The sequence below is a fragment of the Sceloporus undulatus genome, chromosome 5 (assembly GCF_019175285.1).
Source record: "Sceloporus undulatus isolate JIND9_A2432 ecotype Alabama chromosome 5, SceUnd_v1.1, whole genome shotgun sequence".
Taxonomy (NCBI): domain Eukaryota; kingdom Metazoa; phylum Chordata; class Lepidosauria; order Squamata; family Phrynosomatidae; genus Sceloporus; species Sceloporus undulatus.
This window is the reverse complement of record NC_056526.1, coordinates 86,635,218-86,776,319: the sequence shown is the minus strand read 5'-3', so window position 1 is coordinate 86,776,319 and position 141,102 is coordinate 86,635,218. Positions and strand designations below refer to the sequence as shown.

General features: G+C 40.4%; 1 protein-coding gene and 1 long non-coding RNA gene across 7 annotated transcripts; one reads left to right on the top strand and one right to left on the bottom strand.

The window, feature by feature from the left end:
• Positions 1 to 25,071: 25,071 nt before the first annotated feature.
• Positions 25,072 to 128,474, bottom strand: CD36 (CD36 molecule). 5 transcript variants are annotated; one of them, XM_042467394.1, is made up of 14 exons: positions 128,458 to 128,474; positions 69,750 to 70,001; positions 50,961 to 51,121; positions 49,015 to 49,159; positions 45,719 to 45,901; positions 43,165 to 43,256; positions 41,799 to 41,845; positions 40,163 to 40,232; positions 36,639 to 36,826; positions 34,638 to 34,756; positions 33,253 to 33,326; positions 32,390 to 32,444; positions 28,713 to 28,877; positions 25,072 to 25,645 (listed from the first exon to the last, which is right to left on the bottom strand). In XM_042467394.1, the coding sequence occupies exons 2-13, from the start codon at positions 69,867 to 69,869 to the stop codon at positions 28,713 to 28,715; spliced, it is 1,419 nt and encodes a 472-aa protein (XP_042323328.1). In that variant the 5' UTR covers positions 69,870 to 70,001; positions 128,458 to 128,474; the 3' UTR covers positions 25,072 to 25,645. The 5 variants fall into 5 exon arrangements, with proteins under 5 accessions (XP_042323328.1, XP_042323327.1, XP_042323326.1 ...); XM_042467393.1 differs by lacking the exon at positions 128,458 to 128,474 and adding an exon at positions 90,782 to 90,804; XM_042467392.1 differs by lacking the exon at positions 128,458 to 128,474 and adding an exon at positions 79,530 to 79,659.
• Positions 67,513 to 115,292, top strand: LOC121930699. 2 transcript variants are annotated; one of them, XR_006103998.1, is made up of 3 exons: positions 67,513 to 67,979; positions 74,930 to 75,011; positions 115,085 to 115,292. It is a non-coding gene; the product is annotated as an uncharacterized LOC121930699 (long non-coding RNA). The 2 variants fall into 2 exon arrangements; XR_006103997.1 differs by lacking the exon at positions 74,930 to 75,011.
• Positions 128,475 to 141,102: the final 12,628 nt, after the last annotated feature.

Genomic DNA, 141,102 nt, shown 5'->3' with positions numbered 1-141,102 from the left:
AACCGTCTAAGCTTACGAGGAAAAGAAAAAATCAAATCCAAAAATATTTCATTCTGTGAAGTGCCCGCTGACACCAGATAGTCCTTACTAATAACTGTGTTAAAACGATTATTTGCCTTAACCCAGATTCTCATGCGTCGCACTGACTCTCCAGTTTGGAATTAGCAAGGTAGGGAAGTACAAGAAAGAGTTTGGTTGGAAGGAGTGTGAGTTGGAGCGACAATATACAGACTATCTTCTGTCCATTTATAATTATTCAGAGCTGCTTGCCTGTGGTCTGAGGATTAGAAGAAGCTCAGAGAATCTGTTGAAATGATGCCAAAACAACCATTTTTTTCCCCTTGGCCTTCTTTCTGTTACTTTGAATATTTTTATAATTGCATTCGGGAGGGGAAAGGTCTGCAGTTTTCTTAGATTCCCAAAGGGATCCATGAGCTCCAATGGTTTAAGAACCGCTGCTTATATGTCTCTCTGTTTACGGTACATTTATTTTTCAAAAAAAAATGCGTGGAAATAAGTCTTTAATGGCTAATTCCAAAATAGTATTAATGCTACAGGAACACACAAAGTGCTATTGGGAGAGGCAATCATGCACAATCAACCACACTTTCTGAGATCAAGCCCCAGTGCAACTCAGTGGGGCATACTTCTGAGTAGACAAGCATAGAATTCATCATAAATATAGTTAACCCCGTGCAGTTAATTGCATAAAACATAATGCCACCCCCTTTTGCCATCTAAAGTCATAGGCCAAGACATACTTCCGTGAGCACGTTGTTCATTCTTTGTTTCCCCATGTGCAGATCTGTGAACTTCAGCCACTGATTCACACTGAAGAAGTGTGTCCAGGCATAGTTGATTCCTTGTCACACTCAGGGAAGGAAAAGGAAACCTCTGTCACCAGTAAGCTGCTGTTCTTTGCAGTTCAAGGAGGGGAGAAGACACCTGGTACTTGCACAGCTGAGCAGTCACTGAGAGCCTCGGGTTGTGTTTGCCTATCTGGTTGAAGGTTGATAAAAGGAGATATGAATATCTCCTTCTTGTAAACACTCCCAAAATAATTGCTGGCATAAACAGCTATTATGCTAGTATAGCCACCACTAGAATTCTACATACAGTTTGCACAAAGAAAAAGAAAGGAAACTTTAATAAAAGCATTGGGCTAAAGATGAAGAAGTTGGTTCACAGCTGCAGATGTTCCTCTGCTCTTCCTGCATTTCTGATCATGTGCTGAAGAGGTCATGGGAGGAGGTCAGTAAAGTTTTCCCCCACCAACCCTTGTTACTTCTCTAACCAGAGGATAATGAGGCATGATATGCCATAGAAGTTTGTGGTCCTGCTTAGTTAACTGTGGGAATTGTCTCTATTGAATAGCTACATGGTCGTAACCTGTAAGATTCACTGAGTGTTTCCCAGTAGACATGGCACCCATCTTCTTTTTTATTGTTCCATCTTGGACCAGCTCTTGTGCCCTGTGTTTCCTTTAAGCAGAGAATATCAGTATATGACTTAGAGAAAAATACCATGTGTGTTTTGGTAATGTAGGCTATAATTTGACTTAGAACAAGATTTCAGCTCATGAGAAATCCACACCGTTATTTTCACCAGGTGCAGATATTTATGAAGCAAAAGCTTCTGTGCGGAAGTATTATTTATGACTTCTGCATCTTGACCAAATTTTAAGATGTATGTAAGGCATCCGCACAAACCCAAGGCATTGATTGCAACCCTCTGTTCTGCCCAAAATCTGCTTCAAAACGTTTCTGAGCCCACTGGATGAGGTTTTCTGGGCACATCAGAGAACCCTTAGAAAAAAGTGAGGTTGCTGTTTTGTACTTCTGTTGTATCCCAATGCTTCTGTAATAATCAGACTCTACCCTTCATATCTATCTACAAAGTCTGCAGGCTCCATCTGAGATTCTTCATCTCCATATGTACACATGTGCAGCTCCATATCCTCCTTGAGGAAGAAGGAAGGATTATCCATGAGGGGGACGTGAGGGCAAAACCGGTTCAGGACCATGGAAAGCAGCTTCTCGTGTTTGTCAGCAGGAGAAATGTGGTACTTTCAAATAGAGTGCATCCATCTTTTCCTCTCCTTGGAAGCCTAGAGCCGCTGAATCTTCATGGTCTGAATTTCTCCAATTTTCCTATCTCTCCACCAGTAAGTGACACTTCAAGTGTTCCTGCTGAACTAAAGACAGCTACCAGCAATTGGCGGTTTTGGTTGGAGCCACAAGAGCAGATATCACCCTCTATGCCCCTCCAAAAAGGTTTTACACATGCAAAGCCACACTGTGATGAACACATAACAGGATGCCAGCCTAGGTGTGGTAAATTCATTTATACAAGGATACCATGTTTCTGTGATTTCTTTTAACCCTTTATTTAATTCAGAGAGACTATGCTGTCCCACGTCTAAGCATCCCACTGGTAACAAAAGAAAGTTGCCATAGTGCCTAGCCATCTGCCTGATCTGGGTTTTTGTTTTTGTTGGCACTGCAGTCCTCAGAGACAGTCAGCATGTTCTGGTCTGAAGACATGACACAGAAATATCCATAATTACAAAGCACAGGGCTGCAACTGCACTGTGAATGCTTCCAAGGATGGCAAATTGTTTCCTCTCCCTTGCACATTTAAGGACATGGCATGATGGCCTCATATTATGGGTTTCCCTACACGTTGTGTTGTAACCGGGCAGTAGTACTCACAACTTGAAGGCATTCCAGACTAGTTCTCTCAAGCATTATGTGGAATGCAGGAAACATGTTTAAACATGTGTTTTAATGGATTTCCATTGTGTGCATCACAGATTGCTTGACCCATATAATGAAAGCTAATTTTTTCCTACACAGAAAATTTCTACTCATCTGAAAATATGTGTGTGTTTGCATTTTTCTCAGACTGACATTAATTATTTCTTTCCAGAATGAGTATGCAGCCCATTTAGGAAAGGGAGGAGGAGTGAGATGCCAGTCTAAGTCAATGAGAATACTGTTGTGACTTGCCACAAACAAATAGGCCTTGACAAGTGGAATGCTTGTGAAAAACTTCCAGACCAGCATACCTGTGATGTCAAAAAAACAAACAAAAACATCCAGTTTTAAAAAATACCAAAAATACTATTTTGGACTTCAAAGAATAAACCTACCTCCAGTGTCTGAATGTTAGTATTCCTATATAGGTCAGTGTTAGGATGGTTGTGATCCTCTTATTAGTGCTAAAAAAGCACATTTACGGTGCAGTTGATATAACATAATATCATTTATAAGGACTGTAATGCTTCCAGATTAGTGTAACAGTTGATAAACATTCAAAGGCACAATGTACTCTTTTAACAGCAAGTGTGGTTATATTTGACATGAGCGCCTTTAGGCCTGGGAACCAATACATTGTTTATTAAGAGCAAAATATCAGCAATACGTTTTTTAGGTCAGTTCACCACTTCAGTTGAGTCTCAAGTTCCAAAAATATATTTTTTAAAGCTGCTTTTATTAGTTACAATGGTATGACTGTTTAGGAATTAAACTTAAACTAACATTTTTCTTCCTCCTGCATGACAAAATTTTATGTAGCTAGGTAACGTCTTTTGTTGATTCTAATCACTCCAGCCCTCCAATGCTGTAGCAAAACTCCTATGAGTGACTCCTGTCTTTAATGTACTCATTATAGGTTAACTTGAAACCGTTTACACTAGATGATGACTAATGATGTAGATGGAATTTAGGTTTTGTTCATCCTTATTCTTACAACAGACGTGAGTAGAGGAACCACGGATCATGGAGTCCTTTTGGAGATGTGAAGACCATGAGACCATTAACACTACATAGATATAATAATGCTATTCCACTTTATCTGTCATGGTTCCATCTCTTACTGAGAATTCTAAAATCTCATCTCTAGACTGCAAAACCCAGGTTTCATAGGCTGGAACCATGGCAGTGAACATGGAAACACAGTATTGTAATTCTTTGGTGTGAATGATCTCCAGAATTGCTGGCAAGATTCTAAGTTGGTTGCACCATGTCTTTTAATAAAAATTTCCTTAACTTTTTGGCAGTATTAATCCATTCCTAATGATTTCCAGTATGGATTGCCTTTTCCACCGTGTTGTATGTTAAACTTTCATAGAGTCCTTTGTCCCAACAGTAAAGATGTAAATCTTCAATGCCTTCATTAACTATACAAGAAAGAATAATTTGTTTTTTGCAGAAGCCATACAACATCACCTCCTACTCTCTCACACACTAATGACTAATTTCCTAGATCAGCTTCTATGTTAAGTACACTTAGGCCTCTACAGACCAGTGTGGGTCGGCATCATGCCATATGCCCAAGCACACAGCGGGAGGCATCACTGTGCTCTGTTGGCATAGCGTTTAAACACACTACACCAAAGGAGCACCGAAAAAGCCACTGTTGCCACAAATAGGCCACCCTTTCTGCAGCATGAAAAGGAGCCAGTTTTTGTAGTTTTTTTACACTGCAGAAAGGCCAGATCAGAGCCCTGGGTGTGGTTGCTGCAGCCCCGATCTGGTGCGTTCCAGGGGCAATTTCCAGAAACATCACATCTGTAGTCACCAAGCAGATCCTTTGGGGATACCACTTATACTCTTCTCTTGTGAGAACTGTCCATTTATTCCTATTCTCAGTGCCTTGCTTCAACCAGTTACTGACCACCACTTGTTGCCATCAACACAACTCCCTTCAGAAAAAGAATAAGATTTTTGATTTAGTCTGAGGCAGATCTTGTCCTTCGCCTCATCAGCAAAAAATCCTTGGGCTGGTTGCACCTCTCTCTGACCTCCAAGGTTTTTTCTCAACAACAATGTTGCTAAATATGTTGAACAAAGCCAACTAAAAATGTACAGGGTAGTTTCCATTAGAGTTTTTAACCTGTTCAGAGTCTGTTTCCATGTCCGGTAACATAAACATTTAAGTTTATATAATGATTTATTGGTTGGTTTGTTGCTTTTAATATCCTCCTATTTGAGGGTACTGAATATGTATATATAATTGTTCTTCTTTTTAAGAAAATAAAAAAAAACCCTGCTAGACATAACTTTGCCAAATGTTAAGATGAATTCACTGCTAAAACTTTTTTCATCAGTTGTATACTAATATGTTCTGTGACTGCTGTTGATATCCTTTGTAAAGTTGTGCTTTGTGATTGTTGGTACTGTAGATACATCTATATTCTACTTGGAAAGCACCTCTTTGTCACCAGGTATGTTATATGTATGTTTTAGCATGATGAAACCCAATTAAGGTGAATTTAAAATTAAAATGGGCAACACAATCAATTTATTGGTTGTCCAAAATTATTTGCTTGAACAACAAAATAAAAGGTGCTGAAGCTATGTCATGATTTATGTTGTTGTTTTGTTGTGTAAATTTCACCTAGATTAAAGTTTGTGTGTGCCTTCAAGTCATTTTCAATTATGGCTACCCTAAGGTAACCTATCCTGAGGTTTTCTTGGGGTGGGTGGGTGGGTTCTGTCTCTTTCTCTGTAACAATGGTGGGTCCAGACCACCAAAAAGTACGTGCTTGGCACGTTACTAGGGTTAGAAAGGGGCTACGGAAAGGATGCCCTAACCTTAGTACGTGCCAAGGCACGTACAAAATGGCGGCGCCCAGAACAGACCATCACCCATTGGACTACTGGCTGTTATAGCAGATTTGAAAAAGGGGGGGGCATTTGTGATAGTGGCAATAGTGTCACCATTGTAAACATAACTACTGAATGCTTCTGATATGTAGGATTAGCTTACATGTTCATAAATGCTCAACAGGATTGCAATTATTTCACATTTACAGTCATGCATGATTGTAATAACCAAACGAATCCTCAAACATCTACCTTTGAAGTCTTGCAGCCTCCCAACCTCCATTTCCAAGCCAATGATGAAAGTGGTACAGTGAGTAATGGTCCACCTCTCCCAGTCACAGGGTGTGCTGAGACGGGCAACTGAGCCAGACCCCACAGACTCCTGACTGTCTTAGTGTGCCTACTAGTGTGATAATATCGAATAGAGCTGAAAACATAATTATTCACCTCTTGGAAATAGCTGTTGCAAGTGGGCATGGGAGGTGCAAGGCTTCAAAGGTATGATACAGGGACTAACATCCAGAAACCTCTAATTGAACCTGCATAGCCACACCATCTGATGCAAGATCCCTGCCATCAGAAATGTTTCTGTGCCAAAATGCCTTGTGAGATTGGGGGAGCAAAATGAATCGGTTAGAACTGCAGGACAGTCTTCAAAATTTGTTTAGTCATTCAAGAACTTCTCACTGTGAGAAGAAAATTGCTAGAATTTGTTTTAGAGAAGAAAATACATGAACAATTACATGCCTAGTCTGTACTTGTAGTTGCATCAACTACTGCCACAATGGGAAATCCACATCTTTTACGTGTTGTGTGATCTTGTGTCATGGTGTAAACCAGTAAGTTTACAGAGCTATATTGGTGCACACAGCAAAAGATTTCAGGTTCATTTGTGTCTCTTCCCTTGTTTTTAAAAAGGATGGCAAGCAGAAAGGGATAGTTATGAAAACATGGTTTTGTCATCTTAAGAGACATGGCAAGAGTTCCGCTCAAAGCTTATATTTGAGTTCCAAACACTTATGCCAATATTTATTTTCCCAAAGTTCTGGCAAGTTCTGATTCAAGCTGAATAAATTCCGGGGCAATAAAACATTATCAAAGCATGATACTGGGTCTTTTAATCAGCAGAGCTGAAGATGAACAAAGAAATGATGGTTAAAAAAAATCAGTGCTAGAGGAAATTTAAATGTTCTTTTAAAAAATCAGATTAACTTCTCGCAGCAAACTGTAAAAACAGAGGGTAAAAAGAATAATAACCTTTCTGGATTTACCTAAAGATACCAGAACCAGATTACACCACCAGATCCACAGCCTTTCATCCCTCACCATCATTTCTCACTATTGTCTATGCTAGAGATGCTGATGTGAGCAGTTGAATCCAACAACATCAGTAGCTTCTCTCCAGACCTGAGCTGGATTACTTGGGGTAGATTGCCATGACAATTAGTCATATCAGGAAGAGACATAACAAAATGTAGGCAATAAAACACCTACATGGGCGAACCTTGGAAAACTACCACCATGTGGGGTGGCAGTGGCACACTAGGGTTGCTGTCACATCGGTGCAGAGCTAACAATGGTATCTATTACCCCATGACACCATACAGAGTCTTTAAAACATTTATTAATGTGATCAATGTTACTCACAATAGATAGTTAATGTGAGTAGACAGAATACAGAAGATTGATACATTTTATTTCCCATTATAACAACATCAGGCATTTCCTGGTTTTCTTAGTTTTAACTATCCTTTAAAATCCTGTTTCCCCCTAGTGTGATAAAGCAGAGCGTTTCATGAACTCTTTGAACCCTGCCTTCCACATTAAATTTGATCTGAATTCAGACCTCATATATGAACCTAGGTATGTTCTGGGTCTTGCTTTAAAGAGATTATTGGCCTACAGTGTAAGGCCAAGAGCATTTGAAACAAAATTTTACTTCTAAGTACACTCAGCTCTACTCAAACAGTCCCCCTTTCAAAACCATGTGGACATCACCCCATTCACTCTGAGAAAAAGTGGACTCCAGACTCTTGCAGTTGTGTCTCCCCTCTTTAGAATAGTCCAATTTTGCTGCTGCTTGTGGGATTTTTTTTTAAGGCGTAGTGAGAGTATATTATTACTCTAGATCTCGTGTACAGGCTCAAGTAGTAGGTGCAGAATATTGTGAATGCAAGAGCCACAACTCAATCCAATAGTTCAGTTGGTTAAAAAAAGTGAATTCGTAACAATTCTCTTAAAAGATTCTGGAGAAATAGACAAAACTGTGCCAGTAGTGAGTACCTATTTAGTTTTTAGCGTTTTTAACCTAGTTCTGTCTTATTTTCACTTGAATGTTTCCAGTGCTTCTAGAATTACTTCCAGAATTCATGTTAGGTCAGTTTTTTTTTACACTCAGACAGCTGCAGGACGGTGATGGACAGGGAAAGAGAAAAAGAACATTCCCATAAGAATTATGTCACGTAGTTCCCATATTGAGGTCTGTTCAAAAGACAATCAGATTGTTCTGCACAGTTTCTCATCAGTGTATACACATATTTAGCCTATCACCCATCCTTTCTCGCCATTTGATCACGGACCACTACTAATCATCAGAGTTTCTCACAGATGCCCATCTGTTTTCCTCCTCATGCCAGTTAGCAGCTGCTCAGCCTGAGAAATGCTCCTGGTAAGTCCTGTATATTTCCCTTTAGGAACCATACCAGTTAGTCCACCGTTACCTGGACTGCTGCCACCATTTTGGATTCTTCATAAATAGATCTCAGGTTAAAAGGCACAGTTACAAATTAAGGACACAAAGTGGTCTCTCAGTCATTATGTAGTTGCAAACCAACAATGATCCTTGACCAAATTGGACATCCACACTCCAAGTTCACCGCGATAGCAGAGGTGGTGACGTAATCCTCCAGTAGTGCTACACTACAAACCCCATCATTCTGCACATTGGCCATGGTGGCTGGTGATGATGGGAATTAAAGATGGATATCAGCGTAGTGAGAGTTTAGGAATCACAGTTCACTGTTCATGCCATAAATTGATAAGCTTGGATTTAACTATTTTTTATTATACTACTCATTTGGTTGTCTGTGACATTATTCGCAAAGGACATGCATCTTGTTGGTTTCCTGTGATATGTACACCTAAAAAAGAAAATCTTTGAAAGATGTATACAAGTATGATGACCCAGGAGTACCTGTATTTTCCTATAGATTTTATAAATAAGCACATTTGGTGTACCCTATTTAATTTCCATGCACCTTTGGACACTAGCCCCCCTAGGCTAAAGTGTGCTCCTACATCTTTTGAATGTATACATTTTCTTTTCATATTGGAAATGTGCATGTTGTGAGTACCATTTCTCTCTGGTAGAAGACAAATATGGAAGATGAAGTGTAGGATTTCCCGTCTAAAATGCATAAGAGATCCATGCTCATTTCTGAAAATTGCAATTGGATCAATCTTCAAAAGGGGGTGGTGTGGTTGGGGTCCATCAAAGGAAAAGGAAAAGAAAAGCATTTGCTGGACAAATTAGTCACCGATCCTAAGGACTAGCTTCCATTATAGTGTTTTGAGTGCCTTCCAGCCATTTTTACTTATGGTGATTCTAAAATGAATCTATCATGGAGTTTTCTATCTAAGGTGAATCTAGCTGCCTTTTTGCAAATTTCAAAAAGGTTTTATTTTTTTAAAATAAAAACTAGACAAATTTCTCACCCATTTCTAGCTGCATGCCTTCATTGTTGGAACTTGTTGGAAATGAAAAACTTGGATCACCGCACTATATTGGTGGGTTTATTAACTCACAAATATTCTTTGATGCCTGATCCCAATTTTCACCAAAAAAGGGAAGAAAAATCCAATATTTCCAATGTGCTGTTAGTCAGAAGTACCAAGAAGGAGAACATCCATCTTGCTTGTTGTTGTTGTTGTTGTTGTATGCTTTCAAGTAATTTTTACTTATGACACCCTAAGGTTACTTTATCACAGAGATTTCTGGCAAGATTATTCAAAGTGGTTTGTCTTTGCCTTCCTCTGAGGCTAAGAGAACGTGACTTGCCCAAGGTCACCCCGTGGTTTCCTGGCTAAGCCAGGGATTTGAACCCTGGTCTCCATACATCAGAGTCACGTTAATCAATGAAATCACTACACCGAACTGATTTATTTATTGGTGTCAAACCCACCCAAAGTTAAATACATGATGGGAGGCAATGTTACAAAGCTATCCGAAACAGTTTTTCCTCCTGTTAGCTAACTCTAAAAGCCAGCCAAAATAACCTCTCGAAATATACAAAACATGTTGCAGGAGTTCTGAGTCTGTGCCAAGAGTTTGAGAAATCCCCACTCCGGGCAAAAAACTTTACCTTAATTTCTCCCAACCAAGCTGGTACTTGCTGCTGAATGCAGCTCTGCCTAAGGATTGTAGCATCACCCATAAATTATCATACTTCTAGGCAGAACTTGCCAAAAGAAATAACTGCTTGAAATCAGGATGAAAGTGTTGCCGGTCTCTTAAAAGCTACATTTAGACTGGAGACCTTGGACTGAGCCAATATACACCAACCTGTGCTTTCATGCTGCTTTAGTGGTGCAAAGCAGCCATAAATATGGTCAGCATGCATTCAATTTACAACTGCTTGTGCTACTTAAAAAAAAACAAAAACAAAACATAAGAGTCAGTTGGCCCATCAAAGGATATTGATCATTATTTGAGAATTTAACTACCATCAACTTAGACTACTACCACAGTACGATTAATGTAGTTTGACACATCTTTAACTATCATGGATCCATCCTATGGAATTCTGGGACTTTTAGTTTGTTGTTGTTAGTACACCTTGGATACACTATGGTGCATTTGAGGTCCTCCATATTTTTATTTCATATCTGGAGCCCGTATGTTTTCAGAGGTCATCATGGCTTTTGCACCAAGAGACAAAGGAGGTCTCATTGCATGAAGTAGTAAGCCCGTACTCCCAGTCTGCCTTGTGCCATGCTTCTAGCAACCCCCCTGTGCATTTACCCTGGTTTTGTCTTAATCCATAACTGGTTTCATCACCCTAAAGTTAAAGCCATCAACAGTTTGGAATCCCCCATGGGATTCCACAAGACAAGCACATTTCCAGAGACTATGTTTCAAGTATAAATATTTACCCCCAAAACCTAGCCATGTGCCGGCAGTATACTTACAATTGTCCAAGACTAGTAGACTTCAAACAGTAGTAGCCATGTAGCTGTAAAATCAGTATGTAGAGGATCTTGTAGCACCTTTGAGACTATAGAATCATAGAATCATCAGTTGGAAGGTTCCAGACCCTTCACCATTTTAGTCACCCTCCTTTGGACACGCTCCATTTTCTCATGTCCTTTTGAAGTGTGATGCCCAGAACTGGGCACAATATTCCAGGTGGGGCCTGACCAAAGCAGAATACAGTGGCACTATTACTTCTCTTGATCTAGACACTATACTTTTATTAACTGAAAGAAAAGAAGTTGATAGCATGGGCTTTTGTAAATTCTTTCTACTACTACTAATGGATCTGAGCAAGTTGACTGAGCTCATGTTGCCAATTCTTTCTTTCATTAGTCTCAAAGGTGCTACAGAGCGCTCTACATGCCTGTCCCAGGCTGTGTTCTGTGTATGTTTTGTGTCATCCTAGCCACATCTGAGCCACTCGTGCAGTCTGTGGTCTACTTTTTGTACAAGTAAATTCACCCTCTTTAAACCTCTCAAAATCCACTACAGTGCGCTCTTGGCTTACATGGGGATCCTTATGGACCCCCCCCCCCCCGCATAACCAAAAAATGTGTATGCTTAGCCCCATGCACGCACTCCTTGCACACCGCCTGCTCCCGCACGGCTCTACCTAGGTTTGACGTATGCTCAAATCTGCGTATGACGTGGACACACTGTATCAGTTTCCATATTTCCACTTGGTTAATTCTGAATGCGTGTCCGTGTGAATAGCTATTGTGTGTAACTGCACATCTACATTTTTCTAAATAAATAAAAATATATTTTACCCCACCTCTCCAATAAGATTGAACTAATTCACCCAACCTGGAGTCCCTCTCAGTTACTCTGGGTACACAGTTGCAGTGATCCTAAAGGTTACCCCGCTGGTTCAAAGCCAGTTTCCCCAGCATAAAAGCAAAGCTGACATATTGGTGGGATTCCTCAGACCCCCACTACCACTTTTCTTCTCTTTGAGGGAACAATTCTTCACACTACTTAATACCACACTCTTCTAGTTCACAACTGTACAAGCTGGGATTCCATGTCTGTCATGTGGAATGGCTCTTGCTCTGCATGTGTGGGACATGGCTTCCCCTAGGAACCCAGCAGATGTTTAATGATTATCATTACATCCATAGAAGAAATCACATGGAAATATTGAGCCATAAACTACGGCATTTACACCTGGCAATGGAGTGACTGAACTTAGACACTTTCCCAAAGTTTTTGTTTGTTTTGTTTTGTACCACCAAGCATGGCTTCAGTATTCAAAATTATGCCTATTCATTGTTTTTATGGCCTCCCCGTGTCTTCTGTAAAGGCTTTTGATTAGGTGAACAGGGAATTGGTCATGCTTTGGACAACTTTTGCCTTTAGACATGCTTACATATGATATTTGAAGCATTGTGGTTCTTGAAATAATCCCTAGATGGTGCTGGAGCCAAATGCTATCACTTGCCACAGTTCAAAATATGTATAAGCTGGACAGGCAGCTATCTAAAGGGAGGTTCTGTATATAGGAGTGGGAGAGAAACCAGCACACACACAAGAGAACCCATTTTAAGATGAGTGCTCAGTTCTGATTATTCATAAATGCATAGCAATGAAGACAAATCATAAGTATCAACATACTGTCTTACTTACTGCTGTTTATTTGTTCTGAGAGGGAGGGAGAAATGTGTGTTGTTCCTGTCATACTTGACATTGTTGGTCTCCAGTCTCTGTTTCAATCTGTCAGAACTATGTTTGGTTTTAGCTCTGCTCAGACAAGGTTCCCAATCCTGGGAGTTCAGTAATAAGATTCAGCATAACCTCAAACTCAGCGTCAGAACGCCTTGGATTCTGCTCATCCTTGGGTGTGTCCATGAAGACCCACATTGATGCTATCCATTTAGCTGTACAAATGAGCAAGTGGACACCTGACTAGGGCTTTTATGACACTTTTTATTCATTACCCCCAGCACGCCACTGGCAAAACAGGAATGGAGGCACTCCGAAGGTTGCTAGACTACAACTCCCATCAGTACTAGTCAGTATAGAAAATGTTGAGGGATGATGGAAGTCACTGTCCAACAAAAGGTGGAGGGCCACATGTTCCAAAACCTTAGGATAAACTGCTTAAAGACATCACTCCATACATCAGAAGAAGTAGACGTACTGAGGAAGTAGGTGTACAGTGTATCTGCACTGCAGAAATAATCCAGTTTGACACCATCCTAAGTGCCATGGCTCAATACTATGGAATTCTGGGAATTGTAGTTTTGTGACACATTTAGCCTTCTCTGGCAGAGAGCTCTGGTGCCACAATAAACTATATTTTCTAGAATTCCATAGGATGAAGCCAGAACACTTACAGTGATGTCAAACTGGATTATTTCTTCAGTGCAGATGCATCTGAAGTCTATGACAAAGTGTGCTACAACTTCCTTTACATAATTACTCTCAAAAGTGCTAAAACTCTCTTTGAAGACTAAAGAGCGTGCTTAGAATGTGCAAACCTTTAAATGTCATGGGCATTCTTCACAAAAGGGTCTTGCAGTGTCCTTACAGCTAATTGCCATAGTACAAAGAAGTACTTGCACATTTGAGGGTGAGGTTTGCCTGTAAATCACATAGATATTTCCAGCTCTTACCCCCACTCCCATGTATTTAAACACAGAAAAGACTGGGGGAAAGACCTTGTTTTCAGTTTGTTAAAACTACATTTTCAATGGGGATTGTTATTTCTGAGCTTGTTTCCTTGGCATTGCTAAAAGGGGACTATTCAAAGCATTGTCTGTCACCTTTACTCTGTTAATTCCAAGCAGAAAGTCCCAGCAGCTGCTCATGTAAATGGGAAAAAAAATTCCACTTGAAATACTAGGTGTTAAATAAGATGGAATCAGGATTTTATTTTCAGACAGCAGCCCAAAGTCTCATCAGAGGAGAACAATTCCCACATTTCTGCTCAGGTAGTAACATATTGATGTAACAACTCCAAGGAACAATATAGTTCTTTGAAAAAAGAACACCACTTCAGGAGGTTCAGCCAAAGTGTCAAGTGAATGATCCACTATAGGAAATTAACATCTCATGCATTTTCACATCATGTTATGCCTTTCTGAAGCCTAAACAACACTTTAAAGGCCAGTCTACTCTTTTTATTAGTATTATTATTACCATTAGGCAGGGTGACTCAAGCAAACTTTGGCAACATGGTTTTAGGAAGCCTAAAGAATGATCTCTGTTCTTGGGATGTTAAGGCCACCTTTTGAGGCCAAATGGATGAAGAACAGGGTGCGGATATGGAATTTATTCTATTATACAGAATGCAAACAACTATAGTCCTCCAGACCATCTCTCTCTCTCTCTCCTTCATGCACACTCACACCTCTTCCTCTCACTCTCTTCCACACAAGGAAACCTAAACTGCAATGACAACATCCTATCTAATTCTGACATTTACAGTTTTTAGAAAGGCATTTAGAAGTCTCAACCAGGATCTTCCTCTACTATCTTTCCAAAATTACAAACCCTGGATTTCCATAGGATGCAGCCATGTCATTACAAGAGAAATCATAGTGCTATAATTGTGTAGTATAAAAGAACCCTCTGGAGAGACACACTTTCTCCATCTTTCTGTAAAGTCGTCTATGGAGAATCTCCCTATTCTTTAGCATCCCAGATAATCAAAGTTTTAAACTGCACCAAGAAAGTCCATAGAGATGATGCAGCCAGGCCCTGCAATTCATGGAACATGACAAGAGAGTAAAATACTGCTAGCGTCTGCAGTGTGTAGAGCCGAACCATTCTGCTTGACCTTATGTTAATTACTTGAAAGTACTGCCTGAGCCATTCTGTCAAAACCAAACCCAGAAGTGAGACAGATTTAGTATCCATTTGGGACACAACTGATACACAACTGTGTGGAAGGGTGGCTCTGAGCCCAGTAATCCAATTGTGCTCGTCAGAAAACCAGTTTATGTTTGCCTGTTTTAAGACCCAAAGCTTCCAATTCCTGCAGGCCATTCTGGTCTGCATTTAAAAGGCATTCCTCTTACTAAGTGTGAATGCAGCTGTGAACACAGCAATTGAGTTTTCCTCCTTGTTTCATTGGCTTAACCCACCCTGCAGCTGGTGTTTGCTAGACAGCAGTTCTTAGGGGTTAAGAGTTTGTTCTGCAAATGCAGAATGTGTTCATTTCTCAGGAATCAAATGACCACACCAGAGCTAAACAATATGTGGAGTGTACAGTTTGTTTTGGACTCCTGCTACTCCAGATGCTAAAAGCTGGTGTTTAATAAATTCCCGGCTAAACAAAAGTATACACATTACACTCAGGAGAAATAGCTCCTAGAGTGGTGTTTTGAATTTTAGCAAATGCCAGCGAGTGATTATATTTAAGCCCCTTAGTCTTGGGCATTTAAATCGTTACAAGATAAAGCAGCATCAAAACACTATATGACTGTTTTCCCATGAAATCAACAGACATTAATTTCATTATTGTTATTAATATATTATTTCATAGAAACCTATTTTGGGGGATATTTAAAGAACATCTAACCATTATTTGCAGAGCACCAATGTCTATTTAGTACTTCTCTCCCTACCTAGGCACAACAAGAATGATATATGTTGATTTGGTTCAGTCCATTAAAAAATACTAAATTAATTTTACAAATTTCTTTACAAGGAACTTGAGACTGAAGCCATTTGAATGTGTGAGAAAGCAAAAAAGATGTGACCTACCATCAGACAGAAAGTGTTAGATTTTTGACTGCCATTTCTTTTTGTCTGAGAGAATGTTCAGAAAAATGCTCCAACAGATTGGCTGTTAAAAACTGGAACAGTTGTGTTTTTTGGACTAGAACTTCTAAAAAGCAAGGCCATACTGACGACTGGGAGATTCCAGGAGTTGTAGTCCAAAAAAGAACCTTTCCACCTCTGGCTACAATATGCTTCTATTCATGCTCAGCTGTACCAGTTGAATTTGGCTAGTACAGATTGATGAGGATATCGTTCCACTTGTGTTTGAGAACAATCTACTGAAATATACATGTTTCTAGATACATGAGATGGAAGGAGCTTCAGATTAAAAAAAAAAGTGGGAGAAACCAACATTCACAGATTTATCCATCTCCAGTGCCATGCATCCTAGTCTTCCCACGGTGATCTAATGATACATAGCAAATGCTTCCAAAGCATACAATGGTGCATTGCAGAGAGATACTTGCAGATTAGAGACAGAAAGAATATTCAAAAATATTTGGAAAGTGGTTAAAAAAACATGTTTTTTTTATTGTTAAGAAACCCTGACATGAATCATGGACTTAGGACAATCTTCATAGTTCAGGACTTTATTCTGCACAACATTTGCATATTGTTGTTTTGTGCAAAAAACTCAGCATTTTCTGTGCAGGAAATAACATTTTCTGTATGGAAAATAATATTTTAATGCAGAAATATTAATTCCTGCACAGAAAAAGGATATTTCCCTGCACAGAAAAAGTTGTAACTGGAGATTTGTTCTGTGTACAATTTGCACATGGTTGATTTGCATAGAAAACAGCATTTTCTGGGCTGAAGAAAGTATTTTCTGTGCAGGAATTAATATTTCTGAGCTACAATATTATTTTTCATGCAAAAAATGCTCCTTCCTGTGGAGAAAAGTGTATTATCTGCACAAAACAACCATGTTCAAATTTTGTGGTGAATAAATCCCAAATTGCGAATAGCCTCTGAAAATGGTGTGATTTGTAAAGATTTTCTCACAGTGGGGGAAAAACATTGAAATTACTAGTTGCTACCTTCAAGAAGAAACTTAGGTCCAAAACACACTGTAGAAAAATCCAGTTTGAGACTGCTTTAACTGCCCTAGCTCAGTGCTAGGGAATCCTGGGAATTGTAGTTTAGTGTGGCAAGACAGCTCTCTGACAGAAAAGGCTAAATTTCTCACAAAACTGTAGTTCACAAAATTCCCTAGCATTGAGCCAGGACAGTTAAAGTGTTCTCAAACTGGATTATTGTATTTCGGAAGTGTGTTTTGGACCATAGTGAAGAATTACATTCTTATTGCAGATCTAGGAGTTTGAGAAGCCCACACACACCTGGAAAAGCAAATAATTGTGAACAAACATTAAGTAGAAGCATACTGATTGCAGGGAATGAGTCTGAGATTTGAATAAAGTGTATGTTAATGGGCCAGAATAACTATTTAGTTACTTATTAGATTTATTGGTTTCTTTTTAAGACCAAGTCTTCCTAAGGCAGCTTTAATTAAAAAGCAATAGATTTCAATAACATCAAATAATCAGACATCCTTGAAAGTAAAGAATTTCAAAGTAAGCTAGTTAAATTCAAGTAGAATAAAAATTAATACGTTTAAATATGTAGCAGCAACAGTCACAAGAAAACATTTTCAATTAAAAGTCAGAGAAAGCAAGAATGTTTTAAAACCTCTTTTAAAGCTGCCACAAAGGGAAGCAGGGAGAAAATTTCCATAGAGGTGTGGATGTCATGGACAAGACCCTCTCTTTACTGCATCTTTAGTAATTCAGTAAGTAGGGCCTCTTAAAATGATCTTAAAGTAAAGGCAAGTTCAGAAAGGGCTATGTTGTCCATTACATAATGTTTGAGGGATTTAAAACAAGAAAGCAGCACTCTTATTGGGACCTAGAGTTACACTGACAGACAATGGAGCTTGGCTAATATTATCTGGGCTGCATCCGCACTGCAGAAATAATCCAGTTTGGTACCACTTTAACTGCCATGACTCAATGATATGGAATTCTGGGAACTGTAGCTTGTTTTGGGATCAGAGCTTTGTGACAGAGAAGGCTAAATGTCCATAAATGTACAATTCCCAGAATTCTATAGCATTGAACCATGGCAGTTAGAGTGGTGTCAAACTGGATTAATTCCATTGTGTTGATGCAGCCTTTATTGTCTATTTCAGGGGTGGGAATCATGCAGCACACTACACAGTAGACCCTTGTTATATGCTGGGGTTTGGTTCCAAGATTCCCCATGTATAACAAAATCCGTGTATGCTCAAGTCCCATTAAATATAATGACATAGCAAAATGGTGTCCCGTATAAAAATGGAAAATTAAGGTTTGATATTTGAAATGTATACTTTTTTTGAACATTTTCAAACCTTGGATGCTTGAATCCATGTATAAAAAATCTATGTATAAGAAGGGCCAACTGTATGTAGTTGTACTAAAATGCAAAAATGCGTCTCATTCTTTTTAAATTAAAGAAAATGACCATGGTCACTCTGACAGAGAATGATCACTGGTATATTTGGCCACAATACTTCTCACTACTTCTCTTTAATGCTAAGACCTGGGTGGGCAACTGTGTGGACAAGTTGACCACATTCTCTCCACATTGTACAGAAAGCTGCTCCATCACATTTTGTTGCACCTTTTTGGCTAACACTCTGCCTTTTCTATTTTCTCAGTTGCATTGAGGTGGGATTGGGAGGCTATAGATGTGTGGGAAGTAAACTGCCAGATTCACATAAATCACATAAATATTGGTGTGAAAATGTGTTTCAAATTGGGGATCCTGGAGATTATTTCTGGTTTTGAGGTCACAAGCTTTGCTTGCATCCCATGAGTCACACTTTGCCCACCACCAGTCTAAGACAATATGTAGAAACATAGGAACACTTTTAGTATGTGCTAGTACATGTTTTATTTCCTGCTTGCCTCTCAAAACTGAGGCTCAAGGTTCCTCATAACAAAATTAACTTGAAAAACATTATCAATAAAAACACAAAAATTATAACACTCAAACACAGTGTTAAAGTGTTAAAGCACAATGTGATCTGAATTTAGAAACATGTTTACCGAATTATGCCTCCAGATCAGCTCTTTATAAAGTTAGAATATGAAGCATACCAATTTACTTATATCCTGACATGCACCACAAGTAGAGGATAATATTCATTCTCATATTTCTTAATTACTGATTTATATGTCAGTCTCAGGAAGGATTTCTTGGATCTCTGTTTTAAGGAATGCCTGACAGAACTCCCACTGAGCAAATGTGTAAATTAATTGCAGATATGGACTCTTATGTGACCAATCCAATAGGTTTTCTCACCACGGCTGTCAAAAGGGACAGTTAAAAGCTGTTGCTGTGCAGATGGTGAAATGATTTGATTTGCATGTGGACTCTTCTCTCTTTCTGTCTCTGTCTCTGTCTCTCTCTCAGTCCTCTGATTTCTGCAATATAATTGACTTGCTGACCTGGCTTTGAGAGGCCACCAACCACTCCAGAACTTTACTCAGAAATGAAAGATTAGTAATAGTTATCAAAATCTACAATATCCAACTTTGCTTTCTCAGATGTGTCCTAACCACAGCATGTACCATTCCTTCCTTCAAAGAAAGATTTATTACTTCTGAAAGCCAAACTCCCCACCCTGACTTGGCAGATTTTAAAAGCTAGGATATTCAAGGATCCAGAATACACGTGGTAAGCCTCTTGGCCTCCAAAAAATCCTATCCACAACATCAGGTTAATGAACCACAAAAGTATCCATAACAATAGGACCAGATGTTCTTTCAGCTACATCTATCTCCAGCTGTGAAAAATATGGTGTCCAAGCCGATGCAGATGTTAAAAATGTTAAATTTAAATAGGCTTTTCATTTTCTGGTCCTCCAGATCCAGGGAGCCTTATTAGCTCATTATACTTATCATGTGGTGGACCAGCTTCCCCCACTAATTTCCCAAGCAGAATCATTTCTTTCAAAGTGGATTTAGAGACTGGTAACAGAAAGTGGGGTTTCCTTAGGTTCTTCACAGATCACCAGCAAATGTTTCTTGTGCACTTCTCAAGGAATGCTTTAGTTTATCATTTTTTCCAATCACCCCTTCCCTTCATGGGGCTCATGTGATTTTAAGAGCTTCAGGAGTTGAAGGTGTTGAACAAAGATAGTTTTCCAAGAACAAAAATTCCACTAAGTGTGGGATTCTGCTTGAAATATAAAAATGTTTATTTTCCAAACTTGTAAAAAAAAGCAAGAAAAGAAAAGTTGTATACAGTCATCTTTCAATCATGATAAGTTGTCAGACCAACTCATTTGAAACATGTCCAGGGAAAATAAAGACTGTTTAAGGCCTAAATGACCTAAAGGCACCAGATCCTGCCTGCTCTTGAAAGCTAAGCAGAGTCAGCCCTGGTAAGTACTTGGATGGGAGACCACCAACAGCTGCTGTAGGCTATATTTCAGTAATGGGAATGCTACACTATTTGCTTGTCCTGATGCTTAAATTCTAACCTGAACAAGAAGCTACTGTCAAGACACAATACAGAGAAATAATGCTTTTCTACTGGCAAAGGGGTCTGACAAGGCTGCATTTTATATCTTTCAGTTTAATTTATATGCAGAATGCATAATATAGAAAACAGACTCTGGGGAAGTAAGTCTGAAAACTGAAAGAAGGCCCACTGATAATTTTAGCTATGAAGATGATACTACACAGGAAAAAAAAAGACTTGAAATGGCTACTGATGAAAATTCAGGAAGAAAAAGCAAAAGCAGGGTTACAGGTGAATACTGAAAGAAAAAAATAACAATATGATTTACATAACTTCCAAGTGGGTAAGGAAGCCAAAGATTTCTTATAACTTGACTCCATTAATGAAATGGAGACTGTCATAAAGAAATAAGAAGACTAAGGGGCTATACAGATGAGTGGCATGCAATCGCCCCTTTTCACTGTGGATGGGTGCCATGGCAATTGCGCACAGTGGCACCGATCCACTTCCTGCAGTGAGCAAAATAATAATAATAATAATAATAATCTGTGAAAAGTAGCTCATTTTTTCCTCCCTGGAAGGGGTGGTATAGGCATGCCATGATGACACCCCTTCTGTTCTGTTCTGCTCCATTTGGGTGCTGGGCCACAGTGGCATCATCATGACACACACCATGTAAATGGACACATGCCAAAATGGCACCCTGGCAGTGGGGTCACGGCATTGAGTGTGTGGACGCTAAGTCGTGATTCCGCCCACAGGCCAGCGCTTTTTGCCAGTCTGTACAGGCCCTTTGACTTGGAAAGGCAGTCATGAAAGAAACAGACAGTGATGATAATGCTTGGTAAAGTGGAAGGCAGCAGGAAAAGAGGAAGACCACATTACAAGTAGATTGATTCAATCAAGGAAGCCATGCATGAGTTTGCAAGACCTGAGCAAGACAGCTTGATGTCTAAGGCTCTTAGGGGTCTCTCATATCAGGTCACCATAAATCAAAATTGACTTGATGGCATGCTGTTAGTCAATACCTGGTCTTGTCCTCTCCTTTTGCCTTGCCTCACCTCATCATATGACATTGCTGTACCTCTTATTTGCTTTTCCTCCTACCTGACTTCATATACACATGATTGTGCCATGCTCTCCCAACCCTCTCTTTCCCCTTGTCTTCTCTCACAAGCAATCAAGATCTCTGCAGGACCATGAATAAAAGAATTTGCTTCCCTAAACTTCTCTAAATACTGACTGGGAACACTGGGACTTTTAACCCAACAATCTGTGGATGCTGGGTTGGTGAAAGCTCTGTAATGTTTACCAGTATTATTTTACCATGGATGGATAGATGGAGATGCCTTCCTCAAGAACACATAAGTGAATTTGTTTGTACATTGGCATTTACTTTTAAAAAAAATATTTCAATCTCACCATTTAACAGAGGCAATAGGACAGCCCTGCTATTCAGCATCAAGGGATTTCAGTTCACTACAGCATAACTGGCTTTGAAAGGCAGCGCTGCCATCCTGTGGTCATTGCTTGAGTTACACACATGCTAACCTTTCATTTCTGGCAGATGGCACTCTAGTATGCATTAGTTCAGTTAAAATAATGCTTTGGTGGACTGAATGGAAACATTTGTCAATATTTTGCTGTGGCCAAGATTTAATTCACATTGAGGCAAATGGGAGCCACAGACCAGGACCTTCAAGAGTGCTGGACAATAGAAACGAACCCTGTATGTGCCACCCATGAGCAAATAAGAATTGAGCAAGCACAGGAATGAATGGAATTGTCCACGTTTTGTGCAAGTTAATGTCAGATTAATGCTCAGTGCCCCTGACGTCTTCTGAAATGATCCCGCTTTGGCAGGATTTGTCCACTTTCTGTTTGGAATGCCCCCGATGTCATATGAAAAAGATTCCCACTTTTGCAGGATTTTCCAGATTTAAATCCCATTTCTGCACAGAATAAACTCCATGTGATAAACATTATAGAGGGAGTTTAAAGCCTTTCTCTCAGTCTAATACTCTGATGTCTGTGCCCATGTTCTCATTAGTGACAGGAAGCAAATGTCTTTCCATCCAAGAGCACTAGATGGAATCACTGCCTCTACTTTTAATTTCCTGATCAATACTATCCTAGTACTTCTAGCATACTCTCCAACATTTCACATAGGAAAACCAGAACACGTGTGGCAAAGCAACATCGGGTTGTGGGGTCAAGGTGGTAGAAGTTATTAAAGAGGATGAACACACAAGCTAGGAGAAGATGGAGCAGTTTGCTTTTGCCTGAGTCCCACATTTCCCTCCCTTCCACCACCTTTCCACTTTGCACTCAGTTTGAAGCAATTAAAGTAAGCTGATGATAAAGGGGAAATGTGGGAGAAGGCCAAAGCCAGGGCATTTTAATAGCTTAAAAAGTAGGATGATACAGTATTACATACATACCAACTGCCAAATCAGGGCAGTTGGTATGTATGTTATAACAACACTAAAATACTGTCCTGCTGCCCACCACGCAGCTGATCAGTGAGTTGAAAGGAAAGGAGGGTGAAGCACCTCAGGTCATGGGGACAGCAGCCAATGGCTGTATCTGGTCAGTGATACAGACCTATACATGTTTTAGATTATTCATATTCTTAAAACACCATTTTTGGAATATGTATGAAAAAAATACTTTCAGAGTTAAAATATATTACAGGATACTCACCTACCTTATGTCTCATGGGATGCTTACCGACCTTAACTATGGGAGACTTGTAAGAGGAGCTGAGGTACAAGAGGACACAAATGGATGATATTTTGTGTTCACAAATTGACGAGAAAAGAGAGTCAAAGCTAAATTCAAACAAATGCCTACTTTGGAGTTTATTTTGATGTTTAATTGGACACGTGCAACACACATAGAATAAAAACACACACACACCAAAGAGCCAGGGTATTTTAAGAGCATTTATTGTGGGTATTAAAAATACTCAAGTGAGACCATTGCAGACAAGTAATAATTGTGTGTGTGTGTGTCTGTTCAAAATAAGAATTTTTCAAAATTCACAAATTTCTTCAGATACATGATTGGAAAACCTGTGTTGTTTGTTTTGTTGTTTTTGTTAAAGAAAGATATAGGTTTATGCATGTCTATGACTGTAAGACGGGAAGAAGAGCAAGGCTTGGAAAAGCTAATCTGAAAAAGTAGAACTCCACACCAGGCATGCTGGCTTTGAGATTCAGAAAGTTGCAGTCAAAAAAAAAATGTAACCTTTTTATAGTCTTTGATGGAGAGCAAGAAAAGAACAGTTGTTTCCTCCTTATTTGTACTACATCTATTGATTTTATGTGTGTTTATTTTACCTTTGTTTTTTGAATACATATCCGCCTACATTTTTTTGTCAGCTGCTCAAGTACATTTTGGTTTGAATGAGAGAGAAATCAAAACAGCAGGCACAGAATAATGAAAATAGCAGTAGCACCAACATGTGTAATTTGAGCAAATGTTCACTTTTGATTCTTTGGGAATTTGTCAGGAATGTGTCACCTTCCTTTGACAGGGACGATTAGTTGAAATATCTCATTTCATGAAGAGCCTAAAACTTCCTACCTGCCCCTGCAGGAATGAGATAAGGGAGAATTTTACACCACCACTCTTGGTGCACTAGAGAATGTAAAAACTTGGACATGGCTTGGGTGGGATTTATATTGCTTCATATAGTGCACAACTCCTATTTCTCTCAAATTAGCTTAATCCTCATGCACCTTCTATGTTTCATGTTTTCTTCCTACATTTCTGATAGCTTAAAGAAAAAGATCCACCCTATTCCACCACACAATAAAGAAATATCCTGAGCATGCCTTGTTTCACATTTTAAAAACACTGAAAGCATGGCTCCATTATTTTAGGAATGCCAACAGAGCTTTTTTCAGCTGTCCAATGCTATACCCATTTGAGATGAAGCATCATTTTGCTGTAGAAAAGGATAGTATCTTTTTAAAAGTAGAATAAAATGAAAATCTACAACTATGCATATGCAGAGAATGAATTTAAAAAACAAAACAAGAAAAGTTTCTGCAGCAAATAACATCTGCTGCAGTGGGCCTTGGTACTCACAAGTCAGCAGGAGCTAATGCCAGGTCTCCATGTGCTGTTCAGATCACCTACAGTTGGTTTGGCACACATGCATAGGAAAAATACCTGTGGTGGGATTTTGAACCCTGGTCTCCAGAGCTGTACTCCACCCAATCCTAAAAAGGTCTGCTCAAAAGTAAGGCAAACTCCAGAGGCTTTATTCTGAATAGGCCAGCATGCAGCTAGGTCTTTACCTTCCTCCTTGTGTTGCCTACTATCTCAGGTAGACTTCTCTGGCTGCTGGAAGCTCCACTCAGAGATCAGTGGGATGGAGGAACTTCTCGCCCCCTGGAAACCCCCTCGCCTTTCTCTCTCTTTTCTTTCTTCTTACCCTCCCTGTGTTGCCCACTATCCCAGGTAGTCTTCTCTGGCAGCTTGAGGCTCCAGTCAGAGTTCAGTAGGGTATACAATCCTCTTCCTCCCCCTCAAACCTCCCCCATCTTCTTTCCTTCACTCCTCCACCCCACCCCAATGCCTAGCTCCTACAGCATTGTGATATTCTATTAAATTATAACACACTAGATTATATGTTTCTTTACAGATCAGACCAGGAATTGTGACTTAAGGAAGAGCCAGCTGGGGAGCGAGGAGGCAGGCTTCCCACTAGTCCTCCTGTCCTCTTCTTATCTCAGCATCCACACATGTAACTTGAGCAGATGTTCCCTTTTGATCCTTTGGGGAATTTTTCGGGAATGTGTTACCTTTTCAACATGATCATCCATCGTGTTCTGAGAAGAGTTTTTTTTAAAAAATCCCACCTGCCCCTTTAGGAGTGAGATGAGTAATGGTCATTTTTACAACACTGGCACATATGTGTGTGCTCTTGCATTGGCATGGGCATAAAAACATGTAAAATCAGGAGGCATTTGATAACTCTTTTACTGACATTACAATGATTAGTCTTTACAAATTTGTTTTGAAATTCACATCTCTGGAAGACAGCAACAACAGCTTCATTTCAAAGGGTTCTTTCCTTCAATAGGCTGGATGAAGAAAAAGGATTACACATAACTTTCAAAAGCAAGATATTGCTTGGCCCAAACCTTGGGTCTCCTTAAGCAGTTCAGGCCAATGACCTCTGCTCCTATTCTTGAATTCCTGAGGAGAGATGAAACAGTGCAGAGGTGGCAGCAAGTTATATAAATGGCAGCACAGGCTCGATTTCCAGATTCTGATCTCCATTGGATCAAAGTCTAAGGTGACTAGGAGGCTCAGGGCCTTCAGAAGTTTCAATTTCATGCTAGTCTTTCTGGTGGTGTTTGAATGGCTCTGGCACAGTCATGGCCATCCAGTGGCCAAGAGGTTCACACTTCACTTGCCATGCTGAGGCAGAGATTCTTCCTCAGATTATTTGCACTTATAAAGTATAGTCCAGCAATGCTATTTGGAATTTCACCAAGAAAGTCCATTACGCTCCCTTTCTTGAGATCAGCAGCTGGAGAACAGAGAATAGAAACAACTGGTTAGTTGCATGAAAGTTACCTGAATTTGTAACCGAGACGCAGTTTGTCCTGGAAAAGAGACATTGCATACTAAGTTATGGATCCAGTCCTAGGAAGCTGGAATGTGTAAGCTGTCTCTAAATTGAAGAGTCTCAGCAGCTAAATCCTATACGTCTGATCTAGCTACCCTATTCCTAATCTAGAGCCAAGAGAGATTCAAAGAAAGCAGTACATTAACATAAAATCACTTGTACGGCCTTTGCAGGGGTAAATCAAGATACTAGTGCATTATCTCACATCCTTTGCCAAGCAGAATTAGCCACTGAGCCCAGGTTCCACATTAGCTTTCATAGTCATTTTTCAAAACAAATACTACAGTTTGCATTTTGACCATGCCAATGAATAAGTCAACAAGTGATCAAAACCCATTGAGTTGGGAAATACTCTTCAATCGTTTTTCAAATTTTAAATGTCTGACTATGTCTTAAAACTATATGCAGACATAAATAAATTCTTCTAGGAATGGTTTGATTTGTGAAGCATAAATGATTTTAAATATTACCATTTTTTGATGATGATGATGATAATAATAATAATAATAATAATAATAATAATAACATAGTTTATTTGTAACCCGCTTTTCCAAAATTTTGATCAAAGCGGCGAACAATTATTTATAAAAACATTCCAATAAAATCAATTAAAAACAGCATTAAAAGCAACATAGTAATACTAACGACAAAAGGGCCAGATTGAACTGAATTGGTACAGTAGGCCCTCCATATCCGCGGACTTGCCATCTGTTGATTCCAGCATCTGCGGATGGCAAGCTGAGGGGGGTGGGGAGGCAGCAGAGGAGGGAGAAGAAGAGGAGGAGGAGGAGGAAGGAAGATGAGGAAGAGGTGGTGGCAGTGGGGAAGATGAGGAGGAGGAGCAACCTCTTGGGGGACATCTGAGCCAGAGAAGGGGCTCTTCCCCAGCTACTCAAAGCCTACCTCTCCTCCTCCTCCTCCTCCTCCTCCTCTTCCAATTCCTGGTCCTCCTTCTGTGGTGCAGCGGGCAGAGCCAGGCCTGCAGGGGCAGGAAACAGAGCAGTGGAGCTTCAGTGGGTCCGGAGCCAAAAAGGACTGTGAGGTCATCCAGTTGGAACCTCCCCCCGGGAAGCAGCAGTCAGCACCACTACCCTCAGATGTTCCTTGCTCCCACATCTCCAGCCCCAAGGGACACCCAAGGTTCACAGTTCCTGCTGCCCCATCAAACCTGAATGAGCCCCACTGACCACCCTATTTGTCCCATGCCCCAGTAGGGACGGACAGAGGGGCTCATCCAGGCCTGACGGGGTGGCAAGAACTACAAGCCTTGGGTCTCCCTTGGGGTTGAAGTCCTGGTAGCAAGGAAGGTCTGAGGGTGGCAGTGCTGAGTGCCGCTTTCTGGTGGGGGGCTGAGGTTCTAGGGTCAGGCCGCATGACCTCACGGTCCCTTTCAGCTCTGATTGGGAGCAGTGTGGCCATGTGGCAACACCACCATTGAAGTCAATAGGACTTGAGCTCCATAAATTTTGGCATCTGTGGGGGGATCCTCAATGGATCCCCCATGGATACCAAGGACTGACTGTATTTGAAGTCTTGGGGATTATAGCCAGAACTAATAACATTGGTTATCACTATAAACTGTTATATAAAACAGGGAATGTGTGGACATGTACTGCTTCGTTAATTCATTAATCCATTCATATTTACTAAAATATTTATATTGCTTCATATATCATGGAATCTCAAGGTGGCACACAAGTAAAATCAATTCAATCAATTAAAATATATATTGCAAACAGATGAAAAACATATTGAACAATAACAAGTTAAAGAAATTTTAAGGATTAAAACATTTTAAAACTCATGGGCATAGATATTTTGCAATACATGAGTTAGGTGCTAAAGGCTTTATTTTTTTTTTTAAAAAAAAACATGTTTTTTCCTTGCACCAAAATGAAGCAAACATCAGTGCCTCCAGACAGAGGACGCTCCATAACCAGAATGGCACATCTGAAAGGGCTGTCTCCCATGCCAATGCACAGTGGATCACAGAGGTGGGCCCTTTTAGTAAAGTTCAGTTCTTAGGCAGTAATATAGAGTATACACTTAAAAATTCCAGATAAAAACAGGAACACATGTAGCCAAGCAACATCAGAGTGCGGTCAAGATGGTAATATTATGAATGTGGAAGTTCATGGAAATTCAAAGAGGCTGCAGTGCTTTCCTTTTGCCTGCACCTACTGGGAAGTGAGAAATCTTACTCCCTGATCCACTCTCTTCTCTTCCCTGATGAGTTAATTGGGTGCAAATTACTTTTGCACTTTGAATTCATTTTGCAGCAATTGAAGTAATCTGGGGACAAAGAGGGGGGAAGTGGGATTAGGAAAGAAAAACTGGGACAATGTAAAAGCAGCAGAAAATGTGGGATGACAGAGGATTAATCAGGATTGCCCTTATCAAATCAGTATAGTTGGAGGGTATGATGTAGATGCAGGTATTCCTTCAAATACTAAGGTCACAAGTCATTTCAGGGTTGGAATGACATCAGAAGGACCTTGAATTCAGACCAGAAGCGTATTGGCAGCTGTGATAATGCATGTCTGTTTACCTTCTTTCTCTCCTAGGAGATAATCACACAGATTTATAAAATGGAAGAAAAATGGAATTCTCTTGTCATTATAGCACAATCGCACAAAGATTTTCACACAACGTTGTGTTCATCCAGTATTTCTGTGAATTACCTGGAATTGTCCCATTACTTCTTATTAATGGAATCCCTGTGAATGGCTTGTTCTTATAAGGTCTATGGTCAGGTGGTTGGGAAAAGAGATAAACGCATTTAATGTTAATTATGGTACAGCTTCACTGGACAGAATCTATTTGTCTTTTCCTGACCTCAGTTGTCAGCACATGTGAAATAGGAAAGAGCTTTACCTCACAGATGTGTGATACAGCTACAAGAGTAACTACATACATTACAAGAAACATACAAGCAATTGTGTAGAATGGTCCTGAAGCAGCTGCTTACCTATTTTGACTTCTGTGCTCTGCATATTAAATATGAAGCCAGAAATCCAAGGAACATCACAGCACCAACAATGATCAGCACTGCTTCCACCAGGTGTAGCAATCTGATCTTATTTGTCACTTTTGATCGGAAGAACTCTGCTTTTTGATCATCAATAACAGCCGTCTGAAGAAAGGGGAAAAAAAACAAAGGCAAAGAGCAACATTTTCTCACCACATTCCTTTGATATGGCAATATTCCAGAAGGACAGTTTACATTGGGAACATAATGCACAGCATGGGAATATGCAGTACTCTAGATGTTGTTGGATTGAAAGTCTCACCAAGCCTTACCAGTGGCTGTGTTGGCTAGAGCAAATGTCCATATCTTTCTAGCATCACAGACCATACCACACCACATATGTAAAGAAAGCTGCATACATGTTTGTGACGGAACTGAGTGGAACCAAATAACAACATGGAATGGGGATTTGGATAGAGAAGCAGCAGAAATCAACAGTAAGGTGCTAAACTGATGGTGATGGGGGGATTTACTGCTGTTTGACAAATTCTGCACATAGTACATTGTGGGAAAAGTACGGGTGGGAAAGATTCAGTGACATTTACAGAAGGTATTCCACTAAATTAAATTGCCTGAACTAAACATTTCATGAGAGTGTTATCAGGTACAAGTCCTGACAGAGTCTTTTTTGAAGGCTTAGCTGCACTGTTGGCAGAGGAACGTTTATGAGAGTGTGGTGAGGTTTATAGTATAATATAAAAGCAAATTAATGACATAATTAGCAGGTTTGATATATGCAATCCAGTTGACTGAGACGGCAATCTGATGCTGACTTCCCTGGCAGTAGATACTATTGTACAACATGGAGCTTTCAATATCCAAATGAAAACTGTGCTACACATCTCTGATGCACTGTTTATAGGGGATGTAGTTCTTCACTAAGGAGATTACCGCACTAGGGTAAAAGCGTTCCCCAATGCGTTCTCACGGGCGCGAGCCTGGAGCGTGATGAGAACCAGAACGCTAGTTTACCACACAGCGGAACGCCGCCGTCACCGCTGGGTGTTCCAAATGTGTTCCAAATGTGTTCCCAATGTGTTCCCAATGTGTTCCCAATGTGTTCCAGGGACGCCATTTCTGGGAACGGCCGTTCCCAGAAATGGCGTCCCTGGAACACATTTGGAACGCCCGGCAGCAACGGCGGCGTTCCGCTGTGTGGTAAACTAGCGTTCTGGTCCTCATCACGCTCCAGGCTCGCGCCCGTGAGAACACATTGGGGAATGCTTTTACCCTAGTGCGGTAATCTCCTAAGTCAGGGGTAGGCAACCTTTTTGAGCCGGGGGCCGGGTTGCTGTCCCTCAGACAACTGGGGGGCCGAAGCCAAAAAATTAAAAATTTAATTTTTTAAAAAAAAATTAAATATATAAATAAACCAGGACAAATGTAGGACAAAATTTTCAAATGGAAGACACTTTTTTTTTTAAAAAAAATGAAGGACATGTGAAAAAAATTTCTGATTTTTTAAAAAATGTTAATATAAATGCATGTTTCTGAAGCTTCTATAGACAATTGCCCCCCAAAGGCCCTGGCGACAATCAGCGGCAGGACTGGGCTGGGGCCGGTCCCAAGGCCTTGCCGGGCCGCATCCGGCCCACGGGCCGCAGGTTGCCTACCTCTGTCCTAAGTTTTGTTTCAAAGGTAGTAATGAATGATTTCAACAGTTTTCTTCCCATTGTATGAAAGTCTTGAAAAACCACAGTTTTCAAAGGCTAATTTGGGACTTGTTCTGTGCTAAATGTGCATGTAGTTGTTTTGTACAGAAAAACATTTTCTGTGTAGAAAACAGCATTTTCAGTGTGGAAAATAATGTTTCAATGTAGAAATATTAATTCCTGTGCAGACAATGCTATTTTTTTGCCAGAAAATACTGCATTTATGCAAATCACATATAAATTTAACACAGAACAAATCCTCAATTACAGCATTTCATGTAAAGGAATTAATATTTTTATGCAAATCATGTATAAATTTAATACAGAACAAATCCCCAATTACAGCATTTAATGTAAAGGAATAAATGCAGAAAATAATGTTGTCTGTGCAGAACAACTAGGTGAGAATTTTGCACAGAGTAAATTTACAGCGCTTCATAAATAAAGGTTAATAATAATAATAATAATAATAATAAGTGTGAAGACTCTCATCAGTCCAGGATTCTTCTCATCAGCATTTCTCAACACTCCAAATACATGTTTTTTCAAACGTTTAAAAATATTTTCAAATATTCTTTCTATCCCCACTGTTTATTTATACAGAGAATTCAAAAATACAACTCTGGGTAGATATCATGTAACAGCCAGTGGCAAATTCTCTAGGCAAATGTAGGGAAGGTATGGGGAACATTATTGCCATGGTCTCTGATCACATTGGTATCATTGCATGTGGACATCCACATGCACCATACTTTCCACAAGTACTGGCCACACTGGGTAGGAAGATCACTTCTTCCATAATCCACTTCACAAGAGTGAATCGTCGCTGACTGCCCTCACATTGGATGATCATCCAATGTGAATGTGCATGCATTTACATGTGCAGTGTTTCACCTGGACAGGGCATCGGAGCAGAGGTGTGCCTGTGCAGATGCTGGCAATGCACAATCATGACCCCCCTTCACCCCTCGCCCCCTCCTTGACTGTTTTGTGTATGTTATACTTATCTCCATAAGAGGTGCCACACTTTCTTTTTTGGACATTGCCATACTCACCGCTTGGGTATGGCAGCTCTGCCTCTTTTAAATGTACTCACGTGATGGGGCATTTATATTCACAATTAGGGTTAGGGTTAGGATAGAGTGCTCCTTTAGAGCCACTCTGGCATCCATGCATTTATATGTGCATGTGAAGGTGCACACATTCTGGGAAGAAGCAGAAAAATCCAGCTCCTTTTTAGTCTGGTTTTTCTCCACATAGCACTGCTTGGGTGTGCTTTCTGGCTGGCTTCAAAGTGTGCATCATCTAAATGCCCTGCCTCAAATCTGGATGCAAACTTGCTTATTTTGAGCATCTGTTTCAACCCTTTCTGAGTTTTTTTAAAATCTGAATAGTATACTGTATGACATTGCGGTTGATGCTTTATATATCATGCTTAATAACATCGCAAGAGGCCACCTCCTATGGCATCACAAGGAGCTGGCCTTGGATTTTGACTGTGAAATCTCAGCACCTGGAATAGTTCTGACTTGGCAGGCTTATGGAGATGGCATTCTTCATGTTAGGTAAATTACAGATAAACGACACAAGGAGGTTGTTTTTGTGAAAGAAGATGGCTCATCTTTATTCTTTCAACCACTCCTTCTACCAGAGATTGGAGGCAAAATGTGAATGAGATAACAAGAAAAATATATTTGAAGAGGCTGTGTGGGGTTTGCTACTGCCTAGAGATCTGATATAGAGCAGGAACTTTCTGTGAGGTTATTAAGTTAGTAGATGTATCCATGAAGGCTCACCCTGCTCCTGTTGGTACCCCTACAAGTGTTCAATATTTTGTTTTATTTTGCTTTGCTTTGCTTTTTTCAATAAACAAAATTATGAAATACCAAAATCTAGCTATACCAAATATTAATATACCCAAAATGCTCAGAGAATAAAAATAGACAGATGAAAAGTAACACTAACCTCATTCAGCCACAGAATCGGAAAGATATAGGGTTGTTTGATCTTTTTCAAAGGGCTGCAATAAACACAGGAAAATAAAATTAGAACGATTCTGTTCTAGCCAGCTGAGGTTCTGGTGAATGACAGGAAATGTACAGTGTGGACAAATGTACAGTGTGGAATGACAGGAAATGTTCAATGTGTGCTTAAAAATACAGCAGCTACATATATATGTCACTGTTTTACCCAGGTCCATCAGGATATGGCCTATATGAAAACCACAAGCATAATTATATATCCGTTTCACATGCATGTGCATATAGTTAATGAGATTAATCTATATTCAGTACTATTATACTTCAGAAAGCAATGACATTATCCAGCGTCCAAGCCACCTATACATGTCAGATGCATACTGGCATGGATTCCTGAGCAAATGGTCAATGGGCTTGCATTGGTACATAAACATCTGTGACTTTTCTGAATGTCGAAATACTTAGACAGAAATGACCTTTCTGTCTAAACATTCCTCCACAAAACTCAGGGTAACTTACTCTGCTCCTTCCAACTCTCCCTCTGCCCTTAGGAAAATTGGGTTATAACTTAGAAAATGGTGTGTGTGTGTGTGTGTGTGTGTGTGTCTCAAGTGTCTCATAAACCTAGGATGAAACTGATCAGACTGAAGAAATTGCTGGTCTCTACTAGGTTAGTCACATCTAATCACTGTAACACATAAGTGTGGACTTACCTAGTTCCCATTGATTAAAGGAGACTTCTCTAGTTGGAACTAAAACTGAGTTTAGGCTGATGATTGGGGAAAAAATTACAATGCAAGATTGTTTTTAAAAACTGCAATATTAGAATACCAGTGATTCCAGACTTACGTAATTCTAGTAGAAGGCTTCACCAATAAATTCACTTGCAATCTTTTGGCAAATTGTAATGTAAATCCTGTTGTCTTAAAACAGAAAACAGATCACTTAGTTTTCAAGAGAAAATTGTTAGGTGGAATAGATGTGATTAAATGATCAAAAATGATATATACTGAGTTCCTAGCTTCAAAATCAGTTTCCCCAAAATTGGGCAGACGTAGAATATAAACAGCAAAGGGCCCACAGTTACATACTTTGTACAACTTCTTTGCAGCTACCTTCACTGCAGCACCTCAGATCACAGTTAATATGAATACAACATAAATAAGATCAGTGCATTCTCCTCTGACTGAGGGACTAACAGAATCACAAAGCAACCATCTCTTGGGGCTACCTGCCCATCGCTTTTTTTAGTCCGTTAAATCTGTTTTATGCTTTTTTGCGTGTATGGGCCTCCAAGTTGCCCATCAGCTTAATATATATGAAATTGTAAGAAACTAGAACTGTGGGCAAAAGAAATCTCAACACTTCCACTACTCTGGTAGGTAAGAAAATTGGAGGGAATTATTTCAGTGAATTTCTTCAAGAGGAGAAAATTTTTCCAACACTTTCTGAAAATGGGGCTAAGAATTAGCAGTAACACATCTTTCCTTTTTTCTAATCAATTTCTTTTCCTGCTGCCTTATGTAAACACTACCTTACATGGAAGCAGGAGCTCTGCTGTCAGACTGCTGACCACTTTGCATGGTCCAAAGTGATGTTATTCTGTCCCAGCTACCACTATAATGGTGAAGAATATTCAGAGATCATCTGGCAAGGGATTCTTTTTTTCTCTCTCTTGCCAGTGCTGTGCATGAGGATATGAAAGTGGAAAAAAATTAGCTCAGCTCTTGAAGAAGCCAATCTATCAATAGTAGGAAATAATGCTTCCTCACCTCTCATGATTTGCTGCTAATACCAGAGTTCCATTCTGAATTGTCCTCATTCAAAACAAAATATGTCCATCCTGATTATAAGGGGTCACTTGGAGTCTCTTTCCAGTCAAGAGTAACCCCACTTGGGTTATGACACCAATTTAGCCCCATGTCCCTATGTAGTGTGAAAAACTGCCACCACAGCAAAGATGTGTCCCCAAGATCCTGTGTAACATCGCAGAAGGTGATACATCTCTTGCTATAGACACAGTGCAAATATTTTTCTCAATTAAAAGGAAATTTTTAAGGCTCAGTTCTTGATATGGTTTTGATATTTGGAATAATCAAGTGTCTTGGATCAGTTGAGAAATCAAATATAGATGAGATACTATGGGCTTGTAAAGCAAAAAATTTCGCATGAGCTCTAATTCCATTTAATCTCAATTTTAGAAGTGAACCTTTGTACGATGTTTGATTGCTTACTGGTTCTATATCCAAATAGGTCATATGTTCTTGTGGATTTGGCTGCATTCCTTCAACACCTTCAAAAACATCTTCACTTGCATATAAGAAGTGGGGCAGTGTAATATACACAGGTTTTCCTAAGGGAAAGGAAAAACACAATACGGACAATTAGTGATGGAAAGAAATCTTTGAAAATCTTTGAAGATTTGTTGAAAAAATATAGTGCTTGTTTGTTTGTTTTTTAGCATCAAGAAACCCTGATGAGAAGAATCCTGGATTTATGAGAATCTGCACAGAACCACCAAAACATTTGATGGGTCTGAGAGCTTTCTAGGTACTTCCAAGGCTGCAGTTAGGCATCCCAAAGGCTGCATGTGGCCTATGGGCTACGTTTTACCCATCCCCAAGACAAATCCCAGAATAAATACTGAGGGAGGGAGAGGGAGGGAAGGAAGGAAGGAGAATGTAATTGACTAGAAAACATTTAGGAAAGTGTTACATTTCTCAGAGACCATTTATGTATGGTATGTAGTACAGCAGCTTGTCAAGTGTTGGAAGAAGAAATTAGCCTGCTGCCAGAATGCCAGTAATGGGCAGGTAAGTGAGGCAAATAGGATCGTGCACATGTTAAAATTATGGACATGTAGGCAATTATAGCAGGAATGGAAGGAGTGGAGTTGTTTTCACAATAACAATGTGACCTGAGGGAGAATTTAGGGCTCTTAATGCTAACCTCAGACTAGTGGCAAACAAATTCCAACGACACCACTTAAAATTGTGCAAGATGTTGCACTGAGCAACCGTGATTCACACCTACATTGATCTATGTTGTTTGTGATCATAAACAGGGAACATAAGATACATATGTTTAAAAACTGCCTCTGACCAACAACAGTGATTCAGATCTGTGGTGTGCAAACCACATACCAACTTTCCATGCCCTGAATACATATATTGAGTACTAGTGTGGGACAAGGACACATATCTTGACACAGCCTTGCCCAACCTGATCCCTCTCCAAATGTCTCATAATTTCAGAGCCAATGGAGGAGAGTTGGGTGTGGGATATGGGGGTAGTTAACACATTTGGAGGGCACCAGGTAAGGCAAGGCAGTGTTTCATGACCAAAAATGTTTTCTACGTCCCTCTTTGAAAAGGATTCTTACCTGTCAGGTAACATCCAGGTGAAGTGATACCCTGGTAAAAGTTATATCTCCTAGATTTTATTCTGATTTTTTAAAATTAAAATTTAAAACCTTTCATTAATTATTTTATGACAGCTTAACAACAAAAATAATTTTGTAAAGTACAGGAGCTAAGGGTGCAATTAAAAGAGGTAAAGGTTTAAAAATGCTGCAGATAACTAAAAGGCAGGGCTGTTAATAAAATAAAACAAGACATGGATGAATAGAAGTGCTTTGGCCTGACTTCTAAAGAGAGAGCAAAATTGACACCCTCACCTTGTGCCTTCTATTATTAAGCCTCATCACCTTCTTCTGAAGGTATGATTTGGAGATGGATATCAGCCCATTACCTGAACACATGGGTGGATTGGTATGGGTTGTTGTGTATGACATCAAGGGAATATGTTTATATTAGTCTTGATAATCATCATAATATTAGGAGCGGGAAACATTGTGATCCTCTAGATGTTGGCTTGCAGTTCCCAGCATTCCTCATGCTAGAGTCCCAAAGTGCAAATAGTATTTTTAAATGGCACAAATGTCAACTATTTTCTTCCAGTAAAGACAAAAAAGGAAAAATTATTTTTCTTGCCGTCAGGGCAATAATTATAAAACTTTGCATCTGCATTGCTCACCTGTTTAAAGCAACAAAACAACTTTGAAAAGTTAGGCTTTTGGGCTACAAATTCACCAGCCAAACTGGTTACTGGCTTGGCTTGCTGAAGGATTCTGGGAGTTCTAATTCAGCAAACCAATTTGCTGAGCAAAGGCTATCCAAATGGAACAATTTCATTTGTATAAAGCTTCTATATGCCTTTCCCTTCTATGTTGGTACCTTCTTTACAGGAGCTGATGTCCAGTGCTCCAGCTGATGTACAGTTCTTAGATATCACTTTTTCTGTGCAGAAACAGATGTTACCAGGAGTGACAAGTGGGGATGCAAAAGCGTCTGGAGGTACTATAAACCGATAAAGTGGAATGTCCTTCACAAGCTGATCACTGTCAAAGTTGCCATAGATGGACCTGGGTGTTAACAGGATAGGTAGAAAATGTCTTAATTTTGAGAGCCAGTGCTGTGTAGGTGATGTACTGTAAATGTTGGACCAGGACACTGGGAAACCAATATTTGAATTCCCACTCAGCTATGGAAACCCACTGAGGACTTTATCACATGGGGAAAATTGGAAGGTTAAACTGGTCACAATGAAGGGTTATCTAGGGCATTAGCAACAATTTCGCAATTGCTTTTCAGATGACACTACACACAAATCGGTTAGAATCCAAACTGAAAGTGAGGTGAATCAGGGAATAGACATTTTCACAAAAATACTGTGTTTTCATTTCCAGTTCATTCATGAATTTGCTTTCTTTGTGCAATTGTGTGTGTGTGTGTGTGGTTTGATGGGAGTTTACAAAGGGAAACCTCAGCCTTCCTTCCTCTGAAACAGCATCTGAGGCAAATAAGATTTTCCTCTCTGGCTTCCCTTCCCTCTCTGGAACATGTGTGTATATGCAGTTGTGGAAATTACAGTTTTGAGTATGAGCAAAAAAGTTATTTCCAAGATATCAATGGGATTTGTCCCCATCTGTCTGAAACCCGAATTCACTTACGACCCACTTTCTTGCATAAGTAATGTGCTTTTAACCTGTTGTTGTGCTCTGTGTGTGATAATCATTAGTGAATTTGCTTGCTTTTTCGGAATGGCACACTTTAACTATTTTCGGGATGGAAAAACTAGGTCCCTGTGTGATAAGTCCTCAGTGACCTTGGGCAAGTTACACTCTCTCAGATTCAGAGAAGAAGGCAAGGGCAACCGCTCTGACAAATTCTGCCAAGAAAACCCCTTGATAGATTCGCCTTAGGGTTGCCATAAGCCAGAAATTAGTTGAAGGCTCACAACACAAAAATCTTAATTCTAGAGACTGCACAAATGCTGCTATGATGTCATCGCTGTCTGAACCTAATTGCAATCCAGATACTTCCGACTACGGTGGGAATGTAAAAATTGTGACAAATTCCAGTTGTCTGGTGTAGATTTAAGATATATTTGACATAGATTTAAGAATAATATACGTTGATGCTTCTGCATCAGGCGCATCATGTTTGGTTATCTAACTTGCCTTTATTATTTTTAATAATTTTATGGTGGCCTTCCTTGAAGATTCCACTCAGTGTGCAAATCAAATATAAAACTCAATGCAATTCATACACTATCTATCAAGAAACAACTAAATAGGCAGCATGATGTTGAAATCCATATAACTAGTTAGAAAAGACTTATATCTAAACTACTAGAGAAAGGGTTTTTTTTTTTCATGGTGTGAAGAACAAGCAGGCACCAAGTACACACCGCTCTGATGAGAACATCCACAATGGTGGTGGCCACTTGGAAGGCCTCTTGCTTGGAGCTCTCTCAAGGGAGCAGCACATCTCAGATAAATAAATCCTTTCCTCAAAGGGAAAACATATCTTAGGCCGGTACAGACCGGCGTTTGAGTGCGTGGACGAGCACGCACTAGGGTTACAAAAGGGCGGTGCTTCTGCACCGCCCACCCTAGTGCGTGCTCGTCACGCACTAAATGGCGGCGGCCCTTCCATACGGCCGCCGCCAGAGGACGTGACAGCCACGCCGCCTCTAGACGGGGCGGTGCGGACATGCGCCCTCAATCCGCGGCAGGGCACCTGGGCGCCCCTTTCCGCAGACAGGAGGAGCTCCGTTTCGGAGCTCCTTCTGGTCCGCAGCGTCCGCTTTGCTTCGCTGGGCGCAGCCTTCAGATGGTGCGCCCAGCGAAGCAAGGGGAGAAAGGGGCCAAGCGGCCCCTTTCTCCCCCTCCCGCGCCACGGGGTGTCCTGGGGCTTGAAGCCCCAAGGGACATCCTTTTTAGGGCGGGGAAGCAGCATTTTGCTGCTTCCGCGCAGCCTGAAAAGCGGCGGACGGGGGCCTCAGCGGCTGCCGGTAGCCGCTGAAGCCCCGATACTCCGGGGAAAGGGGTGGGCCAGACCGCCCCAAATGGGCGGTCTAACCCACCTTAGTGTTATCACTACATTTTCTAAGCTCCTTCCTCCCAATATGGAACCCCGCTGAAGGGGGACTTCCTTCCCTTGTAACAAGAGAAATTAGAAGGTTGGCCTGATAAAGCAGATCATCTTTATTTTGGAAGGAAATGCATTTCTGTGTGTCTCACCTTGACAAATCTAAAGAGAATGGCAGCCGAGCTGTTACCCCAATAGGCCTGAGACACACGGCCAAAAGCGGTATGCTGGAGCCAAAACGGAGGGTTCCAGAGGCACGGCACCACATGCTCCGGAACCCTAGTCCATACGGGCGATGGCAACATGGCGGTGCCACAAAAAGAACATGTAAGTACATGGTTCTTTTTACTGCGGAGGGACGCCACGTGGTTTGGCAGCTGAGGCGTCCTTCCCATTAAAATGGGTGACTCCTGCCCACTGTTTCGGGGGCAGCTGTACTGCTCCATAGTTTGCAAAGGCTTCTGATTCCATTGCAAAGCTTAACATAATGGGGAAAATTCCACTGAGCCAACACATTCGAAGTTTTGACATAAACTGAGGTGTCTGTTGGACTATACCTACCTTTTAAGGCAGACTTCATCTGTCCTTATTACCTAACAAATTCTAGTCCCCTGAAAAGGATGGGGGGGGGGGTTTGACAGATTCCTACATAATATGAGAGTATTAGACTAAAGACACCTGTATCTTGGCCTATGATGAACAGCACTGGGAAACAGCATTATGATCATGAGTGGGGCAGGTTTCCTGGGACTGCTATTAAATTTTTGAATGCTGGGGATTCTGGTCCCTCTCACAATACACAATGTTAATATTCTACTTTAACAGCTACTGCAACAGCCTATGGAGTCCTGGGGTTTGCAGTTTAGGAGAAGGATTTGGAACTCTGATCCACATTGCTCTAGTGTAGTGGTTCCCAACCCTTGGTTCTTCAGGTGATATGGATTTCAGCAACTATAATTCCTGACTGTTGGCTATGTTCACTGGGGCTTCTAGGAGCTGAAGTCCAAAACAAACAGAGGGAGCCAAAGGTTTGGAAACATTGCTGCCTAGTGCTTTACCAGACTACAAACCCACAGGATGTAGCCAAGGTTGTTAAAGTGGAATAATGCTTTTGTAGTAGTGTGAAAGAAAGATCTGATTACTTATTGCGCTGCACCAGGTTTGGGCCCTGACAGTCAAGAGGCCCTGTCAGATCAGTATTAATTTCTGTATTTCTGTACCTATAGTGTTTCACCAAAGTGTCTGCAAGCCAGACATTTTTCTTTAAGCATTTCAAATACTTCCTCAATGATATACACAAAAACATTCCCCCTTATGTCCATTACCTGCAAATATCAGAAGAAAAGAAATACAGCACTTCATGCTTGCTAATAAAGGGAGGAAATGAAGCCCCATCTGAAATAAATATATAAATAAAAATAAAAAATACTGCTGTAGAAATTAGGTACTTTCAAACTCATATGCAGGATTTCATTTCATTATGCCAAATGCATTCATAAGAGCAAGGGTCAGACGATAACTGACTTGTTTCCATCTAGTACATTTCCTCTGTTTTAGTAATCAGATTAGCAGACAGACATTCCAGAGTGAAGCAAACATAAAGCCTTTTTTCTTCATTCTGTTGCAACATCTATCTGTTTAGACATTTTGAAATTAAGAGGGTGAGAAATGGGGTCACATTAATGCTTATAATTAAAAAAAAATATTCATTGCCATTTGCCAGACAGAGATCCATGAAAGGGAAGGCTCACACTTTGGAGTTTATCGCATGTCTTAATAATCTGTTTTACCCCTATCCAGTTTAAGTCTTAATTTGGGCTGCATCCTGATCTTATCAGAAGGTTTTGGCCACAAATCTGCCACCCAAATAAATCCCGGGTGCATTCCCACTTCCAGGAGTGCTCCAATGGCCATTTTCTTAAGCCGGAAGCCACAAAATACAGTGGGACTTTGTTATCTGCTGGGGTTTGGTTCCAAGATCCCCCATGGATAACAAAATCCATGGATGCTCAAGTCCCATTAAATATAATGGCAGAGCAAATGGTGTCTCTTATATAAAATGGAAAATCAAGGTTTGCTAGTTGGAATTTATACTTTTGTAAAAATTATTTTCAAGCTGTAGATGCTTGAATCCAAGGATAAAAATTCTGTGGCTAAGGAGAGCCGACTGTACATGAAGATATTCGGTTAAGGAGAAAGGTCACCAGCATCCCCAGTTGGTTAATAGGAATTTGCTACTTAGTCGAATTCAGCTTATGACCACTTGTTGAACTGGAGTGTTCACAACTAATGATGTGTCAAACACCAAGAACAATTAGGGACATCCAGGTCAGTTATTCTCCCTCCTGTCTCAATTCTAAGAAGGTAGCAGTAGTGATCTTTCTGTTGTTTAACCCACTCAAGGTAGTATAAGCTTTCTTGGGAATGCTGTTTCCTCTGCAGAAAATCTATATACAGTCAGTTCTTCTTATCCATGGATTTTTATACATGGATTCAAGCATCCATGGCTTGAAAATGTTCAAAAAAAGTATAAATTTCAAATATCATACCTTGATTTTCTATTTTTTATAAGCATCCATGGATTTTGTTATCCATGGGGGATCTTGGTACCAAACCCCAGTGTACAACAAGGGTCCACTGTGCAGTATTTTTGTATAGAAACAGGCATTTCTGATCAAAAAATAACATTCTCTGTGCAGAAAGTGCAACATATAAAGTTTGGAAAAAAAACAAGTTCTGAACTGAAAAAAATCTTTGAAAACCACATTTTTCAAAGACTTACTTGCAGTGACAAGAAAATTGCTAAAATAACTTGCTTCTTTCAAAAATAAAATTAGTGAAGAATTACATTTTTAATATTTATTATAGATAGTATACACACTGATACATGTGTATTTTCATATTCATGGATGTATGCATGTTGTAGACAGCATTTAAAAAATCAATTTTATATACACTTACCTGTGCCATTGATCATGTCACAATGACCACCCCAGTATGGAAGCATACTTTTAAAAAAAGAAAAGAAGAAGATCAAGTTGCAGAATCTCTCAACGAAAGATATGTTTAGGTGAACATTTTTCTACTAGCTTCATAGTAATGTCATTCATGCAAAGTATATTTGTTTTCCAATGAGGGTCCAAAACACAGTGCAGAAATAATCTAGTTTGAGAATGCTTTACCTGCCCTAGCTGAGTGCTAGAGAATCTTGGGAATTGTAGTTTATTATTGCCCTAGATTTCCACTCAGTTATGGAAACCCAGTAAGTGACCTTGGACAAATCACATACTAACATTCTTAGAAAAGCAATGACAAACCTTATCTGAAACAAACTTGCCAAGCGAACCCTAAGATAGAGTCACCATAAATCAGAGTTGGCTTAAAGGTTGCTGTTTAGCTTCTGCCTTGCCAGTGTGATTACTCTGATAGACTGAGCGGTTACTATGAGCTTTATCATACTAGCGGGCAAACGGGATTTAAACGAGAGTTAAACTAGAGAAAACCAGGAAATGCCTGAAGTTCACCACATGACATTTCTTGGTTATCTCTAGTTTAATTCTCATTTAAATCCTGTTTGCCCACTAGTGTGATAAAGCAATATGTCTTAAACCTCTCGACAAGTGGTGTAAATAAAGAGCCAGTATACTACCGGTTAGGAGCCTGAATGCTGTCTTTGAACTTCTCTTGAACAAATTAACTGGGCAGGTTCATAATGAGAGATGGGATCCCTTATATAACCAGGCCATAGACCATTTTCAGATTATTTAACTGAGTCACAAAATAGTCAGTTTCATCAACAATAGAGTAATATGGTCTTGCTTCTATGTACCTGCTGGAAGTCTAAATAAATGCAATGACAATGCCTGTGTAAATATTATGCCCCAATCTTTGAAACCCACTCAGTGTTTTTGGAGTTAGGGAATTTCTGAAAGGATTTTTTTGGCTGTTTTTTGTATAGCAGGTATAACCTAATATACACAGAGCATTCTGCAAAAGCAAGACAAGCTATTAGGAATCCACAGTGTGAAGCTTGATTGCTGGATCACTTGCTCTACACACATCAACATACAAAGTTATAGTTTAATGGTTTATATTGTTACACTAGTATAATTACATTTTAACTTTTGTTATCTGCTTGTGATGTGAAGTTTTATCTGTTATGATGTGCTTTGGACTTTTGTCCATATCCTAATTTTGATAAGCCACCTTGAATTCCAGGGCAGGAGAAGAGGTGAAAAACAATTATAGCAACAACAACAGCATCAACAACATAATTATGTAGCTATGAAATTACATAATATTATTATTCTATAACATTATATAGTACCTTTTGTTTTTATAACTGTGGATTATTGCTGTTTTACGCATGTCATCCCTCCCAGTATAGACTCTGTAGAGCCCATCAAGTGTTTCATTGAACTAGAGAGGGGAGGAGAGAGGGGGGCACACCATTAATTTTCAGCATAGGTTCAGTAATAAAAATTAACTGACAAAAATTGAACTCATCTGTTCAAATCACATTCAGAAACAATAGGTTAAATCCAATTGTAACCACTAACTAGAGACAATTATAGTGGATCAATATGTACTCGGACAGTCAAAACCTATGAAGTGCCTTTGATTCATGAGCTAAATCTACAATGACTAGCAATTGGATTTGTAGTGTGTGTGTGTGTGTGTGTGTGTGTGTGTGTGTATTCAAAGAAATGCACACCTTTCCTCTTTGAATGTTTCTTAGTGGCACTTTTATTTCTCATATAAGCATGAATCACTCACTATTTCAAATATGAGCCCCGCTAAAACTGAAGGGAAAGTGTCAGTTAAACTTGTATATAAAATGGCATTAATTGGTATGCGCTTATCCATTATATGGCTATAATCCATCAGGCTTCTTGTGATTTTGCGGGGTATGCTAGGCCGATATACAATGAATATTTCTATGGCTCCACCTCTGCCTGCAGGGGTCCCTGGCCAAGTCTGCCATGCAGCTCCATTGATAACAGGTATAGTCTTCAATGTACCACCAGGAATTGCAGTCACTCTTTATTGGTATATGTACATACATAGAACTTTCTCTAACATAAGAACGATCTTTTCTGTGAGTTAATCACTTAAACATAAAACAAAGGAAATGGTTGCTAGCTTGAATACCAAAAAGTACACCTGAGGGTTTCCCCCACTAGGCCTGGGCACATGCTTTTCCACTGAATACAACGTCTGCTGGGAACCTCTCTCTCCATGTCCTCCCATTCAAACTTTTCAGGGATTCTAACTCCTTTCCCACTGGGTGGTTCAGTCTCTCTTTTACCAGGAACTCCCCCCTTTGCTGTCATCCTAACCCTTGTGCTGAGCTCTCATATACTCAGTATGTGTTCTCCCTTGCAATTCTCCTACTGGTTTTGATGGCTCCCAAGCTCTCTCTCCCCAAGACTCTATCTCCCTTCTCACCCTTTGTCTGGCTGGTTGTACTAATCCATCTTCCCTGCTCTTACAGTCCTTACCACATCCTCTTGTCCCTGCTTTGTTTCTTCCCAGCTGGCTGTCGTCCCTACCTCTGTCTCCTATCTCTCCTCCACCTGTCCTTCCTCTCTCTTTCAGACTTCTCCCTTGTCCTATTCCAGTTTCCTTTAAACTCCCTGCTATCTGTCTGGGATCCACTCTTCCCCAAACTTGTTTCTGACATCTCTTCCAGCTATGGGCTTGCTCTTATCACTGCCTTGTCAGTGCCTCATCATCTTCAAGGCTTCCTGTCATTCATTGTAAGAATGGGTGTGTCTGTCATCAGCATGCACCCTGAAGCCCACATCTGCTGAATACAGTCTCCATTTGAAAGCAGCTATGAACCCTTGTTCCATTGTGGACCAGGTTTATTCTCAGCCAGGCCTATTCAGGGTGGGAGATTGCATAGTAAACATATGGTCCAGAAAGCTCAGGTTTGGATTGCCCTCAAGGCTAAGGTTTTTCACCCAAGGGAAAGCAGAAGAGGTTGATAAGGTGTAGACATCTGGCCTCAGCTGGACTCACATCATAATGCTTCCCCCTTTGCTTCATTTCCATGCCAACACATCTTAAATAGGTTAAGTCAAATAAGGTGGCCCTTGTTCAACCCATTTTTTGTCACGTCTCATTATTTCCATAGTTGGTAAGGTAGAAGGAAAAGAGGAAGACCACATTCCAGATAGATAGATTCAGTCAAGGAAGCCACGGCAGCCAGTCTGCAAGTCCTAAACAGGGCTGTTGATGAATTGGAGGTCTTTCATTCCAGTGGCATAACTAAGGTTGACATCACCTGGTGCCAGTGCCCAGAAAGGAGTGTGGGGGGTGTGTGCATGTGTGTGTGTGTGTGTGTGTGTGTGTGTGTGTGTGTGTGTGTAAGTGGTGGTGGCCTGCATGCACTAAGGCTTCTTTGTCCCTGGTGCCTCAGCTTTCTCAGCAGAGAGAGCCAGGACAGTGGAAGTGCTGGAAAGGGTGCAAACCATGTCCCTTCTTCTCCAGTGCCTTGTCTGGCAGAGAGAAGCAGGGCAGCAGAGAATCTGGAAGTAGTATCCATTCACACCCCTTCTGCTCCAGTGTCTTGGCTCCCTTGGTGGAGAGAGCCATGGCAACAAAGAAGAAGGGGTTAGCACTATCAGCAACACTGCACACTGCCACCATGCAGTAGGAGAGGGCCCAACCAGGTTTCACCCTGCTTATGAATATCATCCAGTACAGTTTGCACTCTTGCAATCCCTAATGGCGCCTTGTTTCATTCATAGGGCCACCACAAGTCAAAGCTGACATGACAGCAGTGAACAACAACAAAATCTAGACTTTTCTACTTTTTGAACTTCAATGGATAAGTATCTATAAATTATTCCTCTCTTCTTCAGAGGCATACGTACAGGATAGAATACTCCAACCTTCTTGACAACTGCTGGAAATGGAATTTTCTTCAAAAAAGGATCTTCATAGCCCCAGAGTATTTCTTTTACACTTCTGGTTTGAAGGAATTCTGATTTTGATGACTTTATGAAGACATCCATCAATGCTTGTATGAATCCAGCTTGATACAAAGCAGGTGCTGCCTATGACAAAAACATTTTTTCTTTATTTAAAGCACTTGTACATTGTCATTCAAAACACCAGGACTCCCAAGGGAATGGCACATATTGCCTTGATCCAACCACAGGTTGTTTAAAAGAAGCTTCCATACTAAATGAGTTAATGAATAAATAGACTACAGTTAATACTACCTTTGCAGACCATTATATGGTTCCTTCAATTCAACACAGTATGGAAACAGGGTAGATCCAGATGTAGGCCTACTTAGAATAACAAAACTGCACTTTGGTTATTCATGACAAATTCTAGTCCCACCAAAGTCAATGGATCTATTACTCCGTGTGGAATTAAACTGGGATCTCAATTCCCAGATGAGCACATTTGCATGGTATAGACTAGTGGTTCCCAAACTTTGATCCTCCAGATGTTTTGGACATCAGCTCCCAGAATTCCTGACTGCTGACCAAGCTGGCTAGGGTTTCTTGGAGTTGCAGTCCAAAACACCTGGAGGACCAAAGATTGGGAATCACTGGTATAGACTCTGGAAAACTGTACCACTTCAGGATATTTTTTTTGGTGGGGGGATCTTTAAAATAAGTAGAAATAGCTTATTTGTTTTTATTTTATTTATTGAAGTTTAACTTGATAGCCAGAGCTTTTCTTATCTGATAACCAGAGTTCACTGGACAGCGAGTAACACATTAAAGATAGAAATAAAACAAATGAAATGCAGTGCTGATATCCTAATTGCCTATATACAAAGAGAATTAAAAGAAGGTGGTGGAGGAGGAAGAGGAGACAGTAAATTTTGGAGGAACTTTCCAACGTGCAATTCCCCAGCTTGTAGCCTGACATTGTACAGTAGAGAAAAAGAGCAATGATAAGTGTGTTTGGACCTAAGAGATTTTGCTTATAAACCCATGGAATGAAAATGCTAATTACAACTTATGTAGCAAAATGTAATACGTGAGTAAGGTAAGGGGGGAAATATAGATGACTGGCTTTTCCCCCACCATTATTTTGCCTGCATGTCTTAAGGCTCAATAGCCTCCAAACAGCAGAACATTTCATGGTGGGAAATGGGAGATGTACTCTGGTGTTTTTGTGGAACAAAATATTGTTAAACCATGTTGTAGTAAAAGAAGGCTTTTGCTTCTGTAGCTGACACAGTTCTCTATGAGTTAATTCTTCTCTTTCTCTTTCTCTGTTCTTGTAGCTAGAATTTCTTGCATTTTGATGTTCCTGTAGTTGAGTGACCCCCAATTCAAACTCACCCTCTCCCTACGAAATGCATCCATACATCCGAGTTATTTTGGGGATGCAATCTTCTCCTCCCTACTAATGTGAAAATCAGGTGTATGGTTGGAGGGGGCACAAAATTAAACGTAGAGGGGCTTTAATGTAAAAACCTCAGTCTCTCCACAAGAAATAGAGATAGTAATGCACAGCTCATAGATATCAGGCTTAGACACAAAAGAAGAAGAAGTGAAAACTGGAGAAAGGAATATCAACAATTTAAGATAGGCAGATGACACCATAATACTAGCAGAAAACCTCCCAGACCTGGAAAAACTACTGAGAAAAATCAAGGAAGAAAGGGTAAATGCAGGCTTACTGTTGAATGCAAAGGGGGGGGGGGGAAATGACCACAGAACCTACACAAATCTACACAAATTCAACCTAGCCAATGAGGAAATAGAAATAGTAAAAGAATTCTCATAACTGGAATCAAACATTGACAGGAACAGGGACTGCAACCAGGAAATCAGAAAAAGATTAAGAATGAGGAGGGTAGCTATGTAAGAGCTAGAAATGATCCTAAAAGTCAATGATATACAACTGAGCACAAAAGTTATATTCATACAAGCCATTGTAAACCCTATTATAGTGCACCCTTCCCTTACGCAGGGATCCGTTCTGGATTCCCCCCACCCACCCCGTGTAAAGGAAAAATGCATATACTTCCATTACTTCTTCTGGGGCGCGCCAGGGGATTTTCTGGCACGGCTTCTAGCATCTGCTGTACCATGTATGGATGTGGGAGCTGGACAGTTAAGGAACAAGATAGGAAGACAATCAATTCATTTGGGATGTGGTGCTGGAAAAGAGTGCTAAGGGTTCCATGGATGGCCAAAAAGATAAACAAATGGGCCCTAGAGGAGAACAAGCCAGAAATCTCCCTGGAAGTCAAAATGACAAAACTTAGGCTGTTGTATTTTGGACATATCATCAGAAGAGATGATTCATTAGAAAATACAGTAATGTTGGGAAGGGTGGAGAGAAGTCAAAAGAGAGGAAGGCTGCATGTCAGGTGGATGGATTCTATTAAGGAGGTCATAGGTATGAACCTGCAGGAAATAAGCAGTGCAGCAGAGGACAAGGAGTCTTGGAAATGTCTCATCCATAGGTTCGCCATGTGTCAAAATCAACTCAAGGCAGTTAACAAAAGCAGCAAAAAGTAAAATGGTATCCCTTGTACAATTGTGCCCCTTACATAAAATGGCAAAATCAAGTTTTGGGATTTTTTTTTTTGGGGGGGGGGGATATTTTCAAGCCATGAATGATTGAATCCAGGTATGCAGAATACATGGATATGGAAGGTCAACTGTAATTTCAAACTGAAAGAAGCAAGATCTGTATCATTCTGCAGATCAAGTGCCAAGGATGCTGGGTAATGTGCTATTCTTAAGACCAACAATATATCTGTGGGACTCCAGAGGTGGCTCCAGAGGTGCTAGCAGACTGGCACTAATGGACAACATTGTTAGTAGGTTTGTCAAGGAAGAGAAGTATGGGATGGACAAGGGATTTGAGAAGGATTCTTCATCTCCACAGTCTAAAGCAAAAGAGACAGAAGGAGTGTTAGAGTGTGGTTAGTTTACTACAAGCTGCACAGTGTTTTTTGTGGTGTGTGTGTGTGTGTGTGTGTGTGTGCCAAACATAACAATATTGTGTATAAGTCGCCAATCAGTTCTGGAGTGCTTTCCAGCTGGAAACTCTGCTCTCATTTACTCATCCTGTGTATTTTGGAATACGGACATAAGAGAGAGAACAGAATATCAGGCTCCCATTTTGTAATACCAAGTGATACTAAGAATGTTATCAGATTAACCTTTCTATTACCCTCTGTACTTACCACAACAGCAAGGTTGACCAAAGTGAATGTGTCATTTTCTGATCCAACGGACATATCTGGCACAAACTGAGCAATATTTGGCTGGAAGTAAGACACTGTGGAATCATTATGGTGAGTGATGTTTTCTTTGGCTAAATAGCGCATCCTTAGAAAAAGAAGAAATTCTACTTCAGTGATAAAAGTTAAATTAAAAGTACTGTATAATAATTCATACTGGTCCACATCTCTATAACCAGTTTAACTTATATTTTTAGTGAACATCTCAGCATTCCCATTCTCAACAGGCATCTAAATCTGAACAGTTTATGAAGGCAGGAATGAAAATCTCAAAAGCTCTCCTTGCTGGTCAAGAGTGTTTGTGCATATTTCTTCTCAATATTGGTCACATTTTGGACTTTTCTGTGAAAAAATATTTTCTTCAAAAAAGAGTTTGGTACAAAAAAGCATTTTGTACATAAAACTATTTTTACTGTTCTCTTTGTTTTATGTGTAAAACACAAGCGCAATGGATTATTTCTCACACACACCCTGCTGAAAAATAGGTTAAGAGGTGGATAATTTTTTGATAGAGTACCTTGATATGTTGAGATAGTTTTTCACACAAATCTGAGAAACCTGTGAGCATCTTTACTCCTCATCCACCCCAATGCACAGCCCCCTCAACATGTGCTCCTGGATCATCTGTATTTCTCTATATGCTCCTGGATTTTCCATACAGTTTCATACATTTAATTGGTAGAATATTAACAAAACACTATGACAATTTATGTATCACCATTAAAAAGTAGGTCTATGATTTGTGCATACACAAACATATGTTTTCTATATGCACCTTTGTTGGAAGCAGTAGATAGTGAGAGTACAAGCTGAAAAGTCACATATAAAGGCTGAGGGTGTCATCTACACTGTAGAAATAATGTTGTTTGACAGCAGTTTAACTACCATGGATCTGTCCTACAGAATCCAGGGATGTGTAGTTTTGTGAGCACTCTCTGCCAGAAAAAGTTAAAGACTTGGTAAAACTACCAATCCCAGGATTCCATGGGATGGAGCTACAGCTCTTAAAGTGGTGCCAAACTACATTCATTCTGCAGTATAGATGCATCCTTACTAAACTGAAATCCACATTGGCATCCATTTACCATTTCTTTTAATATACTATGTATCCTATCCAGACCAAGTAAGGAACTGGTTTTAAGGTGGGAGTGGGTGACTGCCATACCCTTGAAACCCCATGGGATGACCCACCCTCCATTGCAAATCAAAATGCCTTTGTTTTTCTTCAGAGTCACTTCAAAATGTTGATCTCATCATTTCTTGTCATTAAAAACAGGTTTTTCATCATCATCATCATCATCATCATCATCATCATCATCATCGGCACATTCATGGTCTTCTTGTGTGGTTTTCCTCAAAAGTGTTGCTAAAATGCTGTTAAAATTGTGAATTGGTGATTTGGAAGGTCTGGAGAAGGCTTTAAGGGCAATGAAAATGGTTTTCAGAAGTCACATGCAAACTCCAGTTCACAATATCCCATACCTGTTTTACTTGTTTAACCCTCACTTCCTACAGAAATCTGTCGAAAGCTGTAATGTTTAAAAAGAGCCAAGCGTATCAGCTCCATGCCAGAGAGTTCTGGATAGATATTGTCAGGAAAAATGCTAAATGCAAAACTTCTGAATTAGATGTCCTAGTATGGAATGAGAGGTATTATGGGAGACAGTGCAGCATGCATTCTGAAGGTCAGGAAGAGATCTCCAAAATGACTCTACAGCCAGCTTTTATGACATTGATATATCAACAGCATTGTTGTATCAGCATTGGGAGACAGGCAGAGGAGGGGTATCATGTTCAACAGATGGAAGTGGATGTGGCCACCAAGCAACTCAACCTCAAGTTAACAGGAAACAGCAAATCAACAATTAATTGGACAAGATCTTGTCTACCTGTAGGTATAAGGGCCTTTCTGCTTGACTATTGGTTGTGATCCATTCTTCTTCACATCTTCTGGGTTCTGAACATCAAAGATCCAAAACTGCCTGTAGACTGGACTCCCAGCCACAACCCAGTTCTCATAAGCAATTGTGCCATTTTCAATTATAGTTTCCTGTAAAAGGAGAAGGAAAGGAGTTGTTTTTTCTGCATTCCCCAAAATTCAAAGTTAATGGCATGATGGTTTATACTTACACAGCACATAAGCTTTAGGAAAATGGTAACCATTTACCATAAATTCTCCCACCTTCCCAAAATTGTGTTCTGTTTTTAGAAAGTCAAGTCACATGCTCTATGCCCAAAGAGTAGGCAATGGCAAACCTCCTCTGAACAAATCTTGTCAAGAAAACCTCATGATAGGGTTGTCATAATTTGGAAATGGCTTGAAGACACCACCACCACCACAACAAACTACAACAACTACAACTGCAGCAATAAAGCATGATAAACCTAGGTCACCTCAACTTTAAACTAAAGCATCTTACACATAATCAGTATCTTTCCTACTTAGAATTCTCCCCTTCGGATGTTAGTTTGGTTGTAGCAAATTTTCAAAGATACAGCTGTGTTTATCTGTTTCAATATCAAATGGAAATGGGGTGGGATGTACTGGAGGAGTCCAGTGCCATCTTTGGAATTTCTGATATAGCACTTTAGGTAAGGCATTCTAGTACTGAATTTTAAGATCAAAGACTTCTAGGTTTAGTGAAACAGAATCTTGAAAAATCTGACCTGTTCAGAAGATCACAGTGGTTTTACACACTAATCTGATAGCTGGGATCACAGTCCTTCAAGATGCCAGCCACAGATGCTGGCGAAACGTCAGGAAGAAACTCTTGTAGAACATGGCCGCATAGCCCAAAAACCCCACAAAAAATATGTTTTTGAACTATTTTAAGTTGATTCTCGATTGATATCATAAGGTACCAGTGTGGAAGAGCAAATGGATCATAAATATTTCAGTACAATGTTTTAATAAAATGTTTATAAATGTAAAGATATATAATGGTAAAATAAAGCATTTCTTTTATTTGGGATTAGTATTTTGTGTATAGCAGCCCTCTTCAAAAGGTTAAATCTGATGAACTGGGCTGCACTGCATGAACAAGTATGCCGAACAAAACCTGTTAGCCTTTAAGGTACAACAAGAGTCCTTCCTTGAGACATTTGCCACATTTTTTTCTATTTGCATCTCTGCTCTGTCAAAACCAGCAAAACCCTTTTCAGAAAGCCAATCTGTACAAAAATTTAAAAGCATGGTTGCTGTTTTGTTTAAAAAAAATCACTTCTGAAAATACAGTAAAATGAACATGAAATATAGCAGCCAATCTCATTTCTTAGTCAGGAGATCTGCCACACTACTGAAATTCCCCAATTAGGTGACATAAAGCTGAACAAAATAAAAGCACATTTAAACAATTTCACAGGTTAAAATAGTCTAAAATCAGTTGCATTTTGCAATTAATCAATTAGACTCCAAAGACATTGATTTTTAAAGCCACCTACTACTTTGTGCTACAATGAAGCTGGTGGTGGCCATAAGTGGGTCCCAAAGGGGAGGGCAGTCTACACTTGGGGTGCCATGGCTGAGAAAGCCAGCTCCCACATCCTTCCACAGCATATCACCTCTGCTGGTGAGACACAGGGTGAGCCATGCAGAATTTGCATGTATGCATTTGAGGACGCAGCAGTCTGGAAGCAACTGACTTCCTTCTCTGCTGACTTGTGCAGCTCTGGACTTGCATTTCCATTAGTTCTTGCAGCCGAGGCCCTGACTCAGCAGTCACACTCATAATACTCTGTGGTCTTTTAGTTTTGTGCAAACCTCAAGAAATAAGGGATATGGGGTTATCCGGGGAGAGGGAGAGAGACAACAGGAAAAAAAAGCTTCTACGGAGGAAAGATCAACGTGGTTTTGTGAGTCTCTAAATATGGCCTTTTCTGTCATAAGTAGGAGAAAGTTTGTTTTGATACTCACAAGGCCTTCCCCAGAGAACTGAGGAGACTTGAACATATGGGAAGAAGATTACACTGTTATTACACAACTGGCAACTTTACTCCCCTTTCTTTTGCTCCTCCAGTGCTAAAAGAATGAAGTAATTCCCTGAATGGGACTCTTTGGTACACATTTGGCTGGGTAAGTTGGCCAACTATGAAGGGAGTTTCCTCTTCAAATTTAAAAAACAGGTCTACAGCAAAGCCCTCATAGTCCTTCTTTTAAAAAAAGAGAGAAAGCAATTCAGACGCATTCTAACAGTATCACTATGCACAGGATAAGATGTGCACATGTTGACACATGCCCATCAGGTTATATCTCAGACATACATCAAAACAAGCCACTGACATGTTTTTCCTCTCTAGGTTTCAGGGCAGAAAAGAAATCCCAGCCTTCATCAATCCATGGAGATATATAGCTGGGACAAAGGTTTACTGCTTCAGGCTGCAAGCGTGGGTTCAGGAGATTAAATGTTCCCACTTGCAAGGAAAGATAAGATACAAAACACAGGAAGGTAAAGCATCAAGAAGATGAGCTTTCTCTGTGTGTCATTTCTCACATTCAGGAATTGATTTAACTACATAAAGACCAAGAACAAGGCTCAATCCTTAGACAGAGGAAGTAACCACCTTAGGCAGCAGAAGCTGAGGGGTGGGCAGCAGCTCCTAGTCTTACACCTGAGCTCCTAGATCTTTCTCTATGTTGGAGGACAGAGCTGTGTATGCCACATGGCATATGCTGCACCTTCTAAATTAGTTGTTAATCTAGTTTGCTTCTGTACATAGAATTGTCCTTTATTTTAGACAGGGAAACATTGTGGGCTGGCTCTGGAATAAGAATGTGTAATGGAAAATCTTAGCCACTGTGTCTCAGCTGAGATTGAGACTGGCAGAGGTGTTACAAGATATTCTACAGCCATACAACCATACCATACAGCCTTCTGAATGCAAGGGTAAAATGTTGATCCCAGCAAAAGCTTTTTAAGGAATGTATCCCAGCTCCACTGCATTGTAAGCTTGCCCTGGTTTGACCCCTCAATTGCTATACACACCTGTTTTGATACAGTTTGGAAAGCCAGATGGGATCCCCATTACATAGCAACATCAATGCAAGGAGGTGTTTCTACTGTGTGCATGTGCTTGCTGTGTTGGTTTAAGTCTGGTTACAGGATTGCAGCAGCTATGTTTTGTTTTTGTTTTTAACCCCAACAACACATGGCTTGGGTCTGGGTTACTTACGGGAACGCATCTCCCTATACAATCTATCCCACACTCTTAGAACAAGTGGGAAGAATTTGTTGGAGATACCATCATCCAAACATATTTCTACTTCCCTAAAGGCAGTAGACTTTGGAATGGACCCCCAGAGGAGACCCGCCTTGTTACATCCTTAGAAATCTTTAAGAAGGCGGTAAAGACAGAGCTCTTCCGCCATGCTTATCCTCCTGATCTCCTATGAAGATCACTAGTATGAAACGAGACCAAATGACCCTGTGATTGACTGATGTTAATGTTTTTAGATTCTGATGCTTTTATGTTTTTATGTTTTTATTTTTACTGTGGTTTTAATGGTGCAGTAACTAATGCTGCTACATTGTGATTGTAATTTTAACCTTGTTGTGATCCCGCTTCGATCCATTGAGAGAGGCGGGAAGATAGAAATAGAAAGTATTATTATTATAATTATTTGCTTAATTAAATAGTCTTTGCTTTCCCTTAATTCTGACTTCCAACCTGTGCTTCTATAAATTGAAGCTGACAGAACAGAGGAGGTGAAATGTTGACCAGTGAATGTGAGCAACAATATGTATACTGATAAATTTTGCATGCAAACACCAAATATGCGAAGGAAGGAAGGAAGGAAGGAAGGAAGGAAGGAAGGAAGGAAGGAAGGAGGCAAGACAGCCTTTTTTGGATGCCGATACAAACACGTGAGCTGCCCTTCCACTGCAGGAATGATTAGGTGGTCTAGGTGACCATCTGACCAAAGTGACCAACCACCAACCTGGCTCCACCTTCTCCAATCCCCACCCCCACTCAAGTCAACTGTGTTCCCAATTCTGGGATCAAACCATATGTTTTAAACACCCAGTTCTTCCAAAAGAAAAAAACCAGAGGAGCAAAGTGGGGTTTTTTAACTGCTGTAAAGCTCTCAGACATTGACATGGTTTCATATTGGAAGGAGAGGAATGTACTGTGTTCCAACAGGACTGGAATCAAGGTAAGGACACATTATTTAGCCTGTACAGATTCAGCCCCGGAGGCCTATGTAATAATAATAATAATAATAATAATAATAATAATAATAATAATAATAGGTTTTATTTATATACCGCCCAATCACTGGGAATCCGAGCGGTTTACAATAGAGGGGATAACAGACAGTTCCCTGCCCACAGGCTTACAATCTAAAAGACACGACACAAAAGGAGAAGGGAATGGTGAGGGGGGGAGGGAATCAGGTCCAGCATTCTTCTCTCCCTCTGAGGCCTGGACCAAGGCAGATGGACCGGAGGGAGGGCTCTTCTTCTTCAGGCTAGCCCCTGATGGAACTGGGCCAGCCTACTCTCTCCCTCATGTTATGCCATGAATAGATTGGATACAAGGTCCTGCCCAGCCTCAGAAGGCTTCCTTCCTCTTAAGATGAATAAAGAAGAAATCATTTTCTGAAATGTGCAAGGAAGAATCAAAATCAAATGATCGATATGAGAAAGGGAGTTCTCCAAAAACAACTGAGTATTCTTCATTCAATTTGAAAAATACAGCAACCAGTCCAAGAAAAAGTCAAACCATGACACATTCTACACTGTAGCATTGTCTGTATCAGCAATATGCAAAAGGATTTTATAGCACCTTTGAGACAAACTGTGAAATAAGTTGTAGCATAAACTTTTGTAGACATGGTCCACGGGTTGGCAGTGTGTAAGCAGAAGCATCCAAACAGAGGTCTTTCCCAGCTGCACTGGAGATGACAAAGACTGAACATAAAGGTTTGTGTGTTCTATTACCACTGGGATAAAAAGCTGATCCAAGTCAGCAAAGTGCTCATGAATAGTCACATCACTGAAGACAACATAAAACTCTGATGACATCTAAGTCATAATTTGCTCAGGCACAAACATACAGTTGGTTTACATCCCTCCCACCAGCTATCTCATAACTATGCTACATTCCAGCTGTTGCAAGGAAGAGAAGGGGAAAGACTAGATTGTTGCTGTAGCTCCTTCCCAAGATGGCTTTCATATTCTGGAAGGCCAACTTTTTCTATATGGGGAGAAAAGGGGGAAATTACTTGCCTGATCACTTCTTAAACAGGACCCAAAAAGTGGCAGTAATAATTGCTACTGTTTGAAAATACAGAGCCTTACCTTCCTATGGTTAGCCTTTCTCACCCATATGAAAGCGTTAAAAGCATCAGAACTGTCAAAGAAAAATGAAACTAGGAGCACGTTTCCCTGAAGCCCCTGTTGAGCTAAAATGGTAGTGAGAGCCTGGGTTCATTTAAAAACTTAATTTAAAGGAAGACTTTAGGTCTCGTTCTCATTTGCACAACAGTCAAAAGCAACCCAATTTTATTACACCTTTGTTAAAGTGCCAGGAAAATACATTTAGCATGAGCTCAAGCTTCTAAATCATCCTCAAAGAAAAGCCCTTATGAAGTTAAAATGAAAGGGAACCAATGTACAAAAGTGGCAAGATCCCAGACTTCCAGAAAGACTTGAAATGGGCAGTTATCTTCACAGTAATCTTCTTTTATTTGGGATGATGATCTTCATACAAGCAAGGCCAGTTCTTCAGTTACCTTCAGTGAGCCAGTCTTCTCAAGTGGCAGACACCAAGGATGGCAAATTTGTTGCCCTGCTTGAACATTTCCTTGCTGCTCTGGAAAGTTCTTGTTAATCTGCATAGCTTTCCAGAGCTAATGATTATTTGTCATAGGGGAATGCCATGCCTTGCTCTCCTTCACCAACACAGAAGCCCAGCTTGGTAAGCCAGCAGCTGCTTTGTGTCATCTTACACCATCTCTCCTTGCCTCCACTTCACCTTTGCCAAAGTGTGGCTCTGTAAACTAGCTGTGAGGATAGCAACAGCCGAGGCAGGGGTGGTAAGGGCAAAGGTGAAAACCTACAGCCCGAAACTGCTGGCAATGCAGATGTGAGTTGGCATCTTCTTCAATGCCTAGCTCTGGATTTCACAAGTCAGGTTCTATTAGATGAGTGAAGGTGTTTGGAAGAATACCTTGCAACTTTATGAGATGCCTCTTCCTCTTCCCAGAGAACCTGGCTCTTAAGACTCCAAGCCAGGCATTCAGGAAGAAGTTGTCACAGAGCTGGTGGCAACATGGGAGCTCTGGCTGTTGTTGCAGACTCTGCTGCTGCCATTGGTGTCACTCCATTGGTGTCACTACTCGCATCCATGCCAATTCTGAATGGAATGCTGAGGTGGCGGCTGGCTGGTTGGTAAATGAGAAGAGACTGGGAGCTAGCTGAAGCTAGCTTCTCCTTTCCTCTGTCAAGATGGTGTCCACAGGTGATATGATTAGGAGGACCCTCCCACTCATTTCAGGTGGCAAGAAAGTGTGGGCTGCCTCTGCATGTAAGTTTGATGGAGATGAACACAAGAAACAATCAGCTGCAGGTTTCCAAGGAAGCCATGAAGGATTTTCCATTTCCAGGGAAGCTATGAAGGATTTTCTCTTTACAGAGATATGTGGGACACTATGAAAAATACACAAAGAACCAGGAGCAGCATCTTTCTAAACTCTTTTCAAGCATAACCAAATAACCAAGTACCAAAGTTTCAGTGTCACTGAACTACACCTCATGATTCATAGCAGTGCTAAGTCATGTAATGCAGCTCGTTCAATAGAGTACCAACTTTCTTAAAATTATTTTTCTTAGAAAAACTTTAAAAAGATGCTTAGTCAGCTCATGTGCCTGAGTAAGAGTACGTCATCTGCTACCAAACAGCTTGATGTGGTGACTCTTTGTTTGGCCCTGGCTTGCATAGGTTTACATGCTAGAACATGCAGTCAGACTGGAATTGATACATGTCATCTCCCATTTATTGGCATATTGTGAACAGATTCAATTTCTTTCCATTTCCTTCTGCAATTACAATCCAAATGTCTTGCTGTTAATACTCTGTCTCCCACTTTCCACACCAAAATGTGCCTTCTTTCTGCCCTGCTTGATTGCAAGACCTTCTCCTCCCATCTCTTTACACCCTTTCTGCTTGCCAACATGTGTTCTGGGAAGAACAAATATGTTAACTACCACTGGGGTAGTTAAACATGAGTAAATGTCATGATGTATATACAATTACTCATACTCACCTTCACTGATTTCACTACTTTCCTGAGCACAGACAAAACAGCACCATTTAAAACATAACAGAGATGAATATACACCATGCTGCCATGGCAGTAAGGCAGTGCAGCACCATTCTCCAGAATCTAAAGCACAAAGATTACACATCTGGAGCACTAGGCCACTAGAAATCTTAACAGTGAGTAGATGCTGGAAAAGGAAAGAAAAAGCTATAGAGTGGGATACAGAGCTTTATTGCACCGGGTTCTCGGCCCGGCCCGGCAGGAAACGGAAATGAGTGGGGGACGGATTTTACCACATACACCCGTCCCTCACTCGTTCCATTCCCCCTCTCTTCCCTGCCCATTCCATTCCAGAGGGAACGCTTTTTGAGAACTGTTCAGAACAGTTCTCAAAAATTTCCCCCTCTGGAACGGATTAAGAACGGAAGAGAGGGGGAACGGAACGAATGAGGGATGGGTGCGTGCGGTAAAATCCATCTCCCACTCGTTCCACACTCGTCCCTCCTCCTTCCGTTCCGTGCTCTGAACGGAATGGAAGGAGCCAATTCGATAAAGCTCACAGGCTATGCTGCCGTTGTGCTATAGCAATCTTCCCTCCTTTTTTCTTACCCACCAAGTACTGCCCCATCCTCAAAACACTAGAGAGTGGTCATATTATCTGCCAAGCCAAGATTTCACTTCTTTCTGAATTAAAATATTGGACTTTGGAAACAAGATTCCATGGCTGGGCCAGATTGTTCCCCTGAGGTTAATGGAAATTGTAATTGTGCAGGAAGGTGAGAAAGCCAAAAAACTGGTAAAGGAAGAAAACACTGACAGACACTTTACCACTGTACACATCACCAGATATGCTCTCCAAAAGCAATATATCACAGTTGAAAGAAACAGATAAGATGAACAGCATCAAATGCCTCCTTTTTATTTTTAAATATTGGAGCATGTCAAACATGTGGTTGATAATAGGTAATGGGGCTGACCAAACTGAAACAAGGAATGTCTTGTTTGGTTTGCTAGTAGGAAACTGCAGTGCCTCTTATACAAACAACCCTTTAAAGCATGGCAAACCTTGTCCAGATTCCCTTTCATGGAGTCATGGAAGAGTAGCGGAGTGAGCAGGAGTGGAAAAGAAAAAGTCAATAGTACACCCTTACATTGACTGTTCTTTTAAGGTGATCAAGGCAGCTTTGAGACAGATCACTGACCATGTAATAGATCAACACTTTTCCAGCTTTCTTACTCCCACAGTGTCATTTTCTACTTTAGACTCAGAAGCAAAGAAGTCAACAATATTTTAAATTACAGCTAAAACATGTTATCAGTATGCAGTATTGATCATTTTAAATAGTTTAAAACTCTTTGCAAAAATCATAGAATTGTATAGCCAGAAGGGACCCTAAGGCTTATCTGATCCAACCTCCTACCAGCAACGACATACCTGCAATATTTGACACCTGGCGTGTATCATTTGTAACACCTTCCCAACAAAATTAATTTCAATAATAATCATGATACTCATGTAGAGATGGGCTATCAGCAGCAGTGGAATGATTGAGGTCAATGTTTCTGCCATTGCTGATGCTAATGCCTACCTCTTCAGGACACTGCACTATAATTACCACCACCCCCACAAAGAGATGGGTGCCATATTTGCCACCATCACAACGGCTAATGTCTGTCTCTTCAGGGTGCCATTCCCCAAAGAGATGGAGTATCATCATCATCAGATCAACTCCACTTTTCTGCTTCTGCTTCCTCACTATCTCCCCTTCCTCTGTCTACCTTTCCTGCCTTCATATCAGCTTCTTCTTTTCTGGCAGGGCAGAAAAGGGAGGAGTCCATGACCACCAAGGCTCAGTGGGCAGAGAAAGAGATGCTTGCTACACTTGCTGATGGTGATTGCAAGGGTGTGCAGTGTGGTCCGCACCCCTCACACTCCCCCATTGAAGCTTCTCACTACCAGTGCAGGAATCTGTCCTGACAGTTGGCCATCCAACCTCTGTTTAAAAAATCTCCAATGGAGGAAACCACTTTCCAGTGGGGGTGGGGGTGGTGGTGGTGGTGGAAATATACCACTTTTGAACAGTTGTTACCATCAGTCCTTCCTAATATTTAATTGGAATCTCATTTCTTGTAATTTGAATCAAAGTCAAAGTGTTCACTGTACTGTATCTTATAAATTTTTAGATACTTGGACATACTCATTTAAATAAATAAATAAATTTTTTATTTTTATACCGCCCTTCCGAAGATCAGGGCAGTTAACAGCATATAAAATACAACAATTACAATAATACAACAATATTAAAACAAACAAGATAAAACCCCCATTAGCCAATCCTCTTTGCCACAGAAGAGGACGGGAGGCCCACTGGACTTTAGTCGGGGAATGCAAGATGGAACAGAAAGGTTTTCAGATCTTTTCTGAATTGGGCCAGGGAGGCGGTCGAGCGGAGCTCTGTGGGCAGCATGTTCCAAAGGGGTGGGGCAGCGATGGAAAATGTCCTCCTTGTAGTGGAGGACAGCCTAGCCCCTGGCACCCGTAATCATCACTATCATCATACAACCAAAGAAAATGGCTATAGGTAGCTCTAGGGAACACCCCTCCCACTCACTGGAGAATGTTCAACTCATTGTTTCCCATCTGTGAGGGACAACGACTCTTTAATCCAGAGGATGATGGGAATAACACACCTGGATGCATTCTGTTGGAAAGTCTGCACTTTGCACAAAATGAGTGGCAAGAATTATCCATTAGATTAATCCACAATTGAGGAAGCAGCAGCAAGCATGGGCAAAATACTGGATTTAAGAAGTGAACATCTGCATGATGCATGCACTAGCAGAGATACATTCCCCAGGCAGCTGGTTGTAATCTAGAAACAGAAGTGAGGGTTTATTTGGCATGGACGGCAAGGATGGCTTGGGACAATAAACACAGGTACCAATACTTGATTCAATGTACACACAGTGCATTAAACCAAGTCTTAGCACTAACCACTGCTGAAAATTTAATTGGGATTTGCAGTGAGGATCAACCACCACCTCACTCTAGAGGATCTTGCATGTGACTGCAATTTTTGTCTCTGTTGTCTGATGAAAATTCCTCCTAAGTAGTAGTGTCCTGTTATACCATATTCTACAGTGGACAAAAGCTGACCTCAACACATCATATTTTGTGTATGTGTGTGTGTGCACGGGCGCGCATGAGAGAGAGGGGGGGAGGAGAAGGAGGACGAAGTGAAAGGGAAGGTATCATGAGCCACCAGCATTTTTAAATAGTTAACTGGAGTAGTTCATGGTGATTGCACAAGACATGACCCAGTTTAAGAACTGTTTACAAAAGTTGTATTTATTTTAGCCAAGGACAAAGTCAGGTCACTTTTCTAAGGAGCAGATAAGAACACAGGGAGAAAACTGTTAGAAAGAACGGCTTTCTTCTTAAGCCAGACCATGTCTTATCAGATTGGAGAACTGAAAAGCTGACTGTACCTCTCATTATGTCTTGTTTAATTTTTAAGTGACCCACTCTAAAGGAGGATTAGCATATTGAGTAAGTAACACAACAAGTGTCAAATCAACCCCAGTTGACCACATAGTAGTTAGGTCAGCTTAGGCAACATAGGATTTTATCAGAGGTGGCTGGGAAGCTGAAGCTGACAAAAGCTTCACACCTCCACTTCTCACATTCCCATTTTAAATTATTTAGGAACACTATTGGCCTTTCTCCCAGGGCTTTTCTATGACGTATGAGTACTGCATAAGAAGAATTTTAAAATCTCAGGTTCTTAAATATTTATTTCAAAAGTGGGTAGATTTTCCATCCAGAACCTTCTTCTGTATTTTGAAGCCAAGGAGAATTGTGTTGCCCTTTCGATGTTGTTGGACTGCAACTTCTATCCATGATAACATGCACAGACAGCAACAAATACAGTGCACCCTTCCATTATGCGGAGGATCCATTCCAAACCCCTTTCATAAGGGAAAAATGTGTATGCTTGAGTAATGGGGCTTTAGAAGTAATGGGCTTGTGCCTGCAGCATGGCATGGGGCACGCGCCAAGGGCACATGCCCCATTACTTCTTCCTGGTGCACCAAGGCTTCTTCCTGCTTGGCCTTCCAGCATATGCTGGAAGCTGCATAAGGCACACCCACATATAACGCGGGTGCACTGTAATTCTTTGAGTTGTAGTTCATCAACATCTGGAGGACAATGCAATTCCTCCAGCACCTTTTGTAAACAAACAACCTGCCCACAATAAATTAGTTTCAGCTTCCTAAATGTGCTTTTGCAACCAGTCCCCAAATATGGACTGACTGATGAAAACCACTATTAAGGATGGAAAGAATATTTGAAAATGCACCTCTGCCATTTGGCATCATCTGGCCTTAGAGGAAGAGACTGGACAGCCAGCTCCATCAGGCTTGGCCTAAAGTAAGAAGATGAGCCCCCCCCCCCCCTTTGCCATTTGACATCATCTACCTTAGAGGGAGAGAAAGCCCAGCCAGCTCCATTAGGCTTGGCCTAAAGTAAGAAAAAGAACCCTCTCTCCAGTCTATCTGCCATGATCCAGGCCTCAAATGGGGAGAAGAACCACAAGACTTATTCTCCTTCCCACAGCCATTCCCTTCTCCTTTTTTGCCATGTCTTTTTTAGATTATAAGCCTGAAGGCAGGGAAATGTCTAATTAACTATCTGTAAGGTGCTCTGAGAGCCTTTCTGGCTGAAGAGCAGAGAATAAATACAGTAAACAAACAAACAAACAAACAAATAAAGATAAAATGGTTGCAGAATATGGTGTTATTTTTAGTGTTGAGATACTCTGCTGAATAGAATCCTGGGCTAATTAAAAATTTTCACAGTTCAGTTCTTATTGTGTATAAAAATTTGCTTGTGATTGTTTTGTGTAGAACACACCATTTTCTGCACAGAAAACACAATTTTATGGTCAAAATATAATATTTATATGCAAAAAAGTAACACTTCTGTTAAAAAAATGTGTTTCCTGCTCAGAATTTTTTTGTCCACCATGTGTGAATTTTGCACAGAATAAGTCCCCACTGAATGCATTTTTAAAAGGAAGCATGTTTTTATGTAAAGAAAATATTTTAATGCAGAAAAACCTGTGGTAAATGTTTCCTGGAGGGGAAGAATGCTGTTCTCTATGCAAATCAGCACTGAGTAAATTTTGCTCCCAGTTAGAACACTTATTTATTTAGATATTTATATTTTACCACCCAGCCCACAAGAGCTCCCAAAGCAATGCACAAATAATGGAAATTAAAACACCACACCGATTTTTTAAAAATTAAAATCCAATTTAATTTTTTAAAAAAACAATAAGAACCATGCTAACCACAATCAGTTAAAACAAAGCCGAATCTTAGCTGAATCACAAGGTAGCTAAGGCATGAACCACTGTGGCCAGATCTGCCCTCTCCAGAAAAGGGTATAGTTTCCTGCAAAGGAAAAGCTGTAATTGCAGATTCATTCTGTGCAAAATTCACATATCATTGATTTGCATAGAATGCAGAATTTTCTAACAGGAAAAACCTTTTTCTTCTACAAAGAAATTTATGTGCAGAAAATGCCATTCCCAATGCAGATGATTTAGTTTTCCATGCAAAACAGCATTGTGTGTATTTTACATAGAACAAATCCTGAATTGGGAATAGGCTTCAAAAACTGCATGGTTTTCAGTGACATTCTTGCAACAGGAAGAAAAGTGCTGAAATTATTTGTTGGTTGTCTCCCACATTCACGTTTTAAAGAAAAAAACTCTAGTTATTTCTGATGAAGAAATGGGTGAATGTTGGAAGGATCATGCCAGAAAGTAAATTAGACAATTTTTTTGCCCATCACTAGGAAAGCAAAGTTGGGTTTCATTAGCAGAAAACCCGTAAAAAAATCCAGGGTACACTCAGAGGACCATGTGGGCGTAGAAATATACTAGGGGGGGGGGGGGACTGCAAAATAGCTTGATACAGAATGCAAAGTCACAGAAGGAAGTCCCCAAGAGACATTTTAAGTAAGAATGGTAGAGGCTCTGGACTCTAAAACTGTTGTCATAACTTCCAGCCCCAACCCTGTTCTCCTCATGAACATGCTTTGAGTAAATCAATGAAAGAGCGCTCTTTACAAGGACCCTGGTAAATAGGTAAAATGCTAAGAAATTTGATCTAGAACATGATATTCTAAGTACATAATGTAAAAACCCTGGTTACAATAAACTAAGGAAGCATTCCCAAAACTGGAACCTCACTTTAATTTTTTCTAGTTCCCAGGTTACTCATGTTTTCAGATCATCCAAATTAGCCAATCTGGGGTTTTAGAAGCAGTACAACTGATCTTCATAGTGCACACTAGCCCTTTTCATACCACACATCTAGGGAGAGTGAGTGTGGGGTTGAATGTACAGGAGAGAAGGATTGCAATTAGGAGATATCTCTCATTAGGCAGACAGAAATAGTCACTTCAGGCAGCTGATGCTAAAGGGTGCAGAACAGAGAGAATGGTGAGTATGCTAGACCCCTGAGCTACCTAATTCCCTAAGGTTGCCAGATCAGGACTAATGTAGACCCTGAAATATCAGGGGCAAAATTGGAAATTTAATGACTTTTGTTGTCACAGAGAGTATCTTAGGTGATGTTACAAGAGCACTCCTAGAGATTCGTTAAATATATGTTAAGCATCAACAATATTTACTCAGAGAATGCCATTCAAATAAAAAATCCATATAAAATTTTTCAAGACAATTCTCTCATCCTGAGATTCCTCTCTTTTGCCTGCAGACCAGGACCAGATTTAGGACAGGGTTCTGAGATCAGGGAACATTATGCTTCTTCCAGATATTGTGGAGTTTGCTATCATGTGGTCAATCCCAGAAAGAGATTAAAATGTCAACCTGATGAGATACTGTGTAGAGAAAAATAGATAAAGGACGGTATCATCATATACCTTCCTGCAGGAAACAAAATATTTTGGGATAGAATTTTTTAATAAAATATCCATAAAATGGACAAAAAAAATCAGTTTTCCAGTGTTAAACCCTGACAAAAGGATTCCTTAACTGATGAGAATCTCTGCAATTCAGGATCTAAAATGCCCACATGGTTGATTTGCACAGAAAAAAACTATTTCATGTGCAGAAAATGCTTTAATTGGGGGCCTAATTCAGAAAAAAAAAGTCACAAGTGGTTGATTTTTACAGAAAGCATCATTATCTGCACAGGAAACAACCACATGTGGATTTTGCACAGAACAAGCCAAATTGTATATAGGCCTCAAAAACTTTGTGGTTTCAAAGATTTTCTCACAGTGGGAAATAAATTGCTAAAATTACTCATTGCTTTCTTCATGAAGAAAACTAGTGAAGAATTGCATTCCTGCTGCTTGCAACACAGATAAACTCTATATAGGCAAGTGCGCACATGGTTGAATACAGAGTCAATCCATGTATCTTTTTAAAGAATTGCAAGACTATTCACTCTGCTAAACAAAACAAAACAAAACCACACAGGGTTGGGCTTGAACCTAAGGATTGCTTTTCCATCCCACTGGGCTATTTTTCAATCTTCTAATCATACCAACTGCATTTGCCATAAGCAGAATTTAACATTTTACAATGGACTGGAACCCCACATATAGATACAGGCTAACTGTACAGCAATTCACAATCCAGCAGTGGCACAATGCCTAAGTGGATTGTTTCAAGCTGTGTAGGATTTTTTTCCCTTTAGAAATAACCAAATTATTTTTGGGAGCCACATGTGGCATTTCTACTGCAACTCTTGAGCCAGCAAAGGTGCCCATACCTTTCATGTTCTGCTAGCATTGTTCCCAAGAAGGCCATGGACCAAAGCACCCATATTCTCTGCAGTCATATGGCTTATAGGTGCCTTTGATAGATTTTGTATGAATGAGAGAACATATGCTGAAGTAATGTAGATGAAAGAGAAAAGCTACCTAAGAGGTGTGAACAAGATGAAAAGAGGATAGTGTTCTTGGCTGCTAAAGAGGAGAACCATGTGGTTAGGAGAAAAGAGCAGTCTCGGGGGGGAAAAGAAAAACATACACAGACCTAAGGGAAGAGAAGAAAAAGCAGGCTAGTAAATCCTAGAGAAAAGTAACAGGTTAGTCAGTATTTCCCCTTGTCCATTACCCATGGTTATGCTTAGATCACTTTGTTCCCATCCACCTTCTGAACCCCTCACTGGGTGGGCATCAATATGACTTAAATGAGGAAAGGCCTCAAGGGAACAATAGAGCAATAGGGGAACTTTAATTTTCATCTTCTCCAGGCCTTTCTTTTCTACCCATTCTCTGCAGGCTTCACTGAAGAATTAAAAGACGTTATTGCATATGGAAAGGCTGTGAAAGGTTTCAAAGCTGTGGCTTGGAAAATCCAGAAGTTAGACAAGTTCATAGCCACTTGCAAAAACTTCCAATATGCCAAAAACTACTTACATGAGCATACCTAATATCTTGGTCACATATACAGATGCCAATGTACAAATGCAATCGATAAAGTTCAAACAAACAGTGTTCAGACTGCTTTTTCTTTCCCAAGCATTCTATTTTCCAGGAATCCATTCTATGAATGATTTGCTTACTGAGAAACACTTAAGCTTTCTACAGCTTTCTTGGTAGCCTATGTCCCAATGAATATAATGTGAAGTTCAACTATTTAATTTGCATTTAGATCATGTTGTCCAATTGATATTATCCCTGGTACAGATCAAAAGTATCACACCCTGGCTATTAGTGGCTGATGAAAGTTCTTATATTACTCAATATTGAATCTTAGCCAAGGTTCCAAAAAGAATATATATATATACATATATATACACAGTGGTACCCCGGGATACGAATTGATCGCGTTACGAAATTTCTGGGATACGAAAAAGTTAGATTGGAAAAAACTGTTCCGGGATACGAAGGTTTTTTCGGGTTACGAAATTTTTTTCGGCGCGAAATTCAAACGCGCGGCTTGCCAGCGCTAACGGAAAGCCTTTTTCGGGTTGCGAAATGCATCGGGTTACGAACGGCGCGGCGGAACGAATTAATTTCGTAACCCGAAATATATATATGAATATTCTGAAGTATGTAAAATGCATTTCATAGTATACTTTAGGGTTAAAGTTTTTTAAAAACTGATTTATATCTTGCCCTCTCACAAATTCTGTGTTTATTTCATTATTTGAAACTATTTTAATGAATTATTTTTAAGTTATCACCTTCACAACCTATTATGAGTCTATGACCATACACACATATACACAGATGTTATATTCACAATGCATACAATCCATCACAAGCTGAAGCATTTTGAAGAAAGCTGTAAAAATGGTCTTGGTTCATATATGCTATTATTTCCCAGAATCTTCTGCATTGGTGTTATATAAGGAGGAATGCCTTATTGAAAACATATATTGATATTTCTGAGTGACATTGCTATGATCAATATACGTTTGATGTTTATAACCATCTATCTCTCAATTCTAATTTCCTGTTTCCAGAGTCAACATTACAATTCTGCCAGGAAATTTAGAAGTGTCACTGGAAGTTTGTTTTGCAGAGCTCCTTGGAAAGACTGCACAGAAAGCAATGGAGGCAATTGGTGATGGAAGGGAGATACAAGAAAGCAAGGTAAAAGCTGCACTACAGTGATTCTTATTTAAAATTCCATGGTGTTTGTTGTTTTCATAACTTGCTTGATGTAACAATATTAGAATTTTTAGTAGCTGTCCATCAAATAATTAAATAAAACAACAATCAAGTTCCATTTTAAGTGATGTTGCTAGATTTCTCCCATTGTCAGATGCAGGAGAAAGGAACCATCCCTATTACTGCACCTTCTGTCTATCCAGTTTTGTTGCTACCACCTCCTGTTTTATCTCTCTTTCCTTTTACTCCTTGTTTTGAAGATGCACATAAGGTCCAATAAAAAGGAGATGAAGCAGCATTAGGGGAGGGAAGGAGAGAAGGGAGAGTAAAGCATGTGAATGATGGAGTCCAGGACGCAAGGGAGAAAGCATCAAAGTACAAGGGAAGAAGTGCAGGTTTATGTTTTTCTTCAGTTGTACTTTGTGTTTTACTATGTAAATCTGATGGGAGTCATTCTCTGAGATTTATGTGATATATTCCTGAATCTTTTCTGTACCTTTTTGTCATTGTTAAAAAGAATGAAACCAAATGAAAACAAAATTGATAGCAAATTAAAAAAAACTATTATATTTATCTAGAATGTAGCACTAGATGTGTTTGTGCACAAGAAAAGATTTCTCCTTGCGGCTGCTGTGGCTGTTGATGTTAGTAGTACCATCATTATCACCTCAGAAACATATATGGCCACTTTAGCATCTTGCTATTAATCCTTTAAAAAACTATGTCAGGTACATTTGCTAAAAGGTAGCAATGGCTGCAGATCACAAGGTAAAGTGCATAATCAAACAGGGGTTTGAATTTTGGACTCTCTCTTCCAGGTCCAGCACTATACTAATTCCCTTGGAAGAACAGTTACTAAAAAGATGGCATCAAGACTGAAACAGGGCGTTAGAAAGTACTGTAATTATTAATATACTAAATTTGCATAATTAGAATGCAAATAATGCTGTATAATATGCAAATTAGATGGCCACATTTGAGTGGCTAGAATATGGCAATCTTCATCTAATCAATCACAATACCATGGTTTTTAAAGATCTATTTCCTCAGAATCTACTATAAATTGCTACAACAGCTGAGAATGTGCATGCCATTTACTATTCCCTCCCTCTCATCCAAATGTGAAGATTTTAAATTGGAAAAAAGAGATGCATTTTATTCACATATTGATGGCCTTACAACATATTACAGACTCCACTTCATGCCCAATACTATCACTGTATGATTGCCCCTTTACCCTATTCATTACGCACAATCCAATTTCATAATTATTTTTATATCAAATTAGAGTTATTCAAATGTATCTCTTCTTTAAAAATACATTATGATTGAACAGGATGTGTCTAGTCTTACATTAATATTTTTTACATTCGCAAAAGGCTTGGTCATATTTGGGGGTTACATCATGAGCACGTTATGAGAAAAGACACAGGAGTACAGCCTGGAAAAGTTATTGTACAGGACTATAACTCCCATAATGCTGGCTGCCAGGGACGTAGCTAGGATTTTAGGAAGGGGGGGGGTCCAGACTAAGTGCCACCATTATAATGGGGCTTGGGTGCGGTGGCGCAGCAGCACACACCATTCATTTTTCTAATGGAAGGGGGGATCTGGACCCCAAGAACCCCTCCCCTTGGCTACGTCCCTGTGGCTGCAGAATTCTTGGAGTTGTTGTCTGAACAAGCAGCATTTCCAGGTTCTGTGTTACATGATGCTCATTAAAACATCTCAAGGTAATTTAGAGTTTGTTACCTTTCTTACTGTCTTCTCAACAAAATAGTTTCCTAGAGGAATCAAGGCACCTCCAAGGATGGCAAGCACTGCCCCTATGACTGCTCCAGTCAGCAAGCCACAGTTTTGGCTACAGCCCATTCTTCCTTTCAAAGGTGCAGGTCACGGAAGGCTTGCCGCTTCTTTTGCCTCTGGGACTTCTTGTAGCTTTTTGGTCCTGTTACACACACGCACGCCACTCTCAGCAGTTGCCACCTCTAATATAGCAGAGACCTAAACACATTTTCAAAAGAGAATGAAGTACAAAGTACAGAATGAGTGATAGCATGGGAGATCATGTAGCACTCACATAAACCTGCATATCTATATCTCAAAATGATTAGATTGTGTGCCCTCTCTCTCTCTCTCTCTCTCTCTCTCTCTCTCTCTCTCTCTGTGTGTGTGTGTGTGTGTTGTGCACATAGCTGGTGAAGTTGCATGGAATAGAGTATTTTTGTCCTCTTTCATAATCCCAAAGTAAATACTTCTGTGGAGTCAGGCACATCAAAGGCTAACTGACGGCTGTTCAGGACTGAGCCACCTCTTTCTTCCCAATGAGCCCACTGCAAATTTTGGCTGAGAAGCACCAGAAGAAAATGTGCTCTGACCATTAGGGGTGTGTATTTCACACAAGCATATATACTGCCTCACATGGTCACTCAACACTTGGCTTAAAGCCCCACGTGTGAATCTGCTTTACTGAATGATACAGGACAAGGGAATGAATGAAGTTCTGTTCATGCTGCGTTGAGCTATGATAATTTATTTGCCCACACATTCCATCAGATGTTGCTGTAGGCTTCATTGGCTGCCAAATACACATGTATTAATAGATACACACTGTGCTGGTAGAACATTGGCACTGACAATTTTCAAGGGCCAGATTAGAGCTTGGAAGTAAGTAGTTATAAATAACTAGCTGCTGGTTGTGACCAGACATCCTCCTTTTACAGAACATATCCTACATTTCAACCTTTTTTCCAGGAGGAATTTTAAAATGCCAATTTTGAGCATGACTAAGAAGTATAACTGTGTGTGTGTGTGTGTGTGTGTGTGTATGTATGTATGTGCTTAGCTTTTATTTTTTAATGTCCTACATTTTTCTTCACTGTTCCACATTTTATCTTGTCCTCCTTTGAGCTTATGACATTTGGACATCCTGATCCTTCCCCTATGCAATAATGAAAGCAACACTAGTTTCCAGTTGTAACTTTAAAAGAGAAAGTGCCAGGCCATTTGCAGTATAATTGTCCTCTTTAAAAATCACTTTTATAGGTTTGGCACGTGTGGCTTCACAAAATAGTAAAAGAGGAATAGCACATGGTTTCAGTGCTGGCTCACACTTCTGTTTCATGCGTTGCTGTGGGTAATGTGGCTACAACAAAATGGAAAGGAGGAGAGGGTGCTTTATACTACAAGCCAGTAGATACAGGATTCAGGTTTGTCCTCCTAAAAAGAGAACTGAAATGGTTTTAGTCACTCTTTAGAATAAGCAATGTAAATGGGTTACTTTAAAGCAAGCAAACAAATCTGTACCAATCACAGCAATTACATCTTGGGAGGTTTTTGCATTATAATTAGAACTGATTGCTTTTTCCAATGCAACCTTCCAAACTCTGGGCCAAATCTGTCTTAACATTAATAGGGGTATAATTAAACAAAGCATTTCCTTGATTGCCACTTCAGTTTCTGGGAATACACATTCAGGTTGGCAGTAACATACATGGATAATTGCACACTTATTTTCAAGGTCACACGCAAGAACTTTTCACTATCACTAATAGGAATTTGCTCCCAGAAAAGCTGAGATTACCACGCTGCCATTTGCATGACAGCCTGCAAAATGAGCATGAAAAGTTAAAATATTCATGCAGCCAGCTTTTAGAGTTAAAGACTCAAGTAGAAGCTTTGAGATGACCATCACCGTATTCCCATCTCCAGTGTATTTCTACAGCATGAGCAGGTACATAAGTCATTCACATGTTCCTGGAAGTGGGGTAAAATTCTTGAGTTACTTCAAGTTATGCAATCTAACTCCATTGCAGCCAGGAAGACCTTTGCCACTCAAAGCTTAAAATTAATGGTAAATTACTGGAATGTTTCATTCAGTCCTACAAGAAATAGTGCTCTTTTTTTGGTTCATATATTTATATCCATTTTATGAAAATGCTTTTCCCGTCCATATGTGTTTATCCTGGATTAGAAAAAAACAGTCAAGATCAGCCAAGCTCTATGCTGTGTTTAGAAGTCATCGGAACAGAGTATGAAAAAATAGCCACTTAATTATATAATATTTGTGAAACAATACAAATTTATTCCAGTTTTGTATCAAGAGTTCTGATGATTAAGAAAAGAATTTTTTGATTGATGAGGAGAAGAGAAGAAGGAATCTAATGGCTCATTTGATACTAACTGATTTGTTTCATCTTGAGCTTATATGGAAATCAATTCATTTCTTTAGCTGCACTTGGTTAATAGTCATGAAATATAATACTGAAATAAACCAGTTAATATCAAAGTATCAAAGGTGCTACTAGATTTCTACTTCCCACCAACCTTCCATTTTATTTTTATGCTGTGACAGACTAACACAGCTATCTCTTTGGAAACTACATGCACAATGACAGCAAATACACCTTTCTGTAAAAAAACAAAAACCCAAGAAGCATTAAATTCTTAATATCTAGTTTAAGTTAAGAGGTGACAATATAGATAGGAGAGTTTAACATTCATTCATTTGTATAAGGATTGACCAAAAATGGCTAATTTCTTCGTATTTTGAATTCAAAGAAATTGAGATTTTTAAAACAGAAAACAGAATGCTAGACTTGAACATGGCTTGTGAAAGAATTCAGTTTAGCAAATATGTGGAGGAGAGCATGCGATGGTACCAGCTGTCTCTGCTACAGATTTCTGTGTGTATCCTACAGAAATGAACATTCGAAAGTTATCCAGATTTTTAAGGCAAGATGGATTGCACTTTTTTGTCTTTCTCAAGAGAAGTGAAATGGAAAATGTAGGAAAATGTGAATGCAAGAGACTTCATTTCCATCTCTTATCTGGAAGAATGCCTCTTACCTTCTATTTGAACCTGAGCCCTGAGAAAAGGTGCAGAGTACTTTAGAGTGGCTCTTTTCGGTAGTAGCACCTACAAATATAAATACCCCATTATTTTGTGTTTGCCTGCAAGAATGAATAATTATTATAGCTTTCCTCATTCTGCAGGAGTAAACAATATTTCTTTGCAATGTCCTCCCTTATTTGATTCAGATACCACACAATATGAATCTGCCAATAGCTATCTCAAGGGCACAATATTAGCTTGGTTTACTGTATTGTGAGTGCAATGCAAAACCAGAGACCACTTTATTGTCCAGCTCTTGCAACAAGTCATGGTCAAGTCTGCCAGCTGGTTTGTAAAGTCCCTATTCCCCTGCTTTTGTAACTGTAGAAAAATAATGTCAGTCTAGACTTATCCTCACATTGTTGCAACATCGACTGCCACTCACTTACACAATAGTTCAATGTATCATGTCAGATAGCAACAAGGTTATTGATAAGTACAGCTGAAGGTCAGTAAGAGATGATTCAGAATTGCACTTTAAGAACAGATAGCAGCCACAGTGATAAGAGAAAGCAACTCAAGAACTGACGACACTCGTGATATAAACCACAAGGGTGCATCTTTAAATTATCCTGAAAGTCTTACAGAAAGAGTGTAGTAGGGGAGAGTAGCTCATAACAAAATGATTGTCAAACTGATTTGGATTTTCCTCCGGAAATGTTAGAAGGTGGGGCATCTGGCTTGGGCAGGACATTTGGCTGGGGGGCCATATTTATTGTGGACCAGGTCATCAGGTATGTGTATGTTGGTCTGTGACCGTAATAAATAATACATATCTATCAGTGTTCCTGCTCAATTATTAATTATTGTCACAGGAAATCTATTGCTGGAAGCTTTTATCCAAAAGCATTACAAAAGGTTAAAGTGAACGAGGATCAAGTGCAGGATTGAAAAAATGTCTAGCTCCTAAAGGCTATGGAAGGGGAAAGCAGCACCTAGTTAAATGGTTTGGCTGGATCTAACAAGTTCAACGGCTGAGTGCTTGATTGAGAAGTTGGTGAACCCATGTAGTAGTTTGGGGAAGAAAAATGCAGAGATAGTGCATTTTATATTACATCTCCTAGCAATGTATGTGCCTCAATTTTTCAACAGAATACAGTTTCAAATTTTACTATCTTTTTAGCAAGACTCCTGGAACTTTCAAGGATGTGGGAAGTAAGTCAAGCTGAACTACAGTATTCACACACTTGGGATACTATCAATACTGATACAAAATTTGAGATTGCAAGTGAGAACAACATTAACATTGCCTTCTGCAATGTGGCTGTTATTCTAGAGTCCCCGAACTGCTGGAAAACATAAACAACTTTATAACAGTGTTATGACCCTCCCCCCAGCATTTCTATTGTGGATGGCATAGGCGTTTTGAAACCAGCAACTCAGATTGCAGAGGTAATGGAATTAGAGATTCTGATCAATCCCTGCCTACTCCTGAGGCTGTTTTTGAGGAAGACCCCTTGAATAAAAACATGGAAATGGATTCAGGCTACCTGAATGTTGCCAGGTGGGTTTATCAGTGGAGAGGGAGAGAGATGAATATATGTGTGTTCATACTTCCATTAGCTGGAAATTGGCAATGAAAACCAAATATTTTAATCCTGTTTTTGTCTTTATTAAAAGCTAAGGCACAGCAAAACTGTCTCCCTACTACAATTACATTTACATTACCACAAATGTAAAAATAAAGCATAACTTCAGAAACTGGTACACTCCTACTCCTACCCCATCTCTCTCTCTCTCTCTCTCTCTCTCTCTCACACACACACACACACACACACAGAGAGACAGGTAGTAAAAATATTCTTATACTGTACACAGAATATGCATATACAGAAACATGTAGTATATGCAGATAACATAATAACATTTTTATTTTCAATGAGACATTATCTTCTAAGTCTTTATTAAAAGTACCTGATGAGAGCTGGGAAAGAAACATGTTTTTAAAAGGCCCAGATAAGCTGTCCTGCTACTACAACTAGGTTTAGATGGCAAATGGGACAGTTAATTTTGTATTGACATCACTCTTAAATTGCAGATTAATATGCCAACCCTAGGAACATGGAATGTAAGAAGCACAAATCAAATCAAGGAAAGCTACACACAGTGAAACAAGAAAGGTAATGTATAAATACTGCAGTATTAGGAATGAGCAAGATAAAGTGGTGAGGAATAGGACAATTTGACTCATAACTACGCAGAGTTTTACTCAAGAAACAAAATTTAAAAAAACAAAGAAGTATTGGAGTGATATTTACAGTGAGAAAAGATATAGCAAAAACAGTCAAAGCATAATGCAAAGTCTGACTGAATCATATCAGTAAGAGTTCATGGAAACTATATTAATATAACCACAATCCAAGTTTATGCTCCAGCCACAGAGGCAAAAGATGAAGAAATTGAGAGATTCTATGCAGGAGTCCAAGAGGAAACTGATCATACTTCAAAACAGGGCCTTCTTGCTAATCATAAGTGACGGCAATACAGAAATAGGAAACAGAGCAGAATCGAAGATCATAGGAAACATTGGCCTGGGCTCAAGAAACAAATCAGGAAAAAGACTGGTTGAATTCTGTGAGGCCAACAATTACTTTATTGCAAACACATTCTTCAAGCAACCCAAGAAGTGACTCTATACATGGGAATCACCTGATGGCCAGCACAGAAATCAAATAGGCTATATAATCAGAAGCAGAAGATGGAGAAACTCAATTCTTTCCGCCAAAAACAAGGCCAGCAGCGGACTGTGGCACAGGCCATGAACTACTAATACCAAAGAGTAAAGTTAAAGAACAGTAGACCAACCATCATGCCAAAATACAACCTGAAAAATGTTACCAAAGAATTTAAAGACAAAGTGAATTTCCCCCCCAATATTAGGTCTAATTGACCAGGGGCCAGAAAGATTCTGAACTGAGGGCAGGGATATTGTCAGTCAGGAAAGCGGAAAGCAGAAAGACTATCTTGAGCTAAAAAGAAAGAAGAAGCTCAATGGATGACAGACGAAGCCCTACAAGTAGTCAAGGACAGAAAATAAGGGTTCGTAGGTTCCTATGGGTCTAAGTCAATTCGGAGGCAGTAAACATCAGAAAATGCATTTAAAACACATACATACAAGGAAAAGAAAGGGAGGAAAATATTCTTGCACAAAGAAAGTGACAGAATTCAGATCATGAAAAGAAAATATTTATACCTTGCTTTTGGCTTCGTAAACAACTAAATGATTTAAAAAGCCCAGAAAAACGTATTTCTCTCGCTTTAAATTGTTGGCCTCACAGAATTGGAAAGCAGAATATTCTTACACAGAAGACAGATGAAATCTCCCAGAACAACAGATATGCAAACAACATACTTACTGAAGGCCAGTTAGACTCTTCTTATAGTTTTTGTTTTAAAATAAGCTTTACAAGATACCTGTTTTTATACCCTTCTTTATTTTAAATCATTATATCTGGGGAGCTCACACATTTTAGTTACAGTGTTCTGTTTACTTTGATAGTTTTTCTAATCTTCCCCTTGCACACACTTCATGTTTTGCCAAATAAGTTGGTGTTTTGAACTACATGTATCTAGGGGGGCTTAGATAACAGGACATGAAGTGATAATGGGACATGCAATCAGAGCCCAAGAGTATGGATCTTTCATGGTACTCACCCAGTTCACTGTTTGAACTCAATCCATGATTGAATTTTGATTAATATTTTCCTTGCATACACCTCATGTTTTCCAAAACAAGTTAGTGTTTTGAACTACAATTTTCAGTTAGGGGTTTCTTGGATACTGGGACATGCAGCATGCAGTTTTAGACCTAGGGTATGGGTCTCTGATGGTATCAGAACTGTCTCTTTTTGAATTCAGCCCCTAGTTTCATTTCTTCCTAGCCAGCTTTTGTAAAATATAGGCAGGTAAAGTAACAAGAGAAGGATTTTGTTCAACATTTTACTTTACAGATGTTAGAAAACCTTTATAGGACACCATCAAAACATCAGAATCATTTTATTCAACATTCTTTATTTTAAAACCATTCAGATGCCCTCTTTTTAATAACAACTGGGACATAATCTAAAAATTATTTGTCAGATGGTTTCAGCAGACATTTCAAAGAATGAGGTGCTTTTTCACCCTGGTAATCGTTGTTAGAATATCTAAAACATCACTCACACTTTTCACATCCTGAAACTGGTGCCTATTGATCAGGGATGCTGGAGCAAGTTCCAGGAGTGGTTGCATGTCCCCACTGGGACCAGATGGGGTGCACATTTGGAAGTCTACCACAATGGGACAGTTTGGACCATGTGGGTCTGGGGAGGTCTAAAACTGGTTCCTACTTGTCAGGAGTGGTGAGGTGAGCTCCCAAAGGGGTCCATATGACCCACTGGAGCCAATCAAGGCATACATTGGAAGTCTCCCCAATTGGACTGTTTTGACCATATGGATCAGAAAATGGTTCCTTTTTGTAAGGGTGCATTTCCAAAAGATTAGTATTCCAGATATTCCGTTTAAAAAATTATTACAGGTTGAGTCTCCCTCATCTGGAATTCTGAAACCCAAAATGTCCCAGAAACCCAAAATGGTGTTCATGGGAGGCTGAGATAGTGACACCTTTGCTTTCTGATGGTTCAGTGTACACAAACTTTGCCTCACACACAAAATTATTTAACAGTATTGTATAAAATTATCTTCAGGCTGTATGCATAAAGTATATATGAAACATTAATGAACTTTGTGTTTAGACTTGGGTGCCCTCTCCAAGATATCTTTGCATATATGTATGTATATGCAAATACAGGTATTCCAAAATACTATATGTGTGTGTGTACACACACACACACACACACACACACACACACACACAATGCAAAACACTTCTGGTCCAAAATATTTTGGATAAGGAAGGGAGCTTCAAACTGTATAATGTAAAAACCATTACATTTATATATAACATTCTCTTCAAGGAAAGCATACAAAAGTTTCCAGGGATTGGAGCACAGGGAGTAAGGGCAGGGAGTAATTCCTTCCAGGAAATTATTAGGTCTTTATTCATATAGCTTCAGAATGTGGTCATTAGCTTAGCTTCTCATTCATTATTTTTACAAAGTTTTTATCAAGACATTTGTGGAGTTAACTTGTTTTACATGGACTAGGCACCTGATTTTTAACTGCTGCAACCTTTTAATTGTTTTAACGTGTTGTCAAATTAATATATTTTATCCCATTTATTGTTAGTGTAATTTGGAGCTGGTTTAAATTTTGTATTGTTTCATCTATATATCACTGTGAAATGCCATGCTAAAGGCTGGGATACAAATAATTAAATGTATGTACCACAAGCTACATTAGCTTTAGCCAAGAGACATGGTCATGATCACAAGGTAGTCATCTTCTCTCTCTTGCTTGGTGATATTCTGCAAGTACTCTTAAGAGAATCTCGCTTGTAGTTGTTGCATTATGTGTATGTATAAAATTGCCTTCCAGTTGCTTGTCAACTAAGGGTGATTCCATGAATTTGATAGGGTTTTCTTTGGCAAGGGATAGTTGAAGGGGCTTATTACTCCATGACAAACTGCATTTGCCAATAGAACAAGGTTTAAAAGTTGCAGAAACCTTTTCCTTCTTGTGTTTTGGGACCTCACCACATTGTAGATGAACAAAAGTAAAATGTACCTTTCATTTTTATTACTATTTTCATTAAAATTACAAACATGAGCTAATAAAGGTCTTTAATTGAGGCAATGGACATGAGATAAATAAAATTAGCCTTAATTGGGGTGGGGGTATTTTTTTTTACTTATTTAATAAAAAACAAAGAGAAGGAATCAGTTTCATAATGTTCACACACACACACATTTTAATTGTTTATACGTTATTATGTTTATTATATTAATTGTTTACATTTTAAATATATTGTCAAAGGTTTTTAAAGAAATAATTCCCCCATCAACAAACATGATTCCATTCCTTCCAATTAAATTTTGGATACCATGCTGACGTTTTATCAATTCTTTTGATATCTTATGATTTAGATGGGAGATATGGAATCTTAGCTGTCAAATGATCAATAATATACAACTATGCAGAAGCTGTTCAGTGCTGAACTCATATATTGTAGTATAGTAAAAACTATAGTATAGTAAATACTATACTACAATTTGACAAAATAGCTGAGTATCTGCACAACGAAAGGAACCAATGAACATTTAAGAAAAGTTTTTAAATCTGTTTCCTCAATTGTCTAAAATCAAAACAGGAAACAGATGGAAACACAGAGCAAGTCTGCTGAAGCAGCTTATATACCTAGAAATCTTCCCAAAGATAAAATATAGTATTATAAATTGTCCCAATACGCAAAATATTGCAAGTCTGGATTAAGCAGTAAATATCTGTACACCATTTCTCAATACAGCCTTAGAAAAGCCTTACCTCTAGACATAGAAGAAGGCTCTTTGCTCCTTGTAAAATCAGATTTCGCCATAAAATTACCTAAAGTTGTTGTGTGCATCCTTCCACTGACAAAGGAAAACCTTAAGTCATGGGTTGGGAGGATGGTTTTATAGGTTTCACTTCTCCCTTTAGTGCCAGAAAATGCTCTGAACTTATATTACATGGCTATTTATATCACTAGAAAACCTTTTACCTACCTAGACAATTGTTTTTTGTGAGGAGGGTTTTTCCGATCCAAGTAAGACATGGGTTAGGGAAAGAGAAAATATTCTGTTGTCCCTTTCACATGTGTCACACCCAACCCTACTTCCCATTTTCCTCTTCCCATTCTCTCTCTTTCTCTCTCACACACATATACAGAGTGTCAAAATAAAGCATCTAATGCTGCTAAACATATTCCAAATTCCGTGTTACATATCATTACGCTGATACACATTTACGAAAGACTATTGTTTTGTTACAAATATGGGGATATCAAGTCCTTGCCTTGTTATCTAAATATAATCAAAACTCTTCCCTAGAATTATAGGTGCCAAAAAATAAAGTGCCAAAAAGGAAGTAGGCTATTGTCTTGTGGTATACAATCTTGTTGCTGTCCAAAAGTTGGATATATTATTTTTAGAGGGTGCTTAAAGCTATTCAACCTTTCAGTATAGCCAGAATGGGGTGGCCTTCAGATGTTATTAGACTGCAGTTCCCATCAGCCCTAGGCAGCCTAGACAATGGTAAGGGAAGGGGGGAACTAAAGGTCAGCAACATTTTGAAGGTACCATATTGCCCACTCCTGTGTGTTGAGAGTTTAACCATGGAAGCATAGGATTCCCTATGGAGAGATGTTCTTGGCTGTATGGATTAAAGTTCTGTACAAAGGAAAGGAAATATTTTGAAGAGATAGAAATATTTTGAAGAGACCTGAGGATTTGAAAGAAAGCTGTTAAATGTTTCAAGAAACATAAGTGGAGAATTAATGAATTGAGCTCTGAAGCAACCCAAGTATTAGAGCCGTCACATACAGCCAGTGGTTATAGGGCACCTGGTTTTTTACACTCATGCCAATAAAGTATGGGCCTGAACATACAGGCCAAAATAAAGCTGCTTTGGGTCACTTTTGAGGTATGCTGTTTAAATGACACACACATCTTAAGAAGCCAGAAGCTGCGCCAGAAGCTGCGTTCCAGTCCTTAGGACTGGAGTATGGTTTTGACAGGGCTTCTGGCCTCTTAGGATGCATGCATGCATCATTTAAACAGTATACCTCCAAAGTGACCTGAAGCAGCTTTGTTTTGGCCTGTCTGTTCGGGCCCTATAAAGAGTTTTCTAGGAAAGGCTAGTGGTAGTCTAGTTCCACACCACAGGCATTTATCATTATCAAAGTCCAGTTGAGGGACAATGATTTACACCATTTAGTTGATTCCTCCTGCCTTCCTTCCCATATGTTTTAAGTTTGACCTTATTCTGTACATTCTTTACATCTCTAGAAGTTCAGTGCCTATTGAACTCATATACCTGTCACACAACTAGGAATGTTGCCAATTGTGTTCTTGAGGGAAGACACAACTAATTTCATGTTTTCAAATGGTACTGTTACTCAGAAGACAGCATTCTTGTGCATTTAAATACTATTTTCTGTGCTGTATTTTGCACAGCATTTCTGCACTGTATTCAAAGGCTTATTCTGTGTAAATCACACATTTTTGATGCAAAACAGGCAGCATTTTATTTACAGAACTCTGCACAGAAAACACTATTGCTATTTTACATTCTGTGTTTTCTGCACAAAAAGCATGATGTGTGATTTTTGCACAGAATACGTTCTGAACTGTGGTACTTTTTTCTATCCAAGGTTCTTCTCAAACTCAGAAACACAATTTTTTTTAAATGATTTACATATTTTTCAAAGCTCTAAGACCTTTTGAGATAAAACAAGATAGAAATGCTTTAATTAATAAATAACTATTGCAAGGGGGAATCCTAACCCTAGAAACACATATGCTGTTACAGAAGATACGGTATAATTTCCCTCCACTAACTGCCTTAAATAATGTCTCATTTTTTAAAAAATTATTTTTCCCTACAATGGGATGCCCTCTCCAAAAATGTGAATATAAGTAGTTTATATTATTCATTCTTTTCCTTACTTTGATACCTTTTTGACAGACTGAATGGGGACTCATCAATGAAAATATGCTTATTTCAACTACTTATCTAGCTGCACCTTTCAAAAAAAATTACTGGTTATTCATATTTTAATTTCTTCTGTATGAACTGTAAAGAAGAGATAGGCCAAGGGAGAAAGGCTTGGAAGGAAATCTTGCATTGTGAAATCCTATTCATTTTTGCTTTTTAAAAAAAGGGGTTCATAAAAAGGGGGAAACTAAAGATTTCAGAGCAATTTGTTCAGAAATTTATCTTAAGATCCATGAAAACAGAAAGACTGGCATAAATTGTGTGGTGCTCCCATTAGCTTACAAGTTAAGCACATTTCTTAGAGGGGGGCTGATGACAATGTCTTTTCAGGTGATACAAATGCAATTCAAAGTACAAGCTGCAAAAAAAGATAGCATTCATCTCAGCCAGAATAGTTTTCTTTCCCTCCTTTTTATAACATTGCTTTTTAAAAGGCCAATGTTTTTCTGATACTTATGAATAACTATGTAAGTTTATATCTAGGCATAATTTGCTGTAAAACATATACTCATCAAAATTGCTGATAACTGTACTGAAAATGGTATATACGTTCTCCTTCACAAACATACTGGAATTGTTGCAAAACTCCAATATCCTTTTCAGTAGTGTTAATATCCATTTCCCAAATCAGCATATTTCAGTGGCATTTAGGATCATGACAGGGGACATGCAATGGATCTACTACTCTAGGACCTGAACCAATCATTGCCTGAAGATGCTGACAAACCTGGATGGATGGACGAGTTTCTTTCAGTAACCCTGCCAAAAGGATTTGTAGAGTTGCCAAAAAAAGCTTTCTGTGAGTTGAGCCTTTATCCACAGAGAAAGTAGGTTACTGTAACAAGTCTATAGCAACCCAGGGCACCACGAACTTCTCAGTTCTCCAAGAGTCTGTTGATCTTTCCTCAGACTCAGTAGGGACGGAAGAGGCAAGGAGCAGAGACGTAAAGTGCTTTAGTGGCTCAATTGTCTCAGGAGACCAAGGAGAAGTGATTGAGTCCAAGACAGCCAACCCTTTCCCCCACTTCACACAAGCAGCACTGGACCAAAGGGAGAAAAAAAACCCACACACCAAAAGACACTGCACCCAGTTTTCTCAGTTCTTTACAGTAATTGCGAACTAGGAGGTAAGGTATCAAATACATATAAGACAACCCAGGCAAACAGGTTTGAATGAGTGAAGAAACTTATCCAATGACACTTAACAATTATGTAGCATTTTGGTCCACAATACTCTTTTGCAAATATTAACTTTAATACCTAACTAATCCATGCTAACTTAGGTGAGAAATAAACAAAGCAGGATGACGCAATGCTGATTTCTGCAATTTAAGCAGAGAAACTGATCATGTTACCACTTGGAAAGAGGGCACAAGGCACGTTGGGAAGCATTACTGAAAATATTGAACAAATGGCTTGGCAATAAGCTTTGAAGCTTAAGAATTCTGCCCTAGGTTCAAAATGGATTGCTTTCTTCCATTTTCCTAGTTCTCTTAGGTTTCATAACCACCCAGGTCAAATCTTTCTCTTGTCTAGGCATTTATCCTGCCTACAATTCCTGCTTCTACTTAGAGAAGGTCTGTACACTATTATCGTCCAAGCTCCAGTCATCTCAGGAATCTGTGACTGCTTCACACTGTGATTCAGTAAGTAAGCTAGTTGATCTTCATGGAATGTTCAAATGAAAGCATGTACCTGGATGAATGCTAGTTTGGTATTTGTTTGGGGGGAAACATGTTTTCTGGATAAATCTACCAGCTCTTCTGGACCTCAGTCTCTTTCTCAATCAGCAGTCACAGAGTGATTCTAAACTACACCTTGAAAATAGAACCAGAGTGTACTGCTTTGTAGCGATTTCAGAAGGTAGTACTAGGAGTCTATTTTGCTACTCACAAGAATGCTAATTTTGGAGAGTCTCCCATATTCCATTTTATCCCCTATGACTTTTAACTAGCATGAAACTGCCAAGCTACATAGTGTAGAGATCTGGAATACCACATCATCCGTGTGGTCATGGTATTCTGCTGATTCTACCCTTCTAAACACACACACACTTTTTCAAATTAGAATTATATGAAGCAGTGAAACCCTTGAATGCATGCACAGATACAACAATTCCTTAGATCAGGAAATTAGGTGACTGGCAAGTTCCATGCTGAAACCTAAACTTGAGCCATACAGACAACTGAGGACAATGGACAGAAGTAAATTGAAGGTACCACCTGGATCGGCACATATGTGCTCTGAGTTAGGATTGATTAGATGTTATCTCTAAAGTCCATGCTTCTTTTAGATGCCCAGAGAACTATTGTAATTTATTAAACAAACACTAATATAAGTGCTATTGGTTCAATGAATTTACTCCAGATGGACTAACAATTGGATTTAGGCCTAGGCTATTGTAATAAATTCTGTGTGGAGCTGCCCTTGAAGACATTTCAAAACTGCCATTTAATTCAAAATGTAGGCATCCTCCTCCTGCCTTGTACAACCCAACATGATCATATAATATACACGAGGACCCAAAATAGCATAACAACTAAAGCGTAACTGGGCTTACTCACTGGTTACATTCCAAAATGTGCCTATTGTCTAGTCTTGGAAACCATTTAACAATAATTTGATTATAAGATTAATATTAATAGTAATATCTGAGGCACTTTTGGAGGTCATTGAAGAGGGAGCAGACTTGCTCCAAAAGGCATGACTAGAACCTACGGGTCAAAGTTATCAGTTAAGAGGAACCTCCTAATGGTAAGAACTGTTCCACTATGAATAAATTTGCTGGTATTAAAATTGAGCAGAATTCAGAAGAGTTATTACTGTTAGAGTACACAACTCATTGAGGCAGGGTGGCCACTGAGTATGTAAACTGGGGTATTCTGGGAGCTGCAACTAAAACAAAGTAACTAGAATCATAGAATTGTAGAGTTGGAAGAAACCACAAAGGCCATCCAGTCCAACCTCCTGCCACGCAGGAAGTTACAATCAAAGCATCCCTGACAGATGGCCATGCAGCCTCAGTTTAAAGACCTCTAAGGAAGGAGACTCCACTACACTCCGAGGGAGTGTGACCCACTGTTGAACAGCCCTTACTGTCAGGAAGTTCCTCCTAATGTTCAAGTGGAATTTCTTTTCCTGTAGCTTGTATCCATTGTTCTGGGTCCTGTTCTCTGAAGCAGCAGAAAACAAGCTTGCTCCCTCCTAAATATGACATCCCTTCAAATATTTAAACAGGGCTATCATATCACCTCTTAACCTTCTCTTCTCCAGACTAAACATCCCCAGCTCCCTAAGGCGTTCCTCATAGGGCATGGTTTCCAGACCCTTCACCATTTTACTCGCCCTCCTTTGGACACACTCCAGTTTCTCAACATCTTTTTTGAATTGTGGTGCCCTGAACTGGACACAGTATTTCAGGTAGGGCCTGACCAAAGCAGAATAGAGTGGTACTATTACATCCTTTGATCTAGACACTATATTTTTATTGATGCAGCCTAAAATTGGCCCTTTTAACTGCTGCATTGCACCATTGACTCATGTTCAACTTGTGATCTACTTGGACAATTAGATCCCTTTCACACATTGTTTTATTCAGCCAGGTGTCCTCCATCCTATAGCTGCCTTAAATGCAATTATCTTACATTTCTCCATGTTGAATTTCATTTTGTTAGCTTTGGCCCAGCTTTCTAGTCTATTCAGGTCATTTTGAATTTTGATCCTGTCCTCTGGGGTATTAGCTACTCCTCCTAATTTGGTATCATCTGCAAATTTGATAAGTACGCCCCCAAAGTCATTGATAAAGATGTTGAACAGAACCTTGTGGCACCCCACTGGTCACTGCTCTACAGGATGAAAAGAAGCAATTGTTGATCACCCTTTGGGTTCGGCTGGTCATCTAATTACAAATCCATGTAACAGTTGCCTTGTCTAGCCCACATTTTGCAAGCTTGTTTGCAAGAATGTCAAGGGGAACCTTGTCAAAGGCCTTACTGAAATCAAGATATAATATATATACACAGCATTCCCTTCATCTACCAAGCTGGTAATTTTATCAAATAAAGAGATAAGATTTATCTGCCGTGACTTCTTTCTCTGAAACCCATGTTGACTTTTTAATAAATAATAAATAAAATTTTTTATTTTTATACCGCCCTTCCAAAGATCAGGGCGGTTAACAGCATAATAAAACAGTACAATATACAAAACATACATCAAAACTTATATACACATACAATAAAAACAGAATAAAAACCCCGTTAGCCCGTCTCCTTGCCAATAAAGAGGAAGGGAGGCCTATTAGGACTTTAATTGGGGAATGCAGCTTGGAAAAGGAAGGTTTTTAAATCCCTTCTAAATTGGGCCAGGGAGGTGGCCAAGCGGAGCTCTGTGGGCAGCGTGTTCCAGCGTGTTGTGATTATGGAATTGCCTTCTAGATGTTCACAGACTCTCTGTTTAATGATCTGCTCTAAAATCTTTCCTGGTATTGATGTCAGACTAACTGGACAATAATTGTTGGGATCCTCTTTTTTCTCCTTTTTGAACATTGGGACAACGTTTGTCCTCCTCCAATCTGCTGAGACTTCTGTTCTCCAGGAGTTCTCAAAGATTATTGCCAATGGCTCTGATATTACATTTGCCAACTCTTTTAATACCCTTGGTAGTTCATCTGATCCTGGAGACTTATATTCATTTAGATTAACCAGGTATTCCTGTACTATCTCTTTATTTATTCTGTGCTGATTTTCCCCTCTTCTGTCCCCTCCTCTTTCATTCTCATGTTGAGCACCTTTTGCCTTTTCTGAGAAGACTGATGCAAAGAAGGTGTTGAGTAATTCTGCCTTTTCTTCATCCCCTGTTAGCATTTTGCCATCTTCTCCACACAGTGGCCCTATCATTTACTTCTTCTTTTTGCTGCGGACATACCCCAAAAAGCCCTTTTTATTGTTCTTAATCACTTTAGCAAGCCTGAGTTCATTCTGCGCTTTAACTTTTCTGAATTTACCCTTACACATGCTCACTATTTGTTTGAATTCCTCTTTGGTGATTTCCCCATTTCTTATACATGTTCCGTTAAAAAGTTAGCTCAGTTGAAAGAGATAAGAATGTCTGTCTGAGTATGCCTGGCTTTTCCTTTCCATTGTATAACAAACTCTAGGAGAACTTGGTCACTCCTACCTAAGGATCACACCACTTGCACTCCATTAACTAGGTCATCCCTGTTAGTTAAGATCAGATGTAAAATAGTTGATCCCCTTGTTGCCTCTTCCACCATTTGGACAATGAAACTGTCTTCGAGGCAAGTGAGGAATTTGCTAGACCTTGAGGATTTGGCTGAGTTTGACTTCCAGCAAATATCAGGATAGTTGAAGTCACCCATCACTACTGCATCTCTCCTTTCTGAGCGTGTAGTCATCTGTTCTAGAAAGACATCGTCCAGTTCCTCCATCTGACTTGGGGGTTTGTAGTAGACTCCCACAAAAACACCCCTGTTGTTTCCCTCCCCTTTAATTTTTATCCAGATGTTCTCCTCCTGGTTTCCAGTATTGAGGTCCTGGATCTCTTCACTGGTGTAAATGTCCCTGACAAATGCTATTCCTACTCCTTTCCTGTTTGGCCTATTTCTCTTGAAAAGGTTATACCCCTGTATTCCTACTTTCCAATCATGAGACTCATCCCACCAGGTTTCAGTATTATATCATATTTGCTTGGCTGTGTTATGCAAGTTCATCTTGCTAATTTCCCATGCTCTGTGCATTAGTGTAGGGACATTTAAGACCATGTGTTTCCTTTATTTGCTTCCTGTGCAAAAATGTTTGCCTCCCACTGTTGGGTCCTTGCCTTCTTCCCTCTATGACAGTTTGACTATTTTCACCAGCCCTTTTGCCTTCCAGAATATTGTCTCCCTCCCCCACATAACTCAGTCCAAAGTCCTCCTGATCAAATTTTTGAAACTATTGGCAAAAACGTTTTTGCCAACTGGCGTGAGATGCCAGAAGCCCCCCCTCATGGAACCGCAGCCCATGATCCAAGAATCCAAACTGTTCTTGGCGACACCATCTACAGAGCCAGTTGTTTACATCTGCTATTTTCTTCTCCCTTCCTGGACCATGCCCTTAACTGGGAGAAGAGATGAGATAACAACATGTGCATCCATCTCTTTCAGTTTCCTACCTAGAGCCTCATAATCCCTTATAATATTCTGAAGGCTGTGCCTTGCAGTATCATTATTCAGCTCTCATAGAGAAGCTAAACCGTAAGTAAGGGACAGTACAGTTATATCCTACAGATGATTTGATTAGGTGATCAAGGAGATTATTGCACTGTCTTTCCTCCCAGCCTCAGCGCAGGGTGAAACTTTTGAAAACTTTGTAGTAACAGGTGTTATCGCACACTTCTGTACCCAGTCTGGAGGCACCATGTACCCAATCTTAGCATCCTGTACCCAATTTGTACTTCTCTAGTATTTTTTGAAAGAATATGAGTTTCCTATGCTTTGCAAAGTACAGGAGAAGTATGGATTGGGTACAGGATGCTAAGATTGGGTAAATGATGCCTCTGGAACTGGGCACAGAGGTGTGTCATAACCCCTGTTTTTAAAAAGCTTCAGCCCACACTGAGGCTGAAAAGAAAAGCAATGTGATAATCAACCTTGAAATCATCTAATCTAACTAGTTGACCACTCATCTCTATTATTACTTTTCAGTCAAATGACCTTTGGTTTTCTTAATTTTGAAGTGTTGATATTAAGGGTCATTAGTTTCAGTCCATCATAAGCCACCATATAAATTAAATTTAAAATACCACATATAAATAAATAGGAAGTAGAACATCATCATCTTTTGAAGTCCTGTAACACTCCCTCAGAAAGCTATGAGATCTTCTTCCATCGCAGAAAGAGGATTCCAAAATCATTGGTTTTTAAACAGAAATGTAAGCTGAAGATGAGAATTAAATAAAGGAAGATTCCAGATTGGAAATGTCCAGAATGGTTGAGGAAGTAGTGGTACTGCAATCCTTCTTCTCATTTCGGCTTCTAATGGGGCTAGGTAAGAAATTAGCATTTATTTATTTTAATATTTATTTCTTGAATGTATATGTTGTCATTATCCAGAGATAGGATTCAAGGCACCATGCAAAAAGATTAAGCTAATATAGATTAGATTAAGCTAATATATTATTATACACAAGTCATTGAAAAATATTTTAAAATGGTTAAAAGAATTAAAAACAACTTCAAAGCATAATTGCCAGAGAAATACTTGAAATAAAGCACACCACTTCACACAAAGAGTACTGTACTATAATTAAAATTTAAAGGCTTGCCTGAATAAAAATGTCTTCACCTGCCGGTGGAAAGAAAGCAAGGAGAGGGCCAAGTGGATCTCCCATGGAAAGGAGTTCTACAGCCTGGAGCAACCACCGAGAAGACTCTCTCCTTTGTCTACACCAAATGTGCCAAATGAAGGTGGTGAGACTGAAAAAAAGCCCTTATCTGCAGATCTTAAAACTGAGGCTGGATTATATAAGGAGATACAGAGCCTGTACATACCGGCCTGAAAGGCCGGCTGGGGGGTGGGGGTGGGGTGGAGTTGGGGCGTAGCGTCTCCATGATGCACACCCTGGCTCTGCCCACAGGGTGCCATGGTGCACATGCCGCCCAAAACACAACAGCACAAGTGCCCCTCTGGCACTGCATACCCATGATGCGGCACCACAGCTACCGTACCCTTTCCAGGGCATAAAAAAGAAACATTTTTGCAACTCCTTTTCATACCCTGGAAAGGCCAGATCGGGGCCGTTGCATGCAGTTGCCGTGGCCCCAATATGGCTGAAAAAGGGGTGGCTGGAGGCCACCCTTTCAGGGTTGTTTGGACCCAAGCCATAGAGGGCTTTAATGGCCAAAACCAGCACTTTGACTTCTGTCTGGAAATGGACTGGTAACCACTCAAAGTGTTTCCAAAGGTGAGCCACATGATCCCTATAACCAGCCTGGGTCAACAGCCTGGCTGCAGCATTTTGGACCAGCAGAAGTTTCTGGAAAGTTTCCAAAGGTAGCCCCATGTAGAGTGGGTTATAGTAGTCCAAACATGATGTAATCAAGGCATGTGTCACTGTAGCTAGGTCTGATTTCTCAAGGAACATATTTTATGTAATTTATGTCAATGAATGTATTTTTATTTTATTTTAATGGACTGAGCAATTTTACACTTTTAAAATGGATATACAAAATGGAACATAAATATCCATGGCTGTTTTCAAGTTATCCCATCAAAATTTGCATATATGCATTTCTGTACAAACTCACTCTGACACACACATTTCAGAACAGATTTATCCCCTGACACCCACTCCAATTTCTGTGGAGACTCAATTGCCCCGAGTGCAGTTTTTTCACTTTTGGCATTACTTCTTCAGAGAGGCATGCATGCTCCGCAGACATGCATTTCCATCCAATGGAGACTTTAAAAACAAACAAACACTAACTGCTGTGCAAATGGGATAGAGCAAGCTTGCACTTGAAAATATGTGAACAGTATATAAACCAAAGGAAAGAAAAACACAGTCATTTATTTTCATTTCAAGATGGAATCTCAAGGAAAAAAAAGGCAAGCTTTGCAAATGAAAGGCATGCTAACCTCAGGTGAACTAATCATGCATATTTTGCTAAGAATCTTGTATATACCAAGCCTTCTCTCACAAACCAAGCAGGTTTTGAAGTCATCATCCCTTAAAATAGTTCTGGTAGAACTTTAAGTTCCCACCCCGAAATTGGATGAAGTGCTACTTTTAAAAGAAATAATGCTCAATTTCAGCATAAGTACCAAAGCACCATAGCAGTCTGTCAAAAACCACAACATTCTTCTGGTTTGTTCAATTTTTAAAAAAGAGTTTTTTCTCTCCCCTGATCCCCCAACTTGAGGCCTACAATATCATCTGCTGTCAATACAGAGAGCCAGATTCATCCATGCCAAACCAGGGTTCTTCTAGTTTTCCTTGTATGGATAGCTGGTTCTGTCCAGGTGCTTCAATATTAACAGTCATTTAATATTTATCTTTGATTTCCATTTAAAGTTTTATAACCTAGCTGGCTCATCACACCATATTCTACTTTGTGTAGCTCCTCATCTCTTTTTGCCTTTTCCAAAAGGACACCACTACTCAGGTTTTCCAAACTCCTCAATACTTTTTTAAATTTTATCACACCATTCACACAGAAAGAGTAAGAGAAAGTGAGTCCAGGCACCAGAGTATAACCTACCGGAAAGACTTCTCACAGTCCTCTTCCTCTTTCTAATTCCACCCAGGAGAAAACTGCAGACTAGCTGCTTCTTCCAAGGAGACTGATGCAGTATGACTAGTTTGTAGTCCATTTGAGTTGTGGAAAGGAAATGCAGGGCAACAATGAGGGAGAGACATCTGCTCAGACCAGATGAGCTGGATGAAGCAACAACACACTTGCTAGCCACTCACCTGCTTAGCAGCTGCCAAAGGAATAGGTTCCTACAGTGATAAGATCCTGTGGCTGACAAGAATTCATAATGTGGTGGAACAAAAGGAAGACGACACAGCTACATGGAATTTGCCTCTGTGAAGAAACACTGTACACTTCTCTTTCATCCTGGATAGCCTGCCAGCCCTTTCATACTTTTAGTTAGAGGAAGAAAAAATAGAACTAAAGTTTTGCAGGAGGAATGTTTTAAAATTAGTATTCTTACAGTTTAGCATTTTAAGAAATCATATATGAAGAGAGAGATGAAAGCATAGTCAACTGGCTATTCCAGAACTTATGGTACTTGTGGTATCACAGACAGATTCTCCTTGTAATTATACCCCTGCTTCCAAACAGCAGACACATCATCTCAGGAAGCAGTGGTTACAGCCATGCTTTTGAGAAGGCATACTGCTGTCCTGAAGCACCCTCTAGCCATGATAACAAGAGATGTTTTGAAAGTACAGAGCAGCAAGATTACTTGGCTCCAGCGTGCCTATTTGTTTTTATTTCAAATGACATATCCAGCTCTTTGCTCCAATTATGGTTTTGTGCATTATATTACCAACTTCTCTCTTCTAGTCCACTCACAGTGCTATCATACATTCCATGCCTTCTGCATAAAAGGTCTAAATTGGCACTTCTGTATTTTCCCTTTCCAGCAAATAAACACACAGAGAGACATAATTTGCTGTTAAGGAGAAGGATCCCAAATAAGCAGCATGGTTGAAAAAAAAATTATCAATGTAGAGTGGGGGGAGAAGATGTGGCAAATGGATATAAAAGCCAGCAAGCAATTAAACTGCACATTGTACACATAGCCTTTCTAGGTGGAGTAATTCAGATCTCCATTGTTAAACACAGCATCATAAATTGCTCAAAAGATCTAGCATTACAATATGTGAACCTGAAAATAGAAACAGTAAAAACATTTTTGCACCACCCTACATAGGCCTAATCCTGCCTCCTGCTTTGCACAGTGGCCAAGCAGATACCTAGAAGAATCCACAGCAGGATATGAGAACAACAGCCTTCTTCTGCTGTTGTTGTATCAGCAGCTGCCTCTCAATCTGGAGGCAGTACAGAACAATCATACCAAGCTGCATTAGCAGTGGAAATGGCATAATAGACTATCATTGTTGTTGATGTGCCTTCAAGTTGTTTCCAACTCATGGAGACCCTAAGGTGAACATAACATGGGGTTTTCTTGGCCTTCCTCTGAGGCTCTTGCTTGCCCTAGGTCACCCAGTGGGTTTCTGTGGTTGAACAGGGATTCAAACCATGGTATCCTAAATCCTAGTTCAGCACCCAAACCACAACACCTTGTTGGGTCTCATAGACTGTCATACTCTCCAGCATTTCACAGATGTGAAACTAGGAGGTGTGTGGTAAAGCAAGACAAGAGTGTGGTAAAATAACAGAAGAGATTGAGGGAAAACACGCAAACTAGCAGGGACTGCACCAATTTGATTCTGCCTGAAGTTTCAAAGACGATAGAGTTTATCACACAACACTTGCAGGAATGAGGGGGAAACATGTGTTACCTCATAAGAGAATGCCGCTGGGAGTCCCCAAGCCGTTCCCCAGTTGTTCCATGGCAGCCGATTTTGAAGAACAGTTCAAAATTGTCCTACAAAATCAGCTGCCAGGAATGGCTGGGGTATGGCTTGGGGACTCCCGGATGCATCGGCGTTGTTCTCCCGTGCGGTAACACCCATTTCCCCCTGTTCTGTGCCATACCCGTTTCTACAAGTGCTGTGCGATAAGCTCTAATATTCCACCCCCTTCCTGTCAATTTCCCCTGATGTGTTCAACTAATTAAGTATAAACTATAGAGCTTATCGCATGACACTTGCAGGAACAGCAACAGAATGGTTAGCTGAAGTGGCACCAATGCTAGACCATAGTAAGTGACAATTATTAGGCAGCCACCATGAGGTAAGTAGGCAGGACAGGACCAATGTGGCCACATGTGGGCCACAGCCCATCTGCTCCTCATCTCCAATTATATTTTTGAGCTGCTCTCCTGCTCTCCGTTTTTCTTTCTTCCACCTTCTCCTCAATTGTTTGACACTTACAGTTGGCACATTGCATACTGCAAGGCAGAATTGGGTGGGCCACATGATTGCTGGCTGCTGGATGCTTCTAGGCCTAATCAGGACTGACCATTGCTGCACCCAGGTTGTTAGGCCATATGGACCTTGTAGCTGACTGGGCACTGCAGTTTTTCACCTGTTGTCTACTTGTTTTGTTGATGTATGGGGTGGATCTGTGCAGAACATTAGTTCCACATGTTTAGCCTTTATCCTCTGTGGGCTATTATTTGGCAATTTCATCCTTGCTCATTTGTCATCAGTGCTGGTGGGGCCCAGGCCTGTAAGCCTCAAGACCAGGAGTCTTGCAACAGCATGGGATTCAGAAGACTAGGCCACCAGCCTACTTTAGTCACTTTGGGACATTTGTTATTGCATTATGCATCTTCCTTTGTAACTCCCTCTTTAGATCCTGAGACCCAGAAGTGTGGAATGAGTCTCCCCTTGGGGCTGGCCTGGGAGCTTTGACCTTATCTGACTCCTGTGACTTGAGGGTGGGGTTCCTTGGGTCTACCTTCCAATAGATTCCAGATAGTTATTGGGTTCCCTTTGAGGATCAGGTGATTTGCCCAGACGAAGGCTGAAGAAGAGGTCACCTGATCCTGCACTAGGTAGCTCCTGCTTCTTCCTCCTTTCCAGGTTCAATGCAGTTTAAATACGTTCTAGTGGTCCATATTTCAATATTTCATATTTCTAGTGGTCCAAATAAAGTGATCCATAGTTCATCCCAGGTTTCTGTGTCTGGTTTCATTAATCTATAATGAGAATCATTATCAGCAATGCATATCCATGTTCTGTTTCCTCCAAAATATGCATGTTGGTGCATACATTTTCTTAATACATTCAGCCCTCAACATTCATGGGAGTTAGGGGAACAAGACCTCCACAAATCTAGAAAAACCATGAATAATCCACTGCCTCACATGAAAGCATGTTAAAGGAACAGGTGGGTGGGAGAAGAGGAGCAGGCACATATGCTTCGCTGCTTCCCTCACTCTCTTGTCCCTTTAACTGGCTCCCCACCCCTTCCCCAGTGGGATAGCTGCCTTCCCCAGGCAACTATCCTACCAGGGAAGGGAGAGGAGGAGCGATTGAGGTCCGCCCATGCCTTCCCAAGTGGGATAGGCACAGTAGGGGGAAGATCACTCCTCCTCTCACTTCCCTGGTGGGATAGCTGGCTATGGGAAGGGGCAAGGTTGGCACACACACTTTCCCAGCTGCTCCCCAAGGAAAAGCCCGAGAAAGAGGCGTAGGAGTGTGTGCACGCACAGTAATGACTTCACGACCTCATGAATAATCAAAACCACAAGTGTCAAAGTTGTGAATGTTGAGGACAGACTGTAGAGTGGGCCCTTCCCATATGCGGGGGATATGTTCCGGACCCTCCATGTAAGGGGGGGAAGTATATGCTTGAGACCCATTGAAAACAATGGAGTGCATGTATGCAGTGTGGCGCGTGAGCAGTGTGGCGCGCGTTTTTCCCATGCTGCGGCTTCAGCATATGCTGAAAGCCGTGTATGGTGCAGGTGGTCACATTGTATAAACATTGTTGTGCACATTTGGTGAGTCACAAAATAAAAAAATTCTGAATAGTGGAGATTTTGGCACACAAGGGTGTATTGATTTGCTGAAAGAAGAAATGGGAAAATTTCTGCCCACACTACTCATACTGGACTGGATACCCAAAATTCAAAAGCAACCACAGGAGAGGCTCTGGAAGAGTCAAGAGCTGCCTCAGGGTCCTAGGCCTACACAAATAAATAAGCCAACCACTGATTTCGTCAAATCATATCATAGAATCTTAAAAGCTAGAGGAAGCTTCAAGGGCCATCTTTCAGGGTTTCTGTCATGCATTCCTGAAATATGCCCATCCAACCTTTGTTTAAAGACCTCCAAAGAAGATCTTCAAGTTAGCATCTTCAAGTGGGATAATCTTGTTCCAGAATTCAGTCATGATATATTTTCCCCTGCATTCATAGGTTGGAAACATAATTAACTGGCTAGTGCAGTTTCCTACTTGTACTGGCACTTCCACCAGCCTCATGCCAAGTCAAAACAAGTGCCAACAGAGGAATACTTAATTTTGTTTTAGATCTTAATTCTGTGTTATTAAAGTTGATTGCAGAAGTAAGGGTGGGGACTTGGCACTGCTTGGCACTTTGAAAATTAATTAAAGTTCATTGTCAGAAAAGGAAGATAAATTCATTGTTTATTCAACGCATTGTTAATTTTAACAACAGAAAACTCTTAATATGGTGAGCGTCATTAACTAATACATTAGTTTTGAAAACAAACTTTACAATATACTAACAATGGCATATGATCATTTACCCCAGTTCAATTTTTCCCTCCTATTGGCTTCTTAAAAGTGCTCATTTTGTCATTTTAAAGTGCCAGCTAGGTGATTTATAGATTTGTTTAGACAGCAAAAGGTTGGGGTGATGAAGCCTCTCGCAGGATGGAGAAGGCTGTCCTGTTCAATTAAATTTAATCACTGATCTGCATCTTTTTTCTTTTCACCCCCACCAACATATAAACTCCTAATTCATCCCTCAAACTTTGTGAATTATTTGTTTGAATTGGAAAAGTGAATAACGAATTATTTCAGTCAGAGGACACTGAGTCATTGTAATATAAGAAGCACAGAAACTAGTGCCTACAAAAATTGGTGAATTAAGTATGGAATTCTTAATTTAAAACATATATTTGAGTTTCCCTGAATATATGCATTTTTGGCTCTGTCAAAGAACTTCATCCTCTACCTCCTCACACACTCAGAATCAGGCAATTTCTATAGCATTGTTTTGCATGCAAGAGCCAGGATTGCCAATTTCAGTCATTTCCATCTCTAGTTTTTAACAAGCTTAGTACTCTTCAACTAAACTCTTCCTCTTGGGACCCCATCAACAATGCATAGCAAGGCAAAACTTCTTGTCTATTGCACCACAACAATAGTGAGTGTTGTTAGCAAGCAACTTTATTCATGAAACCTAGTTGGAGAAAAGGGGTTAAGAGTTAGAAATGTTAAATTTAAACAAATTAGTTCCGTGTTGTTACAGTGAATGCCTGCTAATTCACAAATTAATATTAAGCTTAATTCTGGAGAATTGAGAAAGGGGTAATTCATTAGCACACAACTAGTTGGATTTAATTAGCTCTAGGTGCAGAGGGGATAAAGAGTTTGGCCTGCCTTTTTCTCAATTAGCTCTCATAGGAAACAATTATAAATTTTTTTAAAAAAACAATTGACACTTTTCAAAAATGTAACATTATACAGAATTATCTCCAGAATTTTATGCACAACTCAGTACAATCGAATCGAACCTGGACCTGCCAGGTTGAATTATTTATTTATTTATTTATTTATATACCGCTATTCCAAAGATCATAGCGGTGAACAGCAAGTAACCTAATTAGCAAGTTAAAGACTGTGAGCTGTTGCTTACTTGAGTGTCATCTCCACCTTGTCTGGGATCCATCAAGTATTTGCAGAGTGCCCCAGACAAGCATCAGTCCATTGAGATTTGGGAGTTCATAATTCATAGCTGCTTCATGGAAGGTTCAAAAGGTACAGACAGTATAGCCTGAAGACTCTACTGCATTTGTTGATTACAGGGATTGAACTCCTTGACCTAGAAATCCAATTTGAGAGGATGTATTATAGAACTACAGGGAGAAGACCACTTCCCACTTCACCCCATTGGTGGTGTCCCCTAATTTTTAGCCATCGGCCTCCCTTTGTATCATCTTTTTTATTAAAGGAAGTTGGCATTCTTTGGACATTTTCTGTAAGGAGTTACTGAGTTCATTCCAGCAGAATAGCTGATGGGAAGCTGTTGGAAGAGCTCCAAAGTCCTTTCCTGTGAGACAGGGAACACATAAACAGAGTGATAGAAGGGAGTTTTAAGCAGGATATAGGAGACACATAAAGACAGATACAAGTTTCTAGGAACAGGAGGTTATTTGTGTGGACAAGAAGAAGGCTAAGTAGCATTTAGTGCTCTCAGCTTTCCCTGTATCAATTAATTTCTAAGATTTTTTTTTCACATAATTCACACTAAACCTGTACAAAGTTCTTCCCAGGAAGGCTCATTTAACATTGACCACTTTACTCTTTCAGAACCAGGTTAAGGTCTTCTGGAACTTTGTTTATAATAATTTTCATCAAATGGCTGTCTTTACATTGAGATTTTAAAATACAATAGCATACTATTCATTGACCCATTGTGGTGTAATGGTTTGACTGCTGGACTAGGAGAGCAGGGTTTGAATACCTGTTCAGCAATGGAAACCCACTAGGTGATCCTGGGCAAGCCACACTCTCTCAGTCTGAGAGGAAGATAAACCTCTTCTGAAGAAATCTTGCCAAGAAAACCCCGTGATAGGTTCACCTTAGGGTTGCCATAGGTCAGAAATGACTGGAAGCCATACAACAATGTGTATTAATAATTTTCTTTTACCGCAGGAGTGGGCAATTTGTGGCCTCCAGGTGTTGTTGAACAGTAATTCCCATCAGCCAGCAAAGTTGATGGGTGGTGGGTGTTTTTATCCAACAATATCTGCAGTGCATAAAATTCTCATACCTTGACTTGGTAGATTTAGAAGCTGTCCTGAAAGAATGTAGGCTACAAGAGAAGATACAAAACATTCTTAAAAATGATTAGTTTTTGGACAACAAAAAAGCAATATCCATTAAAATGGCCCAGAGCAGATAGATTAAGCCTGGGAGCAATCCCAATTGGGCCTCATAGATCCAGTCTCAGGCAAAAACAAACACAAATAACGTTTTCCACTGTAAGATCTTTTGCATGCTTCCAAATACGTGGAACATAAAGTACATGGAAAGCAGCTCAGCTTAAAGGTTCCCCAAAACTGCTGAAATTAAAAGAAAGCTAAACACACTGAATTCCCTCCATCAGGAATATTGTTTTAGGGAAGACATCAATAGATAGGAGTGAGGAGGATAGCAACTATGTTTCTGCCCAGTTATTTTGATTGAACTGAATTGGTTAAAACACCAGTCAAATGGCCTGTCACTATAGATCTGCACAATGGGTGGGTAAGAGTAGAAACAACTATAAAACCTTTAATCATTGATTCATATATGTTACCTATACATATGTTATCATCAAAGACAACAGACTCTCTGAAATACTGGAAAGAACAGTGGTTGAAATTTGAATGGCCCTTCCACCACTGATTAACAACAAGAAAATAAAATTGTGACACAACTGGTATCCGAACATCTCTCCTTGTTCATTTTTTTAGTTCAGTATTATAATTGTTACACTATGGCTGACATCCTAATAGCGACATACTTTCAGTTGTGCTTGCATACATAGTTTTTTTGGTTATGACAGAGAATAATTCAGAATCTCTACCTAATATAGCTCCTTGTCCAAGCCGCCTACCTGATTCATGGCTTGGTGCCTCTCCACATAGCCTTTTAGTGGCATGGGTTGGATGTGGGGAGGATGAGGGGCCAACTGACAGGAAGAAAAAAGATTCCTATACCTGTTATTTCCCTGCTTGCCCCAATCTCTAGATCATTTCAGAACAACGGATAAAGCACTCAACCCAGTAGAGCCCTAGGAGACCCCCATTCCTTCATTGAATCAACTGACCATTTATTCCTGCACTCTATTCTTTTACCAGTTTTCAGTCCATAAAATGACTTCTCCTTTTATCTCATCACTGCAATGTTTGCTCAAGGGAGTTGTCACCGAGAACTTTGTCAAAGGCCTTTTGTAAGACTGTTGCAAAATAAAGATATCAGCCTAGACAGCCTCTACAAGTGCTGCGATTAGTCACAAAATCAGAGGGGTGTTCCTTCAAGTTGCAACAAACCTCAGAAGATACACTAAGCTTTCTTAAGAAGTTACCATCTTTGACTTTACTAGTCAATTATCAAATTCCAAGCAAGGGATCTACTCAGAAGAAGCTGCAAAAAAGAGTAAACTTTAGTCAGGCTGGCAACACCCTAATCCTGTCTGCTCCATGCTGAAAAGAAATAGAAGAGAGACCCAAATAACAGGGCTGGTTTTACACTTCTTGACAATTACATATTGCGCCTTACTAAGGAGCAGGAGAGTATGTAAAAGTTTCCTGTGAGGCAAAATGTTTTTTACACAACTCACCCCCCTTGCCATATCCATGCCAGAAGACATCTATTTCCAAACATTTCCACAAAATTAGTTATTTTTAATATGTATGCATGTGAAACACTCTCAAAATAAGACCAAGGCCACTAAGTCAGTGCTCTGTTTGGTCACCCAGAATAAGTTCTTATTATTACAAGCAGCCAGGTAATTCTCCCTTTTATAGGCCCAAATTAAACTTAGATCAAAGAATCAATATGGATTAGCCTTATAAACAATCCACTGTAAGAAGATTAAAGAGTATACCTTTCATCGACAAGAAAATGACATTTGCAGCCATTTGTTGTCTCCCTGCTCTTGGGTTCCCTTAAATATGTTTTGGGTTTCCCTTAGCTTTCCAAACGCTTATTTGGATTTTCCTCTTGAGAGTTTCTTTAAGGTCACTTTCTCTCTGTCCTCCCCAAAGAGCACCCAAAGCAACAAATATCAAACATTATTTCAATCCTTATAAAGCATTTGGAGATGTTGTTGGCCAATGGATTTGATAGTGAACTCCCCAGTATTCTGGTATTTTTAAAACAGTAAAAAAAGAAGCTTTAAATATATATTTTTTAAAAACCTAGCAGCTAAAACAGAACTGTGCACAAGGTCATCCTCTATCTGGCATTCTTGGTGGTATCTTCCCTCTCCTCTGTATCTCTTGCTAGATTGTGTGCTTTGACAGCAGTTTTTGAACATGTAAACAGAAGTCAGCAAAATAGCAGCTAAGTTCTCTTCGACACACAGAACTTTCAGTTTCTGCCTTAAGGAAAAAAATTCTTTTCTCTTCCTTCCCATCATTTCTTCCCATCATTCTCCTCCGAACAGTAAGGGCTGTTCGACAGTGAAACACACTCCCTTGGAGTGTAGTGGAGTCTCCTTCTTTGGAGGTCTTTAAGCAGAGGCTGGATGGCCATCTGTCAGGGATGCTTTGATTGAGATTTCCTGCATGGCAGGGGGTTGGACTAGATAGCCCTTGTGGTCTCTTCCAACTCTACGATTCTATGATTCTATGATCCTCTGGGTTTTTATGAGGGATGTCATTGCTCTTACTTTTATCACACATGTGGTTGTATGGAAGAGGTACTCGAACCTCTTCAGAATTGGGAAAAGTTAGTTTTGGGATGACAACACTCAGAATCCTCCAGTCAGAATGACATGTATTGCTGTCCAGAAGGGTATTTTTTCCAAGTTCCAAAACTGTCCCAACAAATCCAACTGTTTCATCAGAACCAGCTTTTATTTGCCAGGGCAATGATTCAGACTCTCCCTGCTCTTTTCCTATTGTTTTAATTTTGCAATGGCTGCAGATAAGAAAGGCATTTGTTGGTTGTCTCTTTCTCCAACCAAGTACCAAAAGACATTCATTACTAGAGAATACCCTTCCAATACCATCCTACTTATACATCTCTCCAGTCTTCCTGTTTGCCCAGACTAGCCTAAACAATGCTAGTCAATGCCTGACAAATATTTTGGCCTGAAGTATTACCCTGTAGGATAAAGGGGGGGGGGGACCCCAAAAGAGCCAGTACAGTGTAGCTGTTTGAATATTAGACTATGGCTCGAGACCAGGGTTAGAATCTCCACTCAGCCATGGAAACCCACTGGGTGACCTTGGGCAAGTCATGATTTCTCAGTCCCAGAGGAAGGTCAGGGCAAACCCATTCTCAATAAATTTTGTCAAGAAAACCCCGTGATAGGCTCACCATAAGTCAGAAATGACTAGAAGGCACACATCAACAACAAATTAGTCTGTGCACATAAAATTTAATCTTTTGAACATAGATTTTGATGCATTTCCCTAAATTACTACCCTGGATGACAAACAATGTCTTCAATCGACAACACCCTCTTTTAGCCTCAAGGTGTTTAAACTTGTGATGCTCAGAGGCATGCAGCCAAGCAGGAAGAAGAGAGAAAAGGGTCATTATCACTTCCAGTAAACAGAAATATTATGACAATTTCACACACACACACACACCAAGCCATTTACCTGTTAGAAGTAACTTCAGTCACACACTTCCTGAGGGTTAAATGAAAAGGGACAAAGGCAGCCCCATAAATAGATATTTATACCTTGCACCCACATCTCAGACTATTGGACCTTCCAGTCAAGGTCTGGGTCCAATGGGAACTCCCTTGTTGGTTCAATAGGTTTGCCTTTATTTTATTACAACAGATATTGCTATGATTTGTTTTACTGTCTTGCCCTGCCAGCTCCCCTCCCAATGTTCAAAGATATCTATCTACTTACATTAGACTGGTGGATGCTCTAACCATCAAAGTATCACCAGTGTGATGTCAAAACAGCTTATTCTCTTTTTCTCTACAGCCCAGACTGGGAGGGAGAGACAGTTTGATACATTCAGTTTGCAGCTATGTTTTTTAAAAAAGCTGCTACTCCTCTAGTACGAGATTTACTTTGATCCAGAGAAGGCTTCCCCAGCGGTTCATTGCCCATTTGGGTTTTGACATAATTTTGTACTATTTGTTCTTATATTTCCCCCAGTATTTTCAGTACTGGAGTGAGATGAGGGAAAACCTTGTATAAATGAAGCATGTTGGTTCCATGTTTCATTCTGGAACCGTTTCAGACTGGACCCTATAGTATCACTCCTTCTTCATGTGAAATGATTGTTGTGATTGATAGGAATTTGAGAAAGTTTCTTTAAAAGGAAATGCCTACTTTGTTGTTCTTGTGTGCTTTCAGTAAGTCATTTCTGACTTATGGTGATCCTAAGGTGGACCTATCAAGAGATTTTCTTGGCAACTTTTGTTCAGAGAAGGTTTACCCTTGCCATCCTCTAAGGCTGAACATATGTGACTTGCCAAAAGATACCTAGCGGGTTTCCATGGCCAAGCCAGGATAAAAACCCTGGTCTTCCCGTGTCCTAACCCAATGCTCAAACTGTTACACCATGCATTTTGCAAAGGGTTGATTAGGAAAGCAGAGAGCCAGCATGGTGCAGTGGTTTCAGCACTAAACTACGAATCCGGAGACAAGAATTTGAATCCTCATTTGGACATGGAAATCCACTGGGAGACCTTAGGTAAGTCACATTCTCTCATCCTTAGAAAAAGACAAAGGATCTAACAAACTTTGCAGAGAAAAACCCATGATAGGCTTGACATAAGTTAGAAACAACTTGAAGTCACACAACAACAGGAAACCAGAATAATTGATCATTAGTGATCAATTCAGGGATAAGGTAGCCATCTGCACAATTTGAAGACTCTGTCAGTGTGGGTGGGGTAGGTGAGAAAGTTTACCTTCTTATAAAGGGCATGCAGATCACTACCTTGAATATGTGTGTGTGTTTCTTTTAAATGAAAAGGCTAATTTTTACAGGTTGAAAAAAGAAGGGTAGAGAAGCTGGAATAATCAGGGTCATGAGTATACAGCAACTTAAGGCTTGATTTATTTTTGACATTATTATTATTATTATTATTATTATTATTATTATTATTATTATTATTATTAACCTTTATAATGGATAAATGAATGAAATACTGAGTGCTTGATTAGCTGTTTGTGCATGTTTGAGGAGTGTCTTACTGGCTAAGTGTATTAGGAAAAGAAGGGAGTACGGTTCTCAGATTTCAGGGCCTGTTACCTCTTCTCTAGGCAAAACAGTGAACGGAGAAATCTCAGGGTAAAAACACAGCTCTGAAAACAAATTGGTTTTTTTTAAAAAAAAAATAAAATTATTGTGACTAAAAAAAAAACTATAGCCAGCTATATACAGTGTGCCCTTCCTATATGCAAAGGATCCCCCCCCCCCCCGCGCGTATGGAAAAAATCATCTATGGATTTCTATGGCAGTGCACACCTGTGTCCGCCAAGGCTTGCCATTCCTGTGAACTCAAGTCTGAAGATGGCAAGCCCACAGATGGTGCGGGCAGACTCTATGTAGGGATTTAACTCCTCCACCCCTACCAATATTGCATAATGTTTTTGTGCTACAATGTTCAATAGCCCCCAGGCACTGTATCATATCTGTTATGAATCGCTGCATGATTTTACAGTAAAATAAACACGATATGCCAAAGATTATTGCTACTGTTAAATATGTGGTGCACTGCTGAATATTTGAGGAGAATCTCTTTTTTTCCCCTTCAGAAATGTATTGTATGTCACACTTCTGAAATGCAAATTGTCAAGAAGTACAAGTTAGCATGGCCTGGTTTCCCTGCATCTGTTTGCCCAGCTGTCTAGTTTGGCACTGTCTTCCTAAATATTTTACAAAACACTAAATTAGCAGTATCCAAGGAGCAAGGATATTGGGATGTGCACATAAGTATACATATAGGTGAGGGATTTTAAAAAAAAATAGAACATAGATAAATGGGCAGATTTGTGCACTCAGGCCAGGGCTTCAGCTACCATTGTATTCTCTTCCAAGTGTAAATTCCTTGTATAAAGGCTGGGTTCGAGTTCCTGTATTCAACTACATTGGTACTAAATTTTAGTTTCCCTTTCCAACTTCCCCAACTGATCCACTCCATGACAGAAATATTTGCCTGTATGGAATGTGACCATTCCGAATGGGTTATAATTTCATTTCAATTCTTTTATGAAGGATTTGCCAAATTGGGTCAGTTTCAGCATACTCAGAAGTAGGGATATAAAACTTCATTAATTACATTCTTGTAAGCAAAATTAGTTTTAAAATGTTGCTGCTGTCTGAGAGGGGAAAAAATGTCCAGTTTTCAAAGACTTTCAAATTTGGGGGTTATGTGCAAAAAATGTGTGTGATTTTTAATTGTAAGAAACAGCATTTACTATGTAGTAATCTTTCCTGTGCAACAAACTTGTTTTCTGCACAGAAAATGTTGCTTTCTACACACAGGAAAAACTGGACCCTTATCTACATTTATTAGGAAGAAAGTGGGACTGACTTTCAGACATAGGAAGCTGCTTTATATATCAAACTACTTATCTAATATTGTCTAATCCAATTGGCAGCACCTCTTCTTGGCCTGGATCCATACCTTTCTAACTGGGCAAACACAATGTTCTTCCACTAGAGTCTTTTTAAGATGCCTGTATCTTCATAGTGGAAGCAGGAACAAAGGCAAGGGCTTTCTCATGTGGGCTGCTTCAGTTGTGGGGCTCCCTACCTGACAACACTTCTTCGACACCCACTTTATCATCTTTAAGATGTCCCATTACAACTTTAGAAAAATTATCTGAAACATGTAAATTGGGAGGGCGTTATACCTGATGTTTCAAATACCTTCCTGTGCTTCAAAGTGATATTTATCCCAGGTGGGTTTTGCCATATAACTTAAAACAAAACAACAGTGAATATAATAGTCATAATACATAATTAAAGGAATAATTAAAATAGCACAAAACACACACCTTCTATTGGATGTTTTTAAAAATAACTACCTGCTTGAGAGAATAAAACTGGAATGCCAAATGACTGAACCCAAGAATTGCTTGTGCAAAGCGTGCAGTCACTGGGCTTTGATTGTTCCTTCAAAAGTTTGCATGTGGTTTGCACAATCAGTACATTTTACAACCAGTGATGTAAAACAGAATTATTCATCTTTCGGTTCAATAAATCCCTGCCACAATATTTGCACAAGTATTAATATTCCCTGGCATTTCCCTCTATTTCTTCTTTCCTTCTCTGCCCCACCCCAGCACAACTTGCAATTTTTATAGGAATGGGTTTGTCCTATTCTCTGGTTCACATCTGTCAAACCTTAAACTCCTTGTATCCCATTCCTACACCAGCTTGCAACTTTCTCAAAGTCTGCCTCAAAATTATAATGCATTTGTGAGGATTTGTCAAAGATATATATTTATATGCAATGTTACCTGCTCTAAACATTTTTGCAAGCCGCTTTCATTAGGGTAAAATTCATAAACATCCATTTCTCCAAGCGTACATTTTAGTATTACTTTTCCCCACAATACATGTACTTTTCAACTAGTAGGGTTCTTCCTCTTCCATTCATTTTGGCCAAGGTAGGCTTAAATATATGTGAAATATCAAGGTTCCACTTAAATGCAAGTTGAGCCCTTTATTATCTGGCCTTTATTATCTTTCCATCTCCATTTGAAAGCTTCTCTACTTCAGAAGAAATAACCAGGGGTGCCACAAGATTCTTTGTTGTTTGTACTCCAATAACATTTACTCATCTAGTAAAGGCTTGTTAAGTGAATCACTACTTGTCCCTTACTCTCTAGTCAGCAACCAAGAACTTCTGTAAGCATCTTCTTGTTCACTTTGGAGTGGCTCAGTTTGCCTTTGGCATTCATCATTCTAATTGCTGTCAGTGATTCCCATGTTTATTTCCTTGCAACAAAGGGACACAGCTACGTGCAAAACTCCACAACAGGGATGGAAATAATATTTCCATGCTCAAGGGGAAGAAATGAAAAGGGTTTTTGTTTGTATTTTTTTTGTTTTTTCAATCTCCAAAAACCCTACCTATTCTCCTGAACCTCTTTCTCATTTTTCCTACCAGTCCTCAAACAGTCAGAAGAGTGGTTGGCAGGATTGTCATTGTGGGCTGTATTCCAATAGCTGGAGCATAACAATGTTTTCATCATCATGAATCAGCTGTCAGAACACAGGTGGTGAAGTTACAGCTTCCCTAATCCCTACCATAGTTTCTAACTAATGTTGGCATAAAGGCAAGAAAGGATCCTGCTAGCTGTAACTTCTACAGTACTCAACTCGCTTTCCCCAGCCCCAATATTGCATGGCATGTGGAAGGACCAGGAGAAGACCCTGAAGGCAACAACATCCTGATGTCCAATTGGCTTCCTCCAAGACAGCCCTTCCCAGTGTTTCATAGGTCAAGGCTAGGAGATCCTACCTTACCTGGCTGTCAAAGACTGATGCAAAACCTCTTTGAAAACTGCATGGGAGGGGGGTTAAAATTATTCATTCACTCCTATAAGAATGAATATTTTTAATGCAGCACATCACTAATCCACAGTCAACAATTTTCGTAAACACTGCACATCCCCATTCCTCAGTTCCTCAAAATCAAAAGGATCTGACTATTTTTAATCCCCAAATAGATTCCTTTTTTGGGTGTTTACCAAACTAGGGCTGGGTAAAGACTGCAGTTTCAAAAATTAGTAGTTATTTCAAAAGATATGAGTGCCTTCATATTCAGGATGAGAAGAACCCAAGATTCAAAAGCATTCAAATACAGGACAAAGCAAAACTGAGAGATATCTCCATGCAGTACTTCAAGTGTTTAGCTCTTAAAAATAAGGGCTCAAAATGCTGGTCATTGAGCCATGTTTGAGAAGAATACGTGGAGCCATCTCTTACCTCTGAGAAGCACCTCAAGTTTAACATCTGCATGGCAGGGAATGAACAACATTATCCTGTCTGTTCCTGGGGGTAGATGTATGTATTGAACTGGATCAGTGCAAAAATGGGGGGAGGGATTCAGTTCAGTTCAGTTTTGAAGAATTTACAAACATTTGTTCATTGTATGGAAAGAATCTGAGATTTGAAAACATCAAATACAATAGAAAACAAAACTGACTGATACATCCAATTCCTACAACAAACTGCATGACAAAGAAGACTCTGAGGACTGTATATACAATTCCTTGAACATTCCCTCACTTTTAGACAGCAATTTGGTACACTTATGTTTTTTACTCAGACTGTATCTAGCCTGCAGAAATAATCCAGTTTGACACCACTTTAACTGCCATGGCTCAGTGCTTCAGAATTCTTTAGTTTGTTGAAGCATCAGAACCATCTGAGAAAGAAGGCTAAATGTCTCACAAAATTACAGTTCCCAGAATTAGCATTGAGCCGTGGCAGTAAAAGTGGTGTCAAACGGGCTTGTTTTTGCAGGCTGGATGCACCCTAAAATATATAGTGCTTTTCTTTGAGTAGTACTGCCAGCTTCCTCAGCACCCATGGCATAGTGTCTGCAATGTGCCAGGTATAGTGCAATGTACAACATACACTGCAATGTCAAGTGTACATTCAAATAAGCAAAGCTTCTTCCAAAGCTTCTCTAATGTGTTATTAGCATGTACTGTGCACTCAACAGATGAACAGTGACAGAGCCAAGATACAGGTGGCTGAGCAAAGAGGCCGCAGTTGTATTAATCACTCTTCTATATATCTTGGCATGAAAAAGCAAGGAAAGGCCTCAACTTGCCCAGGTTACTGTCTTACAATTAATAACCATCTTGCCCAACATTTGGGAGTATCTAAGGAGAAAAGGCATGTCAAAGAGGTCTGGTACAGGAGACATCACTTGTCCTTCGTTGTACTCTAATCTGGTGATACCACAGAAGTTCATCTCAGAGGGGGAAAACAGTGCCCCCAAACAGACCTTAAGTGTAGGAAAAAATACTATTGGTGTCCCAATTTAATTCCTCCCTCATCTCCCTCCCCTGCACAACCAACCAAACTTGTAGCATAAAAAATCACTGAGGAATGAGAGAAACTGCAGGCCCAGAGTGGAGTGAAAGATCTTCTCTCCTATACAGATCAGAAATATCTGCCCATTGTCACATGAAACTAACACAAAAGGTAACACCCTCCATCCCTTGTTTAGGCACATCATCTCCTCTGAACTACAGAAGTCTGGAGTCTGGACTACCCTTTATTTCCACTAGATTCAGGCACAAATAGTTCCTTGCTTTAAAATCTCGTGCGTTCTACCTACAACAGAGAAGGGGAAAGACAATGTGCTTCAGTTTTTGTTGGATTGCAACTCTCATCAGTCCTAGTCAACATAGCCAATGGTGAAGAATGCAGGGAGGTTCAGTCCAAAACAACTTGAGGGCCACAGATACCTACCCCAACCATGTTGTTGTGTGCCTTCAAGTCGTTCCCAACTTATGGCTGGTTTCGTTGCAAGATTTTTCCGAGGGGGTTTGCTTTGCCTCCTTCTGAGACAGAGGGTGTGACTTGCCCAAAGTCATTCAGTGGGTTTCTAGACTGAGTGGGGTTGGAACCTTTGTCTCTAGAATCACAGTCCCACGTTCAAACCACTATTCTCCTACATATCAATCTATCAACAGAAAACTTTAAATTTAAAAATTTTGTAAAATACCTGCAAGGAAATTTAGAAGCCCCAAATTTTAAGTATCAGTCCAACTCTTTGAGATTGTCAGATGTTTCACTCTTAAGTACCAAGTGGATTAGATTCCTGAGAAAGAGCCATGGGATTTGGGTTTCAGTCTCTAAACTACCATATACAGAAATGGAATATGCTTGCTAGTAAGCCTCCAGCTCCAAATACTGTTATAAAAAAACCCTACAGAATCTCAGATTGCATCCACAGAAGATTTCTAGACCAAAGAAAGGTAAAGAATCTTGTCTGAAATGGGATAACAATGCAAATGTGTTAAAATGGTTGGATTTAACATTACCAAGCCTCAGGCCTGTTTCACACAATGCCACTCCTGGAAGCCATATTTGACCATACATAGAGTTTCTTTGCCTCACAGATTGCCAGTTTCATTGTTTCTGCTCCATAGCCTAAAGATGCAAAAAACTATCCACTTTGTGCACCATGCACACCAGTAAGTGCTTTTCTTGCTATCTGTATAATTAGGCTGCTGTTAGAAATATGAGAACAGGATATATTTAATCAGAAATTGATACAGTTATTTTCTCCCTACAATATCATCATAGTCAGCAAGCTTCCATACATATAAACATAGGAAACAAAGGTGTCTGAAAGTTTTGTTCTCTGTGACAAGCTTTGTTTTGGTTGGCTTAACTTTCAGCTGTTGATTGGCCTGTATTTTTATGTTTTCACTTTTTGCATCTGTTTAATAAAATTTTAATCCAAGTTTGTAGTCCAAATAGGGCCCCAGTTGGTTTACAAATGCCAGTATAAATAAATACAAGGTTGTTTTTTTAAAAAAGAAAACTGAACCCACTAGACACTTTATTAAACAAGATTGCATACAAGAACTGTATCTTACTAAGGAGTATGGAGCTTAGGAAAGTAATACTTCAATAATTTCATTTTCAAATGAAGCAACAAGTATTTTTTTAGCAATTTTATGCCCATTGCAAAATTGTGAAGTCGAAGGCTTTCATGGTCGGCATCCATGGTTTTTGTGGGTTTTTTGGGGCTATTTGGCCATGTTCTAGAAATTTTTCTTCCTGACGTTTCGCCAGCATCTGTGGCTGGCATCTTCAGAGAATGCTTTGCCTGGAAGAAGTTGGGTGTATATGTACTATGTGAGCCTGGGAATGCAGCATTTGCATGTGTATTGTTCTGTGCTGATGGCAGTCCTCAGGCTGGGAGGCTAATGCAAATGAGGATTCATGTCTGCCAACTGGTGATCATTATCTGCTGCAAAGCCCTGACTCTGAATGGTTTCTCATTTGCATTTGCTGAGTCCTTATTTTGCAATTCCTCAGGACTGGTAGCCAAATTTTGTTCACTTTAAGGGTTTCTTCTTTCCAGTTAAAATTGTCCAGATGTTTGTGGTTTACAATGACTTCTCTGTGCATCCTAACATGGTAGTGGTTGGCATGGTCCAGAATTTCAGTGTTTTCAAACAGTATTTTATGCCTAGGATGGTTTGTGGCATGTTCTGCTACTGCTGATTTTTCTGGCTGAAGTGTCTCTCATGTTCCTTGATTCTTGTTTGCACACTGCGTTTGGTGGTCCCTATGTAGACTTGTTTTGCAAAACTGCAAAACTATTTCACACCTCAGGACATTTACTCAGCCAATTTTACCTTCTGTTCAGAAAGCATTGTTTCCTGCATAGAAACTGTTGTAGTTTGTGAGTTATTCCATAGTGATTTAGCATTTGGAGTTTTTCACAAAAAACAGCATTTTTGTGAAGAAAATTTCATCCAGGGGTTCCTGGATGAAACAGCTTACCTAGATCCATTTCAGTCTGGCTAGAGGTTTTAATAAGTCCTGAACTGCAAATTTTTGTCAGTTTGTCAATTTATCCTCATCAGGTTTTTCCAACATTTTTGTGAATATTAAGAAATATTCTTCCCTCCCACCCACCCCCAACTGAGCCATTGCCCTAATGTTTTGGCAATATATCATGCACTTACAGGCAACAGTGATAGGGAGGTCATAGGATCTGACCCATCACGATGCACACTCATTCACTTGCATAATGATAGTGTAGCACTTCTCATCCATTGTAAACAAGTTTAAAAATAAATGGGGGTGATTTGGACCAGGCCCAAAGCTGGTTGGATCAGACTGACCCAGATCCAAAGATAAATACTCTGATCTGGATTCAGAACATTTTGAAAGAGATGGATAATCAGAAAGTGTGTCTTCAACTACACCATATAAACAAATTTAAAATACCAAATGGACAGAGGATGAGATATGGACTTTGGGCCTGACAGTTTTCACTGATAATATGGCCAAGAATCTCACAAGCCCTTTCAAATCATTGTGCTAGAGGGCAGAGGTAGTGTGAGGTCACTGAAGTACAGTTGCTAAATCAGAATTAACCCATGCCCTGATATTTGAACCACAGACTAAGGACATTTCTTGTAATGTCGTGAGGGTGGGCTTTATGATATTGAAAGAGTGATATCCCTGGTGATATCATTGAACATGATATATTAAATGTCATCCACAGTTGTACATAGGATGCCATCCAATTTCTTTTTTTAAAATCCAAGGGCCCAAACAGATAGGCCAAAATAAAGCTGCTTCAGGTCACTTTGGATGTATACTATTTAAATGCTGTATGTATCCTAAGAGGCCAGAAGCTTCACCAAAGCCACGCTCCAGTCCTAAGGTCTGGAGTGTAGCTTTGGTGCAGTTTCTGGCCTCTTAAGATGCATGCGTCATTTGAACGGCATATCTCCAAAGTGATCCGAGGCAGCTTTATTTTGGCCTGTCTGTTTGGGCATCAAGTTTAACAAATCAGGAATACACATACAACCTTTTCAAGGCAGCACTTTCACCCTGCAATTTCTTCCATTTGATGTGAGGACCAGAGAAGAGAGTCCCAGCCTTGAGACTCAGGACAAGTTCTTCTAATCTTTGATTGAATATACACACTGGATGGTATATATTCAGTTCTCCTATGTAGATTTGTGCTCTTTTCTAGACACAGCTAGAAAAACAGCAGAACTCTGCCTTTCCACGCAACATGCTGTCTCTTAGTGTAATACTGAGCATCCCTTATCCAGAAATCCAAACTCAGAAAACCTCCAAAACCCAAAACTTTTTGATGGCTGACACGAGGCTTTGATTTTGGAATATTTTGGATTTGAATTTTGTAATACAAGTAACAAAGTACATGTAGTGCATTTGTGAGAAAGATGTGAGATGTGTGAAGCTGGAGAGAAACATGGTTGGAGAGAGATGTGAGGATCTGTGAAATGGTGGGAGGTATGGATTCATGCTAAGCACTACCTTTGGATACTTCCCATGTACAATGGATGGAAATCCACAAAGGCATCTTTCTCTCCCTCCCTCCCACCCACCCACCCACCCAGAGTTATCTCAATGGGAGACACAAAAATATGGATTCCCTAATCTTAGTTTGGACTGAAAATCTAGAAGCAAATTGAATTGGCTATGAATTGAACTGAGCCCAATCTAAATCAGGTTTTGAATTATAATTGGGGAACCATTGCACAACAGTGCTGTAATGTTACTACATACTTACAAGTGCATGCATTTACGTATGTCATAGACGTGAAAATGAATGTTTGGACAAGAGCTCAAATGCCTGGGAAAGGACTCTGTTGTTTCACCTCAGAAAGACCTGGCGTTTTTATCAGGGAAAGTGTTGTTATATTGGCAAGTGCTTAGATTTGGATTGGCAGGTGTGTGGATGTTAGCTGTTACAGCATGTGGATGCTAATCTTGAAAATAAAACAAGTTGCATTTCAAGGAGGATTAGCATCAGTGTATTATTATCCAAAGTTAAGGTGGAGAACTCAGTTTCACTCAGAACATTAGTTAGGGAAAACTGTACTAAGCCCAGTGAGAGTTAAAGTTATCATTTCATACTGAGGGGAAATAAAATAAAATAACACCCACACAGTTAATGGTATCAAAACAAGAAGCAGCAAACAAAAAGAAGAAAATCCAGGTCTAAGTTTCATGTCAGGGCTGCTCCAAAACATTTTGTGCTCTCAGGCTAAATACGTGTTTATTCTCCCAGTTCTTTCCACATACAAAAACCAACTAGACTACGGGGTGAAATTTATTTCAAAACTGACAAAAGGGTAGTATCTTTAAAAGCAGCAAACTTAGCATGAAAATACTAAAGAGCATATAACAGAACCAACAAGAACAAGAGGAAAATATATTTTCAAGTGATTTATAGATGGCCTTTTTTATTAGTTTGAAACAAGCCCAAACACATTTTGGCCTATGTAAATATTAGGGGATACGATGGCTTAGTGGTTAAGACTAATTCTGATGGTTGGAAGATCGGAAGGTTGGCAGTTTGATGGAGTGAGTTCCTATCACTGGTCCCAGCTTCTGCTAACCTAGCAGTTTGAAAGCATTCAAATGCAAGTAGATAAATAGGTACCACTTCATTGGGAAGGTAACAGCATTTGGTACAATCATGCTGGCCACATGACCACCAGAGTCATTTGCAGATGATGCTGGCTCTTTGGCTTAGCAATGGAGATAAGCACTGTCCTGTACATTCGGTTATGACTAGACCTTCATGTCAAGGGACTACCTTTACCTTTAAGTATTTCAATTGTCTTCTTTAGGGGCAATATATGAAACTGGCAGCAGAACTATCTGGAGATATTTGCTGGACCAACATATGCTGAAACATGTTGGGCCTGTTTCAAAATAAAGCCCATGCTACATTGCCCCCCACACTCAACACTACTATGATTCTTGCAGAGTTATTCACTCAGTGGTAGGTAACAGATGAACAATGCAAAGCACAATAGGCAGCAAAAAACAGAAAAATTCAGCAGGAATTAGACCACACAGAGGAGTTTATCGCATTAACAAATAAGCCATTTTACCTCTTCTGGCTTGAATACAGGATCTGGGATGCCTCCAGATGTTCTCATACATAAATCACTACTTTTCTAGGCAGCATGTCACCACTCAGATGTATCTCAGGTTGAAGCCTCACTCAGCCAGCACTTTTTCGAAGTCAGGGAGCTTGCTATTTCAAAAATTGGCCAGCTGAGCAATGCTTCAACCCGGGATGTATCCGAGCAGCAGCAGCCCTCCTGGATAGGTGATGATTTAGATATGATAACAGTCCGGGAGCATCCCAGATCCTGAATTCAAGGCGGAGGAGATAAGCCAGCTTATTTGTTAATAGAATAAGCTCCTCGCTGTTTCATAGAGGAAAGGAAGGAGACAGGGAGGAAACAGAAAGAATAGTGGTGACAAAGTAAACATAGAGAAAGTGGATGAATTATTAAGCAAGAGAGCAAGCAGGAAAAGTGAAGGAAGAGAAAGAGACATATGCATAGAAAAGAGAAAACAATATGCAATGCATCTCTGAGAAGATCAAATGTGATGGCATGTAGAGCTACTAAGAGAGGATCAGGCTAGAAAAACACAGGAAACCAAAGATAGATAGCAGTGATGACAGATGTGACATAGACATTACTGATAATGTGGACAAGACTTTCAAAGAGGTCAGATGATAATGTAGAGACTGAGCACCCTGGGAGAAAATGAGGGCCGCAGGTTAAAGGTGGTTTGGAAAAAAAAAACAATTACAGGATTCAAAAACCAGGCATCATTCATTCATACATATTACAATTGACTTTTAACATTTGGGCCAGAATTTTTTTTTATTTATCTTTATTAATTTTCTGATTTATCAGAATACAAACTATAAACATGTTTACCATATTTACCATTATTGGTACAATACGATACATTGATACAACATTTGGGCCTGAAATTTTGACCAAAAATAGATAACACTAATTTTACACTTGTGGGTAGATAAAACCTGGGATTTTTTTTTTTTGGGGGGGGGGGTTTTTTTTTTCCTATGAGGTAGAATTGCATTGATTAATAAATTGTTTGTTTTTTGTTTTTGTTTTTTGTGGGCTTTAAGCATTTCAGTAGAGTATGTCTTATTCTAAATATAGCTTATTCCATTGACATGAGACAAACATTCTACAAACCCAGTTAAGAAACTGCATATGCAAGTGAACTTATTGCCTAATTATTAATGACTATCTAGTTTATCGCACCGGGGATAAAACGTTCCCCAATGCATTACAACGGGCATGCGCGGGGGCGCACATGGAGCGTGATGGGAACCCGATGGGGCCCAAAATGCTAGTTTACCATACAGGGAACGCCAACGCTGCCGCCAAGCATTCCCATCGCGTTCCCATCGGGCTCCAGGGGACGCCATTTCTGGGGACGCATTGAAACAGTTCCCAAAAATGGCATCCCCTGGAGCCCGATGGGAACGCTTGGTGGCGGCGTTCCCTGTGAGGTAAACTAGCGTTCTGGGCCCCATCGGGTTCCCATCACACTCCATGCATGCCCCCATGCGTGCCCGTTGTAACACATCAGGGAACGTTTTAACCCCGGTGCAATATCAGATGTTTTAATAAATGAAAATTGATATAGGGATCTGTTTATTTTGGTACATAGCTAGATTATTATTGTTTATTAGTTTTAGAAATAAATGAATTTAAGGAAGAAAATTAATCAGCTTTTTCTCCCAAGGTCCAGACATTTAAGCCAACAGATGAAACAGCCACCATCATTCACTCATGGGTAAAGTAATGAGCTACTCTGGCATGGGTATGAAACAGTTGTAGGCCTTAGGACCCAAAGAGGAAAGACCTTTTGTGAATGTGAACAATTTGATATTTTCCCTTCCCAATTTGTTCCCAGTACTTTCTCCTTTGCTTTTCACAGTGTACATCTTGAGAAACTGTACGTCTTCCAATCACTGGAAGAAGAAGCAAACAAAGAAGAGGGAGTGACAACAGAGCGGTGGCTCCTAAGGAAGCAATAGTATCACAATTTGTGTATATTCTGGTTTTCATCATGGAGCACTGTTGATGAGGGGTGGGGTGTTTTGCCTTTTAGTTTATATTTATATAAAGTTTCTTTGTTTACTGCATCCTTCCTCTGTGTGTGTGAGCATGTGTGTGTTCCTTCTCAATACCAGCAATTCCCCTTCAGTGAGTGAAAAATAGAGTCTTCCCTAATTAATGCAGCTATTTCCTGCTCTCCAAAGCTTAAAGCAGCGGATGGGATGGGTAGAGTCAAACGGTGGATGGGATTTTTCATCTTCATTCCAACAAAAGTTGTCTGTGCACTGATGCAATATAAATTTAAACTAGTATGAAAGAATAGCAAATATCCCCCCCCCCTTTTCAACATAGTTGTGGTTTCAGTGTAATTGCTGATACAAGGGTGAAGGCACGAGGCATGAAAGACCACGCACAACAACAATATGGAAGAAAAAAACATCATAACTTCATTGTTTACTGCTGAAGACAGGGTTGGTGAAAAGCATAGGTCTGGATCTAGGCATTGAACAATCCAGCTGTTGATGGATGAACCTCACTTTGGCTTGGTGCTGGAAAATAGGGATGACAGGAGAGACCACTGGCCAGTCTTGGGAAGACTCCTGTCACTGGGGAATGATGGCATGTTGTCCACCTCTATCCCACAATCCTTCTCTGTGCCACACACCACCTGCCTCTCCTAAGGGGACCCCTGTGCATTACTAATGCCCAACATACACCGGTAAATGATGTCCTGGATCCATGATCACCCACTGACCAAAATCAGCCCCAAAGAAATAGGTTCCCACATGCCAAAAAAAAGGTGGGATGAAGGTCCAAGCATGATTGAGGTCTGGTCAGCAGGCAAGGGGCTTAAATAAGTGAATACCCAACCAGAGCGAGCCTACAGCAGCTTCCCCCCAATTGGGTACATCAGTCAATAAGGAAGGAGCCAGTGAAAACTCAATGGCTGCTGCTCCCCCATCTTTGACAGCACACCAAGTGAACTGCCACATAGGAAAGAAACTTTGGCAGGGCCAGGACAAGACCACTATTGCTCCCAGCCTGGTCCTGCAAACAGCTGGAAGTTTAGGTCATGCTCATGCAGCCTGATTTAACATAGACCAAGATCCTAGATGATGATGACGACGACGACAACAACACTTTTATTTATATCCCGCCTCTGTCGATGAATCAAGGCGGCTTATATGGGACAAATAACTATGTAACATTGATGCATTTCCTGATCCAGTTGCCTAAAACCCACCTTAAAAAAACAGGCAGCCACACCAGGAAAGGCTGGCACAGCAGGACAGATTTTGCAAGAAGTCCTCCTGTCATCCTTGTTTATAAGCTGGGTACTCATTTTACTGACCTACAAAAGGATGGAAGGCTGAATGAGTCTGGAGCCTGCTGGGATTGAACTCACAACATTGAGGCTACAATACTGGCGCTTAACTACTACACTGCTAAGGCAGATGGTTAATTGTGCCACTTTATCCTCCTTTGGTCAGACTTCACATGGAATATTGTGTCTAGTTCTGGGCATCACAGTTCAAGAAGGATTTTGACAATGTGTCCAGGGAAGGGCAAAGTAGATTATCGAACATCTAGAAGGCAAGCCTTATGAGAAATATCTGAGGAAGCCAGATATGTTTAGTCTGGAAAAGAGGAGAGTGAGAGGCGACATGATAACTGTTTTTAAATATCTGAAAGGATATCATATAGAAAATGTAGCAAGTTTGTTTTCTGCTGCTCCAGAGACTACAACATGAACTTTGCTGTTGTTGTCTCTTCAAGTAGTTTCTTACGATTTATGCGAACCCTAAGGCAAATCAGAAAATCCAAAGAATAAGAATGGGAGGGCAGCTATGTAAAAACTAGAAAAGATCCTAAAATGCAAAGATATACAACTGAGCACAAAAATTAGAATATACAATCCATTGTATTTCCTATTACTATGAATAGGTGTGAGAGCTGGACAGCTAAGAAACAAGAGAGGAAGGCAGTGAATGCATTTGAAATGTGGTGCTGGAGAAGAGTGCTGAGGCTTCCATGGACAGCCAAAAAAAACCCAAACAAATAGGTCCTAGAGCAGATCAAGCAAGAAATGTCCCTGGAAGCCAAAATGACAAAACTTAGGCTCTTGTATTATGAACATGTCATAAGACGAGAGGATTCATTAGAAAAAAACAATGATGCTGGGAAAGGTGGAGAGAAGTACAAAGAGAGAAAGGCAGCATGGACTCTGTTAAGGAGGTCATGGGTTTGAGTTTATAAGAACTAAGCAGAACATTAGATTACAGGGAGTCTTGAAGATGTCTCATCCACAGGGTCACCATGGGTTGAGATTGACTAGAGGGCAGTTAACAACAACAACAACAACAACAACAACTGATGTTATCTTTAGTGGACAAAAATTAGATGACTCCCCTGGAGGTTAACATTTTGAAATAATGAGTAAATGTTACCTGTTAAAGCTACCCTGCCCCAACCCTCAGTATTAGTAGGCATCAGATTATTTTTCAAAGTCATGTAGAAGACTGTTAAATCCAGCCTAGGTTAGATCTTCTTCCTCTTCAGAGCCCTGGTGGCACAGTGGTTAAATGCCTGTATTGCAGCCACTCACTCAAAACCATAAGGTTGCGAGTTCAATACCAGTGAAAGGGCTCAAGTTTGACTCAGGTCACTAAAACCCAGATTGTTGGGGGCAATTAGCTTACAGTTGTAAACTGCTTAGACACTATTAGTTCAGTATGAAACAGTATATAAATGAAGTTGTTTTTGTTTGTTTACTGCTAACCTACACTTTATGGCTGGTGAAACAACATCTTTGCTCATGCTATGAAAATGCAAAGGGTGATCTGCCAGTCATACCACCATTAATCATCACCTTGTTTAGCAAGCAGTACATAAATGAATAATCATCACCCATAGAAATGCCTTATAGTTGCATAGATAAATCATATGTATGTAAGTTAATGTTGTGTATACTTGCAAATTGTTTTTAATTTAATTGAAATAAAAATATAGATACATTATCTGAAAAAGTAACATCATTGCTCCCTTTGTAGTCTAAGAAGTAATGTGTTCCATTTTTACTTTTTACCCCAAGAAGCAATCTGTTTCATGTTAATGTCAATACTTGTAGTGTGCTACTTCCAACTACAGGTACTAATTTAAGTCACGATTTGTTTCCCTCAACATGTACCTAGCTGTGTGGACACCATATGAAATATATCCTTCATTTTGCTGCCAACTGATTCTTCTTTGCCATGGCTGCAGCAATGAAGCCAACATATTTCAGAAGAGATTTCTGTAATGGCTCTATAATTACAGTGCTCCTGAAGAAGCAAATTATAATCCATAAAACCTCACACTGAAATAAATCAAGTTCATTTTAAAGGTACCCCAAGAGCCCAGTAGCTGTTGATTTTTTCTGGAATAGCCTGAACATGGCTATCCCATTATGAAGTGTTGGAATGAACAAGCAACTATGCTAGAGAGCAATAAATAGAACAGGGGGTCTTAATATGATATACAGACAGGAGTGGCAAAGAACAACACATCACTTTGCAATCAGAAGCATGTGGCTTCAGCAACAAAACTGCTTTACCATGGAGCTGAAACCATGATATGCTCATGAAAAATTCCTTACATTCTGGGATATTGGGTTTGACCTTCTGTTTCACCTGCTCCTCTGAACTGTCTTCTGGCCTACCTGGACCCTTTCCCTTTGTAAATGAGAAATGGGGATAAACAACTTGAAGGCACCCAACAAAACCAACATATAATCAATGGCAGCCCTAGGGTGGATGTCACCCAGTGCGGTGACCCATGGTGTCACCTTCCTCCCACTGACCTCTTCCCATACTACTATCATACAGAATCCTTAGTAAAAAAAAACTTTTGTACTGATGTCACTCATAAATTATAAGTCCTGTATATCACTGAATCTAATGACAAACAACTGTCAAAATTGACAGTTACAATATCATATGCATAGAACAAATGTGTTTACATATACATAGTTTCATGTGATTAAAATTGATTAAAATGAAATTTGGTAAAATGTAATATTTTAAACAATTTAAAAAATAAATAAATATTGAACTTTTAAATTTTAACTTTAAAAAACATGGGGCCTCTCCCTTCTTTTCACCCTCACCCCACTAACACCATCTCTTCTGCATTTTAAAGAGATGCAGGCAAATGCTACAGCCTGTTTCTACCAAAATACAGATGTTTGAGGAGCAATGGTGTCACCTACCTTAGAGTGTCATCTGGTGCGATCTGCACCCCCACCCCTAGTGACTCCAATGCATATAATTAGTATCATACCAAGAACACTAATAGTTCTAATATATTGAAGGTCATGAAGAATAGCTAAAGCTGCTCTCTCTTTTTTTCATCAGAGTCACCTGAATCTTAGGAGTGTGTTGTGTGATGTGACCTGATCTAATATAAAGCAGTGAATTACTTAGGTACTAGAAATGCTTGGCACGGAAGCTTAAGATATCATCATCATCTGGGTGTACCCTACATTCTCCATGCAAGATTAGGGGACAAGCATCTGGCTGTCAGATCGTTGCTGTAGACAAGACTGAATCCACTTAAGAAGCTTTCTTCTCAACAATTTCATCAAGGGATTCATTTGGCACTCTTAATAGCTACCAATGGATAACATGAGCATATAAGCAGAGAGGCAGGTTTCCTATTTCAGGTTCTTTGGTGAGGCAGTAGGCCATTTTCGACTTAGCATACAAAACAAGCTGATTAACTCAGTCCTTGAGGTGTCATAAAAGAACATTATGTTCCCACTGGAAATTGGGAACACACATGGTAGAAGTAAATTAAAACATATTATGGTTCAGGAAGGCACCTGTCACATTGTGTGTCTCTTCCTAATCCTGAAGTATATCTTTGAAGTGCGGACTCAGTTTCTTCAGAAAATAGAAGGATCAATTGCTATTTCATTTTTTCCACATCAAGAGATCCCTACCTGGGAGGTTATTAAGGGGATTGATTATTTGATTCTCTTTCCTAATTTCACACAAAGCTCCAGCAGGGATTCAGTTTTGGGCCTGGCTTGCTTCACTTTGGGAAGCACAAGAACTGGTCTCACTTGGCTCAGAATTTGAGCATTGCCCAACCTGTTCCACAGTACCTGGATTTCAGCAGGGAAAAGAATCAATGGGGAAAGGCTTTAGCCCCACCTCCCACACCATGTTTCCATTCCACATCAGAAGGCAAGACTACTTTTTCAGAGAACGAGAGCAAGAGAAAGTTCTCACACTCTCCTAAATGGATTTTGGCATGTTCAAACTCTGAGGGATTGATGGTTCCATAGAATCATAGAGTTGGAAGAGACCACAAAGGTCATCCCATCTGTGTGCCAAAGACAACACTTCAAATAGTGAACAACATTCAAGTAAAACAAAAGTATAATTAAAACAGGTCAAAAGTGCAGTAAAAAGAGATAAAACCTCTGAATGAGTGCCACACAACAAATGCTAAAGACCTACACAAATAAATAGTTTTTATCTGCTGAAAGGCCAAGAGAATAAGACCAGCCTAACCTTACTTCATAGAGTGTCCCCAAAATACTGGGGAGGCTACAAAAGTTTTCTTTCATCACCATCCAATGTGCATATAAGGCTCATGGAGAACCAAGACATGAGCCTCCCTTGAAAGTATCAAAATCTGGCCATAGGGAGATTCATATATAATAATGCAATCTTTCAGATGATCAACAACAACACTTCTTGCCTGTTTCTCCCCTATGGATCAAGGGGGGGAACAACAGACTGAAACACAGCAACAAAGCAATATATAACCCAGTTAAAACATGGAAAATATAATGAGTTAAAAAAGCATTAACACCGGATAAGAAGAATTCATATTAAAACAATCAATTAATATTTTTAAAACTCAAGATTGAAAAACCATCTGGATAGACCTGCTGGAAAATATTAATCCTTAACGCTGTTGTAAACTCACATTGCATTTCCAGATGTCCAAGGGAAGTTTGATGCTGCACAACATATAAGGTGTGTCTCTGAGTTCACAAAATGTAAGCAGGGCTGTTGATGACTAAAGCTCATGGAGTCACCATAGGTCAAAGCTGACTTAATAACTATAACACAAACATATTTAAAATTATTTAAACTGAGGTTGCTTTTGTAAACAAACCATAGAGAAGATGGTCACCTCACACACATTATTTTTCATTGAAATCAATCTGTGTGGCCAGCTTACTCATCAACAGTAATGTAAACATGGAGAAATAAATGCAATTTCCTATATTAGTTCTCTGTGCAGGTCTGGGTTTGGGATTCATTTCCATTAAAAACTTGTTTATACCCTTTTCTTCTCCCAAGTGTTCAGAAATGGCAGCAGAAATGCCTCAGCAACCTATAAAGATCCACTCCAGTGTGAGTGATCAGACAGGACCATAAGAGAGCATTTGGGTAAACATAAATGAGGAAAGAATTAAAAGCAACAATGTAGTAGCTATTTACTACAACCTACCAAGACAAGGTGGCGGATGATGCTTTTCAGAAACAAATCTAAGAAATTTGCAAGATGCAAGAACTAGTAGTTGTGGAAGGTTCCAGTTATTCCAGGGACGTAGCCAAGGGGGGGGGGGTCTTGGGGTCCAGACCCCCCCTTCCATTAGAAAAATGAATGGTGTGTGCTGCTGCGCCACTGCACTCAAGCCCCATTATAATGGTGGCACTTAGTCTGGACCCCCCTTCTTAAAATCCTAGCTACGTCCCTGGTTATTCTGATATCTGCAGTAAGAGTGATAACTTTGTTGCTGTTGTGTGCCTTCAAGCCCTTTCCAACTTATGGTGATCCTAAAGCAAACCTACCATGCGGTTTTCTTAGCAAGATTTGTTCAGAAAAAGTTTTCCTTTGCCTTCCCCTGAGGCTGGGTGGATGTATCTTGCCTAAAGTTACCCAGTGGGTTTCATAGCTGAGCCAGAAATTGGACTATGGTCTCCAGAATCATAGTCCAACCCTCAAACTACTATGCCACACTGACTTTATCACAAGCAGTTTTTAAACCACTTTTAAAGTTCAAAAATAGCACCTATGGTGACATCTACTGCACAATGCCATCTCCATTTCATCACTGCCTTACTGTACAAGTGTGGTTACAGTGTGTCTTGACATTGATAGGAAGACCCATAAATAAGCCCCCATATGCAAGACTGTCACATTAGTCCCTAGGTGTGATTAAGTTCTCTTTGCATGATATTTCTGGGATTTGGACAGTCACGTAGTGTCAGTGTCTCCTTCTGGGCAGTGTCTCACTTTTCCAGAAGGCTTCCCCCCTTGTAAACTTTCTTAAGGCCTCATTCCCACTACCTTTTAAACCGGATCGTGAATCGGTTTGAACTGGTTCAAACAACCCTGGTTCCCACTTAACCCGAATGGCTGGAGCAATTCTGAGAGGGGGTCATGTGCTAGACCCATTTAACTCATGTCTTTTTGACACTGATTTTTTCAGCTTCTTTTTCAATAAATCGGATCTGTTCAAGTGTGAACCACAAGTGGATCGGAATCAATTCCAATTTACCCTTTGGCTGGCTGGAACAGAATCATTTCATTTGTGAATGGAAACCACAAGTGGATTATTTTGGAGGGAAAAAATGTGATCGGGGCAAGTGTAGTGGGAACCATGCTCTGCTGTCAAATTGATCACACACCGATTTATCTGTAAGTGGGAATGGGGCCTTTTAATTTATTTTTACTCTGGAATTGCATCAAAAATAAAATTTAAAAATTTTAAAAATTATAAAACCTGAAAGATATACTCGGTAGGGCATAGGGCAGAGAAGCAGGGTTAGGGAAGAGTGTGAAAGAGAACATGAGACCCCATTTGCACTATTGCAAGGATATGTGAGAGAGAATGATTCAAAACTGGTAAGTATTCAGTTCCACTTACTAGCATGATTGCAGTGAGAATGGGGCTCATATGATAAACTCATAACTCTGCTAAGCATAGGTTCTCCAACAAATGCCTGCTGTTCCTTACAGATAATTTCTTCTTTCAAAATGTGAAGAAGGAAACAAGGAGATCAGCGATTCTGGACTTTAACCTGACCAATAGGGTAGAGTTGGTCACTGCAACCAAAGCAGTTGGTATCTTATGAGGAAGTGACTATGTAATGCTAGAATTCTTGCTTGTGGGGCAGGCCAAAAAAGATAAAAAGTCAAAAATAAATCTTGGATTTTTGGAAAACTGATTTTATTAAGCTCAGGGAAATACAGTGCACCCTTTTGTACATGGGGGATTGTTCTGGATCCCCCCATGTAAAAAAAACACATATGCTCGAGCCCCATTGAAAATAATGGAGCTCTTGCATGGCGCGGTGTGCGGGGGCACACATGCCCTATTACTCTTAATGGGACGTGCTGCCCATTACACCCTGCGCACTTCCATGGGCTCCATGGCAGTTGTCACCGTATGCTGAAAGCCGCGTATGGTGCATCCGCGTATGACACAGGTGCACTGTACTGGGCAGAATCCTATGGCTAGAGATGCCAAAGAAAAAAAAGACACCCAGGATGGGTGGGATTTTATAAAAAGGGAATTATTAAAAGCACAATCACTAATAAATTCATGGAAACAAAAAAATGGGAAACATCTGAAAAAGCCGATGTGGCTATAAATTTGAGATAAGAGGGGGGGAAGGGGGGGAAGCATGCATTAAGAATGGGAAAAATGACAAATCACTATGGAAAAATATAAATGTGTAGCCTAATCTTTCAGAAATAGTATAAGGAAAGCTGAAGCTCAAAATGAACTGAGACTGGCTAGGAAAGCAAGAAGAGGTTTGGTTCCCCCCTCCCCCCCCAATACAGAAACAAAAAAATGATCAGGAAAAAGGTCAGGCCACTGCTCAGTAAATCTGGTAAAATGGTAACAGTGCACAAGAAGAAGGCAGGACTGTTCAATACCTATTGTGCTTCAGATTTCCCCCCAAAAGTGAACTGTGTTCTTCCATGCATCAGCAGAAACTTTGGCAAGAAATCTGGACTGTAAATCAAGCTTGATAAGAAATTACTCAAGAATCACCTAGTTAACCTAATGAGTTCAAATCTTCAGGGTCAGATTAACTGCATCTCAGAGTAGATACTTGCTGACATGCTCCCAGAACTATTTAGCATCATTTCTGAAAAACCTTGGGGAATGGGGGATGTGCCAGAAGACTGGGGATGAGCAAACATTGTCCCTCTTTTAAAAAAAAAAAAGTCAAAAGAGAAGAGCCAAGAAACTCCAGGCCAGTCAACCTGACTTCAATACCAGGAAAAATATTAGAACAGATTATACATAAATCTGTCTGCAACTATCTTGATTACAATGCAATGATTATTACGAGTCAGCATGGGTTTGTCAAGAATAAATCCAGCTGAACTAATTGTGTGTGTGTGTGTGTGGCCCCTAGTTTAATAGATGGTGTGAATGCTGTGGATGAGTTTTATCTATATTTCATCAAAGTATATTATAAGGTCCCCCATAATATTTTGATTAACAAACTGATTAAATATGGAATAGATGGAAACACCATCAGATGGATCCATAATTGGTTGGGAAACTATGCTCAAAGAACTGTGCTTCAAACTGGAAATTATCTCAGGGGAAGTGCCTCAGAGTTCTGTCCTAGGGCCATTATTGTTCAAAATTTTTATCAATAGTGGGTGGAAGGAATCCTTATCAGGTTTGCACAAGATACAAAACTGAGCAGGGCTAGCACATTGGAAGATAAGAATTCAAAAGGACCTTGATAAAGTAGAAAATTTGACAGAAATGAATAAAACGACATTCAACGGAGTCAAATGCAAAATTCTACATTTAAGCCACAAAAACCAAACGAACAGGTATAGAATTGGGGATACATGGCTCAGGAGTACTACATGTGAAAAGGACCTTGGGATTATTGTTGATCACAAGCTGAACATGGGCCAACAGTATGATGAGGCAGCAAAAAAAGACAAATGCTATTTTAGCATTAATAGAATGTTAACACAGAATAGTGAGTGTTATAGCAGTGTTTCCAGGTCAAGGAAAGTAATAGTCCCACTATATTCTGCACTGGTCAGACCTCATCTGGGATATTGCCTTCAGTTCTGGGCAGCTCATTTTAAAAATGGTATAGACAAGTTGGAATGGGTTCAAAGAAAGATGATAAAGAGGTAGGGAGAACAAAATGTAAGAGGAATGATTGAAGGAGCTGGGCATATTCAGCTTGGTGAAGACAAGACTGAAGGTTTACCTGATTGCATTCTTTAAATATCTCAAGGGGTCCTCACACAGAGGACACACCAGAAGGTAAAACCAAGTGTAATGGTTTTAAGTTTCATAAGCATAAATTTTGATTAAACACTAGAATGAACATCTTGACAACAAGAGTGGTTCCACAATTGAACTAACAGCCTAGAGAAGTGATGGTCCCCTTCTCTGGACAACTTCAAAAAGAGACTGGACAGCTACCTGCTGTGGATGCTTTAGCTGGAGATCCTGCACTGAGAGAGGGTTTCACTAGACAGCCCACAAGGCCCTTTCCAACTCCATGTTTCTAAAAGATGAAACCCATCTCTCAGATATGCTTAGTCTTGAGTCTCTTCAAAAACATTTTGAAGAGCAAGTATGGTGCTGCAGGGTGAAATCATTTTTGTTGGCTTCTTCTGAAGCTGACCAAGATGCTGAATCATGTCAAGCCACAAAGAAAAAATAATTACATAGTTATAGTACAGCTACCTATGTCTCAAACATTACACACAAACAATATTTGTAAGAATGGGTATTCAGACAGAGGACATCATTGTCACCTTTTTCTTAGCTATGAAGCCCAAGGAGGTCTACATAAGCCAAAACCAGGGCCCATAAAATGTGTACAAAGACTACATAAATGTAGATCTCTTGAGTCACAACACTGAGTTTCAGAGACATATATTCTGTGGTATCATAAACAGACAGAGCTCAAACTCAGATTCCACCTGAAGCACAGAGAGAGGTGCCCCATATTATGTGCTCCTCCATGTCTCATAAATAAGAGTCAGCAGCCACAGCAGTATCCCACACTCCCATGCAAGTGGAGGAGACAGTGGCGGCATTTTTGCAACCCATCCACAATGGGCTGAAGAGGTTGAGGAGAGGAAAGGAGATGGTGGAAGAACATTGCCTTATGAGGAGGCAGCATCCTTGTTGGACACTTTTACTCCTCCTGCTAATTTCTTTCTCTTCTCAGTCCTTCATAGAATCATAGAGTTGGAAGAGACCACAAGGGCCATCCATTCCAACTCCCTGCTATGTAGGAATACACAGTCAAAGAACTCCTGACAGATGCCCATCCAGCCTATGTTTAAAAACTTCAAAAAGGAGACTCCTCCACTCTCCAAGGGAGTGTCAAACAGCTCTCTCTTGTCAGAAAGTTCTTCCTAATATTGAGCTGTAATCTCTTTTCCTGCTGTGTTCTGTGGTTTCTTAAAGCAACTCTGATCCTTGCTCCTCTCCCTGCCTTTCCTTGGCCCAGGCATCTTTAGCAACACACACCCCTCAGGCTGCCAGATCACACTGGGCTGGCTTGCCTCACCCTCATACATATTATTACTATGGACAATCCATTCTGAGGGATAGCACCCAAAGCCAGGCCCAAAGCCACAAGTGCGTACATATTACCCAAAGCAAGACAATTTCAGCACACAGGGCAGAAAACCCTGCAAATACAACCATTAAGTTAATAACTATTGCCTGCCCTTTCCTGGCACCCAAATCCGCTGCCTAAGGCAGCTGCCTTACTGCCTAATGGAAGGGCTATTAGCTCCCTGTAAATTCCTATAACCTTCAATACATGTAAACTTATGACACTGTGTAAATAATAACAGCTTATAAATAATAAGCAGTAGGACAACGAGTGACATTTTTACAGATGCTCTCATTGCAGGGGCAGAAGTCACTGAATGAAAGTGCACATACACACAAAACGTAGGATCAAAGAGACATATAAAAAATAAGAATGACTCCAGCTCATGAGTTTAAAACTTGAATTGCATCTTTTCAGTTCCCTTTTTTGCTTAATACTGCAGTTATAAAACACTCCTGGCTTCGTTCCTCTTGCTATTCTAGTTACAGTCTTTCACTAGCTTAGCATGGTTAACCATGACTCAGGATCAGGGGAGGTGTAACCACAAAGACAAGACATCTTCCCATGTTTTCACAGTCATATGAATATAATCTTTAATCACATTGGTTACTAGCGCATCCGGCCACTCTACTGTGCCAGATGAATTTCACAAGAGCTTTTAATTGGCAGCTTACATAATGCAGTAGTTTTACTCCTACTGCCACGATGTTAGCAGCAGCAGCACAGCTGGCAATCAGACTGCATAGGAGGCTGTAACTCAACAGAAAGCAAGATATTGAAGACCTACAGCCTTGAGTGCTGCTTCCACCCACCCACCAAGGGTGCAGAAGATACCCCACATCTGAATTCTTCTGATCTCAAGATGCATGAGCTACGAACACCGACATTCTAAAATGCTTTGTGCACAAAAGCCTTTGAAGTTTGTCCCAGGCAGGTTCAACTGGCAGATTCAAAGTGGCAAACCCTGTGTGCAGATGTAACTATACAAGCATATGAACAGAAAGCAATGGAGAACAAAGAACTGACAAAAAGAGGGAATACTTGAGTTTTTCAGCAGTTGCTGTTTCTCAAGTCTGCACTGTCCTTCCGGCCCAGTCCTATGGTTTCCATTCATTTGAAGCCCTATGTGGCTGGAAGTAAATTCACTCTGCACAGTTTAAGCATCTTTCAGCAAACACAATGAGCCTCCTTCCAGCCATTTGATAATACCACCAAGTTTCGATTTTATTATTTCCCCCCAAAACTATTGCAAGAACCAGCTTTAATCTCTAGCAAAGCACTCATATCACCTTCCTGAAGCAGGAAATGGGGAGGGGGCCAGCAACCACACAAAAGCTAAGAGCTGACATTAGAATATTTCTCAATCTCCTGGGGGATATGTAACATGCCACTGCCCATAAATAGAGTGGAGAATTTGAGGCAAACATATTTCACTGACTTTTTGACACTGAAGAATTTCACTTCTAACATAAATGCTTTAGCATTACAAACAGAATATAAACATAATAAAAACAGAAGCTTTTCATAAAGTATTTTACAATTTGTTTTGTATCTCATTCCTACAGAGCCTACCATTTTACATCAATAGCCTTATGTTTGTTTGTCAATTTGCACCTACCTTTCTTCAAGCCTGTTACTCAAGATAGCATTCATATATTTCCAGTCATACAGACAACAGAGCCCATATTCACTCCTTCCACACACCAAAAACTACCTAAGATAGTTTCCAGTGACTTAAGAATCAGCGTATCAGCTCCTTAATTTCCTCCAGCTGGGTCACATGCTAATACTGAAGCACACAGACACATTTGATAGGAATTTACATAAAGAGCTAACTCTGCAGCAACTTCTCCCCACACAGCCATTCAGTTGCTATGTTGTTGTTGGGTGCCTTCAAGCTGTTTCCAACTTATGGTGACCCTATTATTGGGTTTTATTGGCAGGTTTCTTTAGAGTGGGTTTACCACTGCCATCCTCTGAGGCTGAGAGAGTGTAACTTGCTCAAGATCACCCAGTAGATATACATGACCAAGCCAGGATTTGAATTCTGGTCTCCTAGACTCCTTGTCCTATAATCAGACCACTACACTAGCTGCTATGGTCAGATGGAAATGAAGGAAGGGTTCCTACACCTTTAGTAGGTAGGGTGCAGAAGCAATTTCAATGGCTCTTAGAATCATAGAATCGTAGAGTTGGAAGAGACCACTAGGGCCATCCAGTCCAACCCCCTGCCATGCAGGAAATCCAAATCAAAACATCCCTGACAGATGGCCATCCAGCCTCTGTTTAAAGACCTCCAAGGAAGGAGACTCTATCACCCTCCGAGGAAGTGCATTCCACTGTCGAACAGCCCTTACTGTCAGGAAGTTCCTCCTAATGTTGAGGTGGAATCTCTTTTCCTGTAGCTTGCATCCATTGTTCCGGGTCCTTTTCTCTGGAGCAGCAGAAAACAAGCTTGCTCCCTCTTCAATATGACATCCTTTCAAATATTTAAACAGGGCTATCATATCACCTCTTAACCTTCTTTTCTCCAGGCTAAACATCCCCAGCTCCCTAAGTCGTTCCTCATAGGGCATGGTTTCCAGACCCTTCACCATTTTTGTCGCCCTCCTTTGGACACGCTCCAGTTTCTCAATGTACTTTCTGAATTGTGGTGCCCAGAACTGGACACAATATTCTAGGTGGGGCCTGACCAAAGCAGAATACAGTGGCACTATTACTTCTCTTGATCTAGACACTATACTTTTATTGATGCAGCCTAAAATTGCTCACGCAGCAGACAAAAGGATCTGAGAAAGAGCGGGAAGACACTGAGCCTATATAGAGGGTGGCCGGAGCTACTACCAGAAAGTCTTCCCTAGCGATTCCAGTAGGATCCGAAATTGCTGCACAGGCGCAGAATAACCTGTAGCATGGTCCACCTTTAAGAGAGTGTGCTGGATGGAAATTTTTCCCAATGGCAGTCATGTGAACATGGTAGAAAGCTGATAAAGCACTAGTTGGCTATTAGCTCTGAGCACTTTATGTTTGGTCACTTTTACGTTCCACCCTATATATGGGTATTTAAGGAGCTGCTCTTGTGCTCCTATTATCCAAAGACGAGCGAAATATTTGATTAAAATGTTTTTCCAATGCTGGCCTCAGGAAAAGGGGTGGGTGTTACATTTTGACAAAATCCCTGGATTATTGCAGCATGGAGCCTGCTAGCAGAAACCTGCACATAGGGAATGAGAACAATTACTGTACTGAGTCCTTAAATAGTGTTTTGAAATGTCTTCAGGATTTCGCATGTGTTCTCTCATTGTAGTCCTTAAGAACAATGTTGTGGGGGCAGTTAGTATCATATCCCCCTTATGACTTCATGTGACTGAAGCTGAGAGAGAGAGAGTGGCTTGCCTAAGGTCATCACCTACTGTATTTGACAGCAGAGGTGATATTTGATCTGTGGACATCCTGTCTTGTAGATGTTGTACTGCCTGAGTGGCCCCATTAGTGTGTCTTTGGTTCTTGTTGTGTGCCTTCAAGTTGTTTCTGACTTATGATGACCCTAAGGCAAACCCATGATGGGGGTTTCTTGCCAAGATTTGTTCAGAGGGGGTTTGCTTATGCATTTCTCTGAGGCTGAGAGAGTATGACTTGGCCAAGGTCACCGAAAGGATTTCCATCACTGAGCCCTAGCTTCCAGATTCCTAATCTAAATTTCAAACCAGTATATCTGGTCCCCATAATGTAGATCATTTGCATAGATATAAATACATTGGCCACATAGTAGCAATCTCGATCTAACATACAGGCTGCATCTGCACTGCAGAAATAATGCGGTTTGACATCACTTTAACTGTCATGACTCAGTGTTATGGAATCCCGGAATTTGTAGTTTGTTGTGACACCAGAACTCTCTGACAGAGAAGACTAACTATCTCACAAAATTACAAACACCAGAATTCCATAGCACTGATCCATGACAACTAAAGCAGTGTCAAACTGCATTATTTCTGCCATGGAGATGCAGCCCTAGCAGGAACAATAAAGACTGTTGCAGAAAAACATTTTAGTGTGGTACAAAGAATGTGTCTTAATACAAATACGTACTTATTTCATTATTTATATATATATTTTCATTTCATGTCATTTATATATTTACTTCATTAATAGGCTGCCTTTCTACCAGGGTATTAAGAGCCAGAGTAGTGTAGTGGTTTGAGCATTGGATTACAGTTTTGGAGATTAGGGTTCAGCCATGTAAACCCACTGGGAGAAACTTTGGGCAAGTCACACACACTTCAGCCTCAAGAGTATAGTAAGGGCAACCCTCCTCTGAATAAATTTGCCAAGAAAACCCCATGATAGGTTCACCTTAGGGTTGCTTTATATCAGAAGTTACTTGAAAGCACATAACACAATCCCAGGGTGGGACCCAAGGTGGATATTTGATAATTTTGCCCATAGTACATGGAGATGAGGTCAATTCCACTTCCTGTCTATCTGACTTGTGTCTGTGGGAACAGATCCCATCTCAGGAAATTGGTCATCATTATCAAATATCACAGACCAGATAACAATTTATGATCTGTGGTAGTGATTATATCAGTGGATTTCTCAATGACCAGACTCAGCCATTGGATCACATTCTGGAACTGGATTTAATAAACCATAGTTATATTCTTCAAGTGATGGGGAATGCCTTGATTTGCAAAGTCCAGAATGAAGTTTATTCATTAGCAGTGTGTGAGAAAAAGTGGGTTCTATGATGAAATGTTCTTTTGTGTGTGTATAGACTGTATCTCCCTAGAGTGTTGTGTGGATTAGTAGATAAGCATGTGTGAATGGTTTTCCATGAAAATCAACAATTCTTGCATGCAGAAAAATAGCATGTCAGGAGGAAGGTTAGATAGCATACTGCTCCATGACATATTGGCTAGTGCAATAAATAACCCCAAATTGTAGGACTCAGGGGGTATATTTACCATTTGATACGGTCTTCCTTTTCTTGTTCCCACTTTATTCTCACAACAACCCATGAGCAGGATAAATGAGAATGACTGCTCTATGGTCACACAGTGAGTTTCATAGGTTGGTTAGGATTTGAACCTAGACCTCCCAAGCACAGTCACTCTAACCAATGGCTCCCGTTATGATGGTATCATAGTCCCATTGTTTTAGGGTAAGCAGCAGAGATCACCCATCTGCTTCTTGCAGAAGCGTTTGTTTGTTAGCAACTTTTTTTAGATGTAGGTGTGTGTAGGTATTTACTCTGAAGGAAGCCATAACAATAGTTGAGCAATTACTTCATCTTAATTGCTTGTGCCATTGTAATACGAATACCTTCTGGATGGGTGCTGAAGAAACAACCATCATGTTTTCCAGAACAAAGGCAGACTCTACCATGTATGTGTGTCATAGTTCAGGAACTCTGGAAAACATTGGCACGGTATTCACTGTAGTACACAAGCAAAAGCAAACAAGCTCCTGTTTCTCTTGGAACATTGGAGTGCAATGATTGGACATCCTGATAAACAGAGAACTTTGCTGTGGTCTAATACACATAGTGCTGGATTGTTTATTCATCACATCTCTAAAGCCAATGCAGATTTACTTGAAAGTTCCTCTCTGTCCAGTAGTGATTACTCTTAAGTAAGTATTAAGCCTAAGAGTGATGACAGCTGAATAATGAAGCATGAAGTCATTCACTGGGATCATGCTCTCATCGTCCTTTTTGACCTGGGAGTTAACATGTTGTGCATCACACCAAAGCAATGCCATAGTGGTTTCCATAGTGGTAGAACATAGAAGTCTCTGAACCCATCATTGTCTGAAGTGGTCCTTCAGATATCTTTCTTCTAAACAATCCTCACAGACTTTCCAATTACTGTAGCAGCAGTAAAAACTAACCTCCTCTCTTTCCTTTTTCCAAATGGTATGCCTGCTCTCCTTCCAAGGCTAATAGCATTCCCTGAAGCAGTATTGTGCTCATAAAGAAGAGGCATGTGGTGCACATGCCTTGTTTACAAGGCTACCATCTTTTTAAGAGCCTTCAAGGAAAGCTCTCAGCCTTAAAACTGGAGTGTGCTTGTTGAACAAGTATTTTTTTAAAGACATTAGAAGAGTTTTTTCCCAATTGTGGCAGCATAGGGAATAGAGTGGTCATGGCCTTGGTAGGTTTGAGGTGGAATTTCGACCCTCTTCCAGCTTTGTCAAAGTTATTCCCTGCTCTAGTCAGGAAAAGATAGGTGTGAGCCTCCAGATGTTATCAGACTACAACTTTCCATCAGCCCTAAGCACTATAGTCAATATTGTGATATCATGGGAAATAAAATCTGATAAATATGGTTTAGGACTTTAACTAACAAATTCACACTTTGTCAGAACTACAAACAATTCTCTTAAAATGATGTACCAATGGTAGAAGTCTCCCTGCAAAATAAATTCTTTCTATAAAACTGGGAACATTAATTGTTGGAAATGTGGTAAGCCAGAAGGTAATTTCTTTCATATCTGGTGGAAGTGTCGAGAAACCCCCAAAAATTGGGAAAAAATATTCATGATATAATGTCGAAAATTCTCCACATAGAACACCCTTTCGATCCTCAGTTATTTTTGCTAAACATGGCATGCACATTAGACCCCGAGATAGACAAGACTACCTTAATCAGCCAAGTGATGCCCAGTGATGGTAGAGAGAGTGCAGTTATCTTAGTTATCCTGGATCATTTAGTACTTTGGATGCAATTGAGCATGGTATCCTTGGTGTACCACCCTGCTTTGGTGACTTCGATCTTTCTTGGATGCTTTGGTCTTAATTTTCTCACCACTGTAAAGCCTAAGATCCTAGGACATGGCCAGTTATCATAATCTACTTCTCGAGCCCTGCTTTTCTGCCATCTTGCTGCTATGGTCAGTTCACCTTTTGGTCAGGACACATGAATACCAGGAGGAAAGTGTACAGATTTCTTGCCACTCTGTTATTCCCTCCAACTCCTGGAAAATCTGATTTTTGATTTGGGAATGAATACAAATATTCTTTCTATCTCTGTCTAGAACTAGATTTCCTCTATAGGTAGATTTTTCCTTGATTCATATCATGTAAGTGTAAGGAATTATAGATTGCTTAATCCATGGAAAAAATCAGAAAACAGTTTATTGTTGTGGAGACATTAGGAAAGAAAATGGGTTCAAAAGAATTTGTTCAGTGTGGAGAGACTGGGTTGGGATTCATTTGGAAATCTGACACCATTGGACTTGGGCTGGAAAAAGACTGGGAGTGGTTGCTTAATGACAAGTAGTGGCTGACCTTCTTCAGATATTGATCTTCATTGCCTGTTTTGAATAGGTCACACCCATTCTGATTGGATCTTTTCCTCTCTTAAGTAGAATTTATTTCCTGCCCAGTAACTTGACAAACCTGCATTCTATGTTGCTGTCATTTCTTGCTTCATGTCATAAAATATTCTATCACCTTTCCTAATTATTCATCTGGCAACTGCAAAAAATGAGATAGCCCTGCCCTTCACATTTAATTCATTTATTCAACCTATCTTTCCCTTAAAATAGTAGGCATGATGGCTGACCATAAAACTTTCATAAACAAAACAGTTTAAAATGTCAAATTTCAAAGAAGTGTATTCACATCCTTCCCAAAAACAGGAAGAGTGGAACTGAGCACAGCAATTCCAGGAAAGTGCTTTCTTCCCATTTTGGGAGCATCACAGGAGAACTGTGTCTTCTGCATGCCCTTTAAGCAGAACTTTAAAGTGATGGTATTCACAGGGGGGTTCTTTTGAATATCTTAGCATCCAGACAAGTTTCTAATGAGACAAACAGTCCCTTAGACAGGATCCAAAACATTACGGAATTTAAATGTTAAAATGAACACCTTGTGTTATGCCTAGTTTTGTTGTTTTGTGGTAAAAGCTGGTGCCACTATTTGTTTGTTATTTTTTTCAGGTTCCAAAAAGATGTCAGGTTCTAACATGAGTCAAGACTTGTTCCCATAGTTTAAGGATGTGCCCTCACTCACATGAAGAGCTAGCTTACCACTGGGGCTTCCAGATTCACAGAGAGGATGAGCTGTCCACACAACAAGCACCCACAATGGGCTGATACTGGTAGCACTGTCCACACACTCCCCAGAATATCCTTCTCCCTCTCTTCCCACACCCATCCTATTGAGCATAGTTGTGCTGCACTGATGGTATTGTTGTGCTAATGTGTGCTTGTGCAATCAATTTATATGTCTGAAAAAAGAATGGTACCAGAGGAACCACATGAACTTGAAAATGAAAGTGCTGCAGCAGGAAGTTGGTCATCCTGGGCATGAAGATGTCAGTGATTCATTTGCCTGCCCACTGACACTCCTCTCCCCATCTTCATACAGCATACAGGCCACACACCCAAAGGATTCTCTGGAGCATCTGCCCTGATCCAGAGAAAAAGTGAATTCTTTTTACTCTGTAGAACCAGCCTGCATTGGGCCTGTATTCCACCTGTTTGGGCCCCATGCATCATCTAAGCAGGTCAGTGTGGGGGCAGAAATGTTTCCTTTCTCCTGTGTGGATACTGTCAAACACAACTATTTGTTTGAAATTTTTGAAGACCTGTGACAAACCACCAATATTTTAATGTTTATGTGTAGCCAGGATTTATTAACAATTAAGGAATAATTCAAAGACATAGCCATGCCAGTCTGAAACATTATGCAAAGGTATATTGTAGCAACTTAAAGACTAAGGGCTGGAACAGACCGACAAGAAGGGGAAGCTTGAAGCCACTCCTGCCAAAGATGCACTGGGGCCACAGCAAAAACACACCATGGCCTCAATGCACCCGAAACCTGGTCCAAATAGGAACTGAAAAGATTAGCTCCTATTTGGGCCAGGAAAGAGCCATCTTTCCTGGTCCCGCCGCAGCCCCAAAGTGGCTTCAAAATGATCTGGTGGTGTGCAGCATATAAACGCCCCAACACCAGAGCGTCTTGAAACCACCCATGTCTGGGCAGCCAGCCAGCTTCCAGGCAGCTTCCAGGGATCATCAATGTCAGCTTCCAGGCATCTTTAACAGGATGCCTGTTCTGGAGCTAAGTGAAAGCAAGAAACAAGCTGGTAGCATAAACATCTGATGAAGGACAATTAAGTCTACGAAAGCTTGTGCTTTCAACGTCTTTCTTTCTCTCAGTCTCAAAGGTGCTACAAGATCCCTTTGAGTTAAGGAATAAGCAATTTGTATTCAATTATTTTGAGTATGCAAAACAAACAACAAGCTTCATTTATATACAGCTTCATACCACCTAAGCAGTGTCTAAGTGGTTTACAACTGTAAGTTAATTTGCCCCCAACAATCTGGGTACTCATTTTAGCGAACTCAGAAGGATGCAAGCCTGAGTCAAGCTTGAGCAGTTTTGCTGGTCTTGAACTTGCAACCTTGTGGTTTTGAGTGAGTGGCTGCAGTACAGGCATCTAACCACTAATCTTCTATAGTGCTCTTGTGCTCTTCCATATGCCAAAAGGCTGAAACTTCCATTAGCTCTAGGTGACATAGTCAGTGATGAGTCAACTTTTGCCCATCTCTGCCCAGTCAACTTTATTTTCCTGGTAGAGTTTCTGCTCCTTTACTTTTTATGTTTCTCTGAGGTGCAGACATTTAGGACCATGTCATACCCTTCTGTCATAATCACATTGTGCTACATGTCTACAGATCAGGCAGTTGATAAAATCGCACAATACCTGTGGAAGAAATATGGCAACTTGAGGCCCCAACCTGAGGCTCCATTAGAGTAAGCATAATAAAGGTATGTTTTCCTGTCAAAGGATGATGTCTTCATGACTTTGGGTCTGGCCCAGGAACTGAAGTAAAGTAATTCAGTCGGCTTGATGCATTTTTGTCATGAACTATTGGTCCCTTCAGGCAGTCAGCCAAACAGGTGTAGTTCCAGATATATCTATTTAGCTTTCATTGTTTGATATATAGATAGAGATGGTTTTTAAAACATGCCATCTCATATGCCAAACAGCACTTTACTCAAGACTGTTATGGATCCCAGAAAAGTGCATTTAATCACTTAAGTATATATACAGTGACACCATTCACACAATCATCAATGTGTAGAGGTAATTTTAAAGCCAAAATGGGGTAGAGGGCCCTAATCTGGATCATGACCTTGGAGGCATCCTACTTTATTCCTTTGTCATAATCTTAATCTAGACTGGTATCTCTGTTCTTGCTATTTGCCCTGGAAGAAGAACTCCATTCAAACCACTAGAACCATGGTGGTGAACATATGGCATGCATGCCTTCTCTGGCACATGAAATCATTTTTGAGGGATAATTCCTTGGGATGTTGTGATTTCATGCAGAGAGTCTGCCCAAGAACAAAACAGGATACTGTCAGCCACAAAAGCTTATCCTCGAAATTTCTTTTTTCTCTGTCAGTTTCAGGTTTTCTGTACTTATCTTATGTTGAATTTTATTGAACTCCCCTTCAATATTACATTGCAATGGATAATTAATCTGCAGGAGATATATATACACACACACACACACACACACACTGATGTATTGTTTTTTAACTTACTTTTTTTTTTTAAAAAAATCCTTTCTGGAATACTATGTAAGTGAGACTATGGGAATGTCTACACGGGCCATTCGCAACAGTTACTCCCTCCCCTCTTGCATTGCCCTGTCCACACAGGGCAGGGCCAAGGGCCCAATATGACTGCAGATGGTCTGTACATGGGATGGACAATCCTGCAGGAAATCTGGGCCATCCCTCCCTTAATCTGCTTTTTTTAAAAAAAAAAAAAAACCTCATAGGCGGGTTACAGACGGGCAAAAAGGGATGTACTCATGACATCATGAAGGTAGAGCCTTCAGACGGGCTTTACCTGAATGCCGTCATGAACACGCCCCCCGCACGCCCCAAGCGGGAAGAAGCGGCATTAAAAAGGTGCTGCTTTTTTCCACTTCTTTTTGATTTGCGGTGTACCTGCGCAGCTCCGTCTGTAAGCCCCTGCACCGATACGTCAGAATTGCTACGCCACAAATATAAGTTGCCGGTTTAAAAGCTCCATGTCAGCTGCGTCCCATAATGGGTCGGGTTCCCGGGACATGCGTGGTTTGCAGCCAAACTTTAATTGCAACGTCCGCTGCCATGGAGCTGTGGAAGCTGTGGCACAGCTGCGGCGCATTTTAAGCCTCGTAACCCTAACCCTAGAGCCAGTTGTGCGCATGCGTTGCTAGAACCGCGGGAAGTTGTAAGTTTTGCCGGTGGATGTTTTGGTTGTAGAAAGTGAAAAGGGAAAGTTTGGGATTTAAAGTGACCCCCGACACACATTCCTGCGCCATTCTCACCTGGGAACGGGCACAGTTCGGCTGCTCCTGGCACAGCTGTGTGGCGGCTCCCCTTTGCCACCAGGCAGGATGGCTCAGCCATCCACCAGCACCCCGAAAAAAGGCAGGGGGACGTCTTGGTCTCATACTGAGACGGCTGACCTCATAGCTATATGGTCCCAGAAACTGGAGTAACTGCAGAAACTGGAGCAGTCCTACATGAATGCTGACACATATCGAGAAGGGGAAGAAGCCATGAGAGCTGCTGCACCGGCACACCAGAATTGCTACGCCGCTACTTTAAGTTGCCCATTTAAAAGCTCCGTCGCATAGTGAGTTGGGGTCTTGGAACATGCGCAGTTTGCAGTCAGGCTTTAATTGCAACGTCTGCTGCCATACAGCTGTGGAAGCTGAGGCACAGCTGCGGCGCATTTTAAGCCTTGTAACCCTAACCCTAACCCTAACCCTAGAACAACATGTACGCATGCGCTGCTTGGAAAGTTTGGACTTTAAAGTGCACCCCTACACACATTCCTGTGCCATTTTCACCTAACAATAAAAAACGCTAAAACTGTAAATATTGACATATGTACAAAGGAGGTGAGGGGAGATGGCAGCGGAGACAGCTGTGGCTGCGCATTGCAGATTCAGCAGGAGCGCGGGGACCAAAGGAGAGGAGGCATCTATGATGCTGCTGACACTGGCAAAGTGCAAGCGGACAAGGATGCCAACACCAGCTGATCACCAGCTGGCAGGAGACCACCATTGTTTTAAAGGGGCTTGGGCACTTTAAATGTGCCCATAGGCTTTCTGCCGCCGCTGCTTAGCCCTGCGCAGCTGCGCATTCACCAGCCGGCAAAGGAAAAAAAAAAGAGACCCCGGAGCTTGAATGTGCCCAAGACCTTTTGATGCCCTCTAAACTTGCCCCCAAAGGCAAAGGGCAACTAGAGAGGGCCTGGGATCAAGGGGCAGGGAGCACTGACAAGGCACTAGGTCCCATGATGTCCCATAAAGACATCATTTCGCCTCCCAGGGCATGTGTTCCCTCCCAGCCCTATCTACTCTATTCTACCCTTCCTGTTCTCTCCTCCCACCATGCCTGGCTCACTGGTCCCCAAACCAGCAATCTCCAAACTCTGTCCTTCCAGGCGTTTGGACTTCATCTCCATCTCCCAGAATCCCCAACCACCTTGCCCTGTGGTCTGGGATTCTGGGACATGAAGTCCAAACGCCTAGGAGGACAGAGTTTGGAGATTGCTACCTCACACCACTCCTGCCTAGCTTTAGACTGCACAGTTGTGCCTCATTCACACTCACAGCCACACTGCCGCAGTTGCGCATAATTAACCACACAAATTTTTTTTAAAAAATAAACTTTTTTATTTACAATAACAACAATAAAACTTTTTTCTATATACAATATGTACAAAAGGAAGGGGAGGGTGAAGGGGGGTGGTGAAGGGGGGATGGCAGAGGGGGCAGGGGAGGGAAGCAGCTTCAGGGAGGGGGAGGAGGCGGTGGGGCGGGCAGCCAGCGGAGGAGTTCCTGGAGGGTCTCTTCCATGGAGGACACTCTCTCCGCCAGCTTGTCCACCTTGTCCTCTAAGGCTGCGAACCTCCTCTCCGTCCGGTTCTCTGTGGGGGGAAAAGAAAGAGGATGGTTAGGATCAGCCTGTGCAGCCCATCACCCACTCCCACAGGCAGGGTTTCTGGGTGCCCCCACTCCCTTCCCTGGGTTCACCTCTACACTTACCTTGCTGCCGGGCTTGGAGGACACGATCCAGGGCACTGGCATCGAGGGCCAAGTGCCCTGGCTCTCCTGGCAGGCGGCGGCTCGGCCCAGGCTCCTCTTCCTCGGCGGCAGCAACAGCAGCGAGGACTTCAAGCCCTGGAAAAAAGGAAGGAAAGGCCCAAGTTACCATGCTGGCATGGCAGACGAAGGCACAAGTGTCGTGGGGGCTGCAGGCAGGCAACCCCCACCCCTCACCCTGGGGACCTACCTGCCACCAGAGGAGCCTGCTCTGGCTGCGGAGGGGCCACAGCAGCTGGTCCTGGCTGTGGCCCACGCTCGGGGACATCCTCGTCCCCCGAGGATGGTGGAGAGGGCGACCTGGCAGGGTGCCCTCCCTCCCTCCGCCTCCGCCTTGGCCGCACACCTGCAGAAGGGAAGAGGAGGGATGGCATTGGCACCATGCAGGAAGGAGAGGAGGGCAAGGGAAGGGTCAAGGAGGGTAGGACAGGGCATGGCAAGAGCTCTGGCTTACCTGGAGGACAGCGATCTTCCGGTCTGGGCCGATCTCCCCTGATCCACAGGTCCTTCAGCCGCGAGAAGAATGGTGGCTGCCTGTCAACCGGGGGCGCCTCTCCGAAATCCTCAAGGGTTTCAAAGAACGCTGCCTTCAGAGTTTTAAACTTCACTCTGCATTGGTGCAGCGTTCTTTGAAACCCTTGGTTTCGGAGGGCACGAGATTCCTCGAGAAAATGCCCCCGGTTGGGCTTGTTGGTGCTGGCCATCACTCTCCTCGCAGCTGCCTGTGGCATCAGGGAGTCCAGGAGGATCCCGACCTCTTCGTCTGTCCAGTAGGCGATTCGGACCGGGACCCTCCTGCGTGGCGCTGCCATGTTGATCGCCGTCCTGGGGTCTTGCACAGTTGCGCACGGGTATATATGGGCACCTGCGGCTCTGGGCCGTTAGGCCAAGGTGGTCCTAGTCCAATGAAAGCTTTCAGAGGAGCAGTTTGAATCTTTCCCCCAATAGATGTCCTCTGGGTGCCCCATTGATACATTCAAATGGGCCATTAGGAAAGCTTGAATTTGAGTGGGATTGATACATTGTCAAAGGGGCAATTGGCAGTTGGAGCTGATGTATCTTTTTGCCCCAGGAAAACAGGCGCCAGGAGACCTTTTGTGTGTGTGTGTTTGTGTGTGTCCCCCTCAGGCAC

Excerpts from the sequence above, each read along its gene's own strand:
- CD36 (XM_042467394.1), bottom strand. The coding sequence starts at position 69,869 with ATGGGCTGTAGCCAAAACTGTGGCTTGCTGACTGGAGCAGTCATAGGG. Across the intron at positions 41,846-43,164 it reads CACAGTTATAAAAACAAAAG|TATGCTTCCATACTGGGGTG; the intron begins GTACTATATAAT and ends TTTTTTTAAAAG. Across the intron at positions 34,757-36,638 it reads CATCAGCTCCTGTAAAGAAG|GAAAACCTGTGTATATTACA; the intron begins GTACCAACATAG and ends CCTTTCCCTTAG.